The following is a 138,688-nucleotide window of genomic DNA, read 5'->3' as shown; positions in this document are numbered from 1 at the left end:
GGGACGTGTCACAAATGAGTCTGATATGATTATCACTTGTCACATAACAAACACATATTCTCATGATAATGATGATGTGTGACCTTTGTTAATTGTTCCCAACCCAGCCTTCCATTAGGTCAGGTTTGATGCTGGAGCACTAGCTGTTTATTTCCCTCCCCCTTAGCCCAGGTATGGTGTGGGAACGCCAAAGGATTGATTTACTATTTGTCACCCCACCTATGCTGAGATCAAATCAATGGGCTTGAGATCTGTTTCGTGGGTAGATTGCGGTGTAAAATTGACCCAGCATATAAGATGACCCTGTTTATTTCAATACCAAAAAAGTCAGGTTTAGGCCTATACTCAGCACATAAGTCAACCCCCTCTTTCTGCCAAGAATTTCTATACTTGCATTAACAATTGACCTCAGTTTTTCACCTCAGAAATGCAAGTATTACTCACCTTATAAGTTGGCACATGGGATCAAGCAGGCGATATGAGCCTGCTGCCAAGAAGATATGCAGTAGTTTAAGAGATGTCACACAGAGTAGATTGTGCATGGCAAACGATGGAAAAGAATGGGTCCCCCAGAAAAAAGAATAAAGTACGAAACTTGTTTCAAGCTAAACATCATAACCGTTGCTAACTCACCAAATAACTGAGCCGCAGCAAGAAAATTTGGTATCAGTGAAAAGCTGTGTGAGAAAGGAATCTTCCCTGAAGAAAATGCCCAAGACCAAATTCACCATGAGCCCAGGGATAGGCCACTGGTCTGATCTTGTATCCTTCCAAAAATGGGGGCCAACTTATAAGCTGAGTATAAAATGTGAACTGTTGTTGTTAATGTGGGTGGTTGCCATTGTGAAATGTGAAAAAAATAACACTGGTTATTCAAATTAAATCAATGTGACATGTTTTATTGAATTAATTAATTCTACAAGGATACCTTTAACTGCAATCAAAATGTTGTAAAAACTGTCACACCCAGTACCTGCATGTCATATTCTGTACTTCAAACTAAATTCATATTATAAAAAACTTGACATAAAGGTTGGAAAAGATGGCAGCCCAAGGTCACCTGACTTCTTTTATGTATTAGAACCACTCTCCTGTCTCAAGAAGGAACCAAAGAACATTCCAGACTGATGTAAGTTGATGCCATTCCCAGAAACCAATCAAAGGGATATTACCTGACTTGAATAGGTCCTTCTAAAAGAAAGACACTGACTGTTTCAAACCCACAGCGAACGATGTGGAATCAGCATGAACACCACACCTTATTTGGAAAAGACATTGAACATGTGAAAAGCCACATGGAGACAGTCATGTTTTCTTTGTCTGTGTAAAAGATCAGCTAGGAGCTGTATGCAGGCAATTCCACCAAAGCCATCAGAAGCAGCAGCTCAGCCAGCCTGTGAACCAGACTTGGAAACAAGCTGCAAGACATCAGCCAGCCAGAATACATAACCTGTTCCAGTTTTCACAGATCACCTGAGAACCAATCCCCTAGATATTTGACTACAAGAAATCTCACAACCTGCAGTGAACCGTTAGCTTTACAAGACCCTTACTCCAACTTTAAATCATCAAAACCATTCAAAAGACCACAGGTCTGCCATATAGGAACATAGGTGCAGGAGTAGGCCATTCAGTCCATTGAACTTGCTCCACCAGTCAATACGATAATGGCTATCATCCACTTCAATACGTTTTTCCCAAACTATCCCCATACCCCTTTATCTCATTGGTATTTGGAAATCTGTCAATCTCTGATTTAAACATACTCAATGACTGAGATTCCACAGTGCTCTTGGGTAGAGAATTCCAAAGATTTTCAACCCTCTGAGTAAAAAAATCTCCTCATCTCGATCCTAAGTGACTCCCCCCTTATTTTGAAATTGTGTCCCCTGCTCCTAGACTGCCCAGCCAGGGGCAACATCTTACCTGCATCTTCACTGTCTATCCCTTCAAGTATTTTGTAGGTTTCAATGAGATTACCTCTCATTCTTTGAAACTTTAGAGAATACAGGCTCAGTTTCCCCAATCTCTCTTCATAGGATAGTCCCTTCATCCCAGGAGCAAGTCTGGTGAACCTTCGTTGCACTCCCTCTATGGCAATGCACATAGTACTCCAGGTGCGGCCTAACCAAGGTTCTATACAATTGAAGCAAGAGTCCACTACTCCTGTACTCAAATACTCTTGTGATAAAGGCTAACATACCGTTAGCCTTCCTAATTGCTTGCTGCACCTGCGTGTTAGCTTTCGGTGACTTATTGATGAGGACACCCAGGTCCCTTTGTACATTTACACTTTCTAATCTCTTACCATTTAAGAATTACTCTGCACATCTGTTCCTCCTACCGAAATGGATAACCTCACATTTTTCAACATTATATTCCATCTGCCATGTTCTTGTCCATTCACTAAGTCTATCCAAATCCTCTTGAAGCCACTTTGCATCTTCCTCAGAACATACATTCCCACCTAGCTTTATGCTATCCACAAACTTGGAAATATTACATTTGGTCCCCACATGCAAATTATTGATATATATTTTGAACAGCTGGGGCTCAAGTACTGATCCTTGTGGTACCCCACTAGTCATTGTCTGCCAACATGAGAATGACCCTTTTATTCCTATTCTCTGTCTTCTGCCTGTTAACCAATCCTTAATCCATGCCAGTATATTACTTCCTATCCCATGTGCTTTAATTTTGCTAACCAACCTCCTGTGGGGGACTTTATCAAAAGCCTTCTGAAAACCCAAGTATACTACGTCCACCCTTTATCAATTCTGTTAGTAACATCCTCCAACAGGTTCATCAAACATGATTTCCCATTCATAAATCCATGTTGACTATGCCCAATCAGATCATTATTATCCAAATGTTCATTTATCGCATCCTTTATAATAGATTCTAGCATTTTCCCTACGGCTGATGCAAGACCAACAGGTCTGTAGTTCCCCGTTTTCTTTCTCCCTCCTTTCTTAAATAGTTGGATGACATTTGCTACCTTCCAATCTGCAGGAACCGTTCCAGAATCTATAGAATTTTGGAAGATGATCACCAATGCATCCACTATCTCCAAAGCTACCTCTTTCAACATTCTGGGATGTAGAATATCAAGGACTTATCAGTCTCATGAATTTCTCCAATACAACATTCGTACTAATACTAATTTCCATCAATTCCTCATTCTCCCTAGTCCCATGGGTCTCTGATTCTGGGAAGTTTCTTGTATCTTCCTCAATGAGGACAACACAAAGGCTGGAATTACCTGGCCCCAGCATGACGGGACATGCCATGGGGTATGCGGCGGGACAACCCGAAGTCCATTGACTTTCAGCGGACCGGAAGATCCAGGTGGCAGGTGGGGCCGGAAAATCCGGGCCAAAGTAATCATTTAGCTTCCCTGTCATTTCTCTATTCCCCAATATAAATTCTCCTGACTCTGCCTGGAATAGACCCACATTTGTCTTAGCCAAATGTTTCCTTTTTACTTACCTATAGAAGCTTATACAGTCCATTTTTATGTTTTTTTCTAGTTTGCTTATACAGTGCATTTTTATGTTTTTTTCTAGTTTACATTCATACTCTCTTCTCCTTCCCTTGCTGTATTCTAAATCCTCAGGTTTATTACTATTTCTGGCAACTTTATGAACCTTTTCTTTTTCATTGCCTATATATCGTCATACCTTTTAATGTATTTTCCCAATCCACCTCAGCCAATTTGCCCCTCATGCCTTCATAATTCCCTTTGTTCAAATTTAACACCCTGGCTTCAGATTGGAACTAACTAACTTTCAAACATAATGTAAAATTCCATCATATTGCGGTCACTCATCCCTAAAGGTTTTTTTAGAAGAAGATTATTAATTAGCCCTCTCTCGTTACATAATACTAGATCTAAAATAATCTGTTCTCTTGTCGGTTCCTCAACACACTGCTCTAGAAAACCATTCCTAACATACTCCAGAAACTTGTCCTCCACAGCATTAGTGCTCGTTAGGTTTACCCAGCCCATATACAGATTGAAGTCACTCATGATTACTGTATTACTCATGCTACATGCTTCTCTAATCTCCTGATAAATGCCATGCCCCACACTACCACTACTGTTTGGTGGCCTATAAACAACTCCTACCAATGTTTGCTGCCCCTTAGCTCCACCCATACAGATTCCACATTTTGTTCTTCTGACCTGAGATTCTTCCCTTACTAATGTACCTGATCCCTTATCAGCGCAACACCACCTCCTTTTCCTTTTTGCCTGTCATTCCTAACTCAGTTGAATATCTTTGAATGTTTAGTTCCCAGCCTTGGTCACCCTGTAGCCATGTTTCCGTAATGGCAATTAGGTCATAGCATTTACCTCCACTTGTGCCTTTAAGTCATCTACCTTGTTGCGAATGTTGCGTGCATTCAGGTAGAGTGCCCTTAACTTTGTCTTTTAGACATTATTCCACATTCTAAGCTTAGTTGATACTCGCCTTTGTTTTGTCTACCTTCTAATTTCACTTGTGGCTTTTCTACTTCCTGTTACCAGCTTTGCTTCCTTCAAATTTGAACTACCCCATTAAGTTCCCATCACCATGACAAGCTAGATTAAACCCACCCCAACAGCACTAGCAAATTTCCCTGCGAGGACATTAGATCTGGTTCTGTTAAGGTGCAACTCATTCATCTTGTACAGGTCCCACCTGCCCCAGAACTGGTCCCAGTGCTTCAGAAATTTGATTCCTTCCCTCCTACACCAATTCTCCAGCCATATGTTCAGTCCTGCTATTCCTATGCTCACTAGCATGTGGCACAGGGAGCAATCCTGAGATTACTGATCCTGAGGTCCTGCTTTTTAATTTCCTGCCTAACTCCCTAAAACATGCTTTCAGGACCTCATCCCTCTTCCTACCTATGTCATTGGTACAAATGTGGACTATGACCTCTGGCTGTTCACCCTCCTCCAGGAGGATGTCCTGCAGCCACTCCGTGACATCCTTGACTCTGGCACCAGGGAGGCAACCCACCATGCTGGAGTCACATTTACTACCGCAGATGTGCCTGTCTGATCTCCTGACTATCGAATCCCCTATCACTATTGCTCTTCTACTCTTTTTCCTCCTCTCCTGTGCAGCTGAGCCAGCCATGGTGCCATGGACTTGGCTCTGGCTACACTCTCCTGAGGAACCATTGCCTGCACCAAAATGGAAAACCAATGAGCAGAAACGGTTACATCAGGGGACTCCTGCACTACCTGCCTGGTTTTCTTAGACTGCCTCACAGTCACCCATTCCCTCTCTGCCTGTATGGTCCTAACCTGTGGTGTGACCATCTCCCTAAATGAGCTTTCCACGTAGTTCTTTGCCTTGCAGGTGCACCACAGTGACTCTAACCACTGCTAGAGTTCCAAAACCCAGAGCTCAAGCTTCTGCAGCCAGTGACACTCCCTGCAGATGTGTTCATCTAGGATGCATGGTGCATCCATGACTTCCCACATACTCCAGGATGTACATTCCACTTGGTGCTGACTTGCTATACTGTAACTTTAAAAACTATTTATAACTATTAGGATAACTAGAATCACTTACCAGTTACCCACCAAGCAGCTACTTTCCAAAGATCGTAAATCAGAGACTGAGATAACTGTGATCTGTAAAAGTGCATGATCTTTATCTGTATCCAATTTTTGTGTGGGTGGATGCATGAGTGAGATTGAGTATGTGTGACATTGGTCTTGTGTAACAGTAAATAACCTTATTTATTTTAGAATCATCAAAGCTTTCTGCTGAATCATTTAACTGGAACACACGCTCCAAAGCTAAGAAAGAACACACCTCTTTCCATACAAGACATGCTGATTATGGGCAGTAAGAAAGCAAATACATTCTATCCGTGACAAAACGATCAAATTCATTGTCTTCAGCATCCAACACAAAGAGTTCATTTAATTTGTTCTGAATCACTTTAGCATTATCATAATCATGTTTTGGAATGGGTCCTCAAAAATTAACAGGATAGCTACATCATCACCAGAAATGCAATGTGTTAAGTGGACCAAATCAAGCCTTGAGTCCAGCAAAGATTTCAGAGCAACAGGCAGTTGGTGGGGCCACTTTATTGAACAAAAATGTCTAGTGTTGTGGCAGAAGACCAAAATCGCTCAGAGACTACCAAAAGATCTCAATGTCAAAATGACTAATTTGCAGCAATTCATCATCAGACAGCGGCAAAAACACAAGTACCCATTATATCACATTGGCAAAATGGATGAAACGTCCATTAATTTTGATATGCACAGGAACCGAACTGTGTTCTAAAACAGTTCCATTGAAAACTGCTAGGCATGAGAAGTCTGCAGTACTAGTGTGCATGGCCAAAGGAATGGAACTAAAGCCGATGGTAATTTTCAAACGTAAAACCATGCTGAAAATTAATTTCCCTGCAGAAATTTTTGTTACACCCAATTTGTGAAATTGCCCATTTCATGAACCCATTTCATGAACTGGGCAAATCCATTTCACTATGGTGTTGAAGGTAGAGGGTGGACTAATGAGTGCACTTTGTTCCAAACAGGAGAAGAGAAGCCATAATGCTGTGGAGCACAGATGAATGGGTGGTGGGGTGGTCAACATGCTCATACTGACCAAATTGGAGATAGGTGCCCCGAGCTAGAGTGCCAGCAAGGAGCAAGGTCCTCAGGTTGTGCAGTGGCAGGAGTGTTGGAGGAAGGTAAGAGTCCAGTGGGCAGATGTGAGACTGGCGGAGAGTGCAAACAACGTAGGGTTGTCTAATCTCAAATGAGGTCTTCTAAGCACAAGTCCCCAGTGATCCAGTAATCATGATGCCATCATGATGCGGTTGTCTCACCCACCCACCTAACATGCACATTAACTATGTGATGATTGATAATTCTGACATATTGTCTTCCTCCCTCAGATGAGCCATCCTCCAGAGGCTGCCAGGACCCCGAGGACCATCCCTTGACACCTGAAGAGGAGTCCCAGACAGATCCACCAGCGTCACATCCTCTCTCGCTACCAGGCACCAGTGCAGATACAAGCAAATTGGTGGGCATTAGTTTGTTGGCTCAGATGATAGTTCACTGTGGGGTGGGAACGGCACACTCGCATGAGGAGCAGGTGGAGGCAGAGAGTGCCCAGGGTGCCAGCTCTTGGTGATAGAGACCAGGATGATGCTGAGTCCGAGGCAGATGATGAGCCTCTGGAGTCGTTCATCAGGCTGGATGTCTAGCGGGATGAGTGGGAGGATCTGGCAGAGATCCCTGAGGGTCTGTGTGCCAAGGTCTATGTCATGGAGGAGTCCAAGAGAAGCCTGAGCACTGCATTGACCTTGAGCACTGAGCGCACAGCCTCCTCGATTGAGACAGTGGTGACTCACATGGAGAGGCAGCTGGGTTTGCGACCTGCAAGCCCACACACAGGTAGTGAAATCAAGAGGTCACTGCCAATGAGAGATATTGATGAGGCATATAGTCTATCTGGTAGGTGCCCGTCCGTTAATGGTGAGCGGGGAGGTCCAAATGTACCTCATGCTGGCGGCCGAGTTACCTGTTGTCTCTGTGGGCTCCTCTCATGGTGCTCCAGACAAGGGTGGCAGCTCCTTTGCCCCTCTGCCAGTGACCGTGGCATCTAATGAGCCTGCAATGAATGAGGAATGACCAGTCATGTCACTGGTCATACCTTCCCAGGTGGAGTCTGCTCAGGCCCCACCAGCCAGAGCACCACCAGAGCACAGTCATCAGGGCCGACACAACAGCAGTCAGCAATCTGCCTCTAATGCCATTGCCAGCGGGAGGGGCTCCAAGATGCAGCACTCGCCAGCGTACGTTTTAGGCACCGTGAGCACAGGATGGGGTTTTCACGGGTGACATTCTTTCATTTCGTCAGTGTTATGTATTGTATTTGTGTGACAGTAGCAACAAAATTATGTTATGTTCCTTTTTTGCGTCTCTGAAAAAGATATAAATCCAGATTTTGTTTCAATGCCCTGAGTGTTCTTCATGTTTTCCATAGGTGCAGGGCTCATCAGTGCCTTATGATAGACGTCAGGGGCAGCAAACTTTATTGCAGGGGATGTGAAGGGACACTGGGGTCATGGGATTGCCTCCTCAGAAATGTGTGGTAAGGAGGCGGCGCTCTTGCCATGAGATTGAAGCTATGCCTTGGCAGCCTAGCTGAAGATATGTTGAACCAAGGCCTCCCTGAAGGTTCCTCAACTCTACCTCCACATCCTCATCCTGTGCTTGTCAGGGCTGCTCATCAGATCCATCAGTAGAGTCATCCTCTGAGGCCTGTGAAACTGCTTCACCATCCTCATCCTCCAATGGTTCCCCCCTTGCCAGTGTCCATTTGTGCAGAGTGCAGCATACAACGACTAAGTGACATGCGCTCTGGAAGATATTGCAGTGCACCTCCTGATCGGTCAGGCAGTGGAACCTCATCTTCAGCAGCCCAATGGTCCTTTCAACCACCGCTCTTGTGGAGACATGACTTCTACTGCACGTCTCTTCCACCTCTGTCCGTGAGTATCGGAGCGGCGTCATGAGCCACCTTTTCAAGGGATGGCCTTTGTCACCCAGCAGTCAACCATCCAGCCGAGCTGGAGCCATGAACAGACTTGCCACCTAGGAGTGTCGCAGAACGTTTGCATCCTGGGAGCTGCCAGGGTACCTTGCACGGGCTTGCAGAATCTGTGTCTTGTGGTCGCATACTATCTGCATGGTCATAGAGCTGAAGCCCTTTCTATTCACAAAGGCACCCGGCTGACCCGCTGGCACCTTGCTGGCCATCTGAATGCTGTCTATGGTACCCTGGATATGGAGGAACCCAGCAATTGCTACAAAGCCTCTGGCTTGCTCAGCTTGGCTGACTTCGTCCATCCAGTAATAATGAATGTCATTGCCCATCTGACGAGAGTGTCAGTGATTGGCTTGACTTAACTGTGGACAGCTGATAGAGACACTCCATACAGATACCGACTGACCTTTGGAAAGACCTGGATGCAAAAAAATTGAGGGCTACTGTGACCTTCAGAGCCACTAGCATTGGGTGCCCACTCACACAATTGGGGGCAATCTTCTGCCCAATCATCTGGCATATCAATGTCACAGTGCCCCTAAAGAAGTGGATCCTCCTGCGGCACTGGACCTCAGACATGTTGAGGTAACTAGATCGCTGCCTGTACATGCTGGTAGCAGGATAGTGGCATCTTCTGCAGTGCCTTCTGCCTCGCTGGCCCTGCAACCCCTGTGTCTGCGCCTCTCCTCCCACAAGTAACAGATTTATTAGAATTCTTTGAGAAGGTAACAAACAGGATAGATAAAGGGGGACCAGTAGACGTAATATATTTGGATTTCCAAAAGGCATTTGTTAAGGTACCGCACATAAGGCTACTTAATAAGATAAGAGCCCATGGTGTTGGGGGTAGTATATTAGCATGGATAGAGGATTGGCTAACTAATAGAAGATAGAGAGTGGGAATAAAGGGGGCATTTTCGGGATGGCAACCTGTAACTAGCGGAGTGGCACAGGGATCAGTGCTGGGGTCTCAATTATTTAGATTATATATTAATAACTTGGATGAGGGAAGTGAATGTACTATCACCAAGTTTGCGGATGACACAAAATAGGTGGGAAGGCAAGTGGTGAGGATGACACAAGGAGTCTACATAGGGATATAGATAGGTTAAGTGTGTGGGCAAAAACTTGGCCAATGAAACATAATGTGGGAAAATGTGAGGTTATGCACTTTGGCAGGAAGAATAGAGGGGCTGAATATTATTTAAATGGAGAAAGACTGCAGAAGGCTGCAGCACAGAGGGATTTGGGGGTCCTTGTGCATGAGTCCCAAAAAGCTAACATACAAGTTCAACAGGTAATAGGGAAGGCAAATGGAATGTTGGCCTTTATTTCAAAGAGAATGGAGTATAAAAATAGGGAAGCCTTGCTAAAACTATACAAGGCACTACTTAGACCACACCTAGAATACTGTGAACAATTTTGGTCCCCCTATCTAAGGAAAGATTTATTGGCATTAGAAGCAGTCCAGAGAAGGTTCACTAGGTTGATCCCAGGGATGGAGGGATTTTCTTATGAGGAAAGGTTGGGTAGGTTGGGCCTGTACTCAATGGAGTTTAGAAGAATGAGAGGTGACCTTATTGAAAGATATGATTCTTAGGGGGCTTGACAGGGTAGATGCTGAGAGGTTGTTTTCCCTTGTGGGAGAGTCTAGGACTAGGTGGCATAATCACAGAGTAAGGGGGCGCCCATTTAAAACAGGGGTGAGGAGGAATTTCTTCTCTCAGAGGGTAGTCAATCTGTGGAATTCTTTACCGCAGAGGGCTGTAGAAGCTGGGTCGTTAATTGTATTCAAGGCTGAGATAGACAGGTTTTTAATCAGTAAGGGAATCAAGGGTTATGGGGAAAAGACAGGAAAGTGGAGTTGAGGATTATCAGATCTCATTGAATGGCAGAGTAGACTGAATGGGCTGAATGTCCTACTTCTGCTGCTACATCTTATGGTCTTAGGTCTCTCCCTGGAACACTGCCTCGGACACTCCTCTGTCCCTCTCTTCCTCTTCAGAGGAGGTTCTCGCAGGGAGTAAACAATCCCCACCTGCTGAAATACAGATGACTCTGTCCCATGCACTGAAGGGTGCACTCAGCAGAAATCCTCCAAGAGAGTTGACAAAACAAAAGAGTCCTCAAAACAAAGCTAACAAAGCAAATACTTCAGCAGAAACCACAGGAAAAGATATGAAATCTCAGCACTAAAGCAGCAACAGCAGACTCTCACCTGAACTCTTAACAACGCACACAGCCAAAGCTCCAGTCCCCTTTTATCCTGCCCTTGGATGAGAAATGAGAAAAAACGGATTGACCGTCTGCCCGCGTTGCCCATGTGACGAGCGGTAAATCGCGTAGGCAACATAAAATTTGGATCAATTGGGTTGTTAATGGGCTTAATTGCCTGTTTAATTGTTGGCGAGCATGTTTCCGACCCCTGCGCCCGCCCGCTGACCGTCATGTTACAGGTGAGTGTGAAGACATCGAAACGCACACCCGATGTCTTCTTGCGCCATTTCACGTGATTTTGGGCTGGGCTCGCTCATTTAATGTAAAATTCTGGCCATGGATGAGGGAAACATTAAGGGCTTGAAATTACGCTGTAGGATAAACAGGCTAAAAACTTTGCTTGAATAAGAGACCGAAGAATTTCATATATTATGCTCATATGGTGGAGCAAAATTTCAAAGGCTAAATCCCCCAACGCCATGCATGAATGAAAATGTCTAATGTCAAGCTTCTTGAGAGTAATTCCTTCCTGATTTTTGGAGGCTGGACACATAAGCAAAGCGCTGAGAACTTCTGTACACTCACTTCATAGTTAAATATTAGCTGGACTAATAGATTGAGCATGTGGAGTCATTTAAAGCATTGCATTCGCTGTAAAGGGTTTAAACAATTGAGATTTAAATCCAGCCAGCAGTGGCATTAAATTTATTGCTGTGGTTTGCCTGATCTGATTCATCTGTGCAGCTGGCAGACATCAACGACCATTGAAAGGATTTTTTTTTGTTCCATGCGGCCATTGTCACAATTGGATGGGCAAACATCTGACCTTATTTTGGTTAATGAAATGATAAGCGTTCCATTTAAAGCAACCCATTACCTACACAGCTCAGCTCTATTCCTCTGCTGTAACTGTCTTACTTTCCAATTCATTTACATTCTTGGCAACTTTAATCAATGGAAGATTTGAATTGTGTACTCTGAGAATGTTAAAAAAAAGTGAATACATTTTCAGGTTTTTTGGAGCCTTGAAAATTGAAGAAAAATAGAATCATGGAATTATAGAATGGTTATAGCATAGAAGGAGGCAATTCAGCCCATCTTCTCTGTCTGGCCCTCTGAAGGAGCAATGTACCTCATGCCACTCCCTTTCCTATAGTACGTAGTTCTGCACATTTTTCCTTTTCAGATAATGATGGAATTCCATTTTGAAAGTCTTAGTTGACCTTACCTCTACCAAACTCTCAGGCAGTGCATTCCTAACCTCTCACTGCATGAAAAAGATTTTCCTCACATTGCCATTGCTTCTTTTGTCAATTATCTTAAATCTATGCCCTCTGCTTCTTGGTCCTTCCACCAATGGGAAAAGTTTCTCCCCATCTACTCTGTCCAGACTCCTCATGATTTTAAATACTTTTATCAAATCTCCTCGCCACCTTCTGTTCTCCAAGGGAAACAGTCCCAACTCCTCCAATCTTTCAACGTAATTACACTTCCTCATACCTGGAACAATTTTCATGAATGTTTTCTGCACCCTCTCCAATGTCTTCACATCCTTCCTAAAGTGATGTTTCCAGAACTGGTTGCAATGCTCCAGTTGAATCTGAACCAGTGTTTTATATAGGTTTAACATAACCTCCTTGCTTTTGTACTCTAAGCCTCTGTTGATAACGCCCAGGATTCCCAATGCTTTATTAATAACTCTCTAAACCTGTCCTTCCACATTCAATGATTTATGCACATATACACCTAGATCCCTAAGTTCCGCACTCCTTTTAGACTTTTATATTGTCACTCTGCATTCTTCCTACCAAAATTAATAACTTCACACTTCTATGCATTAAATTACATCTGCCACTTGTCCACTTGTTCTATCAATATGTCTATGTCCTTTTGAAGTTCTATACTATCCTCCTTATGGTTTACAATACTCCCAAGTTTCATATAATCTGTAAATTTTGAAATTGCACCCTGTACACCAAGATCAATACTTTGTTTTCTTTTTTCTTTCATGAGATGTGGGCATCACTGGCAAGATCAGCATTTGTTGCCCATCCCTGACTGCCCTTGAACTGAGGGCAGTTAAGAGTCAACCACATTGCTTTGGGTCTGGAATCACATCTAGGTCAGTCCAGGTAGGAATGGCAGATTTCTTTCCCTAAAGGACATCAGTGAACCAAATGGGTTTTTACAACAATTGATGATAATTGCCATGGTCACCGTTAGTTAAACTAGCTATATATTCCAGATTTAAAATTGAATGTAAATTCTACCAGCTGCCAAGGTAGGATTTGAATTTACACCACCAGAACATTAACTGGGCCTCTGTATTATTAGGCCAGTGATATTACCACTATGCCACCATCTCCCCCAAATATATTATACTATATATTATGTACATCTGGAATAGCAGGGGTCCGAACACTGATCCCTGGTGAACTCCACTATAAACCTTCCTCTAGTCTGAAAAACAACTCTTCACCACTACTCTTTGTTTCCTGTCCCTCAGCCAATTTCGGATTCATGCTGCTACTGTCCATTTTATTCCATAAGCTCTAACTTTGCTGACAAATCTGTTGTGCGGCACTTTATCAAATGCCTTCTGGAAGTCTTCCATACACACTACATCAACAGCATTATCCTCATCAACCCTCTCTGTTACCTCATCAAAAAACTCAAGCAATTTAGTTAAGCATGATTTGCCCTTAACAAATTCATGTTGGCTTTCCTTAATTAATCCACATCTGTGTGTGTCACTGTTAATTTTACCCCAAGTTATCATTTCTAAAATCTTCCCCATTACCAAGGTTAAACTCACTGGCCTGTTGTTGCTGGGCTTATCTTTATACCTTTTTTTGAATAAGGATGTAACATTTGCAATTCTCCAGTCCTCTGGCACCAACCCGAGCCTAAAGAAGATTGAAAAATTATGGCCAGTGCCACCACAATTTCCACTCTGGCTTTCTTCATTATCCTCATCTCATCCAGTTCTGGTGCCTCAAGCACAGGCAGCCTATCTAACATCTTCTCCTTATCAATTTTAAACCCTTGAAATATCTGAACTGCGTCCTCTTTCCTAATGATCTAGGCAGCATCTTTTTCCTTGGTAAAGGCAGATGCAAAGTATTCATTTGATACCGCAGCCATTCCCCCTGCCTCCATGTGTAAACTGCCTTTTTGGTTCCTAATCGGCCCCACTCCTCTTACTACCCTTCTACTTTTTATATGTCTATAGAAGAATTTTGGATTCTGTTTGATGTTATCTGTCAGTCCCTTCTCATACTGTCTCTTTGCTTCTCTTACTTGCTTTTTAAATTCCCCTCTGAGCCTCCTATTGCCTGGTTCTCAATTGTATTATCCGCCTGACATCTGCTTCATCTTAATCTCTATCTCCTTCACCATTCAGACAGCGATATATTTGTTAGCCCTACCTTTCTTCTTTGTGGGAATACACTTTGACTGTGCCCAATCTATCTCTTCTTTAAAGGCACCCCATTGTTCAGTTACGGTTTTGCCTGCTAATCTTTGATTTATCTGGGCCAGATCGATTCTTACCCCACTGAAGTGGCTTTACCCCAGTTAATTATTCTTACTCTGGATTGTTATTTGTCCTTTTCCATAGCCAACTTAACCTTATGCTACAATAAACACTGTCCCTAAATGTCCACCTACTGACATTTGATTCCCTTGGCACACCTCATTCGCAAGAACCAGATCCAGAGTGCCTCTTTTCTCATTGGTCTGGAAACATACTGCTGTAGAAAATTCTCCTGAACACACTCTAGGAACTCATGCCCTTCTCTCCCTTTTACACTACTACTATTTCACTCTATATTTGGATAATTGAAATCCCCCATTATAACTATTCTATAATTCTTGTACTTCTCTGTAATTTCCTTGCAAATTTGTTCCTCTACCTCTTTCCCACTAGTTGGTGCCCTATAGACTACACCAAGCAATGTAATTGCACCTTATTTGTTGCTTAGCTTTAGCCAAATAGATTCAGTCCTTGACCCCTCTGAGACATTGTCTCAGTACTGCAATGTTCTGCTTACTCAATACTGCCTCCTATCCTCCTTTCCTTTCTTTCCTGAACACCTGCAGTCAGAGTTTAGGGAGTTTGGTAGGAAATTAGCAAGCAGGGCCTCAAAAGTGGTGATCTCCAGATTACTCCCAGTATCATGCACAATGAAAATAGAAATAGGAGGATAGAACAGATGAATGCATGGCTGGAGAGATGGTGCATGACGATGGGCTTTAGATTCTTGAAACATTCGGATCAACTCTGGGGCAGACGGGTCCTGTACAGGTCGAACAGGTTGCACCTAAACAGATTTACTAGTGACATTGGAGAGGGTTTAAACTAATTGGCAGGGATGTATGAAACAGGAGGTAACACTAGAGAGGAATATCGAAGTGCAAAGAATACAGGGAGAGACAGTACTAGAGTAGGAAATAGTAAGGTGGTTTCAGCATAAGAGGGAAAATAAAGCCTAAGTTAGGGCTACAGTGCATATATGTGAATGTGCAGTGTGTGGTAAATAAGATTGGTGAGTTGTATGCGCAGGTAACCAACCACATGGAAATATGATATTGTGGCGAAAACAGATCTGGCTCAAAGAAGGACGAGACTGGGAACAATACTAAATATTCCTGGAAGGATACAAATTAATATTACATGCATCACAATTGTATTGAAGCACTTCAGAGTGCAACATGATTAAAAACAAAAATACCTGGAAAAACTCAGCAGGTCTGACAGCATCTGCGGAGAGGGATACAGTTGCAACATGATCAATGTAGATAATTTGAATATCATTGCACTTTCTGAAATGACCATCTTGACATGTTTGTGATGTGCTTTTATTTTATTGAAGCACCTCAGAGTTCAACATGATCCATGTAGAAAATTTGAATATCATTGCACTTTCTGTGATAGCCATTTAAAATGTTCTTTTAGGTATTTTATGAATAAAATATATTTTTTCAAAAAAAGTACACTACATTATAAATACTTGAATTAGTTTTACAAAGTTAATGGAAAAAATCCACTTGTGTCTATACACAGTGCAACTTCTATAAATAACCATCTTTTCCTCGTTCTAGGAAAGATTGAGCCGGTTAAAGCCAAGCTATGGGCGAACGTTTCATTGTTGCATCAGTGTTAAAATTACGAACTGTAACGGAGTAAGGCGGTTTACTCATGGTGCAGAAAAGGCTCGTAAAGGCTATAATAAAACTTGAGATTAGGCCTATCCCCCCCAACCCGCTGTCTCCCCGACCCGGACTGCCGTTCCTCTTATATTTCGGGCCAGCTGCAACCTTGCCGATCTGGAAATGGACAGGACAAAGTAAAAGGCAATTTGATGGACTTCGGAGCTGACGAATGGAAGAAAGCGTGAGCTGGGCAATCCAGACCAATTGACTGGGAGAAAGGGCGGGGCATGATTGTGGCTTTAAAAGAAGGCAATTGCTCCGGGTCGCCAGAGAATCGCGGAACTGATAAAGGAAGGTAATGTTTTAATTATGGATTGAAAAAAAAAAATAATTCGAGTAAAGTTAGTCTAATGTTTAAAATATCTTACTGAAGGGAAGACGCTTTGGTAATCTACAGTACTAATGTTTGGTAATGTTCAATATTATGTCTATTTAAATTATGTATGTTAGTTTATGTTTTTGTATTCGCCTTACATATATGAATTACATTAGTAGCTTATGGAGAATGATATTGAAGTTCAGTTTGCTGTGCGTTCTGCACTGTTGCAGTTTGTCTCAGTTACAATGTAACTGCTGATGCCATTATAACGTCAATGAAACGCCCAGTGCCACTGCTGAACGACACGGTCTCTGCTGATCCTGCCAGATTGTCGCTCGTTTGTATGAAGCAGTTGCAAAGCGAACGGATCCCCCCCCCTACCCCAGCCCCCCGTCTGTAGAAGGGAGTGGGGCAAGTCCGAACATGTTCCTTCCGAGTGTGCGAGGCACTGAGACTGTCGGCTGTATTCCCCTTCATGTCGGGGGGGGGGGGGGGGGGGAGTGGTGACTCTGAACTGCTGATTGGTGAGGCCGACAAAAATGAGGGAGGAGTTGGTGTGCTCAGCAGAATTTCTGCGGCCCGGCAGCTTGTTACATTCAGCCTGTAACCTTTGTATGTAACCTGACTAGAATGTTAGTCAAAATAACTTGCCAGAGTACTGCCAATGCTAAAATATACAGCAATCTCTTGGGGCGGGTGGGCGGGGGGCAGGTTAGAAAGGCAGGTTAATATTTAGGGTAGATATACCTTTTCTCTGAACTAAGAGGGATTGAGGTCAAAATGCGAATTATTTTTCCGTAATCAGATGCTGTTGTGTAGTTTTAGTATCTTATATTTTCAATTCCTCTGAACTGTTCAGGTTTAAGAGTTAACTGCTGTTATGGAGTTTCAAGCTTTGTCTTCTTGGCTTCATAGATTTCTACCATGAAGCTTCAGGATGGGGGAGGGGATGGAATTTTAAACATTTGATCCCATGATTTGCATGTCTGAACTCTTAATACAAATAGAGCTTGTTGTTCTGATTTAGGATTTAATCACAGATGAGAACAATACTAAGGGCAGGCTTTTCCAAACCTCCAGACCTACAAAATTCAGATAGGACAAATCAATCAATTAAAAAAAAAGTGTGCATATTTGACTGAGTTGTCTGGTCTTTGGAGGTCACATGGGTGCCAGTTTGTGCAAGGTGCTTTTGAATTTTGAAATCAAGTGAGCTTTTTCCTCCATTGCTAAGGGAAACCCTGCTTTTGGAGAACAGGTTAAGCCATCCTATATCTAAATTCATGGCAAATCCAGTTGTGAAGAAGAAGGGATAGGTTCCTGGATCTCTGACCTCGTTTTGATGTAAATTTGAAATTTCTCTTTATCACAGTATAGTACTGCAGTATTTAGTCAGAGGTTCAGAGCTATTAAGTAACAAAATATTGTTATTTTCCTTCTGATTCAGATGATTGGAATTGATACACAAGGAGCGAGCAGTGAAGTCCTGGCCCATGTGAACCTGCTAAATGTACAATTGGAACAAGAACCAAAATATCAACCAAGGATAAGTGGTTTGAAGGTCATCGAATCAGCACATGAAAATGGAATTCGGATGACTGTGCGGCTAAGAGAGCTTGAAGTCAAGGATCTCCTCAGTCTGTCCCAGTTCTTTGGCTTTAGTACTGATGCATTTGTCCTGGCTGTCAGTTTGCTTGATAGATTCCTAGGGTTGATGAAGGTGAGACGACTGTTATTTTTCTTCACCTAATTCATGAGGAAAAACATTTTATGACTGTTATAATCCTCTGCAGTCAAGCCACATTGACACTGCAGATCCACTGTATTACCTCCTGTTACATGGGAGACTCAATCTAATCCAGGAATAGAGAACTAGAGTTCAGTCTGAGTTTAACTGCAGATTGCATTGGCTTTCTACACAGGTCCGAGTTATCAACTTGGCTTTGATGCTGACTGGATACATGTATGCCCAATTTTCTGGGGATGCCTGGCCCATGTGCATGCGATTCTGCTGGCCTGGACTGCAAATATTGTATCACTTTAATCTTTAAAAATTCACATTAGTGGGTCTTGTGTGGTATTTCTGTCGAGTCAGGGTAGTGTTTTTGATGCTATCAGTGAAGTATGATGAGGAAGAGTTCAGGAAGTGCAAGTTATTGCACAAGATATTTGACTATATACATGAATATTTGGATGTTAAAACACGGATAAATTATGGGCCCATTGGTCATATACAGATAGTTGGAAGTATGGGTTATGTTAATCAGGGCAGTACTAAGATTTTTTCATGTATTTCACGTGGATGGTTTTGTATAGTTTAATTGCTTAAATGCAAAGTTATATTGTTAGGAAAATCATAGATTATTGTAACTTGGGACATATTTGTCTTTTTGAATTGTGTTTTGGATGGTTTTGATACAGTACTTGTAAATTCTTGAGAGTTTGCACCATGCTTGACTTCCTTTTGCAAAAAAACACGACTTATATTTATATAGTGCTTTTTACGACCACTGGCTGTAAAGTGCTTCGAGACATCCAATGAAATACTTTTGAAATGTGGTCACTTTTGTAATGTAATAACCCATCGACATACTTCCACAAACAGCAATGTGCTAACAACCAGATATTCTGCTTTTTTTATGTTGATATAAAGGGATAAATATTAGCCAGGACTCCAGGGATAACTTGCATGTTCTTCTCTGAAATAGTGTTGTGGGATCTTTTACAGCCACCTGAGCAGGCAGATAGGACCTGAGTTTAATGTCTCATCTGAAGGACGTACCCCTGCCAGTGCAGTACTCCCTCTGTACTGACTGGAATGTTAGCCTTTATTTTTGTGCTCAAGTAAATGCAGTTGATTAGTAAAGTATATTCTTTGTTTCCAGGTGCAGCCGAAACATTTATGCTGTGTCGGCCTTTGCTGTTTTTACCTTGCTGTGAAGGTGACTGAAGAAGAGCAGGGTATTCCACTTGCCAGTGACCTGATTCGAATTGGTCAATATAGATTCACTGTTTCGGATATGATGAGGATGGAGAATATTATACTGGAAAAGCTGCACTGGAGGGTGAAAGGTCCGACTGTTTTGAGCTTTCTGCGACTATATCACAAACTCATTCTGAACTGTTCTTCATCTGAAAGGTATGGGTGACTTCAGTGTTAGTTTGATTTTGTTTTGGGTTGTTATTTTGTATGTTGCGTTAGAACTCTCTGCCTAGGGCCAGTTTACTTGCTGTAGTAAGTACAAGTTAAGTATTACTTTGCCACTAAATGAGATACTGTTAATACAGTCACCTGGATTGCTAATTAAAGTTGTAGTTCATATGTTGTAAGTACTTGTGTGGACAGTTTATGTAGTAAATAGCAATTCTGTGCCGAAGTTGAATGGGGTGGGGGTCTGAAAGCCCATTTCTTTAACTGGACTGTATTATATAAGTGAGGGATTTGCTGTGAAAATATCTTGCTGAAAATAAATGGGCAAGCGTTTGGATAGGATAAAGATCTATAAATGTAGAAGTTATTTGGGATGTTGAAATCCCAACATTGCTGCAACATGGATTAATCAATAACCTTGAGCACCATTCACACTGCACACAGTTTCTGATCTTGCTCATCCTGTTGTGGAGAGAAGCTCATATAATTCTAATGATTCCACTGAGGAACAGTCAGACTTCTCCCAGTGGGGTGGGGGGTAGGGTAGCAATGTACTCTGCCCAGTCGCAGAGGTGGCTCTTGCACACTTTGTTGCGGTGGCTTGTCTACCGTTTACTTCCTTGTTCTCGTTTGCGGGTTATGTTGGTTGTGAGTATTGTACTCAAGGCAAAGTTTAAATCAAATTTTAATAAATCAGACAGTCCTTTGTTGATGTTGCATACAGTCTTGGATTGATAAAAATTGGCTCACTTGTGTGTAAAGACATTGTACAACTATGCTGATACTGCTAGGTAACCCAAGGAATAGAATCTTGTCTGACACTGAATTTCCTTTTAGGAATAAGATGCTGAACCTTGAGCGACTCGAATCCCAGCTTAAAGCTTGTAATTGTCGTTTTGTCTTCTCCAAGACGAAAGTAAGTTTAGACACTAGTGAATGTTCTAAAATTAAAATTTTTTTATTTTTTAAAAAAATAAATAAATATTTTTTTATTTCAGGGGTCCACATTGGCACTGTCGATCCTTGCTCTGGAGGTCCAAACACAGAAGTTGCATGAATTAACAGAGGCCATAGAGAGTCTACAGCAACATTCCAAAGTGAGTGGTGTCGTGTTACATCAAAATGCTGATGCTAGGCTGCAGATTTACCTTGTCGTTAAAGGAAAACAGCTGAGAGAGCTCCTTCTAAAGTAATAGGTTGAGGATTTAAATAGAAAAGTCTATTGTGAGTACTTTCTTTTTTAAGAGGAACTATGCCATGGGACTTGGGATTTGGCAAAATTCTTTTCATCAAAGATTTTTAATTACTGTAAAAGCGTGGAACTGGAGTAATTCTTTCTAATGAGGGTTTGCATTTTTTAGTTGAACAATATTGTGGGAAATTAATTTGGGTTCAGATAGTGGGGGTGAAGTTCCTCTTGGGCCAAAACGTAAGATTGGCATCACAGTCGTGAATCAGCAGCCTGTCTTACAATTTACTCATTTTGGTTAATTTAACTTGGGCTTCCGGCCTTCAATGCATTGACTTTAAAATTCTCGTCCTAGTTCTTGAAATCCCTTCAGGATCATGCACCTCACTATCCCTTCAATCTCCTCCAGACTTATCTATCCTCAGACATCTGCATTCTTCCAGTTCTGGCCTCTTGAGCATCTCCAATTTTCATTGCTCCACCATTGGTGACCATGCCTTCAGTTGCCTCAGCCCTAAGCTCTGGAATTCCCTCCTCATTGTCTCTGCTGCTCTCTCTTCGGTCTTAAGATTCTCCTTAAAATCTACCTCTATGACCAAACCTTTGGTCTTGTATCCAAATTTATTTGTGGCTCAGTGTCAAACTTTGTTTGATAACATTCCTGGAAAGAGCCTCAGGATATTTGAATGTGTTTAAAGGTGCTATGTAAATGCAAGATGATGTTTGTAAAACAGGCTGTCTATTTGCTATTGCACTGTTGTGAATTAACTCGAGATGAATTGCCTGGATATATCTTTTGACTTTGTGATAGGTTGCTTCCTTGTGTAATGCATATCTTGACTATTAAAAGCATCAATGTGCCATCCTTTGCATCCAGAAGCTGGAACCCTGAAAATCTAGTAAACCTTTCTTTCCTATCCTGAAGTCCCAATAAATTGCCACCTCTTATTTCCACATTGCATGATCAGCGTTCCCTCTTTTTTTTATATAGTTATTTCTGGATTACCTGTAAGATCAAATGATGTTGTTCTCTTTGGCTGGTTCCAATGGTACCTTTCACTGATTTAGCATTAGGAGTTCTTTTTGAACATTATAATAGGTTAAAACACTCATAGAGAGATTTGACTGTTGTGTCCCTCCCTGTTTTGGGAAAAATTCTAGTTTTACAAGTATTTTCTGATTTCCCACAGATAAGTGACCATGATTTGTTCCATTGGAGAGGTCGTGTTGCAGAATGTTTAGCAGAGTATTCATCATCTAGATGCTCCAGACCTAGCAACAAAAAGCTCATGTGGATTGTATCAAGACGCACATCTAGGCAGCTTCACCATTCCCATCGTGTAACTCCTCTTCCGACGATTCCTGAAGCTGCCACTTGTACCGAGTGAGGTATGGACACCTGTAATCCTTTTGTGCAATTATCAATTCAACTTGTAATTGAATTTTTGTTTTTAGAACCAAATTGCAAACTTTTTTCTTCTTCCTTCTACCCCCTCACACCATAAATGTGTGTTCCCCCCGCTCATGTTAGTACGACCTGACTCTGCTGCCAGTCTGTGTTCTCGTGCTCTTCTGTCTCAGTTGCACCATATATTTAATAGGTGTACAGAAATGACCAAATTAAAATTGCACTTCTTTTAATTATGGCAGACAAATGGTATATATTCCACAACAAAATAGCTCTGAATGTTTTCATAAAAAGATGGGGATTATACCCTAATTTTGGTATTATTTTCCACTGAAAGCATAGGAAGTGGGGGTGGGGAGTTACTTTTAAATGTTGGGTTCTTGGAGCAAGGTATATTCATAATACTTTTTAAAAAATGAAGAGCTTGAGTTATTAAATTCTAATTTTCCCCGCAAATGGTAAACCAATAAGCAATTTAATAGCTTGTCTCAGTAATCAATGAACACCTCACTGCAGGATTGTTTGGCAGGCCTTACTTAAGGTGTTTAGTAGAGAATTTACAGAAAAGGAGATACACATAGTTGGGTCTTGTGAAGGCTAGACTCAGATTTTTAGCATGAAGGAGGGTTGCTAGGAGTTACTTTATTCGAGTCAAGTAAGACAACCCACTGTGGGGAAAGCATACCATCTTAATTATTGGGTCAAGCTATCTGGTCATAAATGTTGCTCTGGCATCTTCACCTGCTGTGAAATAAAGCAGCTTAACAATGTGTATTTGGCCTCATTCTATCAAGAACTTTTTTGGATCACATTTGGGGAGGCAAATGAAAGATATAAATATCTGGTTCACAAAGTTGGAGATACAATTTTTGGATTATGCCATCAAATTTTAAGTACAAGTTCTGTACATCCCTAAACTTGAAGTGCTTTGATCATTGCTGCAGTATCTTAAAAGAATATTTAAAAAAATTCTGTAATGGGATGTGGATATCGCTGGTGAGGCGTTCATTTGTTGCCTAGAATATCTAAAGCAGGACCTTTGTTAAGCCTGTACTAAACCTAGTAGTGCCTTATTCTAAACTTGGATCACTTTTTAATGCTTAATATACTATTGCTTATGTACAGAAATGTAGGAATGCTCTGGCTGGTCTATGTTGTAAAATCTTCAGATATCTGGGGACATGGACTTATTTTAGTTTATGGACTTATTTTAGTTTATGGACCATCAATTTTGAAGGACAAATCCTAATAGATGTTTTTCATTCTTTTCCTTCCTGCAGAACCTTAATACATCATGCACCAAAAGGAACGATGTTCATCAGCTGAAGTGCCTCAACAGTTAACTAAATTTGCTCATCTTCACAAGAAGTATCCTCTCTAAGAGCTACAGCTTGCAGTGAAGTAGTGTGTAGGATGTAATTCTGAAAAATAATACTGGCAACTATTTTTTACTATTGCATTTCTAAACGTTTTTAAATTCTGAGCTGTGATCAACATGGTATCCAACTTTTTGCATACAGGTATTTTATTCAACTGTCAAAAACTGTAATAAAGGGTTCAGGCAAATATTGACTTTATACACAATCGTCCTTTTCAATCTTATTGGCTTAATTTAAAACCTCCATGAGGTTTTTAATTACTCCAGATGTAAATGTGCATGTCACATTCATTAGGGAAATGAAGTTTATTGATTCTTCCCTGAAGTAAATTCCATTAGCCTACAGGTCACTTAACAATCATGACCTTCTCTCTTCCTCTCTCCTCAAATTAAAAGAATTGCAATTAGATGCAGACATATCCCATAAATGGATTGGAAAATGATTTATTTGAAGTTATTCTATTGAGGCTGTTTTTGCAGGCTTATCTTATCAGATATAATAGCCCAGTCGTTTTGCCAGAACGCTGTCTGAGAGGAGCCTGCAGTTTGATAACTCTCTCCCTTCATTTTCTCTTCAGTTTCTGCAGCCTCAAAAAAGCTATGGGTGTAATTTATTTGAGCTCACTGGAGTGGGTACGATGGTGGGTGGGGTGCAGAATAGGACAAGAGTAGCTGCATCCAATAGTTTCCAACTTCAGGGAGGGAAAACTGACCCAATTAAGTTAGGGCAGGAAGGGCCCAACATGGCCACTGGCAGCAGGATTCCAATTGGGCTCACTAATGAGCCAGTTGACAGCAATTATCTCTTGGCAACCAATCCCAGTTTGGTTTGCCTGCAGCCACATAGGGGTGGAGGGTCCCTCATTCACAGTTGGGGTTGGGGGGGGACCTCATTCTCAGGCACTCAGTTAACAATTGTTTCACTAGTGATACCAGGTCCCTCACTTTAAGCATATTCATCATTGCAGTGTAGGTAACATGGCAGTCCATTTGTGCACCGCAAACTTCCACAAACAGCAATATGATAATGACTAGTTAATTTTTCTTCAATGTTAATTGAGGAATAAATATTAATCAAAAAACACTGGAGATAATTCCACTGCTCCTCTTCAAGATAGTGCCATAGGCTCTTTCATATCCAACTGAATGGGTTGACCGGAGGGAGGGTGGGGGGGGGCTCAATTTAACACCTCTGAAAAAGGGCACCTCCCTCAAGCATAGATTTTTTTTTACCTGAGCCACCACTGTGGGATTTGAACTCACAACCTCCTGACCGAGAGGTGACAGTGCTACCAACTAAGCTACCTCTTTTGGCAGGGGGAGGGAGAAGTAATTATTTGGCTGAAAGTGCTTTGGTACATTCTGGAGACTTGGGTGCACTACTGTACATGTATCATTTACCATTTCATGGTGATGTAGATATTATTTGTTATACCCTGACCCTTTGGTTGATTAAGGAAATCCATTAATGCCCCTATAAATTTATATGCTGTGTTCAGTTATCTGCTCTGCCTAACCTTTATCGGTAAATTGTTGAGTTGTAAAGTGTATCCAGGTAATAGACCAGATGGAACCATGAGTAATCCACTCATCAAATCATTTGTGTTTTAATAGATTCCAAATAATATTACTGTTATGTTAGTGCCCATTTCCAACCTTGTAATCTTTTGATTTGAACTTATCAAGGAGGACAGAATTGGATAATAATTCACTTTATCTCCGTAATAATGGAAATTACTTGCTTCTCTTTGATTTTTTTTATCTAGTGAAAGTTCCTAAACCCTACAAACTTAAACTTGCACAGTGCTCTAGTTTGATACACTTTAATTTCTAGATTAGGAGCAGTAGTTTTTTTTATTTAAAGACTGGTGGAGAGTTAGGTTTTTATTTATGATTTTACAGAAATACAGTACTTAAATTTTAATCCTTCAAACTTGTGCTGAAATTGATATTTTGTAGTGTTTCTACTTGGAGGCTTTAGTCCTAGAAGAGTGTAACTGTCACATATGTGTAAAGCTGATACAGACAGTTGTATAGTGAAAAGTATTAATGGCCATGCTTCACCAGCAATCTATGCATTGCATGGTTCCCAGCTATATCGAAGCTTATTGTAGCTCCCTTACTCATGAAAATATTGCACTAGGGTTTTGCCAGTAGGAGAAACTAACTTTTTAGGAAGTTTGGTTTGAGAAAGTGATTAGAAATTTGGTTATGATGAAGATGAGGCTTTTGAGCATGGATTTTAGTAGAATCAGATGTTGAGTTTATATCTAAATCATAAAGTTTCATGTGCCGTAAAACTAGTCGAGTGGAAATCCATTTTTAATGAAACAATGCTTGGAATACATTTTCTAGCAGCAAGATTGTTTGGCACTTTTTAATCAATAAAAAGCAAAAAAAAAACCTAAATGTAGTGTGGATCTAGTGCATTATCGAAACACTGCTTGAAAGGCTGATTCCTATATGCTAGCAATGTTGGAAAGCTACTAGGTCAATATATTTCATAAAATAATATAATTTCATAAAAATGCCTAAGTTAAGATCCACATCAAATCACTTGGAAGTGTCCACAGTTAATTTTTGTTTAAACTCTAAACTTCTTGGAAACTTATTAAAATTATTTTCTTGGTTTGCTGCACTAACCCAACCTAACCCTTTGCCCCTCTGCTTATGCTGCTGTTTTACTTATTTATTGCAATTTATGAATGGAGCATGTTCTGCACTGAGGATTTGAGCTTGTTGGTCACCTGGTTAGCAGCAGCCAAGAAAACTAGTTCCTTGCATTATTATGGGGGGTGAAAAGTGTAATCTTTTTGATTAGATACAAGAGGCTTGTATAATAAACATGCTTTTTGAAGTTATTAAATTGTGATTCAGTTTGGGATCATGAAATGCCATTGCAGTATTGCTAAATGCATTTTGTGAAGGAAATGCTTCTGAATGTTTTGTTTCCATTTGGCTTGACTTGGTTTTAAAATCACTGAAAATGGTAATAAAGGAAGTATGTTTGAAATAAAAAGAGAACAAAATATTCAAATCTAACTACATGGGAATTCAGACAATATGTTACAATTTCTACATTGTGAATTCATTTCAGGACCCTCCAAGTGAAATTTCAAAGTCACTTTTTTAGTATTTGTTTTAAAAGACTTGCATTCTTGCTTAGAATTGGGTTTTTTATTTCTAGCGTGCGATGGTTATTTAATTTATTTAAATTAGGCTTGTTCATTATAGGCAATGAATCGATTTTCACTGGTGCAGTGCAATATGACTAGTTTAGTTAAGCCTATGGTGGGGGTGGGACAGTTTCTAAACAACCGACTTGATTATTCTTCTATATTTAACGTAAAACAATGATATTTATATTCTGGAAACATTTTGTTGCAATACGATATTTATATTCTGGAAACATTTGGTTGCAATACAAGCAAAAGTGTTTTGTGTAATGATTACTTCAATGCCTATGAGAATCTCTGGTTTGTTTTTCAATAAATTTTTGTCGTTTTTAAAAAAACAAGTGTGAAGAACTTGCTTGTGCCTCAGATATATTTTGTGTGAAACCATTGGCTGTTGGACAAGTGCTTTAAGACTATGTTGATGTATAAACTTGATGATAAAATGTTGATTAGTGACTCTCAATGCAATGTCATTTTGGAAAATTGGTCCAAACCCCCGTGGTCAATCTTTTTAGAATAACCTTTATTGAGTATACACTAAAATTGTCATCAACTTTTCAAGTTTGGTTAAGTTTTATTTCAACTGTGCTGAGTTGTTCACCTGAAAGAACAATAGTCTTCCATTTGGGAAGAGCATGTATTTCTGCTGCCTCCTTCCAGCTCATCATTTTCTTTTTAGGACTGTATTTTGTAGCTGTACCAGTATTGTAGACACTTTGATTACAGGGGGTAGCTTGTTTAGATGAAGTCCTTGTTAAGATAACCTGTATTCCAACAGTCTCAAGTGCTTCAGTATGGCAGCAGGTATCCAGGCCACAAGAGGTCTAGGTAAGATGTTTTGATATGTGACGGATTCCTTGTGAGCAAGAAAGGGCCTTTGATCCTACCTCTCCAAATCTCAAATGTACTTTTGTCTACAGTTGTAGTGTGGGTCCTGGAAATAACCTAAACCTTTTTCTTGCTTGCGTACTCTTGCACATGTGCTCCCTAACTTTTGACTCCAACTCACTTGCAATGATTTAATTCCTTCTGCCTTTGAGCAGACGTCAGTTGAAACTGAGACATGGTTAAGATTCCTTTCTTCTGAAAGTATAACTTTTTCAAACTAGAATTCTCTTTTGTTCCTCCATTTTATTTAATATTCATTCATGGGATGTGAGCTTCACTGGCTGGGCTAACATTTATTGTGCACCCGTAATTGCCCTTGAAGGTGCTGGTTAGCTACTTTCTCGAACCTCTGCAGTGCAGTCCATGTGGTGTAGGTACACTCACAGTGCTGTTAGGGAGTCCCAGGACTTTGACCCAGCAACAGGGAAGGAACAGTGATATTTCTGAGACCGGACGGTGAGTGACTTGGAGGGGAACTTCTAGGTGGTGGCGTTCCCATCTATCATCTGTCTTTATCCTTCTAGATGGTGGTGGTCATAGGTTTGGAAGGTGCTAAGTGGAATAATCAAGGCTTATGAATTTAAAACCCACAGGACTGGCTCCTCACATCTAATGTAAATTTATTGAATTGATAGCAGTTGATAGAAATAAATAAACAGGAAAATGTGCTTATACTTCATAGAAAAGGAAATGTCAAACATTGGAAAGTTCCTGAAATCCAGTAAAATATGGAAAATGTCATATCAAAAAGGGAGAAGTCCATCTTCCTTGGGTTTGTGAGTCTAATACATAGAGAATAACCATTTGTCAGCCAAGTCCAGAAATTGATTCAAAGTGCCTTTATACTGTAGATAAGCTAATTATGACTCTCTTTTCCTACTTGAACTTAGATTTTTCAAAACCCAATACAACAGGAAATTAAATGCCAAGATGTACAAACAATGAGCAACCCAATTACAAATTATGGATGGGTAAAGCCACTTTTTTTTTTCCATCCTGTGTCACAAATCTGGGGAAAAAGTCCCCTCCAACCCTTCAAGATGACTACAGCTTAATTGTGATTTCCAAACCCTCTTCTTGGGACAAACTGTAAATTGGGACATAATCTAATCCATCCTTCATCAAGCTCAAGTCAGATCACCACCCCCAGGACCTATGCTTCTCTGAAGAATATAGTCTCAATTTTGATAATTAAGATGCTTTATACTGGGAATTGGTCTGGTGACTCTCCTCTGCATTCTTTCCATGCCTCCATGTTTTCCCGCATGTGAGAAGGCCAAAACTGGACAGTATTCCAAGTGAGGCATTACCAAGCTCTTCTCTGAGATCAAAATAGACTGCCTTGCCTTTTAACCAATTGTCCCATGAATATACCCCAATAGTCTATTAGCTCTAGCTATCACTTCACAGCATTGTTCACATACGTTTATAGAAAGCCTACTCCAATCATCTTTACTTATTTTCCCTGAAGGCTGCATGAATGTTGAAGGGGTGTATTATAAATGCTCCTGAGAACTAATACTTGATAGTTTATTATAAGCTGCAAAGACCCACTTCAACTGAGGTCTATTTTGTCCTGATTCAACCTCCTTGAAGCAAGTTGATGCTGCTGTTGTAGATATGAAGAGAAGATTAGTGAACTGTTGAACATTCTAGATGGGTATTGTGGCAGTACCCCTATCTCTGGACCAGAAGGTGTGTTCATAACATGGCCAAACAGGTTGATAATTAACATGTAAATCTTGCCAATATACCTATGGCAGGTGGTGAGTCTCCTGGTCAGCCATACTTGACGTAAGACCTCTGCCAACGTCTAGTAACATATTCTAGGAGTAACTAGCTGTGAAAATCAGACATACGTACGTGCTTTTGTCTGCCTCGAGTCAATAGACAAAGAATATTTTGAAAGCTATGGGCCAATCAAGGACCGTCAACACAGCATGTCACTAGTATGCCATGAACATAATCCAAATTCTTCAAGGAGATTCCTGAGTGCATAAGGGAATATCACAGGTATATGGATTTTCAGAAAGTCATTGATAAAATGCCATAAATGATTATGAAAATTAATACATTTGACATTAAATTAAGGCTTATTGTTTTAAGGGTAAAATGGCAAGTTAGTTAAAGGAGAAATCAAAATAATGCAACTGTTGAAAATCAGAAATAAGCACAAAATTCTGGACACAAATAGGTCTGTCAGCATATTCCAAAACAATAGATCGTTTTTAAAAGGCTTCTGCTCAGGGCATAGACTGAAATATTGACCTGTAGTCACTTGGTGTTAGGGAACTTGGTGTTGTGAGCAGCCAAAGGGATGTGCCAGTTGATATGATCTGCCAGTAGCTGGAATGTACTGGGAATCATTCGCACAGAAATTCATATAGCACATTACTCATTTGTACAGTAGGCAGGACATTCTTCTGGCTTGCTAAGATGTTTTTAATGGTTGGCCTGACCAGATCATTGCTTGAATGGACTTAAGGCTGCCACTTTCAGACATGAAAAGTGCCCAGTCTACTTCAAAATTATCCTGGAAGGATATCTCAAATTTGAGCAACAGGTGAAGCTTGTCATTTCACGCTGTTAATGTGCAGTGGCAACATAAGTGCTGCTTTCCACTAACTGGATGCTGCATCAAGCCAAAAAGACATTCTATCTATCCTGCAAATGAAACAAAAACACAAACGTGCAGCAGGTCAATCAACACCTCGAGAACAAATAGGCTAACCATTATTACTGAAAAAAAGAGACATGCTGTCAAAGCTTTTGCTTTACACCCATTAGGACAGATGCAAAAATGCCAAATTTCAAAGGGAACAATTTATGCTGCATGGGAAAAGGGGTGCTGATTTGTTGGCAAGTCAACCAACACGGAGGCAAAATTGTGGTGGGGGCAGCACTGATAGGGACTGAGGAAGGAGGCAGTCCCCTCAACCCATCGTTGTGACTAGCAGCCAGTAAGAGTTTAGGGTGAACTGAAGTTTATGGAAAATGGGAAGCCATCTAGAAGCGTATTGGAATAATCATGATGACAAATCCATGGACAAGAGTTTCAGCAGTAGCTGTGCTGATGCAGTGAAAGAAACACACTGTTGAGGAGATTCCTGTGCCACACCATCACTCCAAACTCTCTGATCTAAATTGGCTCCTAACACCTCAAATTTAAGATTTCTTATCCTTGCATCTAAATCCCTTCAATTGCTTCACTTCTTGTAATCTGTTAACCTCTTTAACCTGATCTTCACATTCCTGACTTTGGCCTTTCATGCATTTAGAGTTCCGTTCAAAGTCTATTTACCTCACCACTCAAGCATATAAACCAAGTTTATACAAATGCTCTCAATACCCAATCTTTGCAGTTTATAATTCTGCTAAATCTGCATTGTACACCCTCCAAGATCAATATATCCTTCCTGAGGTTTGGTATGTCATCTGACAAAGGCTCTGTACAAGAGAGGCATCAGTTAAGGAGTTCCAAAGACTTGAACCTCAGTCTCAAAGGGCAGTGGAAGCAGAGTCTTTGAATATTTTTAAGGCAGACCTAGATAGATTCTTGATAAGAGGCTGAAAGGTTATCAGGAGGTAGGCAAGAATGTGGAGTTGAGGCTATTGAATGGTGGAGCAGGCTCGAGGTACCAAGTGGTCTACTCCTAATTCATACGTATGTATTTACTTTTCAAGTATAGTCATGTAATGTGGGAAACAACAATTGGAGATAACACACTTTTCTTTATTCAGATTAATTGCCAACCCAGATCACAAGCTTACCAAGTCTGTGCACTTTCATCTTCACCAACCACTTTTTGCACTAAACCTTAAAATGCCTTCTGAACATCAAGGTAATCTTTATAGACAAGCCCAAATCCATCATGATAGCGACTATGTAAACATTGCAACTAAATTAGTCAGGCATGAAAAATGATCTTCACAAATTCAAGTTCTTGATCTGCTCATATCTGTCCAACTGCTGTCACTGTCTCTTGTGAATTCATCAGGTTTTTCTGTTGAGTTTGTGATGAGTTCTTAATTCTGACATATGGGATACTAGGCACCTCACATTACTGCGATGAAGTGAGGATTACCATAACCAAGGCATTTTGTTGCCTATGCTTATTGCTATTCAACCCAGTGATCTGACATTTCAACTTGAGGCAGCTTCATTCTTTCATGTTGAGGATGTCTTTCAGATTTCTTCCCAGACTACAAAGGCACTTTATTTACAAAGGTAGGCAGTCAGTCGAGGGAAAACACCACATCTAAACTATTTCAATTTGGCTCACTTTTTCCTCCTCCTATCCAGGGTCGCAAGGTCAACTGCAGTACTTTGAAGGGCTCAATTATACACTAGAGTTACCAAATGAGCCAGTTTCTTTAAGGAAAGAGTAACTGGATTTCTGAGGTAATCCTCCCTCCAAACCTACTTGAAACCATCAAGGTCCACAAAACTTAGCCTTTGTTTTGAAAAAAAAATGCACACATTATTCTTTCAATTTCTTTTTATTGTATTTCACACTCTGTTTAGTGAAATAGCAAGAGTATAAATATACAGTGGAAATAGCAACTCGCAAGCCTTGACATAGTATGTCAATGGACAGTGTTTGCAAGACCAGAGTTCTTGAAATTATACAGTTTTATGACTATAATGAATTACCACTACCTGTTATATTGAGGTGCAGCTTCATAACTCAGTATGCAATAATTAAGCAACAAGAACTGGAAACTGGACAGACTTGACTAATTTCTGAGCAAACAGGGATATCCTAATTGGTTTATATCATACATGGTACTTTACACACCAACTTTTTAAAAAATCAAGTAACCTGTGTATGGTATACAAGGCTGTTGAGAGATGAAATGTGTTAGGAGAAAGGGCACATTTTTTTTTTTAAATAACAGGAAAACAGATTGGCATATCCACATTAGTTCAATATGCACAGCACTGCCCTCCTTACATTCTTTCCTCTGCCATAACCATTTATTATTTTCTCTGGAAAACTGATCATATCCAGTTACAATATTATGAAAACTGACAAAAGCTTAATGACACTGAAGCAAACGCCAACCTTCATTCCATGCAGAAAAACAATACAGTAGAATTACAGGAGAGGGAAAAGAAAATAACTTGGCTACTTATTCTGGTTATGTCTCTCCAATTCTTTGCAGCTGCCTAAGTTTCAATAATACCCACCCGCAACAAAAGTAGTGTAAAAGTACTGCTACCTCATACAATGCATTCTGGGAAACTTCTTGTAACTCAGTTATGTACTGTTTCTGGGCGTTCTCGCATAAGCAAATCCATGGAAACATAGGCCGGGATTTTCCGGCCCCGCCACAGGCGGAACCCGCCGTGGGTGAGGTAGCGCCCCAGCCAGAAGTCCATTGACTTGCGGCGGGACGGGACAATCCTGGGTGTGTGCAGAAAATCCCACCCTTGGAATTCAAAAATGCACTCAAAATTTAATGACCCAGCTACAGAAAAATGAAGATTGGTCACCAAATTATCCTACCCAAAATTAACTACAAGAATAATCAGTAGTATTCTCCCAGTGCTTCAAAAGACCACTGCTTTTCCCATTGTGCTGTGCTCATACTTTTGAATATGGTTTTCTTCTGCTTGGCTATTAACAAACAAATATTATATCACAATCTGGTTCTCTTGAATTCACGATTCAGAACACTTGGTAGGTAATAGATTGCTGAAATTAAGTAAAATGCAGGGTGGCATTCCCCTTTAACGAACTATAAAGTTCATTGTAGTATTTATTTCTGAACTTTTTGCAATACAAGCCTGACCATGCTGTCAGTTCTTAAGTTGCTGTCCTTCAAGAAGTCAACATTGCATTGCAATATGAGTGCAACTCTCCACTCCTCCCAAAACTTGTATTTACATCCAACATCATAAAAAATTACCTTACACAAGTAAATTCAAACAATTTAAATTTAATATGCGAATTAAAGGGAAGTAACCAGTGAACAGATCAAAGAAATGTAATTGAAAGCATTGTACAGTAACATTGTATATATGTGTATATATTATATATAATATATATTATATACACACACTCTGCCTTATAAGTGAATCAATATCTGTTGTCAAATATTTGGACAGGCAGCACCTTTGTTTTAATTGTTTTTCAGAATACTGAACCTGAAACAGTCTCCCTTTAACATATGATCCAAACTAATTTTGACGTCAACACTTTTGACTGTTGTACAAGTAATATGTGCATAGGTGGAAACTGATGGTAGCATTCTAAAGGGAAAAATTATGATACGTGCAATCTTTAAAGATTGGGATTCTTAAAAAAAAAGGCAATGTAGCTTTAATCCTAACAGCTGTCAATAACAATCAAAGCAAGCCAATAAAACAAAAACATGAAACAACACAGCACTCAAGCAGATCAGCAACTTAGCGAAATACTGGTAGGCATGTTGCTACCTGGCATTCTAATTACCAGCAGAAAGCTTGCTAGGAAAGTACACAACCGAGTCCAGCAGTATCAGCATTGCCACCTTTGGGGTGGACAGGGGGGTTAACAGAAAACAACAAAAAAAACATTTTCAGTGAAACAAAGCCACAAACAAAATCAAAGCTATTTTTGTAACAAAAACATTTAATTCAAGCCCCAGTTGTATTAGTTAATACCTGTCCCATTGCAAAGTTAGGGAAGGAGTTTAAAAAAAAAACTACCAAATTTGCCAGAGAGATTCAAGAATACCAGGTTCAGGTTACTCCATTCACCATAAAAAAAGGTGAAAAAAGCTGCCCTGCAGAGTCCATGACTTTAAATTTTACATAACAGTTTGGGTAGGTGACTGTTGCACCATTACTCAATGTCCATTTCTGGTAGAGTTTGCTGGTGCTGTTCTGCATTTTTCTGGGTACTCTCAGTGGTAGCAGGTGTAGAGGCCTCCGAGTCAGTACTTGTTTGTCCATTCACTGGTCCATTCTTTTCTGCCTCTCTCTCTTCTTTTGGGGGTTCTACTTTAGGTTTTGGCTTGCTAACAATGGGGTTACAAAAGTTGATCAATTCCTGAAACAGAAAGTGAAAACTATTAAGGGTGCTGGCAGCATTTTAACAAATAGGAGAAGTAAAGTGAGAAAGGAAATCACAGCTAATACCAGCTCCTGGAGGGGCTGAATGAGAGAAAAATGGGCAATTTCAGAAAAAAAAACTTGGAATTTCTTGCTCTATTCCATAAGACAATAAAAAAAAACCCAGGAAGCCATGCTTATTCAGTGCATTGCTAGACACACTTGTTCCCAAATTCCTTTGGACCACAAAACAGTAAATGACCCATTTTGTCCATTTGCCACTTCCAATTCTCTTAGAACTCCCCCTATAAACCCCGAAACAAATCCTTCCCTCTCTTTCCTCCTTTGAGGCTCCTTCAAACCTACTCATTTGACCAAACTTTCTATCTCCACAAAGCTGTCATATTTTGAAGCCTTGAGCATCAACTTTCTCTACCAATTTAAGAAAGTCCATTACAACCCAATCATTCAAAATATTAAGAGCCTACATTATATTTTCCTGCACTCTAATCAAAACCAACCATTACAGTACCTGTTGTATGTTCTATCCCTTCAGATAGTTTTACTTTCACCTTTCAATCAGATCATGTATTCATTTCCCTAGCAATGCCAATAAAATTAATAAGGTAAATATACTTGGGAGGATTCTACGTGACAATCGTGAAGGCACTGGTTTGATTTGTCCATCCTTTGCAACACTTTTTCAAAGCTAGTATTAAAATGACAACCTAACCTTTATTCCAGAGTGATAGATTGATGTTAGCTCTCAGGATTAAAGGGGGAGGCAACATTTTATAGAAGAAATCCCATTTAAATCACATTAAACAGAAAACACAAGTGACTTAGGTAACAGGCAAACTGGCTTCACTGAATGTTGTATTTACCCATACAATCTAAGATACAGTACACAAAGAATAGAATGATTATGCAAAAATGAAAGTTCTCAAGTATCATCTCAATTTATTTACTACTGTTCATATGGATGGCAAAAGTAACGTGGTTCCAGAGAAGGAAAAAAATCTATTGAGAATAGATTAATATTCAGTAATAACAATGTTTCTTCCTTTTCTTTCCTTCTCTCCCAAGTAACCAAACTGTTCACACATTTCTAGAGGCCTCCAGGGGCCTGGAATAGTACCAGCTCAAACAATATAGGCAAGTCAATGTTACGAAGCTGTGAGGGCTCGAATCACAGATAAGAATCAAATCCTCAGTAATTTCATTAAACAGCTTGGAAGGATTTTCTTACCTTAACTTTGGCTCGGATTTCTGCACATTTTACAAGTGGGGCTTGTGTTAGAGACTGTTTGCTCTGCAAATTCATTTTACTGTTCATCCATTCCATTGCTTCTTGCACATGCTTTCCCACTTTCTCCATGTCTGCTGGATCCAGATGATCATACTGTTCTTCCTGTAGAGATGGAAATGAAAACCACAAAAATTAGAGATTCACCGATGTAACAAGTTTAATTGAGCCAGCTATCCTTGAAATAATGTTATCACATTTGAATATCCACATCATCTGCGATAGATTAATGTTTAAATCGCTAGGAGAAAACATATTTATTTCTGTCTGCTACACTTAACTCCTACATTGTGATTAGTGTGTTCTGGTTAATTTGGGTGTCACATCTCTCTTCCAGGGCTTTAAAAACATTTGAACATTTTTTCTAAAATGTTTCAACCATTGACAAGGCTATGCTTCCAGGTTGTATTTGTGAGCTGAGATGGCAGATTGGTCAAATATCAACAGTGCTAAAGAGTACTGCGGGTAGTAGAGTTGGTAATCCAATACAGAGGATCAAATTGGTTCCAAATTTCCATAGACAGGCACATCATTTTGAAGCCCAGATGATCAAACTTAGACTTCTTTTGTCATTAGTAAAGCTTAAAAAAAAATGGATACAGAAGCTGCTGAAAGTTTAAAAAGACTGCAGAATTTGCATTGGGAAATTTGAGGAATAACCAGAGACAGAAGTTATTGTGATACTGCAATTGGTTTCAAAATAATTTGCTGGAAAGGAACAATACAAGGAGGGGATAAGGTTTCAATTAAAAAACAAATACTCTATTCCCACTTTTCTTTGGAGAATTTTTTCAAGAAATCAAGCATTTCTGTTCTTGCTAACTCTTCCTCCAGAGCTGCCATTCTGAAAGACAATAAAAGGCAGCTGGTGTCAACATTATGAGTGCAGATCAGCAACCTTCTAAGTCTTAGATGATTAACCAGAGGTAAGAGCAATTTTTAAAATTCAGTATGGCTCATGGATTTAACATCGCGGGATTAAAGAATGAATTATGCCGTGATGAACAAGGAAAATTCGCAGTCAAGTTTCAAAGCTAGTCGAGTGCCTTTTCTGTTGTTCAGATTCAATAATGCAGTTCTATAGGTGGGGACAAAAAATACTGATAAGAGGCAGAGATTTGAAACACATTTTGTTACATGCCCTTATGCTAAATATTCTGTCCAGCTCTCAAAAATGTTTGATACCATAGCTTTTCAGTTATTGCTACAATCTACATGGGGCACAACTTCTTCGTAACTGAATTTATCAAATTGTTAATCCATCTGTGTGTAAACACAACCTACCAACATGGAGCATGTAGATAACCGCTGCCAGTGCAAAAATGTTAAAGTGAAAAAAAGAATTGTTTCAACTGAATTTCCATGTACAATGGGAAGATGCACTCATGTTCATGTAAAACCAAAGCTATAGTGAGATAAACTTTGAACTCAGAAAGTAAGCTACAAATTTCTTCTGCTTCACTGAAAAGTATGACATTTGAACTTCATCTATTGCAATTCTACCTCAGTTATCCTTTAAAAGATTTAGTACGCTATTAATTCTGTAAAACCAAAATGAAGATTAAACAGCACTACTATTACAAATATTATGAACTAATTGGACTATAAGTATTCATCATACACATTTCATCGGGTATGATTTTTGATGACAAATGTTCTTGCCTACATACTTTATTTCTATAGGAGTTTATTATCTTCATGTATTGTTGCATCTGTCTCCCCAGTTCATCAAAGGCTCGTGGGCGATCCTCAAACTCTTGGTAGCGGTCTCGAATCGGCTGACCAAATTTCTGTAACGAGAAATTGAAACACGTATGTGTCCAAAGAAATAAAGGAGGGGACAGGGATACAGAAACTGGTCAACTTTCCCTGTTGCTTTGAATCAATACCAGTCTGATGGGCTGAAAGATATTTCTGTGTGCTGAAAAAGAGTCTTTAAAAATTTGGGCAAGTCACAACTTGATTTCATGTTCTGCAATGTTAGCAAATTCAAAAGCTGTGGTGAAAAATTTTGCCCACTTGTCACATAGCATTGTGCTGCAACTTCTGGATCATGATTACTAAACATACAGAGCAGCCACCTAAGTATGCATTTTATTTTTGCTGGGAGCTCTCTCCTTGTCCCTCCAAAATTGTGAGAGTGACCATGGAATTGGGAATTCCAATATTGCTGCAGCTCTTTGACAACAGTTTTGGTCTTCCCAATGTAGTATTGGAGGAAGTTGTAGCTCTTTCAAGACTGCATGTTGCACTTGCAATCTGACAACAGGGGCAGGGCAGGGGTTGAGAGCAGTGCCAGAGAACTACAGCATACACATGGAACCTGGTGCCTCTTGTTTGAATGATGCCACCGAGGAGGAGCATGTAGATAACTAAGGAGGGTCCAGAATAGATTTTTTAGGGAACTCCAGAAGGAACAATGCAAGGGCAGAAATAGAACCCACTGCTGAAGCAGCTCTGGCCATGGCTGGATAGGCAAAAAGCGAGATCAAACAAGGGCTGACCCATTCAGTTGAGCAACATAGCTGCTGTATTACGATGGTGGGGTTGACTATTTCAATGGCTGCAGAAGGGTTAGGAAATACAAGGAGGGATAGTGCCTTATGGTCATTTGAGACTTTAATTAGGTCAATTTCAGTGCTTTGACAGGGACAGAAAGCTAACTGGAGAGATTCAAACATGGAACTGTTGGAAGGTGGGCATAGAGGTTTGAAAGGTGTTAACATATTTGGAGGACTCTGGATAGGAGAGAGATTGGAAATGTGGCAGTTTGCAAAGGTGGTTTTTTGAGCAGGTAGCTGATGACAATGGTTTCAAAAGTGACAGGGACAGTACTTGGAGAGGGGACCATCCACAATGTCTGTAAATTGGGCGGTTACCAGTGCAGGGAAACAGGGTTGACAGCATAGAAGGTAAATCTCACAGACAAAATGGGCTCAGAGAAAGTATGAAGGTAGATAGATGACATGTTTCTTCAATTTGCATTACCAGACTGCTTCTTTGCTTACAAGGTAAGGTGTCTCTTAATACAAAGGAACAGACCTATACCAACTTTACAGTCAAAAGATGACAAGCTCTTGACTCCCCTCGTGGATGCAAAAGCATGAATTCAGTACAAAAAGGTGAAACTGCCTAAGCTCTGGTCAGTATCATCTACTGTTCAGTGTCTTTTTTTCACCGCCATCCCAACACTTCTTGCTCACTGGCATATGACACACAGAATCATACAGTGCAGAAGAGGCCCTTTGGCCTATCGAGTCTGCACCAACACGTGAGAAACACCTGACCTACCTACCTCCATTTACCAGCACTTGGTCCATAGCCTTGAATGTTATGACGTGCCACATCTACAAATTTATTCACATACACAAGGCAGCTCACTACCACCCGCTCGAAGGCAATTAAGAATGGACAATAAATGCTGGCCTCATTAGCGACGCTCACGTCCCAAAAATAAATATATTTTAAAAAATCATTTTGCAATGCTTTTAAAAGGTACTGTTTGGAGCTACCATTCTATTAGCGGCCAAATCAGTTGGCAGCTCAAAGCAGCCTCCATCTCTCATGTTGAGAAGCACCAGCATAGCTAAACACACCCCAGAGATGCAGTCAGCTTCAGTAGGTAGCACTGCCAGAGTTGCAGTGGAAAGCAGCAGCAGCCTAATACCTATTTAATCATATGGCTGCCAGTAAGCACAGCTATCCTTTAGGAAATGCAGCATTGTGAAGGAATTGAGCAATGTCATGGTGCGACCGCTATCCACTGGAATAAGAGATCAAAGTATACTGTCAGCTTGGCTAACAACAGTCGTCTATTTTATCCAAGTATGAGCAATACATTAACAATCTTTATACCAGCCTCGAAGCAGTACTCAGCAAAGGCAAGGGCAATAGACTTTAATTTCCAGTAACAGTGCTGCTGTCCCTGTTCACAGTTTAGCTACAGTGTCCGCTAAGCAGACAGCACAGCTATGGTAACTTATTGCTGCAGAGGCAATTGCTTTTGGTCATTGACAGGTAGATTGCCAGGGTCTGTAGACAGTTGGCAGCAAGATTGTGGGTGCTGGCAGTCAGACTCCAGCAACAGCTAATTTCCATGACAAGTGTTTGGCACCTGTACCACTTTAACCATAACATGTTCTGATGGAGGCATTATTTATTTCAAACTGCCAATTTGCATGGGGCTCTGGAGCTTGCAGTTAGATGCCTTGTTGCTTTGAGCGGAACTGGAATGTGTATTCTTGGACCCCTTTTATTCACCATCAATTTCAATGATCTCCCTGCTCAGCTGCTCTCTTGTAAATACTTCACTTATGGTTTGCATTGCACTGGGATGTTTCAGTACATTAAAAAGGTTCTATATTGTATTGCACTGACTTTGCACACACTTGGTAGCTTGACATTTCCAGAAGTTTAAATGCTAACTCCTAGCCCAGTGGAAAAAAACAACAAAAGGAGCTGCTGATTTTGTTTTTAAGGCCCCTGCTTTTAAGATTTTTGTCTAGAGCTTGCCTTTAGATTAATGCTTTTGCATGTTACAGTACACTTTGGGTCAAGCAGAAATTAATGCATAGTATGGATACTGATTAATTAACAAAATTAATAGTTTTACCAGCAGAACTGCTACTCCTACAAATTTATAGCACAAAGTAGAGGAAAAGCTTAGCTTCAGGAATGCAGTACCAAATTTTGCTTCAATGCATGTTTGAGAAATATTTATGTATTTCGTACAAATGCATCTCCCAAAAAGTGATTCACTAAGCTGTACATATTTACCTTCAATTCGGTCAATTTATCTATATATACTTGTTTTCCCTGATCCTCACCATCTTCATACAACCAGTTTTCTGTGTCTTCTAGCAGAAGGCTTAATTTGCTTTGTTCCTAGAAGGAAAAAGAAAACTTCGGATTGATCTCAAGAGTATAAAAATCTACACGTTACTCTCAATTCAAAGATAGGACTTAATGCCCCATCAGATATTGTAAATGTAATACAAATTAATTTGGCAGCCCGCAGTTGAAACAATATTTTTCTTTTAAGTTATCACTGAAAAATAAAGGGTCACAAATATTAATGTAGATAGACATTCACTAAATACAGAAGTATATTTCTAGGTGCTTTGGAATTTTAATGCACATTTTCATAATCCACCCTGACACTGTTACATATGATGATCCTGGACCAAGCTTTTGGTATGATCCAGTTAGGAACCAATAACTTTTTGTTGAAAATAGACAAAAGTTTGAGATTCAAGACACCTAAGAGAATAAAGTCACAAGATTCCACGGTTTTTGAACAAATAAACTTTCATATACAAGGTCAGAAGGATAAAAAAAAAATACATCTACCTTTATACTCTAACATTCAGGGTAAATGAGGTACATGTGAATGAACAGTCAAACCGTGGTCTAACACTCACTACACATTAAATTGCAAATGCGGCAAAGACAGATTTTTCAGCAATTCACCCAGATGTCAGTAGACACTGAGTCAACCACTCTCGTTGAAACTTTCACACTCATGAGGGATTTCAGTCATTTTCTTCGAATTCTCTCCAAAAGTCGCTCACTCTCATTGCCTCAACGACAGCTCACCTTGCAGGGTTTCAATCTCATCTCGAGACTCCGTTCCCCTGGGTTCCCGACTTTGCACTCCAGGACTAACACAAGCACAACTTCAGCTCTGCCGAGCAGAACACTACTCGTCCAAAGGAATACTTTTGCCCCAACAGCCCACAGCACAGAATCATCAACTTTCTGCTTCCTTTTTCAATCTCCAGGGCTTCTCCTGAGCGCTCTCTACTTAAAAGTCTGCCAACTGGAACCCTTTACTACTTGGAGCCTCTTTTCTCTATTCCTCTGCCTGGGACCCCTCCCTGCCTCGTGTGGGGCTCTTTTTTCTGATATAGCGGCCTGCTCCTGGGTCATCTGATCCGGTTTTCACGCCACTTTCCTTTTCTTTTCCCTTCACCCAGGTGTGCTGCGCCCTTGTCCTCTGCCTGAAGAGCTCCAGCCTACTCCCAGCCCCTGCTGGCGCAGAGCCTGAGACTCGTAGTTCCCAATTCTCCCAGTTAGACAATAAGTTAAGTCGGATCTTGTAACATGGAAAGCGAAAATGGATATTGCAACAGAAAGGAGTTAAAAAATATGGTTGTGGTCTCTGAAGCAGCAATAATTTTCAACAAACCTCAGGTGCAAATGATCCAGTACCACACTGTTATTGTCACTTCTCCATTTAAATTTGCGAAATAAAAACCATTAACAGAAAGGAGTTAAAAAATATGGTTGTGGTCTCTGAAGCAGCAATAATTTTCAACAAACCTCAGGTGCAAATGATCCAGTACCACACTGTTATTGTCACTTCTCCATTTAAATTTGCGAAATAAAAACCATTAAGATCAAAATAAAAACTTCATCTTCATCGCCACAAATTTACATAATTTGCAAACATAGAACCCAAATGTTACATTTTCCCTCAATTGTATGCAATAATTTAGAAGTCCTGGGTTCCTTTTAATTGAAAACATTTCCCTCCAACCCAGAAAAACAAACTTACAAACCACATAAATCAACATCTCACAAGCCCTTGCATATTTACTCAGTACGTGGACCTAACCATACATAACTTACTGTGATGCTTATGAGACCATATCGAATTTGTTTGAAATGTTTAGCATACTTTCTGCATTCAGTTGTTATAGCCCCTCAATTGACCTACCAGTAGACACATTTAAGTGATTCAGGAAGTGATCCTTCTCTCCATGGCCCTTCAGTTCGGCAAGCCTACACTTCAAACCCTCTGAACATGAGCAAGAGAAGAATTTGGGACTCCTAACTAAAAATTTAAATTGAGTGCTATCCAAGTATTGATGGATTTTTTTTTTAGAAACACCTGTTACTTCAGAGCACACAAATTGCTACAAACAAAAAAAAACAGCAGGGTTTTTTTTCCCCCCCCAAGCAGAGCAATTACAGATTCACGTGCAGGTATGATTCTGCCAATGCAGTGTATCATACAACACTGGCATCTACCTGGCAATGTGGAAAATTGCCCAGGTATGTCCTGTACATAAAAAGCAGGACAATTCCAACCCAGCCAATTACTGCCTCAGTCTACTCTTGATCATCAGTAAAGTGATAGAAAGGGTCATCAACAGTGCTATCAAGCAGCATTTGTTTAGCGATAACCTGCTCACAGATGCTCAGTTTGAATTCTGCCAGGGTCAATCAGCTTGACCTTGTTACAGCCTTGATTCAAACACGGACAAAAGAGCTGAACTCCAGAGATGAGGTGAGAGTGACTGCCCTTGACATCAAGGCAGCATTTTACCAGAGTATGGTGTCAAGGAGCCCTGTCAAAACTGGAAACAATGGGAATCAGGGAGAAAACCTGCCACTGGTTGGAGTCATACCTAGCACAAAGGAAGGTGATTGTAGTTGTTGGAGGTCAATCATCTCAGTTCCAAGACATCACTGCACACAAGTGCTAGGCAATGACTACCTCCAACAAGAGAGAATCTAACCACTGCCCCATGACATTCAATGGCATCACCATGGCTGAATACCCCATTATCAAAATCCGGAGGGGGGGTTTACCATTGACCAGAAACTGAATTGCGCTAGACATATAAATACTGTGGCTACAAGAGCTGGTCAGAAGCTAGGAATCCTGCAGTGAGTAACTCACCTCCTGACTCCCCAAAGTCTGTCCGCAGCTCCAACAACACTCAAGAAGCTTGACACCGTAAAGGACAAAGCAGCCCACTTGATTGTTTGTGGATGGGGTGTCATTCACTCCTTCCACCATCAATAAACAGTGGCAGCAGTGTACACCATCCACAAGATGCACTTCAGAAACTCACCAAGGTTCCTTAGGCAGCAACTTCCAAACCCACGACTGCTACCATTTAGAAGAACAAGGGAAGCAGATATATGGGAAAACCACCACCTGCAAGTTCCCCCCCAAGCCACACACCATCCTGACTTGGAATTGTAATTGCTGTTCCTTCACGGTCACTGGCTCAAAATCCTGGAACTCCCTCCCTAACAGCACTGTAGGTGTACCTACACCACAAGGGTTGCAGCAATTCAAGAAGACAGCTCACCACCACCTTCTCATGAGCAATTAGGGGTGGGCAATAAATGCTGGCCTAGCCAGCAACACCCACATCCTGTAAATGAAGAAAATACATCCAGCTCAAATGACTGTAATTAACCCAAACAAATGGCAGACTCATTGACCCAAGGACAAAATGCAGTATAAAACATCATGATCAAGTTAGCCCAGAGTGGGACAAACCTAGAAAATATCTAAGCAGTGTAGACAAACGTAGATATTTTCTCTAACTTTTTTACAATATTTTTTCTCTCCTTCAGTTGGCAAAATAACTTCTCCCATCTTAGGATAAAAATAGCAAAACTAAAAAGGGTACAGATATATTTTGGTGATGAATTTCAAGGCATTAAGGACCAATTTGGAACATGGCAATAGCGAAACAAGGAAACCTAGGTTAACAATATACTAGTTAATTATTTCTATTATTTTATTTATTCTAACTTATTTTCTGCAATAGTCTTGGTTTCCAAGCAGGATCCGAGACAATGAATAGCCGAAAATACCCTGGTAAAGCTGTGGGGGGGGGGGGGGGGGGTGGTGGTGGGACTTCATGACTTTATGGCTATGGAAGATGTGTTCATCACATGGCCAAATTGTTTGATTTGTCAGCCTGTAAATTCTTCCAATATGCCCGATGGCACGTGGTAAGAGTGGGAGTGTTTCCTCGTCAGCCATGCTGCAGAAGGCAACAGTAAACCACTGCAGTACTTTGCCAAGCATAATCATGGACCAATCCAATGGAAATCCATGGATGCCAACGCTCTCTTAGGGCATGGTACCTGAAGGAGAAGGAGGAAAGTTGTAGAACTCTCACCTTTTATTCCTCATTATGTACATATAACTTAGCACTGAATCAAATACTTACCTCATTACTGACAAACTTTTCATATATTCCACAGAGTTTGTCCCTACTTTCATACACATATTCCTCCAGTGCATTCTTTGCATCATTTCTTTCCTTTTCAAGTTTATCTTGCATAACCATTTTACCCTAAATGGAAGGATAAAAACTATTAAAATACTTCAATGATTTCAAAATTGCATAAACGTCTATTAAGTTGAAGATAAAATTGCATTTCTCAAGACACTCAAAAACCACCACAGGAACTCTGTTTAGCTGATTTTTTAAACCTTCTGCAACACTAATCATAAAATAGATAAGGGATCAATGAAAACAAATATGGAAATGTGTTGAAGTCCCAGTCTCTGTTTTGTAGCCAGCTTGCTATTCTTTCTGCTCCCTGTCATCTTACTCCATACACGCTGACCCTAATCATGTTTCTTCTATGTGATATCTATTGAAGATCTTTGAAAATCCAAATGTGTTACATCTACTCTATTAACTCTTGTCTACTCTTACTACTAAGAATATAATAAGGTTGGCCTTCGCTTTTGAAATCTGAGAGAGTTATTATATTGCTGAAAAAAGAGGCATGTCGCCAAAACTTTATGTCTTGCGCTCATCAGGACAAACACAAGAATGCGAAACTTCAAACTATCACAACAATTTATACTACAGGAGCAAAGGGTGCTGATTCAAATCTGGCATTCTTGCGTTTGTCCTGATGAGGATGCAAGGAACATATCTTTTTATTTCTGTTGGACTGTGGGTTAGAATTACAATGGCTGCAGTTTGAAAGACATGTCTACTAGAACAAGATGAGGCATATATACAATGTTGCAGTCCTGGAACAGAGTGTGCCATGAAAGACAAGATGGTGCCAGAAAGGGGTCCTGACCATGGGGGCTGCCTGACAACAGCATTTTAACCTCCTGACCAGAGTTTGTGTGAAGAGCAGGGCAGCTGAATAGCTACTAGCCTGAAAAGGACAAGACCTAAAATCTCTCTCTCTCCTGCATGTGGAAGATTCCAGTAATACCACAATAGCAGCTAGCTGGCTTTTCTCCTCATATCTCTATAACCTGCTCTGTCTCTCTGAGGAAACCCCTATAAAAAGGACATATATATATATATATATATATATATATATATATATATATATATATATAGAGACATTGAAAAACCAAGTTCTCAACCAGTGAACTAAATACTGAATGTGCTGGAAGACCACCTCGTGTCATCAACAAGAACTGAAAGCAATTTGGAAAACATCAATCAAATACTGTTATTCCGGATTGGTGCTATTGAACGGTTTTATCCCACCCTTAAAATCCACGCAGAGAGTGTGTGTGTATGTATATAAGGGTTTAAGAAGGGGTTAGAGTTTAAGTTATAGAGTTAAAAAATAGTTCATATTTCTTTCTTTTGCCACTGGTTAATGACAGTTTGTTCAATAAACAATTATTTATTAAGTTTACACATCTGGTGCTCGTATTCTGTTAACCTAAATTAAACAGTTAGGTAGAATTGGGGCAATCTGGTGGTTTGGTCAAACTTTTCAGATTTGTTGTGGCTCAGGGAACAGTGGGCCTGATATTATAGTGCACTATCCCCAGTGAGTCGTGACAAGGACAAAATGAAAAGTTTCAGTAACGTCTCTCTTTACAGCAACATTGAGGTTCTGTACTATCAAGCGACTGTTATAGTATTATGAGGACTCGAAACGTCAACTCTTTGCTTCTCCGCCGATGCTGCCAGACCTGCTGAGTTTTTCCAGATAATTCTGTTTTTGTTTTAGTATTATACTTCTGGTTTCTAGAGTTACCTGTTACATTTTTGAGTAAAGATCCATTCTATTTCCTACCTCAGTTTCAGTGAATATATTCAGCAGCTGCTGATCCAATTGCCATTGCAGATTGCTCTCTATGGGTAGGTCCACAGTTTTTGTTTTGACCTTTGCCTTCTTTGCCTGGGGAGGCTGGTCTCTATTTTTATCTTCCTTTGAAGCAGTTTCACAGGTCTAAAAAGAAAAGTGCAGCAATTAATCAGAGTTTTGTGTTAATTACAAGAAAACAGCTTCTCGTAATATCGTATTCAATGACAAGGTCGACACAGAGATCGTTTCCCCGGCTGGGAAATCTAGAAGTCGGGGTCACAGTTTCAGGATAAAGGGCTGGTCATTTAGCACTGAGATAAGCAGAAATTTCATCAAAGAGTTGGGAATCTTCGGAATTCCCTACCCCAGGGCGCTGTGGAGGCTCCATCATTGTTTCTATCTCCACCTTTAGCTTATTCGTTCTTGGTCTCTCAGGAAATCAAGGGATATGGGGAAGGGGTGGAAAAGTGGAGCTGAGGCCCAAGGTCAGCCATGATTGCACTGAATGGAGTGGGGAGTGGTGGTGGTGGCATCTGGTCTACTCCCGCTCCTATTTCATATGTTTTACTTCTAACTCTACTGCATTTGAAGGCACATTGAGGATTAAGCTGTGTGGACAAATTTTAGTCCCCCATTTCATGCATTCAGTTGGTATTTTTAAAAAAAATATGCATTTGATATTGTCATCTTGAATATAATTTTAAAAATAGCACATCAACTTTCTCTGCCCATTATAAATTCTTAAACAATTCCATTATAAACGAGAGTTCTCCTACTGTTACCAATGAGGGCAATGTTTTGGGATAAGAAAGGGAAAGGTGGTAGATGGGTGAAGGTCAGGTGGTGAACTGGGAGAAACAAAGTTGGTTGTCGGGTTAGCCCATTGAGGTGAAGATGACCACATTCATCATCTGGGGTGTTTTGTAAGGTTCCATTGATTCCTAGATGATTGCTAAGGCCGAACTGTGTCCAAAAGATTCTGCTGCAATTACAACAGGATATTGCTGACTAGAGTTTTGGGATGGTTTGGTAGCTTGGGATATCTTAGAGTTCTCTCTCTGCCTCTTATTGAAGGAGGCAGTCTTTTTTAAAAAAAATTTGGCTGTGCCAACTGTAGCAATCGCGAGCAAGCTTCTCCCAGGACACACACTTCACTCTAAAATGAAGCTTTCAGAGTGTCCTTATAGCACTTCCTTTGATTGCCATGAGCACGCACACCAGACTTAAGCTCTCCACAGGAGAATTGCTTTGGTAAGCGAGTGTCAGCATTCTGGCTACATGACCAGCCTAACTCAGTTATGACTGTCTCGATGTAGTGTGGATGCTTGGCATGTCAATTCAGAAATCTGGAGTGCAAAGGGACTTGGGAGTCCTAGTCCAGGATTCTCTGAAGATTAACTTGCAGGTTGAGTCGGTAGTTAGGAAGGCAAATGCAATGTTGACATTTATTCTGAGAGGACTAGAATATAAAAGCAGGGATGTGCTGCTGGGGCTTTATAAGGCTCTGGTCAGACCACATTTAGAATATTGTGAGCAATTTTGGGCCCCGTATCTCGGGAAAGATGTGCTGGCCCTGGAGAGGGTCCAGAGGAGGTTCATGAGAATGATCCCAGGAATGAAAGGCTTAACATATGAGGAACGTTTGAGGACTCTGGGTTTAAACTCGATGGAGTTTAGAAGGATGAGGGGGGATCTGATTGATACGTACAGAATACTGAAAGGCCTGGATAGAGTGGACGTGGGGAAGATGTTTCCATTAGTAGGAGAGACTAGGACCCGAGGGCACAGCCTCAGAGTAAAGGGAAGACCTTTTAAAACAGAGATGAGGAGAAACTTCTTTAGCCAGAGAGTGGTGAATCTATGGAATTCATTGCCACAGAAGGCTGTGGAGGCCAGGTCATTGAGTGTATTTAAGACTGATAGATAGGTTCTTGATTGGTAAGGGGATCAAAGGTTACGGGGAGAAGGCGGGAGAATGGGGTTGAGAAACTTATCAGCCGTGATTGAATGGCGGAGCAGACTCGATGGGCCGATTGGCCTAATTTCTGCTCCTATGTCTTATGTCAGCTTGGGCACTGAGCATCTGAATATCTGGTATTTGTTGAGCCATTTGATCTTCAGCAGCTTCTGAAGGCAGCTCAAGTGAAAGTGGCTGAGCTTCTTGGCATGACGCTGGTACTCAGTCCAAGTCTCGCATGTGTAAAGCAGAGCGGACTAGACTATTGCTGTATAGACTCTTGTTTGGTAGGCAAACTTCCTCCTTTTTGTTCCCAGGCTTATGTTCGAAGTCTGCCAAAGGCTAAAACTTCCTTTTGCAATTCTTGCACGTCGCGTTGTCAATATAGATAGCTCAAGGGAGTGTGCTGCCAAGACAAGTGAACTTATCCACTACTGACAGATTCGGGTCATGGACTGAAATCTTGGTTAGGAGATACTGGACTTTGCTTCAGTTTTCTTTGTGCTGATCATAAAGCCGAAATTGTCACATGTATTGCAGGACAAGTCCATGCTACACTGCATGCCCTGCTCAATCAGCAGGAAGCACAATGTCATCAAACATGAAATTGTGAAGTATGTCCTTGGAGACCCTGGTCTACTGGTTAATCACCCAGCCCTAAGCTGGTGATAGACGAGGAAAGGACAAGGAAGAAGATATGGACTTATAGCAGGTGGGGGAAGAAAGAGTTGCTGAGAGAAGTCGGTGGTGATGAATTAACAATTCCTCAATTTTAAAATTCTTATTTTGTGTTCAATGACTTCACACCTCCCTATCTCTAATCTCCTTGAGCTCTACAACCAATGCTCTCTTGTGTGACCTGTTTATTTCTATGCACAGTACCTTTACGTTTTTTGCATGGCCATGTAGCATCTTACAGGGAACAAATCTATGTATAGCCTGCAGAGTGTCTTCCAATTGCTTTACGGTAGTGAACAGTTTAGTAGATTATTGCCTACAGCCCTCCGAAAACTACATTTTTCCACTTCTGGTCATGCACATTCCAGATTTTCTTTGTCCCACCTTTGGCATCCATGCATTCTGCCACCTTGCCCCATCCTCTAGCATTCTCTCCCTAAGCCTCTCCTGACACAGTGCACCCCTCTTTACAACCTACTTCTTTCACCTTGCTTTTGGTCAACCATCCCTCAACTTCTTTGTTGTGATTTGGTGTCAAATTCTGATCAAACATGGGAAAGGAAACATCCTGTTGATTATCACCCTCCTTCAGCTGATGAATCAGTACTCTTCCATGTTGAACACCACAGGGGAAAAAGCACTGGAAGGAGAGAACATATTCTGGGCGGGGGACTCTAATGTCCAGCATCAAAAGAAGCTCAGTAGAACCATTGCTGACCGAGTGGTTGAATCCTGAAGGACATTGCTGCCGGACTGGACCTATAGCAGGTGGTGAAAGAACCAACAAGGGACAAACCTAATTGATCGCATCCTCACCTGTCCAACTGTCATAGATGCATTCATGACAGTATTGGTAGGAGTGACTACTGCACAGTCCTCTGATGAAGCAGCCCAGTTTTCACATTGTGGACACCTTCCACTGAATTGCCGGCACTACCACTGCACTAACTGGCATCGATTCAGAACAGGTCTCGCAGTTCAGAACTGGACATTCATAAGGCTCTGTGGCTGTCAGCAGCAGTACTGTATTCCAAGGCAAGGCCAGGCATATTCCTCACTCTTATCAATACCATCAAGCCAGGGGATCAACCTTGGTTCAATAAATAGTGTAGGAGAGCATGCCAGGAGCAGCACCAGACTAGAAGCATCTAGGAATATAAAAGGTGCTAATCTGGTCCTATTACACCACAAGCATGCCAAACAAAAGCAGTATGCTAGAGAGTCAAATGATCCCACAACCAATCACATCATAGCTGAGCAGTCCTGCGGCATTCAGTTGTTTAACTATCCACCAATATTCACAAACAGGAGGCGGCTCTGCAAGCATCCCTATAATCTTTGATGGGGGAGCCCACCAAGCAATAGGCCAGGTTGAAGTGCTTGCAACCACCTTCAGGCAGAAATGCTGAGTGGATGACCCATTCAGTCTCATTCTGAGCTCTGTAGCATCACAGCATTCAGCCAATTCGATTCACTTCATGTGATATTAATAAACACATGAACATACCAGGTATAAAGTTTATGGACCCAACACAGAACTAGCTAAGTCCCTCGCAAAGTTGTACAGTGCAGTTACAACTTTGGCACCTACCTTACGAAATGTAAAATTGCTCAGGTACATCCCACCCACAAGGAGGACAAATCTAATCCAGCCAATTATCATCCTATCAGTCTACTCAAATCAACAGCAAAGTAATGAAAGGTGTCGTTGACAGTGCTATCAAACCACACTTAATCACCGATACTCCGTCTGGATTTTGCCAGAGTCAGCCAGTTGGCTCCAGGCCCTATCATAACCTTAGTCCAAAAAAGGACAAGGCGGCAGAATTCCAGAGGTGAAGCAAGAGTGATTGCCTTTGACATCAAAATAGCTTTTAACCAAATGTGCATCAAGGAGCCCTAGTAAAACTGAACTCAATGGGAATCAGGGAAAAACTCTCCAGTCGTTGGAATCATCCCTAACACAAAAGAAAATGGGTATGGTAGTTGGAGGCCAATCATCTCAGCTCCAAGAATCACTGCTGTAGTTCCTTCGGGCAGTATCCTAGGGCCAACCAGCTTCAGTTCTTTCATCATTCCCTTTATCACAAGGTCAGAAGTGAGAACGTTCACTGACAATTGCAGTATTCAGTTCCATATGCAACTCCCCTGAAAATGAAGGAGTCGGAGATCACATGCAGCAAGACCAGGGCACGTTCAGGCTTTGATGAATGGCAAGTAACATCACGCAACACAAGTGTCAGGCAATGACCATCTTTGATAAGAGTGTTTAACAACCTGCTTTTCACATTCAACAGCATTACCTTCATCAAATCCCCTACCTACCAATATCCTGGGGGTGGGGAGTCATCACTAACCAGAAACTTAACTGCAGTAGCCACACAAAACACTGCCGATGCAAGAGGTCAGAAACTGGGTAACTCACCAAAGCCTTTCCACCACCTGAAAACCACAAGTCATGAACGTGATGGAATATTTTCACCTTGCAGCTCCACCAACTCAAATAGCTCAACACCATCCAGGACAAAGCACATGATTAGCAATCCCACCACCCCACCCCCCAAACCATCTGCACCCCATGGGTGCAGTGTGCATCATCTACAAAATGCACTGTAGCAACTTGCCAAGGCTCCTTCGACAGCAGGTGCATGGGAACACCATTACCTGCAAGTTCCCTTCCAAACGACACCTCTTGACTTCGATATATCACCCTACCATCATGTCGCTGTGTAAAATCCTGCAAGTCCCTACACAACAGCACTGTAGGAGTACCTACACCATAGACTGCAGCAGTTCAAGGAGGCTCATTGCCATCTTCAACATGATAAAAATGGCCAATCACTTGTGATTAGTAGTTTTCTATAATTTTCTTTAGAAAATTAAGTACAGAGATTTATCATCTTAATGCATGCCATGAAGAGTCCATTGACCCTTTAATAATCACTGGGACAATGCATAATGACATTCTAATTTAAAATTACAAAAAACGGAATCACAAAAATTACCTCCATTTCATCAATTTCATTTTTCTGACTCTCTGCTGATCCTGGTGGGTGATTACCATCCCCATGAGCTGGTTCTTCCTGCTGGTCAATCTGCATCTTACTCTGAGAAGACAAAAAAATTCAGCTCCACATTCCATCATTTTATAAACACAATACGATGTAGACTAGTAGTTGTTCTTTCAAAGGGTGGCAGAATTAGAAACAGTAAGATCTAAACGCCAATCCTTAAGCCTCAACAGTGAGCACATCACTTGCTAAAACTCAGTACTAGTTATGGGGGAGGATATTTATCTGTATCCATTTTAATCCACACAAAAGCTCCCAAAGTTGTTGCTGTGCGCAATTACAGTACAGATCAGTTACATTCCTCCAGGAGAGGAAGGAAAATCAGTGTTAAACAATCATTCACCAATGGACACATGCCAAGATGTCCATTCTTTCAAGTAGGGAAGATACACAGTAACTTTGAGGGGTAGACAGGTTGTTTGGTTGGGGGGAGGGGGAGGGGAGGGGTTATAAATCAGGACTTAATTTCAAACTAATGTCTTAATACTACTGCTGAAATGATACTTTCAATATTACCATCAAGACAAATCTTTTTATGACAAATGGTTTCACTTGCCAAATTGCATAGGTGGTCAAGAATTCAAGAAACACTAGACATAAACAATGTTCATGAAACCATTCAGTAAAAGAAAGACAAAACAAGCTAAGTATACCTCCTCCTCTTTTAGGTTAGTCTGGGATTGATCAGTTTCCATCGGAACATCATCTGTCTCTTCACATTTCTGTACTTCCACCAACGAGGCACTGGATACACTGAAGACACCATGAATGTTAACCCTCACTTTCACTTTCACCTTAGAACTGGACCCATCAGTTTGAGGAACCACTTTCTGAATAGTAAAGTGACCTAAATAATAAATGAAAATTATCTACTAAAAACTTGTACATCAACATGCACCCCACCCTCATAAAAGTCTTCATAGTAATGCCATATGCAATGGCTTCAGAACTACTGGTATTTTCATAGGAAATACAAATTTCAAGTCTACCTTAGCTAGTCTCTGGTTAGACTCACTGGTCTCTTCTGTAAGCACTCAAATTCCTCACAATCAGGAGCTTATTTTTGCTATTGAATGTCTAGATGTATGATGCATAATCTGGAGAGGGGTAACAGTTGTTATATGAACTGGATTTAAAAAAAAACTAATTGCAGGATGTGGACGTCACTGGCAGAGTCATCAGCATTTACTGCCCATCCCTATTGTCCTCAAGATGGTACTGGTGATGATTCGATTGTTTGAATACAATAGAGCGTGTCGCTTGGCTACTTCAGAGCAGCTGCTGACTTCAGTCAAAGGTCAACCACATTTATGTGACTTCAGATCCACAACATAGGACAGACCATTATGCAGATTTCCTTCCCTGAAGGAGTGGTGAACTAGATGCGTTTTTAGGACAACTGCTAGTTTCATGGTCGTTATTACTATTATTAGCTTTTTGTTCCAGACAAGTTATTCCAGATTTAATTACATAAATTTAAATTCGACAGTTGCAATGTTGGATTCTAAACTCATGTCTCAGATCATTGGTCAGGCTTTTGAATTACTTGCCCAGTAACAAAATCCTTATTCTACTGTGCCCACTAATTGGATATGACGATTCTTGCAAGTGTCCTCACAGGCACTTGTATGCTCCAGATGGATTGATTAATAATCTCAATCCGCTCGCTAGAGCATTTAGGGAATAAATGAACATAACAGCATCTATTGTAAATGTCACTTTAAACACAATGTACATTCAATACCTCTTTGTAGACAATAAAAATAAACATTAGCCTAGTTATTCGCCTACATTAACACTTCATTTTGGTCAGCTTTCATCATTGAATAAGACCAAGGCTCACTCTGGGCCTGGGTGGTTCCTTAAGGTGGGCTGATCTGAGACTTATTTGCCTCAGCTAACATTACCAATCGATTTCGAATATACTTCTCTTCATTCTTATTATGGCTTCCTGAAACAAAAGGTGTGACAGTCGTAGGCCGACTCTTTCCCTGCTTGGAAGTTGGCCTGTAGAACCACCAATTCAGCCCGATACATCTATTCTCCGGGTTTTGCCCTCTGCCACACCATTCTGCACCCTCTCCCTCCCAAGATATCTAACTACAGCTGTTTTCAAAGTGAATGGTGTTACAGCAGCTCCATGATCCTGGATGATTCATAGGGACAAGTTTATGATCTATCCCATTGTTTCAACGGAGAAGAACATACAGTTTTCTAGTAGACTGCTTGTCATCTTCACTCTCTATGTACTATACATGGCCATAAGCTGGATTTTAGCCCTTTGTTCACTCACATTAGCTTTAACTCAATACTTCACTCTAGCAATTATTTAAATCCTCCCACAGGGAAATGGTTGAAAAGTGAAATGCAAAGCTCGTGTTCTCAAATCAATTTCATTAGAAGTATGAGGAAAAGTATGGAAAGGGATGAAACTTCAGCTTGGAGAGATCTTTAAAAGACTCCCTATAACCATCCTAGCCTCGAAGGAAGGACATCAATAAACTCCAACCTAGTTTTAACATCTCCCAAAGAACTCCATTTAAAATGCGCAAACTTTCCTCTCAACACGAAAACAGTATTTAGAGAACACAAGTATTTACTACTTCTCACCAATTTTTGGGTCAGGATAAGGTAACTCCTTAGGGTAACTGTAAATTGCTTCAAGATTGAAGGATTCTTTTCTATAGAAAGTAAGAACTTTGGAGAATGGTGCTGCATGGTTCTTGGGGAACACCTCACAATCACTAAAAAAAAAGTCAGAATAAGTTAAAAACTAAATATACTAATCATTCTCCACACAAGCCATTAATCTGAGGAAAATTACAAGTAACAATAGTATAAATATTTAATTACAGAAGTCTAACAGCAAAAGGTTTATTTCATCCACATTAATGTACTTTAGATCTAGAATTTTTTTGCTCATTGGTTAACTTTACGCAAGAGAGAGTGAGGAAAATTAGATCAAATATTAGCTTGCATTGAGCCTTTATGTTGAAAAACATCCCAAGATGCTTCAGAAGTATAGTCATGTAAAAAAAAAGAATGACACTGAACCAAGTGGATCTTCACAGGTGGGTTTTTAAATGAGTGTCTTGAAAGGTGAGGGGGAAGAAGAGGACATAAGGGATATAGGTAGGTTAAGTGAGTGGGCAAAAACTTGGCAGATGGAGTATATTATTGAGAGAAAATATGAATTTGGCCACTCTGGTAGGAGGAATAAAGCAGAACTCAAGTTACAGAGGGATCTAGGTGTCCTAGTACATGAATCACAAAAAGTTAGTATGTAGGTACAGCAAGCGATTAGGAAGACAAATGGAACATTGTCACCTATTGCAAGGGGAATGGAATATAAAAGTAGGTATGTTTTGCTACAGTTGTATAGAGTATTGGTGAGACCACATCTAGAGTATTGCATACAGTTTTGGTCTCCTTATTTAAGAAAGGATATAATTACATTAGCAGTTCAGAGGTTTACTCGACTGATTCCTGGGATGAGGGGGGTTATTCTACGAGGAAAGGCTGGACAAGCTGGGCTTATATCCATTGGTTTAGAAGACAGAGGTAGTCTTATAAAAACATAAGAGATCCTGAGGGGACTTGACAGGATGGATGCTGAAAAGAGGTTTCCTCTTGTGGGAAACCCCAGAACTAGGGAACACAGTTTAAAATTAAAAGGGTCTCCCATAAAAGATGGAGGAGGAGAATTTATTACTTTTATCTCCAAGGGTTGTATGTCTGTAAAACTCCCTCCCCCAGAGTGGTGGGAGCAGGGCCATTGAATATTTTTAAGGTTGAATTAGATGAGATTCTTGACTGACAAGGGAGTCAAAAGGTAATAGGAGTAGGAAGGAAAGGAGTTGAGACCACAATCAGATCAGACATGATCCTATCGAATGGCAGAGCAGGCTCGAGGGGCCGAATGGTCTACACTCCTATTTGTAATTCATGTGTTCATAGGTAGATACAAGGAGGAAATTCCAGTGTAAAACCTAGATGACTGAAGGCGCAGCTTCCAATGCTAGGATGAAAAGAGAAGGGATGAGAGGCCGGATATGGAGGAACAAAGAGCTTTCAGGAGGGTTGTCAGGCTGGAGAAGACTACACGAGATGGTGGGGCGGGGGGGGGGGGGGGGGGGGGGGTGTGTGTGCCCTGCAGGGAAGAATGGTCATCAGATTGCAACAGGAAGATGAGAATTTTAGATTGGAGGAGTTGGGGGGACCAGCAGTGAAGCTTGGTCAGTGAGCAAAGGGGTGATAAGTTAGTCAGAATGGACACGAGCAGCAGAGTTTCAGATGAGATGAAGTCGACAAATCATGGAGGGTAGCCAGGAGAGCATTGGAATAATTGAGTCTGGTGATGATAAACACATGGATTATAGTCGTGTAGTAGATAGGCTGAGGCAGTAGTAACGCTACAGTAGAAGTAGGTGAGCTTTGTGATGGAAAGAACACATAAGGACATGGGGCAGCAGTAGGCCACTCGGCTGTTCAAGCCTGCTCTGCCATTCAATAAGACCATGGCTGATCTGATTGTAACCTCCCACCTACCCCGAATAACCTTTCACCTCCTTGTTAAATCAAGAATTTACCTATTTCTCTATCTATCTAGCTCTGCCTTAAAAATATTCAAAGACTCTACTTCCATCGCCTTTTGAAGAAGAGAGTTCCAAAGACTCTCAAACCTCCACGAGAAATCTTTTTTCCTCGTCTATGTCTTAAATGAGCGAGCCCTTACTTTTAAACAATGACCACTAGCTCTAGATTCCCCCACAAGAGGAAACATCCTCTCTACATCCACTCTGCCAAGACCCCTCAGGGTCTTGTGCTTCAATAAAGTCACCTCAGTTTTCCAAACTCCAGTGGATACAAGCCTAATCTGTCCAGCCTTTCCTCATAAGACAACCGGTCCATTCCTGGTATTAGCCTAGTAAACCTTCTCTGAACTGCTTCTGATACATTTACATCATTCATTAAATAAGACCAATACTGTATACAGTACTCCAGATGTGGTCTCACCAATGCCCTGTACAACTGAAGCATAACCTCCCTACTTTTGTATTCAATTCCACTTGCAATAAATGATAACATTCTATTAGCTTTCCTAATTCCTTGCTGTACCTGCATACTAGCCTTTTGTGATTCATGCGCAAGGACACCCAGATCCCTCGGAGCTCTGCAATATTTCACCATTTAGGTAATTTCAATAACCTTTGATGTGGCACCTTATCAAGTGCCTTCTGGAAATCTAAGTTCAGTACATCCACCAGTTCCCCTTTATCCACCGCATATGTGACTCCTTCAAAGAACTCCAATAAATTGGTTAAACATGATTTACCCTTCACAAAACCATGTTGACTCTGCCTGATTTCCTTTAAATTTTCCTGAATTCCTCCCTCCCACCCATTTCCTGATTTACAGCTATTTCAGCGATGTAACTTGCATCCTCTATTGTGACCAACGCAAAATACCTGTTCAATTCATCTGGCATCTCCTTATGTTCCATTATTAATTCCCCAGACTCACTTTCTAAGGAGCTGTACAGAGTTGGAATATCAGCTTGAGGTACATAGGACAGAAGGGAAGTTAGGTATTAAGCAGATTAGTGGGAATAGCATCTAAATGTGTCTTACTGACAAAGATAAGCCTATAGAAGACACTGAGGAATGCTAAGAGAGAAACAAGGTACAGATGTGGGTTCTAGACTAGGAAAATGAAAACCTTTTTGAGAACACAATATCAAAATACTGCAGATACTGAAAATTTGAAATAAAAACAGAAAATGATGGAAATACTCAGGAGGTCTGGCAGCATCTGTAGAAAGAGAAACAGAGTTAATTACCATTAACTCTTCCATCCTTCACAGATGCTGCCAGACCCGGGTATTTCCAGAAATTTGATTTATTAAATCTTTTGTAAAGTTTGGCATTACTGGCAAGGGAAAGGAGGAGGTGGTATGCAGTAGAGTTGAATAGATGGTCACAACTTTGGTGACATGAGCTCCTTGTACTTGTTGTGAGGTTGAAAAGGTCAGTGGGGAGAGTTTGAAAGAATACTGATAGTGCAGGGGGGTGGTTGGGAGTTTTTCCTTTTCTGGGATTATTCTGGAATAGCAAGTGGTTTTGCAGAAGAGCAGGAGTATATAGCACTTGTGCAGAAATTCAGGAATTCATAAAAAGCAGAAACCAATTAAAAAAATGCACAGACCACAAGTCCATTTCCTATGTACAAGAGATTACAGGGCAACTTCGGCACCCTATTTTCTTCACTTTTGTCCCCTGGGACTTTAGTGTTAAGATATGGCTCCAAGATTGATGACGGCCCTCTGGTACATCACCTGTGAGTCACGAGAGCAAGGGTCAGACATTCCACCTCAGGAGCCAGAGGCAAGCTGATTCTGCTCCTACTGAAGAATTCCCAGTAAAGGAAGATGCATCATGAGAACTGTGGCCATATTAGTATTTGGCCATGATGTCACTAACACTATCAGCAGATATCAAGCATTTAAGCAATATAAACTGTGAATTTTAGATGATTATTGCTCTACTTTGTTTTCTTTGAGTGTGATACCAAGGCTCCTGAAAATTGCATGTGGGAGGCTGAAGAGACTTGTAACTTCAGGTTCCCTAGACACAAGATGCAAACTGATTTAGAAGCTGGAAATGAATGCTCACCCAAGTCCTTCTTCAGCAGGAGAATTCCACCTCATGGAAATTGGAAATGGAACCAAGTCTGTGATTGAAAATTCCCTCACTTTGAATGCAGGTGAAAGGATAGCACACTAGAAAAAAAACCAGAAACTTGAAGGACAGGCAAAGACAATTTTATCTCAAAAGTAATAGGTTCTGGTTTAGGACAAAACAGTCCACTTGATTCGCACCACATCCACCATCTTAAACATTCACTCCCTCCAGCACAGTGGCAGCAGTTTGTACCATATACAAGAGGCACTGCAGCCAAGTCACCAAGGCTCCTTTGACAGCACCTTTCAAACCCACGTCCTTTACCACCTAGAAGGTCAAGGGCAGCAGATGTATGGGAACACCACCGCCTGCAGGTTCTCTTTCAAACCACACACCATCCTGATTTGGAACTATAATGCTGTTCCTTCATTGTAACTGGATCAAAATCCTGGAATTCCCTTCCTGACAGTACTGTGGGTGTACCTACACCACATTGAATGCAGCAGTTCAAGGCAGCAGTTCACTATCACCTGAGGGCAATTAGGGATGGGCAACAAATACTGGCCTATCCAGCGACACATCTTATGAAAGAATAAAAAATACTCAGAACAAATGCCACATAAATCTAGTCTTCATGGATCTCTTTAGGCTAGCACAGTAATCATGGCATAAGCATAAAGACAGTTGAAAAATGCTTTTTTCTGCAGCATAATGATGTTATGTTCTGTGCCACAAAGCAGGAAGACAAGCACTCTTGTCTATGATTTCTTCCATAGCGCATCCAACATCACACTTAGGCAGTCTGCGCTTCTGAATATAATTGTAGTAATTCTTGAAAGCTGTAGAAACTTCTGTTCATTTTGCAAAGGCTATTAAACAAAACATTAAAATGATGCATATGCATAATTGCTTGTTTTATATCAATATAGTTTTGATTTACATCAGTGACATAATCCATCTTAAATAGTTTTAAAATTGCAGTTCACAAATAAAATTACAGTTCACAAGTATGTATCTGGCTTCCCAATGACCGAGGGAATTACATATAAGCTAGAAAGTAGCAAGCTCCTTAGCTGGACTGTATAGATAGGATCAGCCATTTTCCCACCAGCTTAAAAAAAATTGAATGTCTTTGCTGGTGTTAAGGCAGCATTACCACCTTTTGCATTTTATGAAATGAATGATATACATTTTCATGGTTCTCAACATTAGGCTGAAATGACAATTACTCAACTGAGCATGCCAACATGGTGGATGAAATATAATGTGAAAAAATGTGAAGTTATCCACTTTGGAAGGAGAAATGGAAATGCAGAGCATTTCTTAAATGGCAAGAGATTAGATAAGTGTGAATGACCAAAGGGACCTGGGTGTCTTTGTTCGTAAGTCACCGATAGCGAACAGGCAGGTTCAGCAAGCATTTAGGAAGGAAAATGGTATGCTGGCCTTTATTGCAAGAGGATTGGAGTAAAGATGTCTCACGGCAATTATGAGGCCACATCTGGTATATGGCGTACAGTTTGGTCTCTTTACCCAAGGAAGGATATACTTGCATAGATGGATAACAACGAAAGTTGACCCGATTAATTCCTGGGATTGTCCTACAGAGGAGATATTGAGGGGACGGGGCCTGCATTCTTTACAATTTAGACATGTGCGAAGTGACCTCATTGGAACAAAAAATCCTTTGGGGGCTCAACAAGGTAGATAGGTAGATGCAGGAAAGGATGTTTCACCTGGCAGATTGTTTCCCCTGGCTGGGGGTGGTGGTGGGGTTTGTGGGGGGGGTGGTGGTGCGGTCTAGAACCAGGAGACACAATGGAATAAGGAGGTAGGCCATTTAGGACTGAGATGAGGAAGAATTTCTTCAGTCAGAGGGGGATAAATCTTTGGAATTCTCTATCCTAGAGGGCAGTTGAGACTCAGTCATAGAATATGTTCAAGAGAGATCAAAAGATTTCTAGATAGTAAAAACATCAAGAGTATGGGGATAGTGCAAACAAATAGCATTGAGATAGATGATCAGCTATAATCTAATTGAATGGCGAAGCAGGCTCAAGGGGCAGAGTGGCCTACTCCTGCTCCTATTTCCTATGAGTAACACTGATTGAAAAAAACTTACATTTATAGGGCTTTTAAAAAATAACAAAATATATTCTGTTGTTTAATCAAGACAAAATTCACACTTGGCAGATCTGATAGTTTAAAGACCAGGAACAAAGCAGTACTGAACAGGACCCCATTATCACAAAAACCAGCTTTTAGTCAATCTGATACACTTCATTGGACATCAAGAAATAGTTGCATGCACTGGGTACAGTGAAGACTATGGACCTCAGCATGAATTATGGGGTAGAGTTTCTGCTCTGGGTTCAATTGATGACAGTGCAAGCTGCACTAGTTCTGAGAAGTGTTTCTTCCTCATGTTTCTGCTCAAACAGGGTCTTACAGAATGCAAAATCTGTCATGAACTAGCACAATCAGGAAGCATTTTAAGGTTATTTTTTCAAAATTACATTAAGAGTGATAGCATGGTGCAGTTTGTTTAATATAGCTGAAAATTAATTACAAAAACATAGCTATTTTAAAAATCAGACTGCCTCTAGAAGACATTGTATTCTTTTAATCACAAATCATTTTAATTAGATTAACAAAACCAGCTATGTTACTGATGATTTAAAGGGTTGAATTTAGAACTGAATAACCAGGCACAGATGTAATTCCTGTCAGAAATAGAACATTTAATGCACCTGGATTTAGATTTATTTTTCTATACTAAATTTAGAATTCGTATTCCAATTAGATTCTGTAAAGAGTTAATTAAAAAAAGCCTCACTCAATTTAAGCTGAGGATTTAATAATCTCAAATTCCAGGTTTACAACTAAATGGAAATGAATAATTGCAAGTAAGGTGCAGCAATTCATTTCACTTTTTGTCAATACACACTGCATACAACAATTTTGATGAATATCCAAGAGGGGAGGAAAAACTGACAATATTCAATTTTAAATTTGAACACAGTTTGCTAAATAACTAAAAACCTTCATTTCTGACACATTAAGTAGAGGTGACAAGAGGGTCGGTGCTTTGGCAACAATACATGATTGGGAACAGACACGTGAACAACACTTTGAAATCCAACTTTGAGCCTAAAGATTTATATTTAGCTTTAGATTCAGAATCAATTCACCAATGGTACCAGAGACCAAGAATGCTGCAATGCACCAAGCAGGTTGTCAAGCGATGTAAAACACATTGTAATGCTTTCATTTTGGCCCAAGAAATGCAACTACAAATACTTAGTTTGGGAAAATGCCAATGGTCAAGAATGCTGCAAAACTCAGCAAGCTGTATTGAAATTTGAACAGGCAACGCACTTGTTGAGAGAATGAAGAATTATTTTTTCTTTCCGATTTCAGTATAACTAAAGAGATTTTCCCTGAACCTTTTCTACATAAGGCTCATGCTCTAGTTCCTCCAATTTATGAAATCCAACCCCTGCAACACTACTTCAAAAAACAGCCCAATAATTTCATTTTATTGGGTTGTTAGGTTTTTCTGAGAGACTGATTTGAATTTTAAAAGATTTGTTGATCAGCTCAGCAAAGCTTAAGGGGCTGCATTTCACCATAAACCATAGATCAATCAATTTCCTTGCCAACTGACTGGTCCCATTCAGTTTCTACCTTTCTTGTATTTGTTGAGTGGAACAAAGAATTTCATTAAAGACAGGGTATTTTTATTTTAAATTCTCTCTTCTAGACATATCACCCTCTCCTCGAAAAGGCAGCAAGATGGGAGCCTGTAGCCATAACGCTAGAGCGAGCTAAACTGGCTAAACAGCGGGACTTCCGCCCAATGGGGAGGAAATGCTGCCCTCAGGAGTTGCCGGCCAATCAGATTGGCCAGCAGCTCCAAAAAAGCTCAGTAGTGAGCGCTGCTGGGACTGCAACCAGTCCCAAGAAGGTGACCCAATGGATCCCCTAGTGAGGTAGTTCGGTGTATTGGCCAGGGACGGTTTGGCCAGCTTAGGGAGGGTGGGGTGTGGGTTTTGGAGAGCAGGAGGGTAGGTAGGAAGGAAGGGAGAGGCGGGGGGCTCCCCCCCATGCACAAAGGATGCCCCCACTCCCCCCAGAAGATAGCAACCCCCCCTCCCCTTCCTTCCTACTCAACTTGGAAAAAGACCTGCCCACTCCCACCTGCATACCAACCATATTATGACGTGGGCAGCATGTAATGGGTCTAGATGGCTCATTAACAAGCTCAGCTGACCCTTAATTATTTTATTTTTAAACATGGTGGGCAGGCTGCCAATTTGGACACCTGCCCACCTACCATATCATGGTGATGAGCTGAGGTGGGTGGGGCTGAGGTGGGTGGGCAGGTGGTGGGCTTGGGCACCCTGCCCTATTTTATGTGCCCTCCCACCAGATACATGCCCAGCAAGGGGCATGTAAAATCCAGCTCATTATGTGGGGAAATCTGGGCATAAAACTTAACCCTCCCAATTCATTAGCAAAGCACATTGCTTACATGTTAGACCCTAGAATGTTTACAGAAGTTTTATTTTTGTACATTTAAGTCTTGAGAAACTAAATTAAATAAGTCTTCACAAGGTACCCCACCCTTCAATATCACTCAACAATGGTATTTGTAATTTTCATTTATAGAACACCTTTGGTTACACTTCATGTTAAAATTAATGGCAGCAGACACACTGAGTTTCATTGAAGTTTCTTGTGCCTAGTTAAAAATGATTAGTTAAAAACAGGTCTATGCCAGTGTTTATGCTCCACTTGAGCCTCCTCCCATCTTATCCTACGTACATATCAATCCAGAGAAGTTGTTTGTAGCTCGATCTGTACTAAATGATATCTCAGCTCAGTATTTCTTTGATACAAAATAAATTCTGTGACAGGACGTTCAAGAGAAAATGAACTATGTACATGCTTTGACCCACAAATGATATATACTTCTCACCTGCAAAGCACAACCACGTGCTACAGCCTCATCTGCATTTAAAGTTGTACTTAGGGTTTTACCAAAGAACTTGGTAATTCTTTCTTTAACAGCAGGAATACGAGTTGCTCCACCCACAATCTCAACAGCATAAATATCCTCTCGCTTAAGTTCTAAAGGGAGGAGAAACATTTGTTACTGAAGGGACATGGTAGCATTTTTACAAGATTTATGGTACAAAAGCAGAGTGAGAAATGGAGAAAGATAAAATGTTCAATCATGAAAGGTTTTCTTCTTTAGAATACCCATTAATATAGAAACAGAATAAGTCTATACTCAAACTTATAAAATAATCCATTCTAAAAATGTAAAAAATCTCAGAATTCACATTTCCAAGACTGGATTATGATGTTAAGTACTGTGGTGTGACAGAATCACTGCAGGAGAACACTTCCATTACTTTAGGTTTTTTTAACTAAAAAATATCATTTCCATTAAGTTGGCTTTTTTGGTGAATAGGCTTCAGGATTTATTTCAGAAATACATACATGACATATGTAATTAGAATAGCAATAGCAAAAACAGGGCAGCTTCTATACAGGGCAAACGTCTACATCTAATGGAAACACAAATGCATAAAAGAAACAAAGCTAGTCAAGATATTTTAAAAAGGTTTCCCCCTCCCTTTTTGTCCAAGTTGTTGTCTTTTTTCTAGGGTCCAATTCCTATACACTGGAGGCCCTCTGGTACTTTGCTCAAGTTGTCATTGTGTGCGCGCAAGTCAGGGCAGTAGGAGCCAGCAGCTATTTGACTGCATTGTTCATTTGACACATGATTAAATTCAATGTCCATATTTATGCACATGCACATCCAACAGGAATCTTGACTTTTGTCTTCCCCATCCCAGAGGTACTAACATCAATTTAGCACCATTTTGGTCAAGGTCAGCAGACTCAGCTTTGACTGGGGATCAAACCTAACATTTTCATTTTTTTGTCTACTATAAATTGAGCCATCTAGAAAGCAATGTCAAGAGCTATTAGATTGCAACAGTAAATTAGAAGAAACATTTTCATGGATTTCTTATCAGAACATTGAGTGTTTTAGCACAGGTAGTTAGTAAGACAGAGACTACACTATTTAGCAGGAATGTTGGGTAGCAGAATGACATTCAAACCCTTGTGCCTGCTCTCTAATTCAATTAGATCCCAGATCAACGACATCTCAACTCTATTTACTCACCTTTGCTCTATGTCCCTCAATATCCTTACCCAAAAACTGCGTTACTGCAGTCCCGAAAAATTTCAATCGTCCTAGCATCCACTTTTGGGAGAACGCTCCAGACTTTTATTACCTTGTGTGGAAAAGTGCTCCCTAATTATGCTCCTGGAGTGGTCTAACTATAATTTCAAGATTATGTCCCTTTGCTCTTGATTCCCCCACCCAGAGAAAAATTCTCTGCATCTACCCTACCAAATCCATTTCACTTTTAATTATTTCTTTTGGTTCCCTTGTTCAATTCTTTATATGCATTGGAATACAAGCTGATTTTTATGCAACCCTTTCTCACAATTTAACGAAGTTGAAAAGTTTTGATCGGAGAAAGGTTTATACTGCGATCCTACATGAGGAAAAATATAATCTGTTCATGTAATTATAGAAAATTTCTGTTTAGGTCGGGGGTATCCAGGAATATGAAGCAAAGCAGAGTAAATAGAATGAAATGCAAACCTGCTGTGATCCAACTGAATGGCAAAGTAGACTTCAGGAGCTGAATGATTTTCTCTTGTTCCCAATTGATTATTCTGATGAACATGCACTGCACCCCCTGTACGGCTTTCCGCAGGTGTCCAAAACAGAACGCGCTACTTTAGATGGGGGCTGACCCATTCTATACATAACATAGAAAATAGGAGCAACAGCAGGCCATTCGGCCCTTCGAGCCTGCTCTGCCATTCATCATGATCATGGTTGATCATCCAACTCAATAGCCTGCTCCTGCTTTCTCCCCATATCCTTTGATCCCTTTCGCCCCAAGAGCTATATCTAACTCCTTCTTGAAAACATACAATGTTTTGGCCTCAACTACTTTGTGGTAACGAATTCCACAGGCTCGCCACTCTCTGGTGAAGAGATTTCTCCTCATCTCAGTGCTAAATGGTCTTCCCCGTATCCTCAGCTGTGACGCCTGGCTCTGGACTCCCCCACCATCAGGAACATCCTTCCTGCATCTACCCTGTCTAGTCCTGTTAGAATTTTATAGGTTTCTATGAGATCCCCCTCATTCTTCTGAACTCCAGTGAATATAATCCTAACCGACTCAATCTCTCCTCATGTGTCAGTCCCGCTATCCCAGGAATCAGTCTGGTAAACCTTCGCTGCACTCCCTCTATAGCAAGAGAATCCTTCCTCAGATAAGGAGGCCAAAGCTGCACACAATATTCCAGGTTGCAGCAAGACATCCCTGCTCCTGTGCTCGAATCCTTTCACTATGAAGGCCAACATACCATTTGCCTTCTTTACCACCTGCTGCACCTGCATGCTTACCTTCAGTGACTGGTGTATGAGGACACCCAGGTCTCGTTGCACATTCCCCTCTCTCAATTTATAGCCATTCAGATAATAATCTGCCTTCCTGTTTTTGCTACCAAAGTGGATAACCTCACATTTATCCACATTATACGGCATCCGCCATGCATTTGCCCACTCACTCAGCTTTTCCAAATCACACTGAAGCATCTCTGCATCCTCCTCACATCTCACCCTCCCACCCAGCTTTGCGTCATCTGCAAATGTGGAGGTATTACATTTAGTTCCGTCATCTTAATCATTTATATTGTGAATAGCTGGGGTCCCAGCACTGATCCCTGCGGTATCCCACTGGTCACTGCCTGCCATTCGGAAAAAGACCCGTTTATTCCTACTCTTTGTTTCCTGTCTGCCAGCCAGTTTTCTATCCATCTCAATACACTACCCCCAATCCCATGCGCTTTAATTTTACACCCAATCTCTTAGGTGGGACTTGGTCAAAAGCCTTCTGAAAGTCCAAATAAACCACATCCACTGGCTCCCCCTCATCAACTCTACTAGTTACATTCTCGAAAAATTCCAGTAGATTTATTAAGCATGATTTCCCTTTCATAAATCCATGCTGACTCTATCCGATTCTGCCACTGTTAGATAAGTATTTATGGATAAGTATTCCTTATGAAAAGGAATATAAAAGTTACAGGAAAGGTTAAGGAAGTGGGATTAGAGTTAAAAGAATAAGATGTGATGAGCTGAAGGTTTCTCTCCACAGATGCTGCCTGACCTCAGTATTTCCGGCATTTTACGTTCTTACTTCAGACTTCGAGCATCTGCTGTACTTTGCTTTTGTATCAGCTGAATGGTCTCTCGCTGTACTGTAATTACTATGATTTTATAATTAGAAAAACTGAATTGAGAAAATTCAAAAAATAAATCAATCTGAATTAATTTGTTTACTCACTGGTTTGTTCAATAATACTGCGAAGAGGAGCCTCCACTCTGGACAAAAGTGTACTGCACATCTCTTCAAACTGGGCCCTTTAAATAAGACAAAATAGAAAAGTTTTAATATTTGAGAAAATGTTACACTGCTATACAGCATGTAAAAACAGTGAACTATCCACCCACTTTCAAGAGATTATAGAAAAATTACTTTAGTCCCCTGCATTTTGTAACCTTCATTTGTAGATTGTTTCCACTGTGAAACCACTAATATTAAAAGAGCAAACTAGAGCAGAGCTGACTAAACAGTTATTCAAGGTGATATAATCTCTGGTCAGGTTAAATCAGTGGGATAGTGTAGAGGTACTGTTGCTGGACTAGTAATCCAGAGACCAGGGTAATGCTCTGAGGGTCTGGGATTGAATCCCACCACGGCAAATGGTGGAGGATTCAATAAAAATAAAATTAAAAGTCTAATAATGACCATGAAACTATTGTCGATTATTGTAAAGCTGGGTAAAGACCCATCTGGTTCACTAATGTCTGCCATCTTTACCTGGTCTGGCCTACATGTGACTCCAGGCCCATAGGCTGACTCTTAAATGCTCTCTGTAATGGCCTAGCAAGCCACTCAGTTGTATCAAACTGGTGGGGATATCAAATTTACAAAAACAAAGGAATGAAACCAGACGGACCACCCGGTCTAAGTGCCGGAAAAGACAAGCTGTTCCAGTACAGCTACAACACTGGCATCTATCCAGCAATTTGGAAAATTGCTCGGGTATGTCCTGTGCACAAAATGCAGGACAAATCCAACCCAGCCAATTACTGCCCCATCAGTCTACGCTCAATCATCAGTAAAGGGTCATCAACAGTGCTATCAAGCGGCACTTGCTTAGCAATAACCTGCTCATTGATGCCAAGTTTGGGTTCCGCCCAGGCCACTCAGGTCTTGACCTCATTACAGCCATGGTTCAAACACCTGAGGTGAGAAGAGAGTGACTGCCCTTGACATCAAGGCAGCATTTGACTAAGTGTGGCAGCAAGGAGCCTGGCAAAACTGGAGTCAATGGGAATCAGGGGGAAAACTCTCCACTGGTTGGATTCATATTTAGCACAAAGGACGATGGCTGTGGTTGCTGGAGGTCAATCATTTCAGCTCCACTGCAGCTGTTCCTCAGGGTAGTGTCCAACCATCTTCAGCTGCTCCATCAATGACCTTCTTTCCATCAGAAGGTCAGAAGTGGGGATGTTTGCTGATGATTGCACAATGTTCAGCACCATTCGCGATGCCTCAGATACTGAAGCAGTTCACGTCCAAATGCAGCAAGACCTGGACAATATCCAGGCTTCGGCCGACAAATGGCAAGTAACATTCGCGGCACACAAGTGCCGGGCAATGACCATCTCCAACAAGAGAGAATCTAACCATCGCTCCATGACGTTCAATGTCATTACCATCACTGAACCCTTCCACTGCCAACATCCTGGGGGGGGGAGGGGGGGAGGAGGAGGAGAGAGAGAGAGAGAGAGAGAGAGAGAGAGAGAGAGAGAGAGAGAGAGAGAGAGAGAGAGAGAGAGAGAGAGAGAGTGTTACTATTGACCAGAAACCGAACTGGACTAGCCATATGAATACTGTGGCTACAACAGCAGGTCAGAGGCTAGGAATTCTGCGACGAGTAACTCACCTCCTGACTCCCCAAAGCCTGTCCACCATCTACAAAGCACAAGTCAAGAGTGTGATGGAATACTCCCCACTTGCCAGCTCCCACAATACTCAAGAAGCTTGACACTGTCCATGCAAAGCAACCTGCTTGACTGACACCATCACACAAACATGCACCATCGACGCACAATAGCAGCAGTGCACACCATCTAAAAAACGCACTGCAGGAATTCACCAAGGCTCCTTAGACAGCACCTTACAACCATTGCCATCTAGAAGAGGAAGGGCAGCAGATAGATGGGAACACCACCACCTGGAAGTTCCCCTCCAAGTCACTCACCATCCTGACTTGGAAATATATCACCGTTCCTTCACTGTCACTGGGTCAAAATCCTGGAACTCCCTCCTTCCCCCTCCCTAACAGCACTGTGGGTGTACCTACACCACATGGACTGCAGCGGTTCAAGGAGGCAGCTCACCACCACCTTAAGGGCAGCTAGGGATGGGCAATAAATGCTGGCCCAGGCAGCGAAGCCCACATTCCGTGAATGAATTAAAAAAGTCCAGTTTCCTTGACAACTTCCACGTGGACTCCTGTGTTTCAAGAAGGCCCACCACCACCTTCTAAAGGCAACTAGGGATGGGTAATAAATCTTAGCCGTACAATGCCCACACCCTGAAGAATGATATATAAAAAATTGAATTCAGCATTGTTTTGTCATAATTAAATGAGCAACTCAGTAGCAGCAAGTCTGAGATTGTCCTTCAAAATATATTTGGCTTTATACGCATGGAAAATTTTCAACTTTGCAAAACTGTTTCATCTCAACATTTATGAAAACCCCAAAGCACTTAGTTATTCATTGTATCATGTGGTATCATAAATCAACAGGTATATTTAATATTTGCAAAAATTGGTGACTGTCTCTACTCTAAAATACAGTGGAAATTTTATTCTCCACCAGGACAAGGATCCTGAAACTTCAACATTATTTTGTACCTGTTCAATGATCCAGAAACATCAATGTCATTCATGAAACACTCAATATTCATTGGTATGTCAGATGCATTGGCACTCATAAGTTTCTTCAGCTTTTCACATTCCTGGAAAAGCCGCATTACGGCTCGGATCTTTGATTTAACATCTAGTTTGTACTTCTTACTGAATTCTTCACAGAAATGATTTACCAGAATCTCATCAAAGTTTCTTCCACCCAAGTAGGGGTCGAAAGCACTAGCAAGGACCTAGGACAACATAAATCTACAGTTAAATGGCAAGGAGAAAAAACATTGTACATGCTGGAAATATGAAATAAAAACAAGTTATGATTTTAAGACGTGTACCTTCATATGTTTTAACAAAGATTGGACACTCAAAACATCATAATCTATCTTTCCAGAGATGCTGAGTGACCTACTGCATATTTTTATACCAAGAAATAACCAATTAGAATATTAGGTTTTAATGCCAGAACCACATGTTTGGAGTAATTTGGAAGAAGAATGTGCTTTGTAAGGAACATATCTTTTTATTTTCTGTTGGACTGTGGATTAAAATTACAATGGCTGCATGTGAAAGACATGTCCACTGGAACAGGATGAGAGATATATACAACGTTGCAGTCCTGGAACAGAATGAAAGACAGGATGGTGCCAGAAAGGAGTCCTAGACCATTGGAGCTGCCAAGCAACACCGTTTTAATTGACTCCTGACCAGGTGACCAGGGTTCGTGCGAGGGCAGTTTAGCAGAATAACTCCTAGCCCAAAAAGGAACAAGACCTAAAATCTCTTTCTCCTGTGTGGGAAATTCCAGTAATCCCACAATAATAGCTAGCTGGCTTTTTCTCCTCATATCTCTATAACCTGCTCTCTTGCGGAAAAACCCTGTCAAGAGGCAAAGGAGAAAATCATTGTTCGAGATATTGAAAGGCAAGTGCTCAACCAGTGAACTAAATACTGAAAGTGCTGGGAAACCATCTTGTTTCATCAATACGAACTAAAAGGAATTTGGAAGATATCGAACAAAATCAACCCATCGAATCCTGTACTCTGGAATTGGAGCTACTGAACTGTTTTATCCCACCCTTAAAATCGATGTGTGTGTGTGTATGTGTATATATATATATATACACATACATACACATATATATCATACATATAGGGGTTTAAAGGAGGGTTAGGGTTTAGGTTATAGAGTTAGAAATTAGCAGTTCATATTTCTTTCTTTTGCCACTGGTTAACGACAGTTTGTTCAATAAACAATTATTTACTTAAGTTTACAAATCTGGTGCTCGTATTCTGTTAACCTAAATTAAACAGTAAGGTAGAATTGGGGCAATTTGGTGGTTTGGTCAACCTTTTCACATTTGTCGCAGCTCGGGGAACAGTGGGACTTGATATTACAGCGCACTGAGTCGTGACAGTACATGGAGGCAAACAGATTAATTTTCTTACCTCCGTGGTCATTCTTTATTACACCAATTTTGGTGACTGCCAAAATATAACTAATGAAATTTGACATCGATCAAACAAACACACTTTCATTTATTTTGCTTTTATGTGTGGCTGTGTGTTGGAGAAAAGAAATCTCAACCAGTACAGACATTGCATGTCTAACTTGTCAACATGGTAAGTGGTTTTGCTACAAACACTTAAAGAACTGGAACACTTGGCACTGTGCAATGCTGTTTTAAGAAAAACAGTGTAGATTAGAAGTTCATGTGAAACCACAGGATAAGATTGTGGCTATAATTCCAGTACACCATGCAGTTACATAAACTGCAAGATTCTGTTAATATTTTACACAGGCCACAAACCATGATTCTAAACCAATCACAGCACAGGCACAAAGACTGCAGCTGTTAAAGAGTTTAATCATTGATTGGTGTATGCTTTGTTACAAGAATTAATAATTTGTGGGAGCCATGGTGATAAAAAATGTAGGCCCTCATTTCCGTTGTGGACTGCCAAATAGCCAACGATATTGATCTTGGTGATACACTGCTTGAAATGCAGAGATAGATGCATTGATTATAGTTGCTAAATAGTTCCAGAAACAACATTTATGCATGTCCATGTGAAAAAGGAAAAGGGAAAACATGAAATAAACCGACCAGCATATAATGACAGTTCTGTAGTGGCCTTTTCAAATTATTCTATTGCATAAATAAATAAGATTGTTTAATGAAGTGGTTTTAGTCTGAATTTAGTCACTATTTAAACTTACAATATTTCCTTTAGATCACCAGTACAGTGCTGAGATAAAGAAGACACTGGAATCACTTTTCAACTATAGAACACCTACATCACTGCACTATGCTAGTCAGTGAAGCAAGAAATGACCTTTAGAGCTTTACTTAAGTTAAAGTAATGACTAAATTCAGACTAGAACCACCTTAAAAGGTTGATTATTTCTGAGAGCAAGATCTTTATGCAACAGAATTAAGACCAAAGTGAAGCAGCTTCTCTTTTATTCAAGAAGCCCTCATTAAGTAATAGATTTTGAGTACTTGCATTGCTTAAACTTGTTCCACAAATATCAAATGAGACTTCACATGCTTTAAAATTCTGCCTCATCTTACCTTTAGTTTTCCCTTATTGAATGCACAGGCTGAAACCTGAAATGCTGAATGTCCCAAATCAACAAAAACAACATTCCTTGGTTTCTCCTCAGGGGCTGGCAGGTCTTGTTTATATATCCCATAAGCAAGTGCAACTGCATATAAAAAAAATAGCTGTAACTCCACAATAGTCAAAGGAAGTAAATTTTAAATACAGCATGGAAAATCAACAAAACAATAAAATTAGAATGTACTGAAGCGTGAGAGTATATGGCCACATTTCCCCTTCAGAAGCATAAATTGAAAAATGCTGGAAAAGACATTTCAGCCTAGTGTTACCATTGGACACAGTGCTCTTAGACTAAGGAGGGAAACATTTCTTGATCTCCAAATCAAGGATCATTACTAGAAACTGCACACAAATGTGGATTTTGCAATAGGATCTGTCGTTGCCTAGTCTGCTGCTGTTCCCTATTATATACATTTTTAAAAATTCATTCATGAGACGTGGGCATTGATAGCTAGGCCAGCATTTATTGCCCATCTCTAATTGCACCAAGGGCAATTAAGAGTCAACCACATTGCTGTGGAGCCAGACCAGGTAAGGACAGCAGATTTCCTTCCTAAAGGACATTAGTGAACCAGATGGGTTTTTCCAACAATCAGCAATGGTTTCATGGTCATCATCAGACTTATACATCCAGATTTTTATTGAATTTAAATTTCATCATCTGCTGTGATGGGAGACCCAGAGCATTACCCTGGGTCTCTGGAATACTAGTCAGTGACAATACCACTATGCCACCTCGGCTAAAAGACCAGGGGACAATGGATGCCATAAGATTGTACCCAAGCACTAGTGCCTGCCTTTGAGAGAAAAAGAAGCATGGCCTAGAGCTTCTGCTTAACCACGCTGGTTTCTTTGGAGCAACTGATGCAAAAGAATTTTAAGTGCGAATTGTATTCAGCGCAACTCTATCTCGCATGTTCTTTTACGCTAGTTTTAAAAACATCACTCTAGAAGCAGGTCTGCCCACAAAACTGGCCTCATGACGAATTAACTACCATTGAGAATTTCTAGCAGGACTCCAAAAATTAAGATAAATTGAGCTTTTGGATGCAAGGCCACTAATATGTACATTGTGAAAGGTTTCGAATGATCTTTTGAAAAATTGGTTACAAGGTGTTTTATCACAAGTTCTGGCACTTTTGAAATTATTAGAACTCCTTAATGCTTTACTGAAACAATCCTACTCACATTAACCTACACAGAGACAGCTTCTCTCTTGCGATAGACAGATTAAAGTCATGGATAACTTTTTTTAATGGCCATAATATCAACCATATAATCAAGAAGGTTACTGGAAGTCAACCGAGGAATGAAATGCCAAAGATTTGAGTTGCGGGTGCAAGTTCCACTCTAGGGCACAGAACCAAAACTAACATCCAAAGCAGTACTGAGGGAATGCTACATGCCAAATAGTGTTGTCCCTCAGTTGAGACACTAGACCAGTCAATATTAAAGACTCCACATGTCACTGCTGGAGCTGTGCTCTATTGACCAATTCTTTCCTCGACCACCAAAATCAGATTAAATAATCATCTAATTGCTGTTGTGCAACCTTGCTACATGCTAAAATGATTGCTCTTAGCCTACACAACATTTCAAGAATTAATTGATTGCATGTGAAACACTATGTTCCTTAATAAACTTGAAAAGGCAATGTAAGATTGTTATTTATATTATTTAACAAAAGCTAGATGAATGCTGTGTTACTCTCTGGCATTCGTTATTATTTGTACAGGTTGCAATGGGTTAGTAATTCTATATGTTAGGCAGGTCAATGGTTTGAATCCTATTCTCACTAAGAGAACAGACCGGTTTACATTTCTCCTCAAACTGCAGCAATATACTTTTGTTTTAGTGCAAATCAGCAGATTAATCCAGTACTCTCTTCCATAATAATAAAAAAATGTTTCTTCATACCCAAAAAGCATTTAGCCATTACCTGAAGTGGTTTCATTAATTAGCCGTAAACAGTTGAGCCCTGCAATCTGTGCAGCATCCATTACTGACCTCCTCTCAGCATCTGTGTAGAAACATGGAACCTATAGAAAGTACACAGAAGATCAACAAAAGAAATGGCACCTGTCCAAAACAAACTACTACATATTATATTGCACAAATTAATAGTTCTTTGACCACTTACTGATATTACACAATCCAGGACTGGTTTCTTCAGTGCAGTTTCAGCTGTTTCTTTCAGTTTAGTCATCAACATTCCTGTCACTTGCTCTACACTAAAGCATCGCTCCTCTTCCATGTACAAAACCTTTTAAAACAAAAATGAAAACAAGAATTTTAAAAAAATTATTATCTTAGCAAAATTCTTTTATTTGAAAAACGCATCTTGATTGGAAGTGTTTGCTGTTCTTTAAAAATCGCACAAATAGGTGTCAGGAAACAACTGACAGAGGGAAAAAAGGGTTTGCACTTAAAATGTTGGCATTTCATAAAGCCCAAAAGCACTTCGTAGCCAGTGAAGTACTTTTCAAACAGTCGTTATTAGAATGCAGGGAAACCCAGCAGCCATTTCTTGGTACCAGGCCCCCAGTGATGTCCAAGGTAGGTGGCCATTTTTCATGCGAGGTTTTTTTGCCTGGAGTCCTATCTGATGTTAAGATATGCAATTCCATCAGGAGGTCACCCAAGAACAAATCACTGATTTCTCCCTTTCAAAGCATCAAGGTCAGCAATGGTATCCCTACTGCAGTCTTGTCTAAATCAACTAACTTGGCAGACTGATGATTTAACTTGGGACATTCTTGGTCTACACTGCTCAGTTAATCAATGCCTTAACTAGTTGAGCCACCAGATGATTACTGCTGATATGGCTTGAAATGTGCACCTACCACATAGTGAAAGGATATGCAGACATGCATCCCTCCATGACAAGTTTACAATCTTGGGCAGATGACCCTTGGTTGAGAGACACTGAATGCTATGCTAATTTTGTGCAGCCACATTAAGAGTGGCAATGGAGAGGTTGGGAGGCTACACTAGTCATCTTAAGGTATGGTGCTTTAGAGTCTAACAAACTGAAGGAAATACATATTTAAAAGCTGCTTAACAGGCATGGAGATCCACTGAGCAAACTTGGGTGTTCGATTCTATCCGGGGGCACCTGGGGTCTCTAATTAGAAAACACATTAACAAATTAGAAGTATTTCACAACTGACTACTTTACAGCAATGACTGCAGAACATGGTGCCACTCAGGTGAGGTATTTATCAATGGGCCTGTGAATATTTTGTGCGCTTACTAGACTGCATGCACATGTAGAGGAGGCATTTTGAGCAAGCTTTCACTAACTATCCCTAAGAAAACGTTATGTTTAACTTTCACTGGATAAAAACTATTACATATGAACCACTGACAGCAATCGCTTGTCCTGTTTTATTGAAGGTATTTCAGTTCTATTTTGAAAAATTAACATATGACCTAAATAGATTAGGCAAAATAGAAAATTGAAAAAAGGAGCTTTTCTTCTAAACTCTTTTCGGCGATCAAACCTCACCAATATGTAGCCATGACAACATACAAGGGAGTGTCTAGACCAAGTGACATCAACTTCTTTATTTCCATTCTAATGGCAAAGCATGCACTTCAGTTACTACAGAATTAAATAACACTAACCTTAACACCTGTAGTACCATTTGACATCTGGACAAGTTCATATCCAAGCTTGGATTGTTCAGCTCTTACAAATGGATCTGTGAAAGCCCGGCCATGGAACCTTTTAAATCCTTGTAAAGTGTTTTTCACATTGGACACCAGCTATTAAAAAAAGTTAAAACTTGACTCTCAATACTTTAACAATTATTGCTACTTTTAAAATTCTTGAATGAATCTGCAACAAATTCTTGTTTTTATACATGAGGTGCAACTTGGTCTGGTTCCAATTTCATCATAAACTATGTTTAAGATTTTGTACAGGATCAGGTATTTCTAATGCTAGTTACGTTAACTCTTGTAAAGGAATGGACAGTTAGTTGTTTTACAATTTCAAAATGTAGTGCAATTAGTTGAAAGGATCAAAATAACCAGGGTAATTGTGTACACAAATCCATCAGTGCCTATCAGCACACAGACACACTTGGAGGCAGACAGCTAACAGAAATGGGATTCTTGACTTTTTCTCTCTTAAAACAGGTGTTGATGCCCAATTATAAATTCCCTTCTGCCACTGCAGCACAGTGCAGAGCTTGAAGTGCAACTTTCCTGACCCATGGGGATCACCAGGATACCAGACGATGCACTTACCTAAGTGTGATTGTCAACATTTTATGAAATGCCAATCACCAGAGACTTAGTGAAATACTGCATCTTGCAGTAATAGTGGCTCTGAATTTTAAAACAATGTTTTAAAGAAAATAGCACAAAGTCAGGCCCAAAATCAGCATAATTTATCAGTATTCATAGCAATTTTGTGAATCAGCCTCTTATTTTTAAAAAAGAGAAGGGAGGAAGTTAAAGTAATAGTTTTATAAAAATCATCTGGATATAAATAGATGACAAGACAGTTGCAATTAGCAAGTAGGAGCGAATGAAGATGGATATTTATTGATGATAGATAGTTTGGCACCTCACTCAGCTATATTAGAACTTAAAAGTCAGAATTTGAAACGAGGTGCCCATAATCTTTGCACTTTGCCTCTTTCATTATCACTCAGATTTTTCTCTAATAACAAACATAACTTAGGGAAGACCAGGGACAATTGCTCCCTCAATAGTAACTTGCATGATCTTGCAGATCCTGACTATTGCCTTTGACAATTACCTCATTCAGTCCAGTTGCTGGCTGCAACTTGGAAGTAGGGCTGAAGTTTAAGGAGTCAGGGTAAGACTCCTCTGCTTTCTTGCTTTAAAATTATGGCTATGCAGAGACACCAATTTAGGGCAAAATACTGAATATTCATTTTTTTGTCCAGCTCAGCACCTCTTATCACCAGACTTGTCTCAGTTTTACACATTTGATAGTAGTCTTACATCACAGCTGTGACTTCAAGGCCCATTTTACATATTCCCATGGAGCACTCAATGCTTCATTGCCAGAGATGCTAAGTTTTGGATAAAACATTGAACTAACTGTCTTGCGCTGATGGTGCAGGGGACACCACAAATAATACTACCAGCAGTATTTATATTTTTAGTGTAATAAAATATCCTACGGTGCTTCACAGAAGCTTAATAAAGCAAAATTTGACACCAAGCCACAGAGGACAATATTAGAGAATTGTCTTAAAGCTTGTTCAGAGGTTGGTTTAAGGAGCATCTTTAAAGAGAAAGAGAGCTAGAGAGACCAAGAGATTTAGAGAGGGGCCTAGGTAGATAAAGGCATGACCCATCAATGTTGGAGCAATTAAAATCAGGAATACTCAAGGGGCCAGAATTAGAGGAGCACAGCTATCACTGGTGTCGGAAGATATTACAGAGATAGGGAGGAGAAAGACCATGAAGGGACATGGATGGACACATTGTGTCTGCCCAGGCATTACAGCTTTTGTCCTGCATGCTTTTGTTTAATTGAAACTGTTCTCTGGTGCATTTCCCACGGCAATGACTCAACCAGCATCGACTTGCCTTTTTTGAATTTAATCAAAAACTTGGAGGATAACTGTTCCCTAGTGCATTTTCATTGGCAATGCCTCGACCAAAGTCAATACCAACCAATCAATATCCTTTGCTCATGCAGTATAAATGTTGCTCTCTTTGAAATTTGGTATTCTTGCTTCTGTCCTGATGAGTGCAAGACAAAAAGCTTCAACAGCATGTCTCCTTACAGCAATACTCGAACTTTGAATAAGTATTTTGTATTTGTCTTCACAGTAGAAGACACAAAGTATCTCAAGAATTGCAGGAAATCAAGAAGCAAAGGGAGGGAGGAACTTAAAACAATCACTAGAGAACTAAGGACTGACAAATCCTGTAGGCCCGATGCATCCTAGGGTCTTAAAAGGAAGTGCCTGCAGATGTAGTAGACACATCGATTGTAATCTTCCAAAATGATCTAGATTCTAGAGAAATCCCAGTGGATTGGAAAGCTGCAAAAGTAAAACCACAATTCAAGAAAGGAGGGAGACAGAAATCAAGAAATTGTAGGCCAGTTAGTCTAACATCTGTCATTGGGAAAATGCTGGAATCCACTATTAAGAGATGGGGGAGTCGGTTGTGTAGTGCTAATGTCACTGGACTAGTAATCCAGAAGCACAGGCTAGTGTTCTGGGGTACACGGGCTTAAATCCCATCACGGCAGCTGGCGGAATTTGAATTAGATTAATAAATCGGGAATATAAAGCTAGTCTCAGTTTACTAATGCCTTTTATGGAAAGAAATCTGTCACCCTTCCTCTGTCTGGCCTACATGTGACTCCAGACCCACAGCAATGCCGTGACTCTTAACTGTCCCCTGAAATGGCCCAACAAGCCATCCAGTTTAAGTGCAATTAGGGATGGCAACAAACGCTGGCACTGTCAGCAACATCCAAATCCCATGAAAGAACAAAAAAAGTAGCAGGACACTTACAAAATCTCAATGTAATCAGGCAGAAAGGGAAATAATGTTTGACAAATTTAGCAGATTTATTTGACGATGTAACAAGCATGGATAAAAGGAAACCAGTAGATTTGGTTTTCCAAAAGGCATTCAATAGGGTGCCACATGAAAGGGTAATGCACAAAATAAGAGCTCACTGGTGCTGGAAGTGATATATTAACATTGATAGAGGATTGGCTAACTAACAGGAAATGTGTTGGAATAAGTGGGTAATTTTCAGGTTGGTAAACTGTAACTAGAACGAGTGGATTGCCGCAGAGATCAGTGCTGGGGCCTCAGCTATTTACAATCTATATTGATGACTTGGATGAAAGGACCGACTGTATTGAAGCCAAATTTGCTGATGATACAACAAGTTAGGTAGAAAGCAAGTTGTGAGGAGAATACAAACAGATCGCAAAAGGGATATAGATAAGTGAGTGGGCAAAACATTGACAGGATTATAATGTGGGAAAATGTGAGGTTGTCCACTAGGCAGGAAAAATAGAGAAGCAGAATATTATTTAAAATGGGAGAGACACTGCAGAATGCTGCAGTTCAGAGAGATCTGGGTGTCCTTGTACATGAATCACAAAAAAATCAGCTTGCAGGTACTGCAAGCAATTAGGAAGGCAAAGGGAATGTTGACCTTAATTGCAAAGGGGATGGAGTATAAAAGTAGGGAAATCTTGCCACAACTGTACAGGGCACTGGCGAGACCACATCTGGAGTACTTTATACAATTTTGGTCTCTTTCCTTAAGGAGGGATATACTTGCATTAGGATCACGTTCACTCAGTTAATACCTGGGATGAGGGGTTTCCCTTGTGAGGAAAGGTTGAGCAGGTTACCCTATGATGTAAGGTTGAAAGGCTAAATTGGGCTTATATTCTTTGGAGTTTAGAAGAATGAGAGGCAATCTCATTGAAACCTACAACATTCTGAGGGGGTCTGATGCTCAGAGATTGTTTCCACCTGTTGGGGAGTCTAAAACACAGGGACAGAGTCTCAGGATAAATGAGCCAATCATTTAGAACTGAGATGAGGAGAAATGACTTCACTCAAAGGGTTGTGAATCTTTGGAATTCTCTACCCCAGAGGGTTAAGGATGCTTCATTGTTGAATACATTTAAGGCTGGGATAGACAGATTTTTAGTCTCGCAGGAAATTAAGGGATTTGGGAGTGGGCAGGAAAATGGAGTTGAAGTCCAAGGTCAGCCACGAATGTATTGAAGGGCAGAGCAGGCATACGGTCTACTGCTCCTATTACTTGCGTTAGGCCTATGCTCATTGGAGTTTAGAAGAACAAGAGATGATCTTATTAAAACATATAAGCATCTGAGGGTAGATACTAGGAGGGTGTTTCTCTCGTGGGGGAATCTAGAACTAGGGGGTCACACATTCAAGATAAAAGATCGCCTATTTAAGACAAAGAGGAGGAATTTCATCTGACAGATAGTTAGTCTTTGGGATTCTCTTCCACAGAGAGCAGTGCAGGCTAGGTCATTGAATATATTCAAAGTTGAATTAGAAGATTTTTGACTGTCAAGGGAGTCAAGGGTTATGGGGGCAAGGCAGGAAAGGGGAGGTCAGGCCACAACCTTTGATATTCTTGAATGGCGGAGCAGGCTCAAAGGCGTGAATGGCCGACGCCTGCTCCTAATTCTTATGGTTAAATGCCACTCTGTATTGTTACCTTCTCCTCTGATTTCTATGGGTCAGTTTTCAAGCAGGTGTTTACCATATACAAAAGGTAAAAAAGTTCTAATCAAAAATAGAATGGCAATGTACAGTTAAATTAATGTGCAACTGTATATTTGAATTACAACTAATGCAACATTTCAGAGTACTTTTCTGCTCATGTTGTCCGTTATGTTTTTTGGACACAGTAGATTCAGGTATTTTGCCAGTTGTCTTGCTTTTCTAATTTTTCTTCTTTTATGGGATATGGGTGTTGCTGGTGAGGCCAGTATTTGCTGCCCATCCCTAATTGCCCTTGAGCTGAATGGCTTGGTAGGTCATTTCAGGGAGCAGTTAAGGGTCAACCACATTGCTGAGGGTCTGAAGTCAAATATATGCCAGGCCAGGTAAGGACTTCCCTAAAGGACATCAGTGAGCTAGACAGGTTTTTACAACAATTGATGGTAGTTTTGTCTGGTAGCACACGTCTGCCTGGTGTGAAGGTCAACACTTATGTTTAAACCTACCTGGTTCAAATCAACCAGGAATTAGGATCAGTGGCTTCAGAAAGTGCTGAGTGCGGTTCATACAAACTGCATGTTCTCCCTGCTATCAGAATACAAGACCATGACTTCTTATATCATTAATTGTGGCTGTCAGATGACCCAAAGATTCAGGATACTTTATCACCCTTTAATATCTTATCATTGTCTTCTCATAGATTTGGATAGAAAACTTTTACAAGGGAAGGCGACCCTTGATAGATTTCTCAGTAATCTCCGCTTAATTCTTTTGGATTTGGGACGGGGGCAGGGGGTTTGCATGGGGAGGGAGAATCACAATATTATTTACAACACTGGTTGACTTATACACCCAGGACAACAGCTACATTAGTTATGCTGCAATTATATGCTAAAAGCACTTTCTCTTAGAATTTTTTAAACTCTTTGTAAAGAAGGAGGCACCGAGCTCTTCCTACCTGGCTTTTGGCAGCAGCTCCAACTGAACGATTTCTGGGTCCCATTGACACACAAGACCTGCAATTTTAAAGCAAAGAGAGTGTATAATTTAACTATTCCTGGATGCCAACTTATACTGTGTTTGCATTGATTTGTATACTAGCGGGAGAAGGCGGCTCCACAATGATCCCCATCCTCATGGGGAAGCGTGCAAAAGGCATGGCTGAAGCATCTGCAACCTCTGCCCTTACACCCACTTCAGAGTTGTGTCCTTTATATCGTCTCTCCAGGATTCTCCTACCAAAATTAATCACCTCACACTTCTCTGCACTGAAATTCATCTGCCACTTTTCTGCCCATTCCACCAACTATCCTCCTCAATTCACAACTTTTCCAAGTTTTGTATCATCCACAAATTTTAAAATTTCACCCTGTACACCAAGGTATATATCAGGAAAAACAAGGGTCCCACACTGACCCTTGGGGCCCCTCCCTTTTGCCTCTTGATTTAAGATCTTGGGATGCTTTTTGAGTCTTCTACTGTGAACACAGATACAAGATATTTGTTCAAAGTATCTGCCATTTCCTTGTTTTCCATTATTCATTCCCCAGTCTCATCCTCTTAAGGGACCAATCTTTACTTTCTTCCTTTTTTCTATACATGTACCTGTTTTTATATTTTTTGCTGGTTTCCTCATTTTAATTTCATCCTCTATTTTAGTTTTAGTAATGATTAACTGGTTTCTAAAATGTTCCCAATCTCCTAGCCTACCAGTAATCTTTGCAGCACTGAACTTCTTTTCTTTCAATTTGATACCATCCTTAACTTCCTTGGCTAGCCACAGATAGTAAATCCTTCTCAATGGAAAACATCTTTGTTAATAGTTATGAAACATCTCCTTAAATGCCTGTCACTGCTTCTCTATTGTCTTACCTTTTAACCTATCCCACCTACCCTATTTCACTTTAGCCAACTGTCTTCTTACCCCTGTTTAGTTGAAGTTTAAAATACTAATTTCAGACTCAAGTTTCTAACATTCAAACTGAATCTGAAATTCTATCATGTTATCAACATTTTTGCTTAAAAGAATCCTTTACTATGAGATCATTAATTAATCCTGTCTCATTACACATTACTGGTCTAAAATAGTTTGTTGGTTCCAGAATGTATTCCAAGAAACTGTTTTGAACGTAATCCCATGAACTCACCCTCAAGGCTACCTTTGCCAATTTGATTTGTTGGTAACACTGAAGACCTGAGCTCCAGAAATAGCCACACACTAGCCAAGCTACAACACTGGCATCTACCTGACAAAGTAGGAACTTGCCCAGTCCACAAAAAGGACAAATTCAAACTGGACAATTCACACCCCAGTCTACTTTCAATCATCAGCAAAGTGATGGAAGGTGTCATCGACAGTGCTATCAAGTGGCACTTACACAGCAAAAACCTGCTCAGCAATGATCAGTTTGGGTTCCATCAGGGTCAATCGGCTCCTGGCTTCATTTACAGCCTTGGTTCAAACATGGACAAAAAAAGCTAAATTCAAGAGGCAAGATGAAGGCGACTGCCCTCGACATCAAGGCAGCAAGCAGCCCCAGAAAAATTGAAGTCAACTGGAACCAGGGGGAAAAACTCTTCTCTGGTTGGAGTCATACCCAGTGCAAAGCAAGATGGTTGTGGTTGTTGGGAGACCCATCATCTCAGCCCCAGGACATCTCTGCAAGTTTCAAAATAGGAGGGGTGTGTGTGTGTGTGGGCGGTTGTGGAGAAAGGTGGTGAGCAAATTCACACCTGAGAACCCCCCCAAAAAAACAATCACAGGGGCAACAAGAGAAAAGTCACCTCATTTACGATAAAGTAACAGATTCTGCAAGAAGCTCCTTCAATCACTGGTTGTTTCTTTGCCACGTTTGCTGCCGATAGGCTCACTGAGCCCAGGAGTACAGCTCCAACATCGTTCAAAGCTGGACACCATCCAGGACAAAGCAACCTGCTTAACCAGCACACCATCCATCACCTTAAAATATTCACTCCCTCCACTACTGTCCCACATTGACAGCAGTATGTATTACCTCCAAACCTGTGATCTCTAACACCTAGAAGGACAAAGACAGCAGACTCACGTGAACATCATCATCTACAAGTTCCCCTCAAGGCACACACCATCCTGACTTGGAACTATTTCACCATTCCTTCATTATCATGGTGTCAAAAACTTGGAACTCCCTAAAAGCACCAAGTGTAGTTATACCAGATGAACTGCAGCGATTCAAGATAGCAGATCACCACTACCTTCACAATTAGGGATGGGCAACAAAAACTGGCCTCATCAGTAATGCCCACATCCCAGGAAAGAATAAAGATAATACAGATGCACTATATTGGGCCCCACTGGTTAGTGAGAGCACAGAAAGGCTGAAAAAAAAAAAGTATTGAATGGTTACCTGGTAATGTGTCAGCAAATCTGATTTTGGCATTTACCATGAAAATTCCAGCTCCTTATCCGTGGCAGACATGCCCAGTGGCTGCCAACAGCCAATGGAGTCAGATTTATCTCTCACATCAGAAGCCATTTTGCAGATGCCAGTGTCCAGCAATTCCAATTAAAAAAAAAAAGGATCAAAAACAGCTCGAGATTGTGGATAGCTTAACAACTGACATTCAGCAAGTTATGGTTAAGTATTTAATTTGCATTTCTGTATACAATATGGAGTTTCAGGCGCCAGTGTCTAGAGGTAACAATATTCTGCACCGATTCCATCAGCACACAGTGCTGACTTTCAATTGTGTCTTTTTTATTCATTCACGGGATGCGGGCTTCGCTGGCTGGGCCAGCATTTAATGCCCATCCCTAGTTGCCCATGAGAAGGCTGCCTTCTTGAACCACTGCAGTCCATGTGGTCTAGGTACACCCACAGTGCTGTTAGGGAGTTCCATGATTTTGACCCAGCGACAGTAAAAGAACAGCAACATATTTCCAAGTCAAGATGCTGAGTGACTTTGTGCAGTATATAAATGACTTGGACTTAAATGTAGTGGGTATGATCAAGAAGTTCGCGGATGACACAAAAATTAGTATGGTGGTAAATAGCGAGGCGGGTAGCCGTAAACTGCAGGAGGATATCGGTGGACCGGTCAGGTGGGCAGAGCAGCGGCAAATGGAATTCAACCCGGAAAAGAGGAGAGAGGTTATGCACTTGGGGAGGGCTAAAAGTCAAGGGATTACACTATGAATGGTAGGACCCTGGAAAGTACTGAAGATCAGAGAGACCTCGGTGTGCATATCCACAGATCCCTGAAGGCAGCAGCACAGGTAGACAAGGTGGTTAAGGTGGCATATGGGATACTTGCCTTTATTAGCCAAAGCATAGAACATAAGAGCAGGGAAATTATGCTGGAACTGTATAAAACGCTGGTTAGGCCACAACCGGAGTACTGCATGCAGTTCTATAGGAAGGATGTAATTGCACTGGAGAGGGTGCAAAGAAGTTTTACCAGGGTGCTGCCTGGGCTGGAGGGTCTGAGCTATGAGGAAAGATTGGATAGGCTGGGGTTGTTTTCCTTGGAGTAGCAAGGGTTGAGAGGGGACCTGATAGAGGTGTATAAGATTATGAAGGGTATAGATAGGGTGGATGGGAAGGCACTTTTTCCATTAGTAGAGGGGTCAATAACCAGGGGGCATAGATTTAAGGTAAGAGGTAGAAGGCTAAGAGGGGTGATCTTAGGGAATCAAGCCGGACAAGTGCTAGAAGTAGGGGAGCATTTTGGGGATAATGACCATAAGTCTGTAAGATTTAAGGTAACCATGGAAAAGGACAATGATGGACTGGAAATAAGGGTCCTGAATTGCAGGTAGGGCGATTTCAATAGAAGACAAGACAGAATCTGGCCAAAGTGGACTGGGAGCAGCTGCTTGTAGGAATGCCTACATTAGACCAATGGGAGTCATTCAAAAGGGAAAGAGAGCATGTTCAGGGCCAACATGTTCCCATAAAAGGTGAAGGGTAGGGCCAACAAGTCCAGGAAACCCTGGATGTCAAGGGATATAGAGGATTGGATAAGGGGAAAAAAAGGAGGCTCATAGCAGATACAGAGGGCTGAAAACAACAGAAGCCTGAGAGGAGTATAGAAAGTGTAGGGGTGTACTTAAAGTAATTAGGAGAGCAAAGAGGGAGCATGAAAAAGCACTGGCAGGCAAGATAAAAGGAAAATCCCAAAGCATTTTATAAATATATTAAGGACGAGAGGATAACCAGGGAGAGTAGGGCCCAAAGTGGCAATCTGTGCGTGGAGCTGGAGGACGTAGGTGAGGTTTTAAATTATTACTTTTCATGGGGAAGGACAACATAGGTGTAGAAATCAGAGAGGGGGACTGTGATATACTTGAACAAATTAGCACTGAAAAGGAGGTATGATTAGCGGTTTTATTAGGCTTAAAAGTGGATAAACCCCCAGGCCCAGATGAGATGTATCCCAGGCTATGTGAGGCAAGGGAGGAGATTGCAGGGGCTCTGACACTAATTTTCAAATCCTCTCTAGTCACAGGAGAGGTGCCAGAGGACTGGAGGACAGCGAGTGTGGTATCATTATTCAAGAAGGGTAGTAGGGATAAACCAGGTAATTACAGGCCAGTGAGTCTAACATCAGTGGTAGGGAAACTATTGGAAAAAATTCTGAGGAACAGGATTAATCTCCACTTGGAGAGGCAGGGATTAATCAGGTATAGTCAGCATGGCTTTGTCAGGGGGAGATCATGTCTAACAAACTTGAACGAATTTTGAGCTGACTAGTTGTGTAGATGAGGGTAGTGCAGTTGATGTAGTCTACATGGGATTCAATAAGGCTTTTGACAAGGTCCTGCATGGGAGAATGGTCAAAAAAGTGGGAGCCCATGGGATCCAGGGCAATTTGGCAAATTGGATTCAAAATTGGCTTAGTGGCAGGAGGCAGAGGATGATGGTCGAAGGTTGTTTTTGCGATTGAAAGCCTGTGACGAATAGCGTACCACAGGGATCGGTGCTGGGACCCTTACTGTTTGTAGTGTACATTAATGATTTACACGTGAATATAGGAGGTATGATCAATAAGTTTGCAGATGACGCGAAAATTAGTGAGGAGGAAAGCCTTAGACTACAGGGTGATATAGATGGGCAGGTAAGATGGGCAGAGCAGTGGCAAATGGAATTTAACCCCGAGAAGTGTGAGGTGATGTATTTTAGGAGGACTAACACGGCAACAGAATACACAATCAACAGAAGGACCCTAGGAAGTACAGAGGATCAGAGGGATCTTGGTGTACATGTCCATAGATTCCTGAAGGCAGCAGCATAGGTAGATAAAGGTGCTTAAGGCATATGGAATACTTGCCCTTTTTAGCCGAGGCATAGAATATTAAGAGCAGGGAGGTTATGTTGGAGTTGTATAAAATGCCATTTAGGCTACAGCTGGAGTACTGTGTGCAATTCTGGTCGCCACACTATAAGAAGGATGTGATTGCACTGGGGAGGGTGCAGAGGAGATTCACCAGGATGCTGCCTAGGCTGGAGCGTTTCAGCTATGAAGAGGGAGACTGGATAGGCCAGGGTTGCAAAGAAGGCTGAGGGGGGACCTGATAGAGGTATATAAAATTATGAGGGGCATAGATAGGGTAAATAGGAAGAAACTTTTCCTCCTTAATGGAGGTGTCAATGACCAGGTGGCATAGATTTAAGTTAAGGGGCAGAAGGTTTAGAGGGGATTTGAGGAAAATATTTTTCACCCAGAGGGTGGTTGGAATCTGGAACACACTACCTGAGGGGGTGGTAGAGGCAGGAACCCTCACAACATTTAAGTATTATTTAGATGAGCACTTGAAAGACCACAGCATGCAGGGCTACAGGCCAAGTGCTGGAAAATGGGATTAGAATAGATAGGTGCTTGATGGCCGGCATGGACACGATGGGCTGTGCTGTACACCTCTATGACTATATGAGGGGAGTTGAGGAGAAATATTTTCACCCAGGAGGGTGGTGGGAGTCTGGAACTCTCTGCTAGAAAAGGCGTTGAGTCAGAAACTCTCGTAACATTTAAGAAGCATTTAGATATTCAAGTGCGTTGCCATAGCCTCCAGGGCTATGGGCCAAGCGCTGGAAAATGGGATTAGCGTAGTCAGATCTTTGCTGACCGCTGCAGACACAATGGCCTCCTTCTGTGCTGTAATCATCTATGAGTCTGTGTGGGGGAACTTCCAGGTGATGGCATTCCCATCTATCTGCTGCCCTTGTCCTTCTAGATGGTAGTGGTCATGGGCTTGCAAGGTGCTGTCTAAGGAGCCTTGATGAATTCCTGCAGTGCATCTTGTAGACAGTACACACACTGCTGCTGTGCGTTGGTGGTGGAGGGACTGAATGTTTGTGGATGTGGTGCCAATCAAACTGGTTGCTTTGTCCTGGACGGTGTCAAGCTTCTAGAGTGTTGTGGGACTGCACTCATCCAGGCAAGTGGGGAGCATTCCATCACACTCCTGACTTGAGCCTTGTAGATGGTGGACACGGTTCGGGGAGTCAGGAGGTGAGTTACTTGTAGCAGGATTCTTAGCCTCCGACCTGCTCTTGTAGCCACAGTATTGAAATGGCTAGTCCAGTTTCAATTTCTATTCAATGGAAACCCCCAGGATGTTGATAGTGGGGGACTCAGTGATGGTAATGCCATTGAGCGTCAAGGGACGAGTGTTAGATTCTTTCTTATTGGAGATGGTCATTGCCTGATACTTGTGTGGCGCTAATGTTACTTAGCGCTTGTCAGACCAAGCCTGGATATTGTCCAGGTCTTGCTGCATTTGGACATGGACTGCATTAGTGTCTGAGAAGTCATGAATGGTGAACATTGATGATTGCACAGTGAACATCCCCACTTCTGACCTTATGATGATGATGATGGAAGGTCATTGATGAAGCAGCTGAAGATGGCTGGGCCAAGGATACTACCCAGAGGAACTCCTGCAGTGATGTCCTGGAGCCAAGATGACTGATTTCCAACATCTTCCTTTGTGCTAGGCATGACTCCTGCCAGTGGCGAGTTTTCCCCCTCAGTCCCATTGACTCCAGTTTTGCTAGGGCTACTTGATGCCACACTCGGTCAAATGTGGCCTTGATGTCAAGGGCAGTCACTCTCGCATCACCTCGAGAGTTCAGCTCTTTCATCCATGTTTGAAACAAGGCTGCAATGAGGTCAGGAGCCGAATGGCCCTGGTGGAACCCAAATTGGGTGGTCAGTGAGCAGGTTATTGCTGAACAAGTGCCGCTCCACATCGCTGTTGATGACCCCTTCCATTACTTTACTGATGATCGAGAGTACACTGACAGGGCGGGGTGGTAATTGGCCAGGTTGGATGTGTCCTGCTTTGTGTGTACAGGACATACCTGAGCAATTTTCCACACAGCTGGGTAGATGCCAGTGTTGTAGCTGGGTAGACGTCAGTGTTCTAGCTGTACTGGAGCAGTTTGGCTAGGCACACAGCAAGTTCTGGAGCACAAATCTTCAGTATTATTGCCAGGATATTGACAGGGCCCGTAGCCGTTGCAATATCCAATGCCTTCAGCCATTTCTTGATATCACTTGGAGTGAATTGAATTGGCTAAAGACTGGCATCTGTGACGCTGGGGACCTCCGGAGGTGGCCGAGATGGATCATCCACTTGGCACTTCTGGCTGAAGATTTTTGCAAATGCTTCAGCCTTATCTTTTGCACTAATCTGCTAGGCTCCCCCATCATTGAGGATGGGGATGTTTGTGGAGCCTCCTCCTCCAGTGAGTTGTTTAATTCTCCACCACCATTCATGACTGGATGTGGCAGGACTGCAGAGCTTAGATCTGATCCATTGGCTGTGGGATCCTTAGCTCTGTCTATCACTTGCTGCTTATGCTGTTTGGCATGCAAGTAGTCCTGTTATAGCAACACCAAGTATGCCTGGTGCTGCTCCTGGCATGCCCTCCTGCACTCTTCATTGAACCAGGGCTGATCCCCTGGCTTGGTGGTAATGGTAGAGTGGGGGATATGCCAGGACATGAGGTTATAGATTTTGAGTACAATTCTGCTGATGGTGGTCCACTGTGCCTCATGGATGCCCAGTCTCGATCTGTTCACAATATATCCCATTTAACACGGTGGTGGTGCCACACAACATGATGAAGGATATCCTGAATATGAAGGTGGAACTTCGCACCATGTGAAGGCGGAACTTTGTCTTCGCAATGACTGTGCAGTGGTCGCTCCTACCGATACTATCATGGGCAGATGCATCTGCGGCAGGCAGGTTGGTGAGGATGAGATCATGTATGTTTTACCCTCTTGTTGGTTCCCTCACCATCTGCCGCAGACTTAGTCTAGCATCTATGTCCTTTTGGACTCGGCCAGTAGATGTGCTACTGAGCCACTCTTGGTAATGGACATTCTGTGCTCTTGCCACCCTCAGTGCTTCCTCCAAGTGATGTTCAACATGGAGGAATACTGATTCATCAGCTGAGGGAGGGCAGTACATGGTAATTAGCAGGAGGTTTCCTTAACCATGTTTGACTTGATGCCATGAGGCTTCATGGGGGCCAGAGTCAATGTTGCGACTCCCAGGGCAACTCCCTCCCGACTGTTTACCACTGTGCTGCCACTTCTGCTGGGTCTGTCTTGTCGGTGGGACAGGACAGTGGTGAGAGCTGAGGCAGCTCTCCCAATTTTGGCACTAGGAGGAATTTGCAAGGTCGACAGGTCCAAGTTTGCCATTGTTGTTTCTGGTGCCTAGATTGACGCCCATCTGGTTTCATTTAGTTTTTGAGATTTTCATTCCTTTAAGACTGCTGCTGTGGGTCTGGAGCCACATGTAGGCCAGACCAGGTAAGAACAGCAGATTTCCTTCCCTAAAAGGACATTAGTGAACCAGATGGGTTTTTATAATATCGACAATGGCTTCATGATCATCAGACTTTTAATTCCAGATTTTTACTGAATTCAAATTCTGCCAGCTGCCGTGAACCTGAGTCTCCAGAGCATTACTCGTCCAGCAACAATACCACTATGCCACTGCCTCCCCAGTGTTAACCTTCCTGCCAAACAGCCAAAAGATAGAACTTCTGCCCCAAGCCATGATCTTCTAGAGATCCCAGAGCAATAATAATAGTAATATTGCTCATGACCAGCAGAAATCGACAGTATTCCTCAAACTAGCAGATTGTTAACCCTGTCTCGGCCATCTTCAGATGGACTCCAAATCTTGAGCAGACAGCATTACAGTGGCAGAAATGATCAGATTGGAAAGAGTGGCAAGAAAAGTCTTTAAAAAAAATTTCAGGTGGAAACTGTAACTTATTGGTATTCATTTTAACAATATGTCATGATACCTTTTGAGTGTCCTGAACCAAGTGCAATGGTGCATAAAGAGCAAAAGTTACAATGCACACTGCTACCTTTTTTCTTCATGCAGTACATTCTAGGTTTGAAGACTTTGTAGCTAACTTGTAAAGCAGTAGTTACGCTATGAAGGTAAACTTTTCAGAGAATTTACAGCATTACTGCAGCGATATCCTATTCCCAGAATATGGTTCCTGAAGCAAAACAAATGATGGAGAAAAATGCAATGTTGGGACTTGTATATATTAAAGCATCATATGGCTTGAAACACAACAGGATGGATTTAGCCTGCAAGTGAGTAATGGAAATAGATAGGGCTCATTTAAAACAGAATGGGAGGGGAAGAAAATCATGGTGGCATTTCCCTTTAAAATAAAACAATGCCTTTTCTAAAATAAAGGGTATGATAACATTCCCCATTAGATTAAACACTCCAAATCGAGAATTATCTGCACTCAACCTGCTTGCCAGATAAACACAGTGGGTATCCAAAGGATATTGCTGTGTGGTTTTGGACAATGGCCAATCAATCTAAGTCAATCTTTCAGTGATTTTTGACCTTGAAAGTAACTATTGCATTTTTGTAACTGTAAGGTCTTACTTTAACACTCAGATTGAATAAACTTAAAATGGAGAAAAGCTGAAGAGTCAGCATTAAGGGCCTATCTGGAGGCAAATAAACTGCACATTAACTGTAAACTGGAAATCAATTGAACACTAAGTGAACGTCTTAAGAAACTCAACTCTACTGAAACCATATATAAATAAATAAAAGTAAAGTGCTGCTGGCCTGGTAGCATCTGTGCAGAGTGTCATGAAGCTATTAATATGTATATTATTGGGAAATATTTTTCTTTTAAAATAGAGGTTTAGTCTGTGGGTGTGTCTTAATTATACTAAAGCCAGCTAGTCTGGGTGCTTTGATGTGTACTAGTTTTGAGATGCAAGAGATGTAGGGTGCATTTGTATTTTTTGAATAGACCATTCAAGAAGGCGAGTGAAATCTGGCATCTAGCTAGCAGAGACCAAGCAATATGTTTATATTACGAATAAAATTGGTACTATGAAAAGGGTTTTGTTAGAAAAGGTGGAGGTCAAAGAAGCTGGCGATACAATGATAATTTACATTCAGTGAGCTGTGCTAGATATAATTTCAGCAGTTGTGTGTGTGCAGAGCAGAGGCAATGTAAGATCAAAGTAGCTTTTAGCCTACAACGGTCTCCACAGGAACCAAAGTGAAAAGAACTTCATTTTGAATTCATATGGTGAAAATGCTTTGCCTGGTGTCTGGTTAAGTCTATGGGTTGCTGTTGCCTTAATGGAGATTAGTTTGGGAATTTGTTAAAAGTTATAATAGAAGTAATTTGTAGCCATGTGTATTTTTTAACTTGAATAAGTTAATAAAATGTTTCACTTAGTTTAATATACAGCCTCTCGAGAACTGGTGGTCGGATTCCTGAATTTAGAGTTGCATCTCAAACATATCACTTAAAAATACAGGTTATGACAGTTGTTTAAAGTTTCCCCCTGGGATTTTTAAATAACTCAGCTTTACCGAAAGGCTATCACATAACACAGAGAAACAGAGTTAGCAGATTCTGAGTCGAATATGACGCTTCTTCAGAATTAGTTCTGATGAAGAGCAAGACTGAACATAGAAAAAAGTGAAAAAAAGCAGCAAACAGAGAGTATGAGCAGAGACTGACAAGTTAACAAAAAGGAAATCCAAAAGTTTTCCGAAGCATATAAATATGGAAGGAAGAGCAAAGAGAGACAATATAAAAAATAAAGACTATAATTCTAAATGAGTTGCCAGAGCAGCGAGACATGGGGGTATATGTACACAAATCTTTGAAGGTGGTAGGGCAGGTTGAGAAACTGGTTAAAAAAGCTTTCAGGATGCTGGACTTTATGAAAAGGCAGAAAGGACAAAAGCAAGGAAGTTATAATGAACCTTCATAAAACACTCATTTGGCCTCAAATGGAGTAGAGAGTGTACAATTCTGAGAACTGTACTTTAGGAAGGATGTGAAGATTTTAGAGGGTGCAAAAAAAGGTTTGGACAGATTAGAGAAGCTCTCCTTAGAATGAGAAGATTTGAGAGGTGTTCAAAATCATGAGGGGTTTAGACACAGAAGATGGAGAGAAACTATTTCCATTTGTGGAAGGGTTGAGAACCTGAAGACACTGATATAAGGTGAATGGCAAATGAGCCAATGGCGAGATGAGGAAAAACTGTTTTTAGGCAGCCTGTGACTAGGATCTGGAATGCACTGCCTCAGTGTGGTGGAAGATGATTCAACTGCACTTTCAAAAGCAAACTGGATAAACTCCTGAAGAGAGCCAATTTACATAGCTAGCAGGAAAGGATGGGAGACACCAGCTGTATTGCTCTTGCAGAGAGTGGCATAGATATGATGGGCCTAATGGTCTTCTGTGCTGTAACCATTCTTTGATGTTATGATCTTTCCAATCTGCTTTAGACTACGTGGCATTGGCTAATCTAAAATTATTTTTTTATTTCTAAGCTTGAGGGCTTGAAAAGACGCTTTAGGGTTTAACCACGGCTAATTCTTAAACAAGAATCAATGGAATGCTGAGCATTTTCCAATAACTGAATACCTTTAAATACCAGCTTTAAAAGATGAAAGACTAATGCAACCATAGACTAAATATATGATGGATAACGTTTGATGAACTGTTTCCAAAACAGTTGTGTTGATTTGGACAGAGAAAAAAAATTCCAATTAACTACTGTAAGCAGATAACCTATTAAGACTACGTGGCAACAGAACTCTGCTGACCTACCAATACTACAAGAACTGAGTTCAGTATCACCACTGGAGGGCCATTCATCTGTGGATCATATACAGATAAAGAGACGCCATAAGAAGTTGCATGGGAAAAATGTTACAGATTATTTGGTTATGTCTGTCCTGACGAATATAGAAATGAGTAATTTTCACTCTTGTAAATATGGACAGGGGTCAACTGAGGAGAAATAATAATATTTTGATGATGTTTTCTCTTGTGGAGAAGACTAGAACTAGAGGATAGTTTAAAAATAAGAGGTCTCCCTAAAAAAGTGTCGAGGAAAACATGTTCTTCCTGAGGGTCATTAGTCTGTGGAATTTTTTTCCCCCCAGAAAGTACTGGAGTTTGAGTCATTAAATTTATTCAGCACTGACATATAGATTTTTGATAAACGGGAGAGTGAAGGGTTATGGGGGACAGGTAGGAAAACGGAGTTGAGACAGCAATCAGATCAGCCATGGTCTTATTGAATGGCAGAGCAGGCTCAAAGGGCTGAACGGCCTACACCTGCTCCTATGTCTTATGTCCCATGTTGTTTTCTCCTCACTTAGCTGCTAATACAGTTGGAACATATAAAATTTACATACTGTGCTACTGAATATGGATGACAGAAGACTCATATTAGGTTTAAAATGTCACAAAATAGTCATCATAATTCACTTCTGCTCAGGTAATGTTAAGATCACTAGCTTAATATCAGAAACTCATCTACATTTATCCTAGATAAATCTGGCAGGGAGGTTTGATGCACTTGCTTAAAGGATAGTAAGCACCAATTTCTTAACTCAGCACACGTTTATGTAACAGAATGAATATTTATTTTAATCTCTACTTGCATTATTTTCTGTACAAAAAAACTATGCAAAAATAACTGCAAATGGTTTTTCTCCAGACTAAGACTGATGATTCCAACCATTAGATAATGCTTCTAATTTTCACTAATATTTCCATAATCCAACAATACTTACATTTAAGTATTCCTCAGTATAGCCTTTTCCTGGTATGTGGGTTGTCAAGCACAAATTCAAATGTGATCACTTTATACATTAATTTAGCAGCAATGTAAGAAAAGTTCCTGGGGATTTCATTTTTTTTTAAAACCAAACATGTGAAATAGGGGCAAGCAAGCCATTCAGCCCCTGGAGCCTGCTCCTCCATTCAACAAGATCATGGCTGATCTGTTTGTGTTTCAAATTCCACATTCCCATTTGCTGCGATAACCTCTGATTCCCTTACCTCACAAGAATATATCTCTGCCTTAAAAATATTCAATGACCCTGCCTCCACAGCTTTCTGAGGCAATGTGTTCCAAAGTTTTAAAAAAAGCAAGCAAAATTAAAGATATTAGGAACGTGTGAGCTCCAGAAACTTTAGCAGAGGGAGTCCAAAATGAAGAACTGGCATTTAAGAACCGATATGGAGGTAGCAGTGAACATTATGAAATACTGTACAAAGGAAGTACAATGTTTAAAATCACAGCCACTACAGAAAAAATACATGGTGTGACTACTTTTATGTAGAGAGAATTTTCTTTTGAAAAGCACACTTACAGTACAGGTAGGGACCAAAACAACCACCCATGTTTCCAGTGTAGGCAAATATGAATTATTAACACATTGAAAAACAGATGGTAGGCAGCGACCATCAGATGACTTTCCATCCTTACATTCTCCCCTTGCTCCAGAGGGAAGTTGAAAAAGTAATGTGTGTCATTAAGTAACAAAAAGCACTTTAGTTAGTAAGGACAGAATCTCTCGGTTCTGCATCACAAAAGAGTATATCCAGCAATGTCACAAAACTTAATGCCATGAATAAATTAAGACTGGTGCATTTGATGGGACAAGTTATGGAATGGCAGATGGATCTCTGCCACAGATAAATATAAGGCAGTATAAGTATAAAGAATGTGATTAGATCATGCACAAAATCCAGTCATTTTATCTTATTGCTACTTTATATCAAAGACTGGGAACGATCACAAAGAGACATGATTAATCAGTATAACCTAAGAATAAGGACACTTCTGGAACGCTGGAGTAGATGCCCGACTTGACATTTGAGTGCAGCTGTGAGAGCATTGCATTGGCAAAGATTAGGAACAGTTGAGCCTACCAGCCATTTAGGGTCAGCCATGATTATATGCTTAAACTGAGATCTTGGCTGGGATTAAAGGAGAGTTGCTCTTTTTTGGCATGAAGACAGACATCAAATTATTGTTTCCAATCTCTAAAGGTGAGTTCAGAAAACAAGCTCCTAATAAAAGTAATTGAATGATGCAAATCATTTACTCACCCATAATAGGAATCAGGATGGGCACTTGGACATCACTGAGTCATCTTCAGATTTCAACATCTGAACATTAATTCTCTGCTAACAGTATATGGTGGCAAGGAAGACAAGAGGAGCAAGCCAGAACAGGAAAAAGGCCACAAAACCTTTAAGTCCTTAAGTTTGAAGAGGCCATTTTTCAAATTCTGTTGGACAGCATTGGAATGAGTCTTGATGCAAAGTTGCTTCAGCGGAGACACCGTCCGTCAAATTGGCAGGGTCTTGTTTTGTTCTAGGGTGACGATGTGTTTTCTCTATCTCATCTGGTTGATCAGTTTGGGTAGCATGCAGCAGGCAACTTGGAAACCCTTGTGGGCTGTATTATAATATGGAACCAAACTGTCAGATCTTATGTGCTGCTTTAGGGTCTCTGCAACTTATATGTTCAATTTTCCTGTCGGCTGAATGCATGTTTGTGACTATTGCAATAGTGTCGCAAACTGAAGTTCCAAAGAGTAGCCTTATTCTTTGAAGAATCATTCTTCTGCTCTGTTTTCTCTTTCAAACAGCCCAGGCGGAGGATTATCTGAAAAGAAAATTATAACTACTACCTGGGAAGTTGGCATTGACCTGCATGATCCTGTGTTTATGTGCACGAACCATCTGTGCATTGATGGAATGCAAGTCTTTGCAGTTCATGAAGGCCACTACATTTGTGTGTAGGGGTCTGAGTAGCTGCACTGGCACCATTAATAATGCCTTGGGAAGTCTGATGATGTAGGAAATTTGCAGTGACCTCTCATTGTCAATTTTCCATGATGTAGGCGCTACAAGATAAACAAGAGTGACCTACTTGTTGCACCTGTAGACTGTGAATCGAATTATGTCCCCTGTTAGCTTGGATAGAGTCTGAAGCATTGATGTTTAGCATTACAGTGGCCTTCACTGCCAGAGCCAACTCTATTATGGAGATGGTTGGCTGCAGGTCAAATTCCAGATGACAATCCATTAATGCTTTACAGATGAAGCAGTCACCCAGGTAGAAGTGACTGGCTTTGTAGGCATGATTGTGTGGGTTAACAGCAGGTGCAAGCATATCTCAGTTGAATCTGTCCTTTTATCCTCCTTCAAAAACACAGGAAAACCCATAGAAATTTGTATTGCTTTTGACCGTAGCAAACAAAAATCTCTCTCAAAAGTCCTGTAGGTCAAGTTTTCATGACTAATTTCCCCAAAGTCCTGATTGTGAGTGGATATCATTGCTTACTATATAGTGGCGAGCTGGATTTGAATAGCCTTCTGGTTTGCACAGAGTAAATAAATGCTGAAGAGTCAGGGTTTTGTGCCATGTATCTCCACCTACTTTCCCAGTCCTCGCTTGCACATTCCATGCCACCACAAATGATATTTGAAAACAAGGTGTTTATAAATGCACATTATTGACCCTATTGCATGCAATCTTAATTAGCCACTTTTCAAAAAGATGCATAAAGCATATGGATAAAAATACTTCCTCTGGCAAGTCGGTCAGTCCTAGATTTAAAAAGGCTGTCCTCTTCCTGCCCCTTGATCCTCACCCTACTCACCACAAAATTGTTAGGATTTAAAATGCACTACCTGAGTGGCAAAATCAGATTTCTTAAGACCTTTCACGTACTTGAGAAGGACCAATTTACAGTGCTGTAGGGAAAAAAACACTGGAATGTCTACTAAATTGGACAGCTCATGAAATAGCTGACAAAGGCATGACAGACTGAAAACATCTTACAGCATGGCACAAGACCAATGATGAGAGAGAAGTTACGAAGAAAAAAAAACCCATAAAATTAAATTTGACTGGCGAAAAAAAAGTGTCTTTAAAAGATGAATGGGTAAAGCCAACACAAGCAAATTGCGTAACTTAGATTGACTGCAGAACAGACAGGCAAAACCTGGTTAAAAAGAAAACCGCCTTAGAAGACAGAATGTTGGATGGCTAATGTAATATTAACTCCTTCATTGCATGCATTACTTGACATGACGCGAGCTGCAGTTTCTTAGCGGGAGTACTGCAATATCTGACAGGTTGGTTTAGCGTGAGGGCTGATGTGTAGTATGCAAGAGTGAAAGTCTGAGGAAAATGACTCAATTTTCACTGATATAAGTTGAAAAATTGCTTTAGAAGAAATGTAGTAGTACAATGCTATACTAGACCAACAACAAAATATTGTACATCTTCATCTCATCCTTTGAGGGATGGCAAGGAAGGGTGGGGGTAGTAAGCAAGGTAGGGAGGGAGAAAAGGTGTCATCTTTTTCTGCCTAGCTTACAAGTCAAAAGTCAAATACTGTGGATCCTTAAAATTTGAAATAAAACAAAAATTACCAGACATACTCAGGTAAGGGAGCATCTTAGGGCAATGACTTTTCACTGGGGGAAGAGAGATCAGGCCAATGATTCCAATGTAGGATTTGCTAAACGCTGTTGAAACCGTCATCAATCTTACATGCTACATTACCTTCCCAGCACACAAAATGCCATTACATAGAATTACACTAAGTAGTGTATTACTGCAACTCATTGAGAATGTGGACTGGACAGCAACTGGAAACATATAAAAAAATTAAATTTGTGGAGTATCTGTTCGAGGGTACAGGGGAAAAAAAATCACACGCACGCACAAAAAAGCCTTAGTATATTGTCAATGCAGGTGAGAGAGATCGCAACAATCTTAAGAGTACAACTCACTTTTAAACTTGCAATAATAAAAAAAGTCTGTTGATTTGAAATACAACCGTGCTTTCTATAAGTAAACCGGATACCTCTAAAATATATATATTTAAAAAAAATAGAAACAATATTAGTACAATTGATCAAAGGAAGTTGGAAAGAAAATTCTAGAAGGCGAAGGGCATGGGGCAATGAGTAAGATGTCAGTCAGTCAGTGCCTCCTCCCCTGGCCAGCTACGCGCGTGGCTGAGCGAGAGGGGGGTGGGGCGGATGGAAGCTAGGCCTCGAAGCAACCGGCACATTCATTGCACCTGGCTGAAAGAAAATGAGAGCACACACACAGGGGGCCGGCGTCTCGGCTGCTACTTACGGGGTACTTCTGTCGCTATATTCGTTGGCGGCCGTCTCGATGCCGCCGCCCCTCGCCACAGCCACATAACAGCTCTGGAAACCAACATCAAAGCCGACCACCGACATCTCCAGGATAAAAGCGCAGACTGCGGATAAACTCGATTACACACTTAACCTGCCCTGACTGTTTCTTTACCCGCAACCTCTTTTCCCTTAAACACAACTGGCGTCCAACAAAATATGCCTTATCTCTTTGATACTGATCTTTATATATTTTTTTCCTCCTATTCTCCCTGTGAACGAAGAGCACAAACCGCCGCCGCTCTTCAGCTCTCTCTCCCTCACTGCGATAGATTCTCGTGCGCCGCTGGCCGGCTCCAATATCGCGAGAATTAGCCCCTCAAGCCGGTCTCTGGGCTCTTTCAGGCGTCACAGGCTGACGACAATGACGTAGCGCTTTGTTGCGTGATGACGTAGAACGGCGTTCGCCCCGGACGTCAGTGGAAGCGGTATGTTGGGGGGGGGGGTGGTCTGTGTGGTCTACGTCAAGAGGGCTGAGCCGGTGGTGGTGGGGAGGGGATTTGGAAGCGAAGTGGTGGCCTGGCGCAGAGATCGGCCCTATCTATGCCGGTAATAGGACCGATATTTGGTGCTGTTTTGTCTCCCGGGTGAATATAAAGCGTTCAGAGATTATGTTTGCGAGGAGGGGAGGCGCTGTGGTGTGTTTGAGAAGGCCGCGTGAAGTGGGGGGGAAGAGTTATTTTGGGTTAGTATCAGCCTCTGGTGAGTTCCACCTGGCAACACGTGAGGCGGCAGCAGACAGCTGGGACATAACGGGAGGCGACGAAAATGTGAGGAGAGGCAACTGTCCCTGCTCCTTATTAGGAAAGTAAATGTCCAAAATCGGACGGTGCGTATTGGGCGATCTTGCAGGGAGGTTGCTATGGTGAGTCTGGTGGTGTACTGTTTATAATCATGGTGAGGTGATGCCATGGACGCACCAGGATTATTGAATTACCGTCACATTTTGTAAAGATATACCGTTCTTGGATTTTTGCTGGTGTTTTGGAATTGAGTTCAATGACCCTGTGTGGGTTTTTTTTTGTTGTTTGTTAGAGTAATACGAACCTTTATTTGTGCACCATCTGTTTACTTCCTGGTTGTCATAGGTTTTGGTTGCACTTGTGTGTGTATATATTCATTTAGCAGTGAAAAGGCCCAACACAAATACATCTCATCTACTGTTTCCCTTTTATGCTCAGCTTGTTCCGTCCTCAAAGTCTGCTAAAGTGCTCTTGAGGGACTTAATATTCATCAAACTGTCTGCTATTTGTTTTCAGTAACTGAAATACTGTTCAAAATATTCTTTTAAAATTATATTATATTTTCACAGTTAAGTAATTGAAGTAAATTTATGTCTTAATTTCGTTAAAGATTTATCTTCAAGCCTGTCTCAAAAGCCTATGCTTGGGCTGGTAATTTACTTCAGAGATGTTGCACAAAGCTTTCAATCAGATCTGTGATTGAATATGTCAGCCTTTATAGGACTAAAGGCTGATAAGTGTCCTAGACCTGATAACCTGCATCCTTGGGTCTTAAAATAAGTGGCTGTAGAGATAGTGGACATAATGGTTGTAATCTTCTAAAATACCATGCATTTTGCAAAAAATCTCATTGGATTTGAATACTACATAATGCTGCCCCCATTCCGGAAAGGAGGGAGACACAAAACAGGAAACTATATGCCAATTAGCCTAACATCTGTTATTGGGAAAATGCTGGAATCCATTATTAAGGAGGTAGTAGCAGAACATTTGGAAACCCTTAATACAATCAAATAGAGTCAACATGGTTTTATGAAAGGGAAATCATGAATGACGAATCTATTCAAGTTCTTTGAAGACCTGGCTAAAGGGGAACAAATAAACATAGTGCTTTTGGATTTTCAAAGGCATTCAGTAAGGTGCCACATAAAAAGTACTGCACAAGTTAAGAGTTCCTGGTGTTGTGGGTAATATATTAATGTGGATTGAAGATTAGTCAACTAACTGAAAATAGCATTGGCATAAATTTATCATTTTCAGCTTGTCAGACTGTAACTAGTGGGGTCCCACAAAGATCATTGCTGGGGTATCCATCAATTACTATTGTTACAGTTGTGAGGCGTAGAAAACTATTATGGTTTAAGAATATATATTTTGGTTTGTAAGAGTGTTATAGTTTGGGACTGTACCTTTAAATTTCGGGTAAATGAAAGGGGTCATGTGACTTTTTCTGGCATCTGCTTGACAGTAGGCCCAGGTGGTTTAAATGTTAGAAATGAGAAGAAGACCCAGGAGGAAGGTGCAAGGTGTTTACACCTGGGGACAATGACAGCTGTACATAAATCTACAATAGTAAACCCTGCATCTCCCAAAGCCCCAGAAAGATGTTATAGCTATTAAGTTGAAAATAGTTTACAGCACAACTATCTCTTTCCTTTCACGATGAAAGGGAGTTAGGATTAGAGATGATTAATTAACATTTCTACTTAAATACAAAGCTAATTTGTTTCCCATTGCCATGGGGAAGAGGGTGAGGAAGCCATTTTGAGATCAGATTACAAGCTTCCCTATAACCCAGAAATATCTCAGAGTGGGTTGTGGTTTCATTTTGGTCTACGGCCAACTGGGAAGTAGAGAGTAAGAAAAGATAGAATTAGCTTGTCCTGCACCCTAAGCAGAGAAAATGTTGATTCTGTGTGGTGAACAATAGAATGTGGGTGGGAGCCCATGCTTGGTTTGAAGACAGAGTTGCTGAGAAATTAAAAGACGCTGGAAGATTCTTCTAGAAGAAGAAATTGCTCTGTACCCTTACAGTGAGAGACAGTTCTAGAAATAGAAGTTACTCAGCTGGGAAAGTACAAAGGAAGAAACCTACTAGAAGCTGGGAGCAACTGTGAACTGTTTGCTATGAGACTTGAGATTCTGGGGAGACTGATAAGTAACAAGTAACTGTTTATTTGTATTGTTTAAAGTATAAATTGCCTACACAAAATTATGTTTAGTGAGAAGTGTTTTTTAGTCATTTGATACAGTAAAAGTTTTTTAAATGTAAATTCTTGACATGATACCCTTTCAGCTAATATGGCAACTGGAAGTTTAAATTTCTCCTTTTAAAAGTTATTGGTCTCTATGGAGATCTATCTGTAATGACGTGGATAAGGGATTGAGTGTATTCTAGCCCAATTTGCTGGTGATAAAAGATAGACAGGAAAGCAAGTTGTAAGGAGTCTGTGAAGGGATATAGATGATTTAAGCGAGCGGGCAAAAATTTGGCAGATGGAGTAAAATGTGAGAAAATGGAAGGTTATCTGCTTTGGAAAGAATAAAAAAGAATATTATTTAAATGAAGAGAGGCTACAGAATGCTGCAGTACAGAGAGATCTGAGTATCCTCGTACATAAAAGACAAAATGTTGGCATGCACGTACAGCAAGTAATTAGGAAGGCAAATGGAATGTTGGCTTTAAATGCAAGGGCTGGGGGGAAGGAGCATGAAAAGTCTTGCTACAGATGTACAAGGTGTTGGTGAGACCATATATAGAGTGGTGTATAGTTTTGGTCTCCTTATTTAAGGAGGGATATACTTGCATTGGAAGCAGTTTAGAGAAGGTTCACTAGGCTGATTCCTCGGATGAAGTGGTTGTTTTACGTAGAAAAGTTGAACTGGTTGGGCCTATACCCATTGGAGTTTAGAAGAATGACTTTATTGAAACATGTAAGATTCTGAGGGGACTTGACAAGGAAGATCCTGAGAGGATATTTCCCCTTGTGGGAGAATCTCGCCCATTTAAGGCAGAAATGAGAAAGATTTTTTTTCAATCTTGGAGGGTCATTGATATTTGGAATTCTCTACCTCAGAGAGCTATCGAGGATGGGTCATTGAATAAATTCAAGGTTGAGGTGGACAGAATCTTGAATTATAGTGGAATCAAATGAGGACAAGGAGGAAAGTGGAATTGAGGCCAACATCAGATCAGCCACAACCTTGTTGAATGGCAGAATATTTTCTTATGTTCTTAGGTGTATTCAGAGCTGATGTCGCTAGCAAAAATTCCCTGGCATGCAGTCGGTGCATGATCAGGAGTAGAAGTGTGGGTCCCCTCATCCTGAGAGAGCATTGTTGCTTTTTCCAAAAGACTGTTAATTGCACTGAAGATTGACTTCTCAAAGATTTATTTCAGGTAGGCCTCATTTAATATATGAACAAGTTTCCTGTTGTGAAATGCTCAGTCAAACAAAGAAGCCCTGTTAACAGCTGAGAATAACAAAAGCTGTATTTTCTGTTTTTCTTTCTAGGTGTCACCGAAGCTTGTTTGGTGCATAGATTTCTCTTTTCACAATTAGTCAGTAAAAGCTTTCTTGTGAACCCTTTTCATGTTAAGGAATTTTCCTTTATTTAAAACTAGATGAACAAAGGACATTGAGTTTTATGAAGAAACATTTGATTAAATTTATGTATTAAAAACTGTAGAAGCCAGCAATCTCACTAATGATGCAATATTTGTATTTAAGGCAAAGCATAAAGACAGGAACCAGCTGCCAATGAAATAAGTGGTAGGGGAAGGTTGGGTGCCTGATGACACAATGGGGACTATGGAAAATGTGGGAAAGTAGGTTGAAAGGAGGAACTGGGGCACGGGTTGTTATCCGACGGCCTGTAAAAAAGGAAACAAAATCAAATGAATTTCAAATCTAACTCTCTTGGTGGTCCTCCTTCATAAGGCTGTTACTCAATACCCTCAAATGCTGCTAGATCCTAGCAACCCTGATTCTGGAATGGTTACTATCCAAAATTCTCAACTCCATTCCTCATCAGTCCAACTGAACTCTTCTCCATGCTCTCTCACCCTTTAGAATTGATCCTGCCCTCGCAGATCCTTCCTCCTCATTAATCCCAGGACCTGTCCAAATGATCTCAGTATTCAGTTATATAGTGTTTCCAGCAGTATGAGATCCATCCCACAGTTCCCTGACCTTTTGAGCCAACCCTGCCTCAGTTCATATCCTGTGAATACACAACTCCATAAAATAGGGGTGTTATTACATTTAAAATTGTGTTGTTTTACAGTCACATGTAATTAAAATCAAAATGAACTTCTGATAGTAATAGAATCTCAATTTTATATATAATCCATTGATTATCTTTCTATTCTTAATCTTTGTTACTTTCAGATTCTCTTACACCATTTGCAGTTCTGCCACATGTTCTTTATGGGGAGTGATAGCTACTCAAAAGCAATGCATTTTGAAATACTCTGAAAAATAAACACACATTCATATATTTAAATAGATTGCATGTCATCTGACCTCACTCTTAATAGTTTTTCCATTCATTTATGGGATGTGGGTGTCGCTGGCTAAACCAGCATTTATTGCCCATCCCTAATTGCTCTTGAAGGTGGCGGTGAGCTGCCTTCGTGAACCACAGCAGTCCATGTGATGTAGGTACACCACAGTGCTGTTAGGGAGAGAGTTCCATGATTTTGACCCACTGACAGTGAAGAAACGGCGATACATTTCCAAGTCAGGATGGTGAGTAGCTTGGAGGGGAATTTCCAGGTGGTAGTGTTCCCATGTGTCTGCTGTCCTTGTCCTTCGAGGTGATAGTGGTCATGGGTTTGGAAGGTGCTGTCCAAGGAGCCTTGCTAGAGTTCCTGCAGTGCATCTTGTAGATGGTGCACACTGCTGCCATTGTGTATTGGTGGTGGGTGGAGTGAATGTTAGTGGATGGGGTGCCAATCATGCGGGCTGTTTTGTCCTGGGTGATGTCAAGCTTCTTCAGTGTTGTGGGAGCTGCACTTATCCAGGCAAGTGGGGTGTATTCCATCACATTCCTGACTTGTGACTTGCAGATGGTGGACAGGCTTGGCGGAGTCAGGAAGTGAGTTACTCGCGTAGGATTCCTAGCCTCTGACCTGGTGTTATAGCCACAGTATTTATATGTCTAGTCCAGTTCAGTTTCTGGTCAATGGTAACCCCCAGGATGTTGATAGTGGGGGATTCAGTGATGGTAATTCCATTGAATGTCAAGGGGTGGTTAGATTCTCTCTTGCTGGGGATAGTCATTGCGTGACACTTGTTTGACGTGAATGTTACTTGCCACTTGTCAGCTCAAGCCTGGGTATTGTCCAGGTCTTGCTGCATTTTTACGCAGACTGCTTCTGGACATTTACAGCTGTGCATGTAGGCAGGAAAATAACCTGCCTCAGGTACAAATTTGTTGTGGTATCCATACTCATTCAGTGAAAATCATCTGCAATCTTTACCTCTATAACAGGTTTTAACTGGCATTGTTCAGCATTGGCAAATATATTTACCAATTTGACTGATGAAGCAGCTTCATTAGATTTCAAACATAAAGATGTGATGATAATTGATTCAGTAGAATTTTTCTGATACATATCTGCCTATTAACATTTTAATGGCTAACAAAAGCTCATACAGGCAGCATTGTTAATGGCTCGTACAGGCAATAAATATGCACTTGACCAAAGCCTAAAATTTCCGTGGATTAAACTCATTTCTGATTACACAATTCCATTGGACCAATTTTTCCCACTGGTTTAGCTTTAGATTTGCATGTATACAATATAATGTGTGCACATTAGAGAAAAAGATGTCAGTGATGCAAGGTGGAACACTATTTCACTTTGCTATCAGTGTCAGAATTGGGCGTTAATGCTGGAACAGAAATTATCCAAATGTGTGCCAGTCTAACTCTAGCAAGATGTCGAAGTGGCCAGTACTTGTTTATATGTGATGTTTAATTACAAATGCTGGTGTTGGCTTGGGACGGTGAGGTTGTGGTGTGGGGGGTGTTGTGCGGTGGCATCAAAATTTATGTCAGTCTAACCTCTTCCTTTTGGGATTGTTGGGCGTAAAAACCAAGAGTGAAAACCTGGGCTGGTGCTTTTTCCATTCCTCTCCCTACCACATGGGTGTCGAGAAGAATTGTAACATCTCTGACACCAGGATTGAGATTGGCTAACAGAATGGACACCCTGATTAAAAGTGTGCATGATTTATATTGTTCAATAAAGCCACATCAGATAACTTATATTGGAAATAGAGTAAATATTTCTCTACACACTAAATGTAGAGCATCACCTAGTAAGCCAATCTGATTTAATTTTGTCCAGCAGCCAACCTGTCAGATTTTCTTGGCGAAATAAGCAATTAAAACTGAGCACTATTTGTTATTTTGATATCTACACATATCCACTAGGACCAAATTGAGATTGGACAATCTCCGTTCTAATAGCCTTCTACCCAGCAAGCAAAGCTAGATTCAAACCTCTGCCCACACTATTAAGGAACACTGTGCTGAAACTGCTGCATAGCAATGTGTTTTTCACTTCCCATTGTATAGAATTCCAAAGGACCAAAATCATTCCTATTCACTTTGCTTGTATAGGATTGCTGATCTAGGATTCAATTGATAGTTGTGCAAAATCAGCAAAAGTGTTGACTTTTATTTTTTGTTTGCTGAATGAATGAGTTATGGTAGATCTGTTTGGAAATTGTCTCTTTATACATTTTATTTTTGTAGAAGTTCTAAGAACCTAAGAAATAGGAGCAAGCCGTACAGCCCTTAGGGTCTGTTCTGCCATTTAATAAGATCACGGATTATCTTTGAACTAAACTCTACTTTTTCACCCGATTCCCATATCCCTTGATTTCCTTAAAGTCTAAACATCTATCGTTCTCAGCCTTGAATATACTTGACAACTGAGCATTCACAGCCCTCTGGGGTAGACTTCCAAAGATTCACAACCCTGTGAGTGAAGAAATTATTCCTCATCTGAGTCCTAAATGACTGATCATCTACTTTAAGATTATGCCCCCATAGCTCTAGATGCTCCAGCCAGGGTATACTGCCTCTCAGCATCTAGCCTCTCAAGCCTTCTGGGAATGTTATGTTTCAATAGCTCATCTCCCATTTTTCTAAACTCCTCCAGAAAATGTAGGCTTGTTCTACTCAATCTCTCCTAATAGGACAATTCTCTCATCCCAGGAACCAATCTAGTGTACATTTGTTGCACCCCATCCATGGTAATTATACCCCTCCTTGGGTGTGGAGACCAAAACTATACACAGTACACCTGGTGTGGTCTCACAAAAGCCCAGTAAAATTGCAGCAAGACTTCCTTGCTCTGTACTTCAGCCCTCTTGTAAAAAGGGTCAATACTGAACATCAACATTTGGCAGTTTTCTCACCATTAAAAAAAAACAGCTTTTATATTCTTCCTGCCTAAGTCAATAACCTCACATTTTGCCACATTATACTCCATCTATCACCTTCTTACTCACTCACTTAACCTATGAAAATCCTTTTTTTGGGGGGAGGGGCAACAACTTGATTGTGATGTCATCTCACTAAGAGGGGTTTTTACTAGCACTGTTTTCCCGCACAAATGTGCTTGATTTGTTTCTTGGGAAGTTTTCTCTTAACTCTCCCACCAAATCCGTCTTATCCTTTCAATTAGCAATTCCGCATGAACTAAAAGTGAGAATGGGTTGAAAATATGACCTTAAGGTAGCCACTTGCAACTCACAAGGAGCATATTGGCAACAGTCAACAATTTTAAAAACTTGCTCAATTCCCAGGAATCTAGATGTCCACCAGGGATAAAGAAGAGCAGGAAGATGAGCTGCTGGCTCTTGCTAGTATTTATGAGGAGGACGAATTTAAACGTGCAGAATCTGTTCCGGGTGGAGAAATGAGCATTTGTTTGGAGTTGCCACCAAACTTCAAAGTAATTGTTTACGGTAAGTTGAAATAATGTTTTAAAAGTCCCTATCTGTAATTGTATGTTTGGAGTACATAATGGATTAGCAAAATTACAACCAAAGTTAATCCTGAAAATGACAATTAACTTTTCTTAACTCAGGTGATGAAAAGCAGAATAAAAAGGATCTGATTGAATACGTAGTTTCTTTCCTGCCTCCTCTTGTGTTGAACTTCGAACTTCCACCAGATTATCCATCGTGTTCAGCTCCTAAATATACCTTGAGCTGCAAGTGGCTTTTCCAAACTCAGGTTTGCGGCTGATTCTTGTTTTTAATAAAATAGAACATTTAAGGAAAGGGTGAAGGTTGCTAGAAGGGTACAGTTAAAACAACAACTCAGAAGACAACAAAGTATATTTCGACATTTGTGTGGGGAAATAAAAATAGAAGCAAAGTTATATTTTCACTTTGTCATTTTATTTACAAAGAACCTTGATTTTCTGGAACTATAATAATGTATTTATGTTACTTTTTAAATTAAATGTCAGTGCTATGTATTGCAAAAGATGTTATGGTAAGTAGTTGAACTTAAATATTACTTTTTTTTGTGGAGAGATTCACTGTGATGGCCACTCACATTACTATCCCCTTTACTAATGCTCAAGTGAATTCCTCTGATGTTTAGAATGTGAAGTAAAAGCCACCAGTTCTTTTAAGTAGAAAATTCTTAATTTTCCATTTCTCCCTCCATTCTTTTTTTCTATTCATTCATGGGATGTGGGCGTTGCTGGCTAGGCCAGCATTTATCATCCATCCCTAATTGCCCTTGAGATGATGGTGAGTTGCTGCCTTGAACTGCTGCAGTCCATGTGGTATAGGTACACCTACAGTGCTGTTAGGGAGGGAGTTCTAGGATTTTCACCCAGCGACAGTGCAGCACCAGTGCTCACCACCACCTTCTCAAGGGCAACTAGTGATGGGCAATAAATGCTGGCCCAGCCAGCGAAGCCCATATCCCGTGAATGAATTTTTAAAAAAGTGAAGGAACAGTGATATATTTCCAAGTCAGGATGGTGAGTGGCTTGGAGGGGAACTTCCAGCTGGTGGTGTTCCCATGTGTCTGCTGCCCTTGTCCTTCTAGATGGTAGTGATCGTGGATTTGGGAGGTGCTGTCTAAGGAGCCTTGGTGAGTTCCTGCAGTGATTCTTGTAGATGGCACACACTGCTGCCACTGTGTGTCGGCGGTGGAGGGAGTGAATGTTTGTGGATGGGGTGCCAATCAAGAGGCTGCTTTGTCCTGGATGGCGTCAAGCTTCTTGACTGTTATGGGAACTGCACTCATGCAGGCAAATGGAGAGTATTCCATCATGCTCCTAACTTGTGTCTTGCAGATGGTAGACAGGTTTTGGGGAGTCAGGAGGTGAAATACTTGCCGCAGGATTCCTAGCCTCTGACCCACTCTAGTAGCCACAGTATTTAAATGGCTAGTCCGATTGCGTTTCTCCAAGTATAATTAAAACTATAAATAATAAATAATAAAACTATAGAAGGCACTGGTTAGACCACACCTAGAATACTGTGAACAATTTTGATCCCCTTATTTAAGGAGATATACTGGCATTGGAGGCAGTCCCAAGGAGGTTCACTAGGTTGATCCCGGGTATGGAAGGATTTTCTTATGAGGATAGGTTGAGTAGGTTGGGCCTATACTCATTGAAGTTTAGAAGAATGAGAGGCGACCTTATTGAAACATATAAGATTCTTAGGGGGCTTGACAGAGTAAATGCTGAGAGGGTGTTTCCCCTTGTGGGAGAATCTAGGACCAGAGGGCATAATCTGAATAAGGGGTCGTCCATTTAAGACAAAGATGAGGAGGAATTTCTTCTCTCAGAGGATAGTGAATCTGTGGAATTCTTTACAGCAGAGGGCTGTAGAGGCTGGGTCGTTAAGCTATACAAGGCTGAGATAGACAGATTTTTAATCAGTAAGGGAATCAAGGGTTATGGGTAAAAGGCAGGAAAGTGGCATTGAGGATTATCAGATCAGCCATGGTCTCATTGAACGGTGGAGCAAACTTGATGGGCCGAATGGCTTACTGCTCCTACATCTTATGGTCTTATGGACAGTCAATGTTTCTTTTAAAAATTCTCTAAATATTCTTTTATGTCCCAAATAAAATTACTGGATTTTCTTTCCAAATCTATTGCCGATGTTATGATGCTCATGCTGTTTTGGTATGACCCATTCCACTGCATGAGATTAGAAAATGAATGGATGATGTAATCTATCTGCCTGAGAATTAATCCATGACACAATTGAAACATTCCATTTATAACCAGATAAAGGGTGTTTGGTGGGGTGGGGGTGGAGTGGGTGCGGAAACGCAGCATAAAAAGGTCTCCTGCAGATTTCTTAAATTTAGTAAGTTGAATAGAAGAGCTCCATCAGTAACTTTAACAGCTTGATGTAGTTTCATTCTTTGTTTTGTCTTGAGGCTCTGCCTTTATTTTTGATTGGCAGAATGGAGCCTTTGTCTCTGCTCTCTCCTCCCTGCCCCCAGCTCCCTCAGCTTCATCACTTAGTTCATTAATGCTATATGTTATTAAAGCCATAAACATCAAGATAGTCACAGGTTCAATTCCAAGTACTGTACCTGTTGAACTGGTGATCTCATGGTAATAATGGCTTGCTACAGTAGGCATTGCCATCCCCGGTTTATGGAAGGAAATATCAGCGTCAATCTCTGCTCCTGATTTCCCTTCAATATCTGCTGGACATCAATAACGGCAGAATTAGGCTCAACTGTGATTCTTTCCTTCTCAATTCCTTTGCTGCCCATCCACCATGAGCGGGAAGTAGACTTGAAATGCAGGTTTTATACTTGTATGTGAAGAATGGTCATGCGGGTGACCTAAACAATGAAATTGTAGCCAAAAAGGAGTTACTAGCTTTGGGAGAGGGTGAAAGGAAAAAAAATATAGAAACAGGGGGAAAACAAAAATATTTCCATTAAATCACAGGGTATCAAAATACTATTCAAAAATGAGCTCGTGTTGTAAATGAGAAATACTTCTTGAATCTGAGGCACTAAGGAGCAAGAATATAGATGTCCATAAACTCTAATTTGTGTTTTTAAAATTCTGTAGAGAGTAGAAGCCAGCACTCCAATCAGAGTTCCATTAGGTTTATTTTCAGTAGAACAGAGGTGATTATGGAGTGATTTGCTGGAGGTATTTAAAGTTATGCCTAGGTAGAACAGAATAGATAAGGAAAAGTGTTTCCAGTGATTAGGGGTCTAGAATAAAGGATATACAATAGAATGCTACATAGCACAAAAGGGAGCCATTTGTTCCAAATGAGCATATACTGACTCTTTGATAAAGCTGTTCAATTTAGTCCAACCTTTTTCCTCTCAATCCTTCAGAGTGGCTCTCTTCAAACGCATAACCGATTGCCTTTTGAACATTTCTGATTAATCTGATTCCTCTACCCTTTCAGGTAGTGTTCTAGATCATAACTGTGAAAATATTTCCCCTCATTTCCCTCTAATTCTTTAGACAATTATTTTAAATCTATGACTTCTGGTTACTGACTTACTTGTCCCTACTTGCTGTATCAAATCACTCAAAATTTGGAATACCTCTATTAGGTGTCTCCTCCTTCTTCTCTGTTCTAACAAGAACAATCATAGCTCCTCCAATCTCTCCACATAACTGAAGTTCCTCATCCCTGGTATAATCTTGATAAATCTCCTCTGTACCCTCTCCAGGGCCTTAACATCCTTTCCAAAGTATGGCGCCCAAGATATGTACACAATGCTCCAGCTGAGGCCTAATCAGTGATTTGTAAAGATTTTAGCCTGACTTCCTTGATTTTATATTCAAAGCCAAGTGTCCTATACACTTTCTTAACTTACTCTTCTTAAACATGAGATTTAAGACTGAGCAGGAGAAACCATTTTTTATACAGAACTGTAAGGCTGTGGAATGCAGTATGTAAGTTTGTGATTGATTATCAATTTTTAGGAATAAATTGGATTGTTTGTTGAAGGAAAGGGAGATACATGGGTATACTCGTGTGGAGGATAAACAGCATGTTTCTATGCTGGAATTTCTGTGTAATCCAGAGAACCCCTAAATGGATTTAATAATACATGAAAGTATCATGTTAGGGATTCACCAAAATGTATCCTTTTGCCTTGTAGTGCATTGGTATGTATGCAGAGAAAGATTTGCTTTTGCCTTGTTGTAATTCTAACGTTAATTCTGCAGCCTGCATTTTTTAAGTAGTAACGACAACAAAACCTTATTGACCATCGTTATAATTTACAAAGTGATGGCATCTGCTAAATCTTCTAACGTCAGCACATGCACAAAATAACATGGAAATCAAGATGTTCCTGTCAGTAGTTCTCCAGAGGGTGTGCTTTTGAGGCCCTCCCCTCACCCCTGCAAATTTGCAATCATTGGGAAATCTATGAAGCTATGAACAGCTTCCACTCATGCTGTTAGTGTTGCTTCAATTTACACTTTGCTCAAAGAAGTGTAACTGGGATCTTGAAGGTGTGCTAATTTCATGATTACTGCTAAATATACTCACTGGCCCTGAAAAGCTAATTTTACATTTGTAGAATGTCAAATTTTTTTATAATGATGATTTTTTAAAAATCCATTTTAAAATAAAATGTTTGATAGACTAGACCCTGAGAAAATATTTCACCTCCTGGTTGGGAGATCTAGAACACAGGGTCACAGACTCAGAATAAGGAGTTAGCCATTTAGGATTGAGATGAGGAGAAATTTCTTCATGTAAAAGGTTGTGAATCTTTGTAAATCTTTACCCCCAGAAAACTCTGGTTGCTCAGTCATTGAAAATATTCAGCCATGAATCTTGTTCAATAATGGAGCAGGCTCGAAGGTTTACAAACTAGTTTTAATCTTTATTAACAGCTATCTTTTGAGGTCAGCGCTGAGCGTCTTGCTTCACTGCTGACCTCAATTCGGGCCATTATTTTGTTCCTTATGTTGCTTGATAACCTGTTTATTTGTCTCCCAACAGCTCTCTGCACTTTGTGCTTGTTTAGATAGAATTTGGAAAGACAATGACAATTGTGTAGTGCTATTTTCATGGATGCAATTCTTAAAAGAAGAGACACTCTCCTTTTTACTAATCAAGTCTCCATTAGAAATCCAAAGAAACATTGATGAGAAATCTGATGACACTTCTTCTAATAATAAGGATAAAGAATTTGGATCACAGAACAAACTGAAGAACTTGAAAGAGTTTCCTCTTGACCCGAGAGCTATCCAGGATGTGGAGTCATGGTCTTGTGTTTTGCGTGAAATTTTGGACTTTGATCAGAATCAGCAACAGAAAGCCTTTCATAACAAGATGTTCACCTGCAGTGTATGCTTTTATGAAAAGCTGGGCATTGACTGCATGTACTTCAAGGATTGTATGCATGTGTACTGCAAGGGTTGTTTGAAAGAATATTTTGAGATACAGATCCGCGATGGGAATGTTCAGTGCCTTAACTGTCCTGAGCCAAAGTGTACTTCTGTTGCCACACCAGCTCAAGTAAGATCTTTTGAATTTTAAGCTACATAATTAACTGTTCATTAATCAATTTATTTCTTCAGTGTGAATCTATTGAGCAGAAACATGAAAGTGGTCTGGTTGCTAGCATCTTAACTCAAAGCATTTAGCCTAAAAATGAGCCAGGAACTGACTGCCCCACCCCTGCCAACTGCTATGAAGGTCATAACGTGTCTATCCTTTGTGCGCACACATTTCCAAATGTTGATCTTCAGTCATTATATTTCATTTGTAACATCTCAGCTATCACACATCACATCTCTAAAGTGTGTTTTGAACTTGTGCTCATTGACTCAAATTCTGTCTTCAGTAGTTAGCTACAAATCATAACTGAACATCTCAGTTGAAGTGATAAATATGGGTTGGTAAATATCTAATACAACACTACAAAGAGCTTATGAAAGTAATCAATCCTCAGTCACTGGGATATGAGAGAAATGGTTTATTGTATGGGAACTTGAAACACAGGGCAGTGGCATGACCCATTGTACTGGAAGAATATTGGAAAGGCACTGGTGGGTAGAACAGATTGTGTCCTAAGATCTTCATTTCCCAGAATGAAATCAAGGTTCTTTCCTTGCCGGATTAACAACATTATGATCTAGGAAGTAGTCTTATGAATTCACATACATATGACTCAATCCAGACTCCATTCTTCTTCCTAGTTTGCTTGTTTAATTTTTTTGATTGTTCGTGCCACTTCACAGTCACTTTTTTTCTCTAGTCTCAAATATCCAAGTCTTTCCGCACCCTTCTGCCACATTAGTTTAAATTGTCCCCCACTGCTCTATTTACCTTTTCTGCAAGGACAGTGGAAAGGTGTCATTTCATTTCAGGTGAGTCATCTCTTCTGCATAAACATACTTTGTTCCAGAAATCTCTACAATGACCTGAGAATTTCAACCTTCTCCTTGTTGGACCAACTCTGCAGCTATATGTTGCCTTTCCTTAATTTATCCATGGAATAGAAACAGTCTGGTGGATTATCAACCTTGAGGTCTTGTTATTCAAGCCAGTGCCTAGCTTCTTGACCTGTTTCACAATAACTCAAGTGCACTCTGTTATTGGTTTTGGCTGCTCTGTCTCCCTTTCCAGAGTTCTCAACCTGTTTCATGACATCTTGCACCATAGCACTAAGGAGGCAACATATTGTTTGGGACTCTTGAACATAACTGATAAAAAGGTTCTGACTACTCTGGACCACTCTTTGAATCGCTGTTGCTGTTCACCTCGTATTTGTCCAATACGATTGGTACTTGTGTAAACTTCTGTGCTCATACACTCCACTGGCATCTTGCAGATTCAAATGAATGAAAGGAAACTTTTGAATTAAACAGTGAAATTGGGTAAAAAAAACAACCAACCAATGAGGAATTACTGCAGACACAAAGATATTTAATTATTGGCCATCAGTAATATTTACTAATGAAAGAAAGAACAGAAACCAATTAAATTGCTCAAAATATTTTTGGTGCTTTTGTCTGCCATTTAACTTTGTTCCTAAATTGAGACAAATTAAAAAAGATTATAAGATTTGAACCCAAAAGTATGTACCTAAACAGCACTTTTGTGCTTAAAATGAGCTCATGGGCTTTCCAGAGATATCTCAATCTGTTGAGAGTCAATAAGTTAGGCTATAAATCCCAGCACGTTTTCTAGAATTTTTTAACATTTCATAGGTTGGCAATTTACAGAGTAAGCCAGGTCTCATTTTCCTCCCTTTCCCTGCATCCCCCAACCAGTGCTAGAGATGCACTGACACACAGAACAGGAAAAAACATATTTAAAAGCACTAAAGTTAATTGTAATTTTCTTTCACTAGTATAAAAATATCAAATCAAGGTTAGATATATTGCTGAAAAAACAATTTTTCTTACTATGCATCCTCTTCACCAGTATCTTCACTATTCTTTCCAAGTTACGTTTACTTCCCAGCACTCTGTGCATCCTTCAACCTCCTTGTTTAACTCCCTTCAGTTCAGCTTTCACCCTGCTCATAGCACCAAATCAACTCTAGCACAAGTTACAAATCACATCCCTTGTGACTCACAGATAACATTTATCCTTACTGTCCTCATGGCCTCTGCAGCATTTGACACAGTCAACCACACCATCCTCCTGTGGCCTTTTATCTTTTGTTCAGCTTTGTGGGACTACTCTTATGTGATTCCACTCCACTTTTCCCTAATACAGCCAGTGCATCTCCAGCAAAATTTATCTTGGCACTCCTTCATGGTCACCTCCAGCTTTCTGAATTTGGCTCCCTTCTCTCCTCCTTTCTTCATCTATATGCTGCCCTAAGTACTTTATTCTTTGCTATTGGGTCAGCTTCCATGACATTCAGCTCTCTTCTGTACAACATTCCTCAAACCTGTGACCACCTTTGGGCTGACTGAGAAATCTTGGAAAGTTTCAATTGCAATTTAGCTCCAACTGAGCTTGACCAACAGACAGATCAGTGTGTACTCAGGGCAGGTGAGCCGTCAAGCACTGGATGGATAACAAGAGCTTTGGTGTGCAAGTCAGCAAGCAGGTGGGCTAGGAACCATTTGGGCTGAATGGATAACCAGTTATCTACAGCTCTCTTATGGACAAAATTAAAATTTAATTATGACCATCTTGCTAATCTAATTTGTATTTAGTTATCTCCTTTCATTGCATTCATCACCACTCCCAAATACTGGCTGAAGAACTAGATCAGACTACAAAAAGAGAAAGAAATATTTTATTCTTTCCACATGGAAACATTGCTACTTTGTCAGAAATTCTATATTCAGGCTGATTATTCCATTAATATTGGAACATTAGCAATTTATTGGAATATTAGCCATTCGACTGTCAATGGATGTATTTTGAAATACTGGTTAATTCATTCAAAATTTCATCTAAGGAGAGTTTTTAGAAAATTAGAAAAAAATAATCTGCAGGAATCTCATTATCTAAGAAACAGTTGAATCATCTTGTCCATTTTAGAAGTCCTATCCGTTGAGAAGATAGAAAAAATAATAAATAAAACTTGTTTCATTAGATTTTTCAATTTCTGGAGTCTAAATTAAGCATTTGAAAATATTGCATCTTTATAGGTCAAAGAGCTGGTCAGGGAGGAGACATTTGCACGATACGACCGCCTTCTCCTTCAGTCTACATTGGACCTAATGACAGATGTAGTGTATTGCCCTCGTACTGTTTGCAAGTCAGTGGTGATGCTTGAGCCTGGAAACACCATGGGCATCTGTCCAGGATGTCGTTATGCTTTTTGTGCATTATGTGAAATGGCTTATCATGGAATTTCCCCATGTAGATTAAAAGCAGGTAAGGCCATGTTTTCACTTTAAAAAAGGTTAAGAATAGTTATATTGCACTATGCTGGTCTATGTCCTTTTGGATTTATGTAAACAGGCACTAATTTGGAAATGTTTTAATGGGTGGATGGTGACTGATATTCTGAAGTGTATGTGGGTTATTGTGGGATGGGGAAAAGAGGTACTTTCCTGTCTGTATCCCCTCAACTCCTGGCTGCTTTCTGTCTTGAAAGCAACAAAATTAAATTGTTTCCCCTGTTCCCACTGCCCCATGCCTTTCCCTTGGAGGAAAAGAAAGTTCAGAGAGGGGAAGTTGGTGGAGGAAGTTGCAGGGATTGGGAGGAGTGAGGGGGAACTGAGATCATGATCTTAAACATAAGGATGATCATTTTAAATCTGTGACACTGGGGAATTGTAGGTTACCATCAGTACTGCCCATGGATTAGTTGGGTTTGGTGTGGGATAAAAGACAGACGGGAGATAAAACACACACATTGGAACGAAAAAACTAAAATGCACATGGAGAACACAGGATGGTGGATGGAAGCTCTGAAAATTTTCGGATCGACAAGTTGACACAAAGCCTTTCAGCAGCCAAATTCTGTAATTACTGCATGAAGAATTTATTTTAGCAAACCAGTTATATATGTGGGCATCAGAATTTATAATGGGGAAATAGTTGACATAAAATACGATGACGGAAGTCAAGGATTTGAGAGGAAGTGCAAAAGTGCAAATGAACTTGAATTTATATAGTGCTATTCATAGAAACATAGCTTTTATTTCAGATATTTTTGAATTGTGGGGTATGTTTGCTGGTCTTGAGTGCAGCCACTGAGAATTCCAACCTCTACAAAATCTGCATTATTTAACATCTTCCAAATTACTAATTTCTTTATTTGGCAAGTTCATTGTCTGAATTTTTAATAATACAAATAATCATATATAAATGTTTTAGCTAACCACTATAGTTGAGTGGAGAAAAAGAGCTGGGGTTGTGGAAGGATGTTGGAACATTTTTGTAGCTTCACATATGCTGTTAATACTGCAGTTAATTCAGTGCAAACAATCAACATCTCCAAAAATAGATTAAGTGGACCATTTATCTCACTGCACACAGTAGGATCCCACAGACAGCAAATTGGCTGCTATGTTTACCTACTAAACAGCATTGCCTATGCTTCAGAAGCTCTGATGTGCTTCAGGGCATCCTGAAGCCCCGAAATGTGTGATTTGTAAGTAAATATTCTTTCTAGTTACAGGGGTCAAACTTATGACAAAAAGCATAGATATGGTTTATAGCACCTGTGATTGTGAACACTTTCTTCCCTAAACGAATACCTACCAACAATAAAAACGGTGGGCTAGAAGTTCTGCTTTGAGTGCAATCGCAATCCATATGCAAATTTGCTAGTTTTCTGAACAGAAGTCATTTTTCAAGTCTTTGTTTAAACTCGTTTGATCTGTCACAAATGTAAAATCTTCCATGACACAGTGCAATCAGGCAAAGTTTGTGAAAATAAGGGCAGGATTTTCCCTTGGGCGGGCGTGGCTGGCGGGCCCCGGCGCAGCCGTGAAATGTACTGACGCTCACAATTTCACTCTGGCTGGCCAATTAACGGCTAGCCAGCATGAAAGGCGCGTTGAAATGCTTAGCGCTGCTGGGGTAGGGGCGGGAGGAGGGCAAGCGCAGCAGTGTGCGCAGGGCAAGCGCAGACAGGTCGCTGAGGACACGGAGTTTCCTCAGGGAGCTGAAGATTTGTGCAAAGGAAAATAAAGCTTTAATAAATGATATAAACATGTCCCCACATGTGACTCAGTCACATGAAGAGGAACATGTTTAAAATGAAGTGGAAAAGTTTTTTTTTGCGTCTTTTTTTACTTACTGGTGGAAACCTCATCCTGCCCGTGGATGAGGTTTCATAAAAAATTCAAAGGCCACCTGGCCTATTCGCCCGCCTGCCAACCAAACGGTTGAGCGGGCAGTGAAAAATACAAATTAATTAATACTGTAAGGGCCTTAATAGGCCTCTTAATTGTTGGCAGGCGCGCTGCCGACTCTCTCGCATGCCCACCGACTGAAAGATTGTGTGAGATTTTACACCTGATCAGATTGGGCGCGCGCCCGCCTGATGGACGTAAAATCCTGCCCTAATTGTTTATTTTGTTCCCTAGCATTAAAAAATCCTTGATATTTTTAGGAACGGTAACACAGCTTCCAGCACATATTTTAAACCAGCGTAAAAGATGTAATTTGCACTTGCAATTCTGTGTCAATTTCTGGCAAATTGTGCTGGATTAACTAATGGAAACTTTGGGTGATAATTAATGGAGGCGACTGGGGTCTCGCCCGCTGGTTGGAGAGCAAGCAAGAGCCCAATGTCGCGTCTTTTCAGGAAGCCCCCCCTCATTAAGTGTCAATGAGGCATTTAACTGGACGGTGGTGGCCTTTCCACAGGATCAAGGACCCGGGAGGTGTGGGGTGGGGGCGTGCAGAAACCTTGGCCAATCAAAGACCAGCAGCTCTTCATTGGCGGTTGTGCTGGTACCACACCAACCCGAAGCCCAGATTTGCCAATGGACCCAGGCACGGGTGAGTGACGATGGGAGGAAGCTCGGCAGCAAGCGGAGGGGGGTGGTTCTCAGTGGGTCCCTTCCTGATGGCAGGCACCTTCATCAGGTGTATTCAGCCTTTGAACGAGCCCCCCCCCCCCCCAACCCACTCCTTGGAACTCTGCAAGCTACCCAGTGTTTACTTTTGGGCTTCCCATGTGTGATGAATCCCTGGCTGCCACAGGGTGAATATCAGTGGCAGCAGGATGAGGCCCTTAAGTGGGTGGGAAGGTGGTGGGATCCCCACCCGATTAAATTGCCTCCCTTCCACCAAACTCCGTCCTTTTTTTTTTATTTCTTCCACAACCTGCCTCCAGCACAGCAAAAGTGGGAGTAGTGGAAAAAAATCAATCAACAGTCAGGGCAAAAGGCTTCAGATATTGGCTTGTAGCTGCATCAGGGTCAGCAGGCCGAAATCCACACAGACTAAGGCCAACACAGGAAAGCTTCAGTTAGCAGGACAAGTACAGATGCATTGTTTTTGGGGGTGAAAGAATGAAACAGTACCTATTAGGATTGGATTGGGATGGAAAATAGTAACTTAGGTGATCAACTTCAGTCATCTAGGTGTAATGTGGAACTAGATATGAAATATTGGTAGCTACCTAATATATAAACAGTTAAATATTAAGGTTGAAATTGATTTTTTTTGGAAATGCTCTTGATTTGAGTTTGATCTAATCATTTTCAATAAACTACACTGTTTAAAGAGCCTTAATTTTGCTGAGGTACATTAGCTCTGAATGATTCATTTACAAACCTAACAGAACATGGAAGAGGTAAATTGTTCATCAAGTGTGCAATTTAATAAGGATAATCTGTAAGAAGGCCACGTGCACAATCTTAGATTACGGGAGAAGACTGGAATAAATGATTGCATTGTTTGGGTTGACTGGTTCATTGTGTGATTTGTCAATTTAAATGGTTTTCTACATAATGTTCATTCTGGTAACTGAAATACTAGAGCAATAGACTTAACCACTAGGACATGCTAGAATTTTAATTCCGCTGTCATTCACACTTGAACTTTTGTTAGACTGGCAGGAAGTACGAGGAAAGAAATCTGTTGTTTGTGAGCTAGCTAGTTACTTTGTTTCTCAGTCTTTCTTGGGATCTTTTTCAGAAAAACTTGCTGCGCTGCGTGATGAGTATTTGAAGGCTGATGAATCTGGCAAACATCATTTGGAAAAGTCTTATGGCCGCCGAGTGCTTCAGAAAGCAGTGGAGGAGTTCTGCAGTCAGGAATGGCTTGAAAAGAACTCAAAGCCATGTCCCCGCTGTGGCACAAACATACAGGTTAGTTGACCAGCTTGAAGGCGCACACTGAATTCAAAATTTTAATCATCACATACTGTGATAGTTGTATCACTGGACCTTATATCTTTACGAACTTCAGTTTGCAGTTTGTCTTTAAAATTTTAAAAATTCTTGTCAGAAATTGATGTAAGTTGATAGTTTTCGCACTTGTTTTAGATGGTTTTCATGTACAGTGTATATATTTCTAAGGTTCTTGTTCATGGAATTCATGGTTTTCCTTTTAATTTGCCGTGTCATGAATAGTCATGGTTTGAATGCCTAGCCCAGTAATTTTTTTTCTTCTTTATGTTATGTATTTTCCTTTTGATTACATTATTTGGTAAAAAGAAATTGGGAAAAATAGAAAAATTAAATTTTGTGCATTTTCTTTTTACTATGTAAGCTAAACATTTTCTGATCATTGTTAGAAATCCATTTTCAGAAATCCCCAGGGGCAGATATGTCTACTTGAATGCCCCTGTAAGCATGATACCTATGCTTTGGTACTAAGACAGCGGTGAATCAGCTACTAAAGTATGGTGGAGTAGCCCAAGGATATATTTTCCCTTTAAGGCTGGAAGGAAAAAAAATGGCCGAACCGCACTTATCATTATTGTGCAGTGACAAAGTTGAGATTGGGAACTAGGTGGATAATAAAACCTGCTTGGCATCATTTGTTGGCACTCCATAAAGGAACAAAATTCTCTGCTTTCCAACAGTGACCACTTAAAGTACATTGTTGGCTGTAAAGTGCTTGGGGATGTCATGGGATGATATATAAATGCAAATTCTTATACAGAAATCATGTTTTATATCATTCCTATTTCTATAAACTTCAAATGTTGTTGGAGCTTCATGACGATCGATTCTGCTGCTACAGTTCCTAATGCGTTGGAAGCAGTTCAGAGAAGGTTTAGAAGACTAATACCTGGAATGGATGGGTTGTCTTATGAGGAAATGTTGGACAGACTAGGCTTGTATCCACTGGAGTTTAGAATATAAGATCCTAAGGGGTCTTGACAGGGTGGGTGTGGAGAGGATGTTTCCTCTTGTGGGAGAATCTAGAACTAGGGGTCACTGTTTAAAAATAAGGGGTCACTCATTTAAAACAGATGAGAATTTTTTTCTTTCAGAGGGTCATGAGTCTTTGGAACTCTCTTCCTGAAAAGGTGGTGGAAGCAGAGTCTCTAAATATTTTTAAGGCAGAGGTGGATAGATTCTTGGTAAGCAAGGGGGTGATAGGTTATCAGAGGTAGATGGGATGCAGATTTCAGATTACTATTAAATCAGCCATGATCTTATTAAATGGTGGAGCAGGCTTGAGGGGCTGAATGGCCTATTCCTCCTTGTTTGTGTGTTCTAACAACTTACAGATGTTAGAACACACAAACAGACTAACAGAATTGAAACCTCAGTCAAGGTATCGTCGATAGCATTGTAGAATAAATTAGAAATGTAGGAAAATAGAAGCAGGAGTAGGTCATTCGGCCCTTCAAGCTTGCTCCACCATTCAGTATGATCATGGCTGATCCTCTATCTCAACGCCAAACTCCTCTCTCCCCATAGTCCTCGATGCCTTTAGAGCCTAGAAATCTATTTCCTTGAGTATATTCAGTGACTTGGCTTCCACAGCCTTCTGTGGTAGACAATTCCACAGGTTCACCACCTTCTGAGTGAAGAAGTTTCTCCTCATCTTAGTCCTAAATGGCCTACCCCGTATCCTGAGATTGTGACCCTTTGTTTTAGAACACTCAGCCAGCGGAAACATCATCCTTGCATCCAGTCTGTCCAGACCTGTCAGAAATTTATACGTTTCAATAAGAACCCCTCTCATTCTTCTAAACTCCAATGAATACAGACCTAGTCAGCCCAATCTCTCTTCATACGACAATCCTGTCAAACCAGGAATCAGTCTGGTGAACCTTTGTTGCACTCCCTCTTTGACAAGTATATCCTTTCTTAGGTAAGACGACCAAAACTGTACACAGTACTCCAGGTGTGGTCTCACCAAGGCCCTGTATAAAATAGCTTATCATGGAATGTTTTGTCATTGGGCTGCTGCAGTAGGATCTTATTTATGTTCCTTTCCAGAAGGTGAATGGATGCAATAAGATGACTTGCACTGGCTGTAAGCAGTATTTCTGTTGGCTTTGCATATGCCCACTTTCGAAAGTAAATCCATATAGTCACTTCAGCGATTCCTCGTCACCCTGCTTCAATGAGTGAGTTTCTTTTTTAATAGTTTTACCTTGATGTATTCTTAAACATTAGATTGCTTATAATGTTAAGGCTTTCATGTTTATCTTTGTCTGGTGGCTTGCTGCATGTGATACTGAACAGTGACTATATTTGTTCAGACAGTGCAGATTGACTCGACCACAAAATGATGCAAACTGCAGCAAGTCTTGTAATTCACCAAATGTGCTGGTATTTTTAAAATTAAATTCCTTGCTGTAACACAGCTTGAACCTACATTAACTTATTTATTTACTTGTTCTGTTTTCCACATGATTGCTTATGTAACAAATATAACCATGAAATAAGTGAATAATAGGTTAATATAAGTTCAAGCTGCATTGTAACAAGAATTGAAAAAGAAAACAGTAAATCTGGTGTTTATTGTTTTGTAGGGTGTACCCATTTTATAACAGGCTATTACATTATGTAATATATAATTTATTGCATTTTGGAATTGCTTATGATAAGTGCAGAGATATGTTATTCAGTGGAAGCACTTGGATGGGTAGCAAGTAGAAAGATTCTAAGGTGGATGGACTAGAAGGAAGGAGAACTTCAGGGGCTTGGATGTCCGAGCATGGATAGTGGTGTCAATTTGGAATTACTGTGAACCTGCGATTTGAGAACATGAGATTTGGAACTGGCTCTAGTAGCATTGGTGGATGCAAAACTATGTATATAGAGTGCAGCCAAACAGGACTTTTGTGGCGGCTGATCAGCTGAAAATAGAGCAACCAGGACAGTGGCCAAGCTGTCGAGGTGAAAGCATCCCATGAAGGTTAGGGGCAGAAACAATAACTTGCAATGATGCAGCATCTATTGATTTAGAAGAATGTTCCGTGGCATTTCATACAGGAGGAGGGGTGCTCGCTGACACTTTGGGAGAAGGATAGGAAAGGTGACAGAATGGCATAGAGAAGCCCTAATTTCTTCGAAATAAGAATTAAAACATAAAATGCAGTCTCAAAGTCCCCAGTAATTTAACAGTTAATACTTGTGAAAGCAGTGGTGAAGTTGGCGCAAATTGAAAATATTTGTACATCAGTGTCCTGTGGTGTGCCCAGTGAAATAGTGATATGGAATTTTAATGCATGTGTGGAGTGTTCTACATGGAGAATCTGACAATGTAGAGGAGGGATTAACAGATTATACATGCAGATATGAAAATGAGCAGTGAATCTGTGGAGTCCTGTATTATGATGTGCACGTAAAGGCCCAAGAAATGTCGGGGGCCAAGGCTAGACAAAAGAAACAGTAGTAGACAAGGCAAAGCTACCCAGAAGAGGAGATGAAAATTCTGTTGCAATAGAAAGATAAAATGGGTGAGTCTGACGAGTTTTTTTCTTTTTTCAGAATGTGTTGATTATAAATTATATTTTCATGGGTTTATAGTGAGGTGGATGATGAACCACCATCTGTTGAAAGGAATTTGGAAAACATTCTTCAGAGACATGTTTGAAGGTAGCATTTGTGTGTTTTGATTAGATGTAATTTCCCAGAAACCAGTCTCTGCTTGCATCCCACAGATGTGTCAAAATATTTCCCATGTTCTATTTACAATTTTCCTCTCTGGAAAAAGTACTCGAGACATAAAACTTCCTTAGCATTATCAGTTGATGTTGCTTGATGACAAAAGTTTTTTTTTTCGAAAATCATTGTCCATTTGGCTACCAGAGCTGATTTCTCAGAAGACTCTTACAGAATTCTGCCTTGGGCCTGCATTTGAGTCCTGTCCTACATCCCGAAAGTTGCTGTGATAATTCTTGCAGTTATGGTTCACACACACTAAATTGAAGTAATGATACAGGTAGGTCAAGCTTCAAAAGAAATTCAATAAGGTGCCCTTTGTAATAATACTTGTTATTTTGCAGGCTTTTCCAAGGTATTGAGTTTGAAGCAGAAGAGGATTTCTTGAGTGATGAAGATGATGATGGAATTGTTTAAGCTGTTTTCTGAAGCTGCTGAATCATCATTACGTAAAGCTTGTGTGTTAACCATGCAGCTATTATCTTCAGTGTCATCAATCATAGTTGAAACAACCCCTGGCGATGATTTTAGCACTTATCGTTGGCCATGATGAGACATATGGCTCAGAATATATAGTATTCTAGGGATGTTTGTTTTCAGCTTTAAACATTTATACACACACAATATATTTGAGCAAATTAAGCTGACAAAATTGAGAGGAAGATCATGTTTTATTTAACTTGGACAGCATTCTGAGGGAAGTATTTACGTAGTTGAGTAAAATTGAAAACCCTTGTCATTGGGAGCCAGTTTCAAAAATAGTTGACGACAGAGAAATATCAATGCTATCTTTATTTTCCAATTTAATAAAAATGTTTCTCCACCACCACCTCGCCACCTTCCACAAATTTTGGACATTCAGATCACATCCGCAGTAGCAATTGTTTGTAGGCCTCTTACTGTGGCTCTTAACCTATTCGCTAGGATATTGATGTCCAAACTTTTTATCCTGATGGGCCACTTAATCCTGGAGTTTTGTAAGCCAACAAATGCTATCATTTCTGAATGTAGTTTCCCTACTTGATGCAACAGCTCAAACTGTGTGGAGCTTTTATTGAGGTATTTTCAGTTTTGACACTGGAATGGACACGGGTTTTGTTGCAGTCCTGATTTTTTTTTACATTAAGAGAAAATGCCAGAAATACTGAGTAGATTGGGCAGTATCTCTGGATCGAGAGACAGTTAATGTTTCAAGTAGATGAACTATCATCAGAACCTGAAACACCAACTCAGTTGATCAGTTAGCATCTATGCGCAGAGAAACCGTATTTCCAGCATGTTCTGTTTCCAGCATCCGTGGTATTTACATTCCGGTTTCAGCAATATGGATGTGGTTTGGGTCGTAGGGGGATGGTGATGGCGGGTAGTTAGAGAGAAAAGAGGCATATAAAAGTTTATATTTGTACTATGCAAGAAAGTGCGAGATGGTAATAATGGAGCAGCCACCCAGAGCCCTACAGCTTTTTGGATTTCATTCAATATTTAAGGCAACACTCATCATCTGATGCAAAAAACTGCAAAAGCTGCAGCTTTTAACTCATAGCTATTTGGTGCCTTCACTTGCCCAAGCCAAGTGACTAAATCAATATTTATTACACATTAAAACAGGAAGAAACAGACATTTTAGAGTTTGAAGCTAAAAGGTAGCATTAAAGTTCCTGTAATTAAGCTTGGCCCAGTTAGTCATATTTTATTCTGCTTTCTCTTGCCTGCCACCCCACCACCACAATCCCCTTCATGAAAAGGAAATCATTTTTCGCTCTATTTGGCAACTCATTCATATGCACTTTACTTCTGGAGTGCCTCAGCATCTTTTTTGTGGGGTAAATGTGAAGCCTTCATCCTGCTATTTCTCTCTGTGTGCATCTTGATCACTTCACCCCAAAACCCTGCCAGTCACTGGAGCACTTCTTTCTTTATTTCCTCTAAACCATGCACATGGTAATGGGGACTAACAGAGAATCACTGTAAGAAGGTGTTCTTGGAGATGCCTGTACCTATTTCAAGAATAATGTACAAGAATTTGTAGACTAGGGCCACTTATTAATTGTAGTTGTAATTTGAACATTGTAGACAGGAATGTGAACAAGAATAGTTTCTTCACACTCTCTTGCCCTTCACACTTCAAAGCTGCTTATAGTAGAGCTTAGAAATAAATTACGGAAGATCACAGGTTTTTAATATATTGGCATATACAGTGACAGTTTTCTTTAAAAATAAAGATATCTATAGAACCAAGAAGTCACATTAAATTTCATAAGTGGCTATTAATGCTTATAACAGGCTAACAATCTCCTCCAAGCAAATTCAACTCTGTTTAAACAGTCAAGAAATAATTAATAAAAATGGATATCCAGGTTAATGATTGCTCATAATTATGTCTTGTAGGTTTTGAAAGAATTTTGATTGTTTTATTCTCTCAACTTGATCTCTTTTGGATGAATTAGGTTTTGAGTCTCTTAAAGTAGCAATTTACCTCAGCCTGCTTGAACTGGATTTTAGGACTGTCACAAATCAACAATCTTTCTGCTGTGTTTTGATACACATGCTTCTGCAGAAGTCCCTGGGTTTTCCCTTTGTTTTCTGATGACCCATTTGTTATATGCTTTAATGAAACAATCCTGTGGTAATTCAAGAAATTCAGTGCAAATATGATACTACAGCATTGGCAGGATGCTGGTCAGTTGAAGAAAGGGAACTAGGTCCTGAACAGATTGGAGTTTTTGTCCATGAAGGGAGTAAAATTGTTGTCAGGTCCTGCAGCCTGCCAAGCCTGTTGGCCTTGCTGGCTCAAGTGATGTAATCAAAGGTCCAGGAGCAAGTCTGCTAGTCCCTCTCCTCGGCAAGTGGGTGGTGGAAGGGAGCAATAGAATTGTTGGTTTAAAAATGAATGATTGCAATTGTGGATCAGCCTGAAATGATTAGCTCATCATATTATGAACACTTTTTTAAATTGCTGCATTTTTGTGCACAAAGGTGACTGCTCTTTGGGCTGCATTTCTGTTGTGCTTCCTAGATATTCTTGCATAAAATCTGTCTATTAACTCTTACAAGGAAAGCATTTCTTTCAATTAAACTGTGCAATCTTAATCTGTTATGCCATCATGTTCCCTTATGTAAGACTCATTTAAAGTGTCATGGAGAAGAAATATTCTTTGAAATTCAAGAAATAATTGAATAAAATGTTTTTGTGACTTCTGGTGATCTTATGTTCTGAATAACACTAAAATGTTTGCAGTTATCTTTATAGTTAACCACATGCCTACTGGATGTAATTTTTAAAAATGGTTTTCTTCCACTAGATATTCATTGGGTGCTTTAAACCTCAGTTAACTTATTGTTTTTGATTAATATGATGTCATGCAATGCAGCTTACTGTCTCATATCAATGAAATGACATGAAAAATGATGTATACTAAATGTTACTGCAGCGGCAGTGAATTTTGGAAGTTAACATTCAACAATGAGTTTTTCTATGATAAAGGAAATATCTATAGAGCTTCAAGTTGCCTTTTTTTAGTCAGCAAGTTATTTTTAAAGTTTCTTGTTTGCAGCTTTATTTATAGGAGTAGCCATTGAAAAGTACATCTCTGATCACTTTGTAAATTGGTATACTTTTTGAAAAAGATAAAGAATAGTAAACACAAACTACTGTGGGTTATGATTGATGGCACCACATGTTTGTGACCCATTTGCCCTCTTAACACCCTTACTTTGATTTAATGACCATTCTGGATTTGTATTAAAAATTCTCCTGCTTAAAAGTCCATCCTGAAGGAAGTCACTTGACAGGTTTTACTGCGTTTTATTAATCGTATCTTGTTACCCTAGGACATGATAAAGCACCTGAGCTTTCAGGGATTTGACAATGCAATAAAATGTATTGAACTTATTTGAACATTTAGTATTGTGACCTCTGCATTTGCTTAGGATTTTACCAATGGAACATATCTATCATTGTACAATGTAGGTCATTTAGGCCTAATTCTGTAAGGCATTCTTTGTAGTTAATGTGCAGTGACATCCAAACTGATGCATTATGTTTCGATTACAATCTCTGAGGTTTATTAAGTCACTGGGAGGAAGAACATGCACATTACTGGTTACTTGCAAAGCTGAAATGGTGGAAGCACCCTCAATTTAAGATGCCATTTAACCCTAAGATTGGTACAATCTTTGGTAAATAGTGTGGTCCCTGTGGTTTTTTTTTAAAAATAAACTTTTCCTCTAACCGTTCACTAAGAACTTTCTTATTGCATTCCCGATACAATTCAGGTCTTCCACTAAAACAGCTGCTTTTACCCATGTAGTTCTACTTTTCGTGGCATGCTCTATTACACAAGACGACTGAGGTTACAATTAGATCAGCTCACAAGAAAAATGTTACTGGGAAGTGTTACAGTTTTTTGCAATTGGTTTTAAATTCATTCAGGTGGGCATAATTTCAGGATTAGCATTTTTAAAAAATACAATCCTTAAAGAAAGATATTGTTTTACAACAAAAAGCGTAACTGCTGTGAAATAGTGTTCAGACAGTACTGCAAGAATATATATATATATATATGATGTTTAAAATTGAATTTCTTCTTGTATAAAAGTATGTGATGAAGGTTAACAGTTCTGTCGAATAAACAATTGATGGATGTATTGGCTTAGGCTTTATTCTTTGGTAAATTTTACGAATCTTTTGGATTTGATTTTGAAATGGCTGATTAGCTTATCATAAAGTGGAAAGGGGTTTTTCCATAAGATTGCCACAATGGAAAATTTTATCACTCTGAACTAGATCCATATTTTTAAAACTCATGTTTATATGTATTTCCTGTTGACATTGTGCGTTATAAATTACCTCCAAGTTTATAATGGTGAGAAGCTATGTAAACTTGTCACAGTGATCACACCTTTGTCCCCACCCAGTGGCACAGTTGCAGTGCTCCTGCTTGTGGGAGGGTTCAAGTATGTGTTACTTCACCTGAAGACCACACTTGGTTTTGACTTACTATGTGCAATGCCATAAGGAGATAGACTAATAATGTATTAAAAATCTTGTATAGTCTTTCAATAAATTCCAATGTCTAATTTTATAATGTAAACTGCCAGTGTGAGCTTGTACTGTAAATATAACCTCCCACCAGTGAAGTTCATTTCCCAAGACCGACGGCCTCTCCAAGCTCTCTCTAATATCTGATATAGGATTATCCATGTAGCAGGGCCCCTTCTTTCTGTCCCCCCCCAAAAAAAAGGGAAATCCTGCCTTTCCTGGATAGGGACCCGTTTTAAATTGCTTTTGAAAGTATTGTGCCTTTTAAAAGTTCATAAATACCTAACCAGGCTTTTCCAGCTCAATGCTACCTTTTTAAAACCTGGTGGATGGAGGGGAAGGATTTTTCTTCATCTCTCTTTCCTACCCCCTTCCTCCCTCTCTCTGTCACAGACTTCTGTTTCACTCCTTCCAGTGACCTCTTACTAACTCCTGCAACGCTCACCAGCCATTCTCATTGTCTCGTCATGTATTATTCCAAGGACCTGTACTGTTTTCCCCTCGTTCCCTTCTGCTGTTTCTCACCATCACTACCTCGCTAACTCATACTATGGGCAGGATTTTACCGTCGGTGGGCGGGGCCCGCTTGCTGACGCGGGATGATGTCGGGCGGAACTCCCGATGTCACCCCGCCCCATTTAAATTTTCAGGAAGGCGGGGGCGCAGCAAAATCAGCTGCGCGCCCGCCGACCTGTCAATGGCGAATTGAGGCCATTGACAGATCAATTAAAGTAATTAGTGGACCCGCCCGTCCAACCTTAAGGTTGGCGGGCAGGCCAGGAGCCCCGGTGGTAAGTAGAAAAAACATGAAACCTCATCCACAGGCGGGATGAGGTTTCATGTAGGGTTTAAAAAATATTAATAAAGTTTTGTTGGAGATTATGAACATGTCCCAACTCATGTGACACTGTCACATGAGGGGACATGTAAGGGAAATTTTATTTTTGTTATTTTTGCACGTAGAGCCGATCTCCCTGAGGCTGCACTTAGCCTCAGGGAGATGAGTGTGCTCTTTCGTGCGCATGCGCGCACTCTCGATTTTAGGAATCCTGCACAGGGCGCACATAGCACTTCCCTGCGGACGTCACGCTGGGCGGGCCTTAATTGGCCCACCCACGTAAAATGGCCTCCAATCAGGGGCACCGATCAGAAGCGCGCCCACAAGTGCCCGCTCATCAACTCCCCCCCCCCCCCCCCCCCCCCTGACGGGGGGGGGGGGGGGGAATTCAGCCCTATGTATCTATATCTTTCCATAAGCTTCCAATTGCTGACTGGCTCTAATAAAATCCTTTCCACTTGCTTCATCCTCGCGTTTGCACTCCTCACTCATCTCTAGTGGTCTCATACACCACCACAGTTTGCTTTCACATGAACTCAGCTACCCTAAGCAATTTCAGGAGATCCTTATCTTGCAGTGCTTGTCAATTTTTTTAAGCACTAACCATTTTAATTACCACCATGTTTTAAAATGTCAGTGTTCTTCTTGCAGCACGCTGTCTCTCTAGGTGAAAATCATTGGATTTGTTGTGGAATATTGTGTCACAATCAAGAATGACTGCACTACCTGACCAGAGTCCTTTCCAGTCCACCTCAACATGTTCCTGGACCATCAAATTTAACTCTGACCATCCCTTGCATAGCTTAACCTCAGCCACAAACAATTCAGATCCGTGTATGTGGAAAGTGCTTCTTTGTCCCATACTCTACGTATCACATTGTGACACAGATAAGTTTGCAAGTGGACATTTCAGTTGATTGTTTTAAATTCCATATTCATAAACAGCTACAAATTTGTGTAGGACCCTGCACAGCACTGGGAGTATCTTAAATCTGGTGACAACAGCTAAATAGTCTTCAAATATTATAGATAGTATATTATAAAGTTGAAATGTAACACTCTTGTAAAACATCAAGTGGGCATTCAATAAAGTGGGGGAAGGAGTTGCTAAGTAATTTAAATTAAGGCAAAACAGTAAATAACTAAATAATCACAGTGTCGCTTGGAGGCCCAAGCAGCATAAATACAATGCCAAAGTTGTAAGAGTGGTCATGAGCATTCCAAAACAAGTAGTGAGCTCACAACCAGTACGTTGAGTGGAACCCAATATATTATCAATAAGTATTTGGTGGTCATTGTTAAGTGGAAGTATCTAGTTTATTGGCTAGAATTTTAGGGCCATAACTCCTGAGCTCCAGTGCAACTGCAGGGTACACCAAAGTTGCGCTGGGGACCCCCCACCCCCACCAGAGGTTTCCAGGTAATATTTGCACCGTGATTGCCTGGGAAGTGCAAACTTCCAATGGGCAATTGCCCTGCACTGGGAACCATCCAAGAATGTCTTGCACCAATAGTTGCCCAGAAAAAGTTAGAAGAATTGAAACCACTTCTAGCTTCTGGGTAACTGTTGTACAGATCCACACTGACCTCCCATAGGATTTCCTTTCGTTGGCGGGCAGGTGAAAAGGCCAAGCGGCCGTTGCATTTTTGGCGAAACCTCATCCACTGACAGGATGAGGTTTCAACCAATGATTTTAAAAAAAATTTAAACTTTTAATACATATTTAACATGTCCCTTCTCATGTGACAAAGTCACATGAGGGGACATGGTTACTTATCATTTCAAAAATCTTAATTGTTAGTTTTCAGAACTCTTCATCTTCCTGAGGCAGCTCTGAGCTTTTCCAGCGCGCATGTGCGAACTTGCACTCTTGCCCTGGTGTCGGGGCTAGAAAATTCCACCTATAGTGTTACATTACTAGTGCTCACTTAGTTTAATTTGTTCTGATATGCAATAAAGTTTTTTTTAAAAAAATGTTAAATCTGTCGGCTCATTGCTGGGTGTTCAAATTTCTTTTTTAAACGTTAACAGTCCCTAACCAGATCATAACAAGTGTTAGCTAAACAGTTAAGTAGTTTTAAAACTAAACCAGCAGTTTTACATAACTAAAAACAAAAAACTACTGCGGATGCTGGAAATCCAAAACAAAAACAGAATTACCTGGAAAAACTCAGCAGGTCTGGCAGCATCGGTGGAGAAGAAAAGAGTCGACGTTTTGAGTCCACATGACCTGTTGAAGGGTCATGTGGACTCGAAACGTCGACTCTTTTCTTCTCCACCGATGCTGCCAGACCTGCTGAGTTTTTCCAGGTAATTCTGTTTTTGTTTTACATAACTGTTAGCTAACATGGCTGTACAGCTGGGGCCGATTGTCTGAACATCCTCTGCCAAGTGGGAACAGCAAAATATTGAGTGGGTCCGAGAAAGCCACATGCACAAAGTGCCGCCAACACCTTAAAGAGTGACTGTGTCACTGCAGTGCATAGAGGAAGCTGAGTAATTTAGTGGATAGCAAATTCAGGAGCTGCTCACCCTGCAGCTAAAGGGAGTTCAGGGGAGAGAGGATGGGTGACCAGCAGGTTGATGAGCAGGAAAAGGCAGGCAATGCAGGAATCCCCTGGGAGTATGGTACTTGGAACAGAAGGCCACTTAGCCCCCTCAAACCTGTCCGTCATTTAATGAGATCTGATTTGCAATCTAACTACATATGCCTGTGTTATAGAATCATACAATGGTTACAGTCCAAGAGGCCATTCAGCCTATCATGTATGTGTTGGCTCTCTGCAAGTGCAACTCACCCAGTCCCACTCCTTTGCCTTTTCCCTGTAGCCCTGCAATTGCTTTTTATTCAGATAATTATCCAATTCCCTTTTGAAAGCCATGATGAATCTGCTTCTATCACACTCGCAGGCTGTACATTCCAGATCCTAACCACGCTGCATAAAAATTTTTTTCCTAATGTTGCTGTTGCTTCTTTTGCTAATCACCTGAAATCAGTGTCCTCTTCTTCTTGATCCTTCTGCCAACGGGAGTTTCTCCCTATACAATCTGTCCAGACCCATCAAAGTGAATACCTCTATCAAATCTCTTAATCTTCTCCTCCAACCTATCAATATAACTGAAATTCCTCATCCCTGGAACCATTCTCATAAATATTTTCTGTACCCTCTCTAATGCCTTCATATCTTTCCTAAAGTGCGGTGCCCGGAACTAGACACAATACGCCAGTTGAAGCTGAACCAGTGTTATATACAGGTTTATCATAACTTCCTTGCTCTTGTTCTCGATGCTCCTATTTATAAAGTCCAGGATCCCATAAGCTTCAATAACTGCTTTCTCAACCTACCCTGACGCCTTCAATGATTTGTGCACATATAGCTCCAGGTTTCTCTGCCTCTGCACCCCTTTTAGAATTGTACCCTTTTTGCTGTCTTTTGCCTGTCTGCCATTTTCTAGGGCATTTCCTATGCCTCTTTTTAAGCTCTGAACTCTCCTCAGGCTGAAGACTAAAATATTCTTCAAAGGCTGTTAACAGTTCCCCGAGGCTGGTTTCGGATTCGTTAATGCCTTGCATCAGGACAACGTGATTTACAAGATCACCAAATCAGTAAAAAATGCATTAATCTGGTGTTCCTCCGATTTTTTACTGAGGCCTGATGTACTCAAGTAATGTGAAAAATCGCTTCTCAAGGATGACAAATGCCCTGTGGGATTTGGCCCTTGTGTTGGTCCAAACCGATTTGGTGAGTTGGATTTGCGATTCATTTTGAAGATTTTAAAAGTGTTGGTACAGATTTAAGCGATTACAGGCTTCCAAGATGGTGTCGCCTTCATTGCCAAACAATGGATCTTCCCATGCTTGCTGGTTTTTGGTGGGCTTTCCAGAATGGCTGTGGTGCACCTCTGCCCGAAGGTGAAGGGTATGCAATGACTGCGTGGGTACATACAGGGTTAAGAGCTGGCCGCCGACTCAACTTGATTAATGGTATAGTGTTGTGAGTCGGGACCCGGAAAAGATCCACAGGCTTGCTGTTTAGGAAATCGGAGGGTCGCGAGGTACCTGAAGTAGACAAAATTAATTATTATTTTTTTCTCTGCCGAACTTGGGAGCTACATGTCAAGACTTGGAGTTGGGGATTGGGATTAATGACGGCTTTCTTTCAAATGGCGCCTCTGACTGAATAAATAAAAAGGGGTTTCTCAGGACTGACTAGCCTGGAAGTTTTAAAAAAAACTCAACCTTGCAGGCTGAGAGCTGAAGCTGGACTTCCAATGGAAATTCAATGGAGTCTTAAGCTGGAGAAAACTTATACCTTTTTGCTTCAGGCTCCTCTCTCTCTGGAGCTTTTTCTTTCTGGTGAATTTTCTCCACATCTGTAGCTTCTGTTGGGAGTTTGTTTCACTTCAGAATCCTTTGAAGGTGTCCTTTATCAGTTTTTCTGAATTCTTGTGAGGATAAGTGTTTTTGATGCAGACGCTGCCACCATGAAGAATCATGCATCGGACACCATGAAGTAGGCTTCGTTGACTTGAGTATATTAGCAGCAAGCCTTTATAAACAACTCATAACCATGACATATATACAGTAGAGGGTACAGGTAATGAGCTGTCTCCATCCTAAATCTTTACAAATCCCTGTCCATCTCTAGACTACCCTGGCTCTGGGTCATGTGCCTTGTTACATCACTGTGTGGGCAGTACTGTACTCAGTCCCACATTAACCCTGTATGTATCATACCCTACTACTACAGTGTGGTGCCCAGACCACAAGTGGAGTCTAACCAGGGCTTTGTATAGCTGAAGCATTACTTGCGTCCTCTTGTATTCTAGTCCTTTAGATGTAAAGGCCAGCATTCCATTACCCATTTTGATTATTTCTGCACCTGTCCATGGCATTTTAACAATCTATGTACATGGATCCCCAAGTCTCTTTGGACTTCCACTGTTTATTGCTTTTCACCAATTAGAAAGTACTGTTCTATTCTTTTTAGATTCAAAATGGGTGACCTAACATTTGCCTACATTGAATTCATTTGCCATGGTTTTGCCCATTCACTTAATTAATATCTCCTTACAATGTTATGCTGCCAACTAAATGGCTTACAATGTTACCTGTGTCATCAGCAGAAGTGGATACATGGCTTTCCATCCTATTACCTAAGTTGTTAATAAATGCGGTGAATATTCAAGGCCTCAACACAGATCTACCAGTTGCAACCTGCCAATTAAAGTACCTGTCCATCATCCCTATTGTCCTGCCTCCTCCTTCACATACCATGCCCTAAAAGGGCAATAGGTGACCATGGACTTCCATTGGATTGGTCCATGATTATACTTGGCAAAGTACTGCAGTGGTTTGCTGCTGCCTTCTGCATTATAGTTGACCAAGAAACTTTGCAGCTCTTACCGCCTGCCATCAAGCATGGTGGAAGGATTTACAGGCCAATAGTCAGCCTGTTTGGCCACATTATGAATGCTCCTTCCATGGCCATCAAGTCCTGAAATGGGACTTCAACCCGAAGCTCTAGCTCAGAGGCAGGGAACTCTACCACTGCGTCACAAGACCTCCTACTCTCCTGCCAGTCAACCAACTTCCTAATCAAATCAATAATTTGCCTTCTACTTTAGCTAACAGTCTGTTAGGAGGAACTTTATCAAACAGCTTCTGGAAGCCCATATAAATAACATATAGAGACATTCCCATGTCCACTACTTTAGTCAACTCTCAAAAAATTCAATTTATCAGACATGGTCTCTTAAATATTCTCCACATTGGTGTAGTATTGGAAAATATTAAGGATGAAACCCTTAAATTTAATCATTTTCAAGAGCAGTGAGAATAACTGAATTTGTTATTACGCATTAAGGAACATCAGAACAATGTAAAGCATGAACTTTCAAACCTTTCCTGAGATCACTTTGAATGCCAAACTCTGTACACCATATAATAGCTGATCTCCCACAACGGCAGGTGCCTAATATAGTAAAAGAGCCAAAGGCAGAAACTAGTGATTGGGAGAGAACATCAGTCAGGATGACTTGAAGGAGGCCTATATGTTCTGTAATGTGTTCCAAATACTTACTCCAGCTGCATGTCTTTTATTTGTGTTTGTTACTTCGGGAGTCAAAAACATATATTGGAGTCTCACCCCCTCTGCATGCTACCCTTGAGGCGGTTGCAGTGGGGAAGAGATTGTCGTCCACCTCTTTCTGGAATGAAGGTCTGGAAATAGATACAGTGGGTTTTGTCAAGGTTCATCCTGATCAGCTCCGTGACGCAGGACCCTGTGCTCCATGGGCTGTTCCCAGGGATGCACTCTGAGACAAATATCAATTGCTGCTGGAGTAACTTGGTGAAAGATGCTTCTTGGTCTGCCTGCAATTTCTTGGTCTTCCAGTGCAAAAGAGTTGTCCACAAACAAGTGTTGCAAACTGACACATTCCAAGGTCCAGGATTATGTGCTGAGGGATGCACTAAAACTTGGGGTAGAATATTGCCGTCAGCGTGTGGGGGCGGGCCCGAACACCGATGTGTAAAATGATGCGCGATGACGTCGGGCGTGCGTCCCGATGTCATCGCGCATCATTTCGATATTTCGTTCAGCATGCCCGCCGAACTGTCAACGGCCTATTTAGGTCATTAACAAAGCAATTAAACTTGTAAACAACTCTGCCCGTCCAACCTTAAGATTGACGGGCAGGTGAAGAGTCCAAGTAGCCTTTGCGTTTTTCAGGAAACCTCATCCACGGGCGGGATGAAGTTTCCCGAAAGGTTTATAAAATAATTAAATAAATTTTCAAAACTTCACAAACCATGTCCCACCTCACGTAACACTGTCACATGATGGGACATGTTTAAATACATTTTTACTTTCTTTATTAAAAACTTTTATAATCCATTCAATCTCCCTGAGGCAGCTTCATGCCTCAAGGAGATTGCTGCACTCTTTCGTGTGCATGTGTGTCAGAGCACAGGCCCCGACTCTCCCTCCTCCCCTCGCCCGCACAGGTAGCGCTGAGCGCTACTGGCCGCGTGTTACGCTGGGCTGGCCTTAATTGGCCCACCCATGTAAAATGGCGGCGCACAGCCAATCGCGGGCGGCGATCGGCTCCGCACCCGCTCCCGAACAGCCCGCCCGCCATAGGAAAAATTCACCCCTTGGAGCAGCTACCACAAAGGCTCAATGGGAAAAGGATATGTCTAAGGTTCACCTGTCGTAGTCTACTGAGGGGCTGGAAACTTTTTTTTTCTTTCATGAGACATGGGCATTGCCACTTGTGTAACACTCCTCAAGCGGCATCTTTGTCACGGAATGTATATTGTAAATATCACATGCAATTGCAACTGTATTGAGGCGCCTCAAAAGTGCCACATGCTGTACGGAAAGAACTTGAACTGGATTGCACTTTCGGTAGTGTCCAATTTGAACTGTTTTGGAATTTGTCATGCCCAGAAGACATGAAGGAATATATATATATATGTCAATATCATCCTGGCTACTTTATAAAATTATTATTTTTTAAAAAATGGACAAAGGCTTTACACTGACTGAAGCCTGATAGGCTATGACTCACAGAAAAGGAATGTCAAGCCTTCAGAAAACAGCAAGGATCTCGCTATCTCTAATGTCCCCTGTGACTGTAGAAATCAAATTTCAAGGAAATGCCTAAAGACCCTTTACATTTCGAAGGCAGAGCTCTGGCCAATGGAGACGATACATCTGCGAGGAAGAATGGGCCCTGAAACCACCAAAACTTATTAATGGATGCAACATTAACCATCTCAGGAATCCAGACTAGGAATATACATTCTTTGGTCCAAACCAAGGAGAAAAAGTGAGAGTTATGCCTGCTAACCACCCGCACCCCCCACCAACCACCCAAGCTGCTAGAGCCTGTAATATTGCCTTGTGGAGCTGACAGTCTGCCATGTTCCATCAACAAAGCAGCAGCAGAAACAGAGCT

General features: G+C 40.7%; 3 protein-coding genes across 7 annotated transcripts; 2 read left to right on the top strand and 1 right to left on the bottom strand.

Annotated features, from left to right (window-relative positions):
- Positions 1-16,232: 16,232 nt before the first annotated feature.
- On the top strand, positions 16,233-23,647 carry ccng1 (cyclin G1). Its single transcript, XM_078551023.1, has 7 exons — positions 16,233-16,305; positions 17,777-18,049; positions 19,215-19,468; positions 20,318-20,396; positions 20,479-20,577; positions 21,860-22,058; positions 23,358-23,647. Exons 2-6 carry the CDS (start codon positions 17,777-17,779, stop codon positions 22,055-22,057), a joined length of 903 nt encoding a protein of 300 aa, XP_078407149.1. The 5' UTR covers positions 16,233-16,305; the 3' UTR covers position 22,058; positions 23,358-23,647.
- An 8,353-nt stretch (positions 23,648-32,000) lies between these two features.
- On the bottom strand, positions 32,001-99,888 carry LOC144685959 (heat shock 70 kDa protein 4-like). The gene is made up of 19 exons (XM_078551024.1): positions 99,519-99,888; positions 81,996-82,053; positions 76,439-76,579; positions 74,952-75,074; positions 74,751-74,850; positions 72,763-72,896; positions 70,181-70,425; positions 67,534-67,610; positions 64,065-64,216; positions 59,075-59,181; positions 55,014-55,147; positions 53,057-53,250; positions 52,338-52,439; positions 46,686-46,841; positions 44,846-44,971; positions 40,641-40,748; positions 37,535-37,654; positions 35,808-35,969; positions 32,001-34,556 (listed from the first exon to the last, which is right to left on the bottom strand). Exons 1-19 carry the CDS (start codon positions 99,623-99,625, stop codon positions 34,350-34,352), a joined length of 2,553 nt encoding a protein of 850 aa, XP_078407150.1. The 5' UTR covers positions 99,626-99,888; the 3' UTR covers positions 32,001-34,349.
- A 131-nt stretch (positions 99,889-100,019) lies between these two features.
- Positions 100,020-129,488, top strand: rnf14 (ring finger protein 14). Of its 5 annotated transcripts, none has more exons than XM_078551026.1 (9): positions 100,020-100,129; positions 103,563-103,723; positions 108,150-108,311; positions 108,434-108,582; positions 113,331-113,849; positions 116,951-117,179; positions 120,906-121,078; positions 123,170-123,300; positions 125,188-129,488. In XM_078551026.1, the coding sequence occupies exons 3-9, from the start codon at positions 108,158-108,160 to the stop codon at positions 125,258-125,260; spliced, it is 1,428 nt and encodes a 475-aa protein (XP_078407152.1). In that variant the 5' UTR covers positions 100,020-100,129; positions 103,563-103,723; positions 108,150-108,157; the 3' UTR covers positions 125,261-129,488. The 5 variants fall into 5 exon arrangements, with proteins under 5 accessions (XP_078407152.1, XP_078407157.1, XP_078407154.1 ...); XM_078551027.1 differs by lacking the exon at positions 100,020-100,129 and adding an exon at positions 100,293-100,445; XM_078551031.1 differs by lacking the exon at positions 125,188-129,488 and having other exon boundaries at positions 123,170-123,304.
- The last annotated feature ends 9,200 nt before the right edge of the window (positions 129,489-138,688 follow it).

This window comes from Cetorhinus maximus, chromosome 10 (assembly GCF_964194155.1).
Source record: "Cetorhinus maximus chromosome 10, sCetMax3.hap1.1, whole genome shotgun sequence".
Lineage (NCBI taxonomy): Eukaryota > Metazoa > Chordata > Chondrichthyes > Lamniformes > Cetorhinidae > Cetorhinus > Cetorhinus maximus.
This window is presented reverse-complemented; position numbering and strand designations above follow the sequence as displayed.

What these genes read in the sequence shown, in the direction of transcription:
- LOC144685959 (XM_078551024.1), bottom strand. Translation starts at nt 99,625, where the DNA reads ATGTCGGTGGTCGGCTTTGATGTTGGTTTCCAGAGCTGTTATGTGGCT. An exon ending in TCCTGGATTGTGTAATATCA is followed by an intron (nt 74,851 to 74,951) that starts GTAAGTGGTCAA and finishes TACTTTCTATAG; the next exon opens with GTTCCATGTTTCTACACAGA. An exon ending in TCAATAAGGGAAAACTAAAG is followed by an intron (nt 70,426 to 72,762) that starts GTAAGATGAGGC and finishes ATGTTGTCCTAG; the next exon opens with GTCCTTGCTAGTGCTTTCGA.
- ccng1 (XM_078551023.1), top strand. Translation starts at nt 17,777, where the DNA reads ATGATTGGAATTGATACACAAGGAGCGAGCAGTGAAGTCCTGGCCCAT. An exon ending in AACTGTTCTTCATCTGAAAG is followed by an intron (nt 19,469 to 20,317) that starts GTATGGGTGACT and finishes ATTTCCTTTTAG; the next exon opens with GAATAAGATGCTGAACCTTG. An exon ending in TTGTCTTCTCCAAGACGAAA is followed by an intron (nt 20,397 to 20,478) that starts GTAAGTTTAGAC and finishes TTTTTATTTCAG; the next exon opens with GGGTCCACATTGGCACTGTC.
- rnf14 (XM_078551026.1), top strand. Translation starts at nt 108,158, where the DNA reads ATGTCCACCAGGGATAAAGAAGAGCAGGAAGATGAGCTGCTGGCTCTT. An exon ending in AGTGGCTTTTCCAAACTCAG is followed by an intron (nt 108,583 to 113,330) that starts GTTTGCGGCTGA and finishes GTCTCCCAACAG; the next exon opens with CTCTCTGCACTTTGTGCTTG. An exon ending in GCTGTGGCACAAACATACAG is followed by an intron (nt 121,079 to 123,169) that starts GTTAGTTGACCA and finishes GTTCCTTTCCAG; the next exon opens with AAGGTGAATGGATGCAATAA.